At 41.4% G+C, this 116,461-nt stretch overlaps 10 protein-coding genes, 1 long non-coding RNA gene and 1 pseudogene across 15 annotated transcripts in view; 8 read left to right on the top strand and 4 right to left on the bottom strand.

The window, feature by feature from the left end:
* The first annotated feature begins 10,133 nt into the window (after positions 1-10,133).
* zdhhc7 (zinc finger DHHC-type palmitoyltransferase 7) lies at positions 10,134-24,399 on the top strand. Of its 3 annotated transcripts, none has more exons than XM_035160048.2 (8): positions 10,134-10,314; positions 12,018-12,116; positions 17,237-17,582; positions 18,633-18,757; positions 18,943-19,039; positions 19,764-19,845; positions 20,527-20,657; positions 20,967-24,399. In XM_035160048.2, the coding sequence occupies exons 3-8, from the start codon at positions 17,238-17,240 to the stop codon at positions 21,147-21,149; spliced, it is 963 nt and encodes a 320-aa protein (XP_035015939.1). In that variant the 5' UTR covers positions 10,134-10,314; positions 12,018-12,116; position 17,237; the 3' UTR covers positions 21,150-24,399. The 3 variants fall into 3 exon arrangements, with proteins under 3 accessions (XP_035015939.1, XP_035015929.1, XP_035015948.1); XM_035160038.2 differs by having other exon boundaries at positions 10,136-10,314; positions 17,232-17,582; XM_035160057.2 differs by lacking the exons at positions 10,134-10,314; positions 12,018-12,116 and adding an exon at positions 12,775-12,792 and having other exon boundaries at positions 17,232-17,582.
* A 675-nt stretch (positions 24,400-25,074) lies between these two features.
* Positions 25,075-33,451, top strand: terfa (telomeric repeat binding factor a). Of its 2 annotated transcripts, XM_035155087.2 has the most exons (13): positions 25,077-25,490; positions 26,094-26,189; positions 26,824-26,933; positions 27,083-27,169; positions 27,990-28,130; positions 28,698-28,822; positions 29,099-29,644; positions 30,185-30,304; positions 31,477-31,593; positions 32,123-32,263; positions 32,622-32,701; positions 32,804-32,847; positions 33,151-33,451. In XM_035155087.2, exons 1-13 carry the CDS (start codon positions 25,340-25,342, stop codon positions 33,307-33,309), a joined length of 1,917 nt encoding a protein of 638 aa, XP_035010978.1. In that variant the 5' UTR covers positions 25,077-25,339; the 3' UTR covers positions 33,310-33,451. The 2 variants fall into 2 exon arrangements, with proteins under 2 accessions (XP_035010988.1, XP_035010978.1); XM_035155097.2 differs by lacking the exon at positions 30,185-30,304 and having other exon boundaries at positions 25,075-25,490.
* An 83-nt stretch (positions 33,452-33,534) lies between these two features.
* Positions 33,535-37,514, bottom strand: nip7 (NIP7 nucleolar pre-rRNA processing protein). Its single transcript, XM_035155111.1, has 5 exons — positions 37,342-37,514; positions 37,142-37,228; positions 36,906-37,044; positions 34,185-34,325; positions 33,535-33,864 (listed from the first exon to the last, which is right to left on the bottom strand). Exons 1-5 carry the CDS (start codon positions 37,395-37,397, stop codon positions 33,745-33,747), a joined length of 543 nt encoding a protein of 180 aa, XP_035011002.1. The 5' UTR covers positions 37,398-37,514; the 3' UTR covers positions 33,535-33,744.
* cdc42se2 (CDC42 small effector 2) lies at positions 37,492-43,954 on the top strand. Its single transcript, XM_035155122.1, has 5 exons — positions 37,492-37,611; positions 39,137-39,379; positions 40,336-40,437; positions 40,529-40,607; positions 41,778-43,954. The coding sequence occupies exons 2-4, from the start codon at positions 39,326-39,328 to the stop codon at positions 40,601-40,603; spliced, it is 231 nt and encodes a 76-aa protein (XP_035011013.1). The 5' UTR covers positions 37,492-37,611; positions 39,137-39,325; the 3' UTR covers positions 40,604-40,607; positions 41,778-43,954.
* A 2,374-nt stretch (positions 43,955-46,328) lies between these two features.
* On the bottom strand, positions 46,329-50,909 carry LOC118105066 (interferon regulatory factor 2). Its single transcript, XM_035152458.2, has 7 exons — positions 50,731-50,909; positions 50,397-50,496; positions 48,084-48,263; positions 47,847-48,005; positions 47,714-47,766; positions 47,533-47,623; positions 46,329-46,620 (listed from the first exon to the last, which is right to left on the bottom strand). The coding sequence occupies exons 1-7, from the start codon at positions 50,818-50,820 to the stop codon at positions 46,502-46,504; spliced, it is 792 nt and encodes a 263-aa protein (XP_035008349.1). The 5' UTR covers positions 50,821-50,909; the 3' UTR covers positions 46,329-46,501.
* A 1,276-nt stretch (positions 50,910-52,185) lies between these two features.
* Positions 52,186-86,374, bottom strand: LOC118105022. Its single transcript, XM_047339580.1, is given in 19 exon segments — positions 52,186-53,630; positions 53,633-53,856; positions 53,964-54,037; positions 54,875-54,941; positions 55,117-55,210; positions 68,727-68,889; positions 68,992-69,134; positions 69,287-69,447; positions 69,570-69,684; positions 83,935-84,097; positions 84,200-84,342; positions 84,495-84,655; positions 84,778-84,892; positions 85,054-85,216; positions 85,319-85,461; positions 85,613-85,773; positions 85,896-86,010; positions 86,109-86,176; positions 86,266-86,374. Coding segments are annotated over 18 exon segments (2,820 nt in total). The 5' UTR covers positions 86,167-86,176; positions 86,266-86,374; the 3' UTR covers positions 52,186-53,073.
* On the bottom strand, positions 56,349-63,767 carry LOC118105058 (annotated as a pseudogene).
* On the top strand, positions 57,161-64,066 carry LOC118105073. The gene is made up of 3 exons (XR_004695088.2): positions 57,161-57,415; positions 57,567-57,617; positions 63,439-64,066. It is a non-coding gene; the product is annotated as an uncharacterized LOC118105073 (long non-coding RNA).
* Positions 85,945-94,977, top strand: LOC118105038 (myosin-13). Its single transcript, XM_035152413.1, has 13 exons — positions 85,945-86,045; positions 90,308-90,418; positions 90,542-90,663; positions 90,748-90,819; positions 91,034-91,225; positions 91,362-91,463; positions 92,037-92,162; positions 92,527-92,676; positions 92,891-93,004; positions 93,550-93,710; positions 93,786-93,918; positions 93,996-94,139; positions 94,591-94,977. Exons 1-13 carry the CDS (start codon positions 85,961-85,963, stop codon positions 94,663-94,665), a joined length of 1,587 nt encoding a protein of 528 aa, XP_035008304.1. The 5' UTR covers positions 85,945-85,960; the 3' UTR covers positions 94,666-94,977.
* A 486-nt stretch (positions 94,978-95,463) lies between these two features.
* si:zfos-1056e6.1 (uncharacterized protein LOC107988029 homolog) lies at positions 95,464-99,292 on the top strand. Its single transcript, XM_035151607.2, has 9 exons — positions 95,464-95,610; positions 96,573-96,640; positions 96,934-96,981; positions 97,131-97,195; positions 97,297-97,334; positions 97,856-97,935; positions 98,068-98,130; positions 98,232-98,282; positions 98,935-99,292. The coding sequence occupies exons 1-9, from the start codon at positions 95,538-95,540 to the stop codon at positions 98,986-98,988; spliced, it is 540 nt and encodes a 179-aa protein (XP_035007498.1). The 5' UTR covers positions 95,464-95,537; the 3' UTR covers positions 98,989-99,292.
* An 851-nt stretch (positions 99,293-100,143) lies between these two features.
* ddias (DNA damage-induced apoptosis suppressor) lies at positions 100,144-106,006 on the top strand. Of its 2 annotated transcripts, none has more exons than XM_035151590.2 (5): positions 100,144-100,498; positions 101,775-101,864; positions 102,332-102,440; positions 103,054-103,349; positions 103,623-106,006. In XM_035151590.2, the coding sequence occupies exons 1-5, from the start codon at positions 100,377-100,379 to the stop codon at positions 105,460-105,462; spliced, it is 2,457 nt and encodes an 818-aa protein (XP_035007481.2). In that variant the 5' UTR covers positions 100,144-100,376; the 3' UTR covers positions 105,463-106,006. The 2 variants fall into 2 exon arrangements, with proteins under 2 accessions (XP_035007481.2, XP_035007475.2); XM_035151584.2 differs by having other exon boundaries at positions 101,703-101,864.
* Positions 106,007-113,394: 7,388 nt separating this feature from the next.
* LOC118104574 overlaps positions 113,395-116,461 on the top strand; it is a 5,530-nt gene continuing 2,463 nt past the window's right edge. Inside the window, exons 1-3 of the mRNA XM_035151571.2 lie at positions 113,395-114,682; positions 115,273-115,412; positions 115,550-116,461. The exon at positions 115,550-116,461 is cut by the window's right edge and continues 2,463 nt beyond it. Of these exons, the coding sequence (XP_035007462.2) occupies positions 114,677-114,682; positions 115,273-115,412; positions 115,550-116,461 (1,058 nt within the window). The 5' untranslated portion in view covers positions 113,395-114,676. The remainder of the gene's footprint in view (positions 114,683-115,272; positions 115,413-115,549) is intronic.

The following is a 116,461-nucleotide window of genomic DNA, read 5'->3' as shown; positions in this document are numbered from 1 at the left end:
CCATCAAGTTTTGTGGAAATCTGTTCAGTTCTTGCTTACAAACAAACAAATAAACAAACAAACAAACAAACAAACAAACAAACAGACAGGGGTGAAAATACCACATAGCATCATAGTGTCACATAGTTTTTACTGTTTACCGTTTTGACATGTTTAAATGGGTCCATCCTTGTCTCTGTCTTTGTTACACATATTTAAAGCGCAGAGCCCTCGGCTCACTGAGCAGAGCAGGCTACTAACCTTCAACCCCGCAGACACAAATTGTGGCAAAATGCTCTTTTTCATAAAGCGTAAAGTAGATTATAGCATATGACACCAAACACTGTTGTGACTCATAGGCATAGAATCTATGTGGGTTTGTCTGAGACTTGCTGTGACAAAACCAGGAGCTTTGAATAGAAGCATAGCCAGGTTCAAGAGGTTAATATGAAGAGGAAACCAGAGGAGAGGAATATAACTTGCTGTGGAGGAGGGGGCGACAACTGATGCTATAAAATGATCTACAAACTATAATCCAGATTAGCAGGTCCCTAAAGGTCCAGGGATTAGCAGTATAATGCCCACTAATGTATCTTTTAATGGAGGTTGTCGTCTTTCTCTAGGCTTTTTCATCATATGGAATCAACGGTTGTAGGCAGGAAATGGATCCTGCTTGACCTCACTACATTTTGTGTGAGATAATGGTCAAAAGGGGAAAAACATAAAGATGTTTTCAAAATGCATTAACATCCCGAGCAAACACACCAGGAAACTATTGAATAACCTCTGTCAGCTCCTCTTGGTAATCCCAGCGAAAAGCTCCTGCACTTTTTGCACTTCACTCTAGCATTCAGTTATGCTTTCTAGACAAGGCACATTTGGGGCTGTTACAAAACAGAAACATATTTGTTTCGCAACATTTAATAAAAGGCACACGTCAACCACTGGAGGAAGCACATATAACCGGACACTTTGTACAAGAGAAATTCCTGTTTGCTCTGATGTTGTACTAAGACACTCGTCTTAGCAGGGGCTTTGTAACAGGGTTGGCAAAGCAAGCAAAGACTTGGGGCTCCGAGCTGAGAGGGGGCCCCCCCAAGAATGACTGAATACTTTGATCCACAGCAACAAATTTGTGAGAACCCCCTTAAATTCTATGATCGACTACATAGAAGAGACTGCAACAATGCCAGGGTCAGAAATTCAATTCAATTCAAATCAATTCAAAATTAAAATTGTCCCAAACACAGCCCCAATAGCTTTCTCTCAAAAGCTTCATAGTTCGTAGGGCTCGGCTGAAGACTAGAATGTAGAATGTGTGTATAGCTGCTTTCAGACATGCACTGACCTCTGGTTCATGGTGGTCGGGTTTGCACTCAAAATACTTTTTACTTCTTCTCTTTACTACTCTTCTTTACTTTTTACGACTATTATTTATGAGTAGGCACATTGTGCACTTTGTTTATAATTTTGATGCTAAAATAATCTTTTTTTCGTCACACACTAAGCGGAGGACATACAAACTCCTCTTTGAAAGCATCCGTTCAGAATTAATGAGGTCTGAGTCCAGGACCTTCTTACCCTGAGCCAGTGTGTAACCACAAACCTCTGAGCAGCTGTGTGGTTACAACAGCATCCCCGAAAATCACTGCTCATATAACTCCTCCAAGTTTAACATCTGACTTCTAATCTGGTGGTGGAGCGCCCAGACCAGGATCAGCGTTCCTATGTACGGCCCTTATAATCTTACATGATCACAAAAAGCCTACTTGATGTCTTGTTACTAGTGTAGAAAAAAATCCCTTAAAAGCCAAAGATTACTTGTCTGGGCCCCAGATTTAAATTTAGAAGTGCGTTACGCTTGTATTAAGTGCTTTGGGACGGTTTAACAGAGAGGCGGGCGATTGAGGGAGGGTGTTCATCGAAGTACGAGGAAGATTCAGTCAGTTAGAAACAGAAGCAGAGAGAGAGAGAGAGAGAGAGAGAGAGAGAGAGAGAGAGAGAGAGAGAGAGAGAGAGAGAGAGAGAGAGAGGGAAGTCTGTCTTTGTTGAATTATTGATGGACCTCATCCACTAGTGGTCTCTTACACAGCGCAGCGTGCAGCAGTGGGGGTGAGTCATGCATGCCTCAACTCCATGAAGGTCCAGACTGAGGAGGATCCACACTCAACCTTGACCTACACACACACAAACACACACACGTCCTTATACACATCTTTTGGGGGATGTCTCATTAACATAGAGCATCCCCTGGCCACTTACCTTTACCGTAACCTAGATCCTAATTCTACCTCTGATGCTACCAACCCCTACCTACCCACTGTCCTTACTCTGGCTGCTGCATCACATTTTCCCACAATCAATACAAAGTTTATGTGAGGGCTTTTAAGGTAAGCTCAGCTTCCCTTTTAATAGAGAGTGGAGAGATGAGCATTGTGTGTGTGTGTGTGTGTGTGTGTGTGTGTGTGTGTGTGTGTGTGTGTGTGTGTGTGTGTGTGTGTGTGTGTGTGTGTGTGTGTGTGTGTGTGTGTGTGTGTGTGTGTGTGTGTGTGTGTGTGTGTGTGTGGAGGCTGACTGACTGAACCTGTGATAAAAAACCACCCCCTCGCCTTCCTCTTAAAGACACAGTCAAAATGAATCTAGCATATATAGATGCATATGAAGCTCGGAATTTAACTCATCCTACGGATTTAACAAAAAAGATATAAGGGGATAATTAAGCCATTTTCAGACATGAACTGCAGACATCGAGAGTTAAGCAAACACTCTACATAATCAAAAGCTTTAGCTGAAAAACCAGTGCTGTTGATGATCTCATAAATCAAATCCGTGACCTTTTACACCGTTTCCAAACATGAAGCACCACGATTTCCAGAGTTTGTCTTTCACATATGAAGAACACAGTAGGGTATTGTCCAAATCAGACACAGTCACAACAATATTTCTGGAACATTTAGACGAGGAATGGTATCTGGTTGGAGCATGTAGGAGGAACATTTTCGCTACAGCACATCATCAGCCCTTATTGCCAAAAGCGCTTTGACTTTGACATCTGTGTCGGCGTCTTCTACATGTATGGCACATCTTTTTCATCCTGAGATATTTGTATCCTTTTTGTTTGTTTCAGTTTTGAATCTGTCGTATGTTAGAAATTTGTTCATCATGCCCACTTGCTCACAGTGAATATTTCCGGAAATGTTCCTGCTGTATTCTCACATGGGAAAATGTCTGTAGCAACTAACTCTCACATTCTCACATTCAGCCCTTCTAGAGAATTTCAAGAGAAAGTCTGGACTTCAGTGAATGTCTGAATCTTTGAGTGAAGAGGAGCTGGTGTGCAGATTTGACCCAGTTAGCCATCTCCCCATTTGTCCATTTCTGCTTGCAAATCTAACTGGCTAATACCAGCAGCCTACACAGACATATCATGCTGAATAAGCAAATTTATTTTGTTGGATTTATATTTTAAACTACTTCATATTTAAATATCTTTTTTTCAGCGTTATAGACACAACTTTACTGGATCTATTTTATCACATGTATGTGGTAAATTATATTACATTTTACGTGTCTGTAATATTATTACTACATCTTTTTATCCGCGTTTATTTACTTTTTAATTCATATATTGTATCTTTTTCCTTGTTTTCATAATGATATTTCATTATTTTAGCTTTTAAACAAAGCATTAAAAGGATTTGTATTTGTTATGTCTAATTCTTGGCTCATCAGTGAATTGTGAAGCACCTTGATCTGCACTGACCTGTATGAAAAGTGCTACACAAATAAAGTTGAATTGATTGCTTTCAGTCAGTCCAACACTGAGGTAGTTCTTCTTATCAAATAACAGAACCGAGACTCCCTAAGCCTGGAGTTGCAATGACTGGACGTAAACTAAAGCATGAACGTCATTTGTTTTAAGTAGAGCAGAGTAAGCCTGTCTATTGGGCTGCAGTGTATAGTGAACGTCCCATGCTAAACTGAGATGAGCCAAAAGGATCCTTGGCATCTGCTGGGTCATAGCTTAACTCTATTCCTGTCACATCACGGTAAACTCCAGAGAACCAGAGGTAGGTTAGAGTGGTGAGGTTGTGTTTGGGGAACAATGTCAGCACAACACGTTAGTCACATGGTTCTCTCTGTGAATGTTGTAGATCTATATTAGCTTCGTACCATCTATTTAAAAGTCAGACTTCTCCGTCTCTCTCCACTTCACAGTCTGTCATCATGTGGTGTGAAGGAGGTGCTTGTTTGTCCTTCGCTAAAGACCTGATGTGCTTACACTGAACAACCTGCACAGAATGGAAGACACAGTAAAGGGAGGGAGTAAATTGATGTCCTTCACCGGGCTTTCAAGAGACAATAAACTCTGCCACAACAGCACACTTTAAGAGAGATACATTAGTGACCTTTAACGATCCTGAGATATCTGTCAGATTTTTGCTGCACTCATTGTGCGTCTTGCTGTACGTGCACTCTGCAACCAAACAGCGAGCCCATGCGCGGCCTGGAGGGGGGAGAGGTCTTGTCTCCTCATCTGTTTTACTCCCGCAGTTATAGAGAAGACAACAGATCGCCCTACTGAGAAAATCCCCTCTAAAAGGCTTCTAGGTTGGATTTGTGTGTATGTGAGGATGAAGGTGGATGCAGCGGAGATAAGCCCGTGCGAGGTCAGAGGCCATTTCATCATTGCCCAGCTCTCGTCATCAGGTCATTCTTCACGACACCACGGACAAGAGTCCACCAAAGGTCAAAACTTCGGATACGTCTGATCTTGTGTAACCCCCACCCCCCCCTTCTTTCTTATGTTTAAGTGTGTGAGGAGAGTTTGAATGCAAATGTGTACAGTCAGTTGTTTGGAGTGTGCATTAACAGAATTAGACCTTGAAAGGCATGGGGGGGGGTCATGTGATGTTTGAACTCAATGTCACTGACAATTGCATACATACATATTCATACATATATTATAAATAGCCTATACTGCTGTGCCTTTAAAAATGGACAATCATCTTCATCCTCAACTTCACATGTTTAACTGACACATTGAAAATCAAATCTTATTCAGGGATTGCTTGATATAATGTGTGATACACATTCAACTGATTTATGTGTGCTACTTTAATGCAACATTAGCTAAATCAAGTTCTATTATCCCATATAATAACTATAAGGCCACTCACAGAGCACATACCTCAACCAAGTTTCCTGGTAATCTGCCCAGTAGTTTTTGTGTAATCCTGCTAACAAACAAACAAACACAGTGGAAACTATACATCCTATGTCTGCATATACTCATCATACATGTCACTCAGCTACTCCCATTTCTTTTCTTCTTCCTCCTTCTTTTTCTCTCTTTAGCTCTGATAAATTGATGCCACGCAGCTTCATTTAATTGAATTAATTCAATCATAATTAATTTAATCTGTTTTAGAAATAATGAAGACTTTTCTGTTTTCTCCCTCTGCATTTTTTTCTTTAAACAAGATATTTCCCTCAAGTTGTAAGTCTCATCATGACTCTCTCTCAGAACAGCTCAGGCCTGCTTGTTCAGTTTTTGCACAAGAACACACAGTTTGGCTTTGGAGCATAGAATTCACAGGTTTGTTTATTTTCAAAGGAATAGTTTTACAGTTTAGCTCAAAGCTGAGGTTGGTTGCCCCTTGTCTTTCATGCTTGTTTGTTTTTTGCCCTTCCACCTTCTTTAGCCATGTCACAATACTATGTGCTGAGTGTAATTCCCTTTGCCAAAAAAGTGCCAGCTTATGGAAAGTGTGCATTAAGGGCTCGGGAAGTCTGTGAGTGAGCCCTTACGTTCCACAGCTTCACATTGGTACAGCACTGAGCCCTCACAGACTTATATACCTTTGTCACAACAAAATTACCGGGTATACACAGATTGTCTGACACAAGGGTAAACCCACTAAAAAAATGCAATTGATTCCTTTCCCCTTTGCCAGTAGGAATTTGCCTTTCAGTTTTTTTCCCCCCCGATGAGTCAGGTTCGACTGAGGCACTCTTTCAACTCTCTGTCTGGTCAAATTAGCATGTTCATTCAGGTGTCACTTTCCATCACTGATGATCGGAGCCGGAGACGATTATAACCTGTATCCTCTATAGTCATTTTCCCTGAGAATGAATGAAGATTATTTCCATTCCCATTGCAGACAAAAGCCAGATGTTTGGGCATTAGTGGGTTTTTTGACAAGTGAAAAAAGGGGGTTTCCTGGGAACCCCCCTCAAAGTCTGTCAGTCCTTGAGGGTGGACATTGGTAGTGGGGCCTAAGACACATCAGACCAGTACCATGTGACTGACTGAAGTTACACCATTGGTCCGCCGGGCCCAGTGTTATGAAGTTTCCCCATTGGCCAGTGCCCATTAAAATGAAAAGCAGAGAACAGTTTCTATTACCGAACCCCTTTAGTCACTGTTAGTCACAAAATTGTTATTGTTTTTATTTTTGTCCTCATTGACTATGTACGAGAGAATTTCTTGAAGTCCCACAAAGAGCATAAGCAGACAGTGTGTTGTGATCACTGGCTGTATGCTATCTACCTTATCAGTATAGTATCCAGTTATATAATCAATAAGTGATTGATTTATTGCTCTGTCATCATCATTGACTCTCTGTCAACCCCTGGGTCAGAACCTGCCTAGCTTAAATAAATAGCATTGCACCCTTGATGGTACACAACACCAGAGGTAGATTACAACATATCATTTTAAGATGAAGTGGTTTCCTGAGGCGTTGATACATGATAGTAATACTAATATAATTTTAAAACACCCAATAAATCTTAATCGATGAGTCTTTCAAATTGTCAATAAGGGAGACTGTTGTTCCGAGGTCAAGTGAAGAAAAGACGCAGATTTTTGTGCTACCATTGGTCTGGACTTGTGTCCTGTTATGAACAGTTCTTCTTTGTCTCTTACTCTCCAAATGTATTTTTTACTCATTCCCTTTGATGTAAGCAATGCCCTATGTTTTCCCTTTTATTCCCCCACACCCACACACACACACACACACACACACACACACACACACACACACACACACACACACACACACACACACACACACACACACACACACACACGCTGATGAGGGGACCAGCTACAGTCGCATCTCACACTCTCTCCAAACCACTCTCCCCTCCACTCCACTCTGCTTCACTTCATTTCACTCCAAAACCCAGCATGTCCACAAAGGGCGATGGAGGAGGGAGGGTTCAAAAATAATAATGCACATGGGAACCCAGGGCCCCCGGCGGGAGATTTTATTTGTTACATGAGCACTTAGCATTCATTATTTAATCGGATACAAGACTCCTGATTGCATCAAGAGTTAAAATCAAATAACCCTGCTTGTCTCTGATTGTTATTCACATGCTCTGATGCTTTCTGTGCTGCGTCCAGGTTGGAGATGTTTAAGGGGGGCTGTACTTGAGGAGGCCTGTAGGAGGATGCATGGGACAATTTACATGTTGTCACTGTGGCTGCTCCTTTGGCAGTCAGGCTGATGTTCATCTAGCCATAATGGAGAGAGAGAGAGAGAGAGAGAGAGAGAGAGAGAGAGAGAGAGAGAGAGAGAGAAGTAGTTCTGGAAATGGAAAGGGCGTCAGTCCCCTGATTCAGCCTTTAAGCTGCTTTAGAGGATTGCTGGGAGGGGGGGGTTCTCTCCCCCCCTTTAACACAGACAGCTGATATTGTCTCTGAACTGGAACAGGAGAGGGCAGAATCCTGGGCTTTCACTGCGCAGCCGCAGACAGAGGGCAGGGAAGGGCCAAGCTGCTTTGTCTTGGTCTCATAATCCTCTCTTGGGAGACACGTGACAGTGGAGAGCGCAGCCAGGAAGGTCCTGCTGCTCCCTGCTGGGGACGCACTGCTACGAGTGGGCCCCTGCACCCGGGTGAACACAAGAAACCCTGTCCAGGTCCAGCTAAATAATTTACTGAGTCAGACTGTGGGCTCTATTTTAATAAACAAGGCACAAGTGCATTTAAGGTGTGTCCCAATCAACTTATGCCAGTTTAACAGTGGAAAAAAAGTTTGCTGTGCCAGGCACATGGTTCACAGGGGGTTAGGGTTAGGGTTAGAGTTAGGGTTAGGGTGTTTTGGGGTCAAATGGAATAAAAGAATCAGAGTATCATCTTCCACTCCCTTTAAAAGTCTGTGTTCACCTTGACAGATTGCTATAGGAGCAGATTTGCCAGAATCACCTTTACTCCCTGCCTGTATAGGCCCATGTTACTATTTTCATAACGTGACCTTAACATAACACTGACTGTGCCACTGACTTCAGACCAGGGTTTTATTGAGTGACAAAGCACAATCACTTTCCGCTGCCTATGAAAGATTGTAACGCATCGACAGTTTGTCTGTCCACATCTAATTTTAACACGTCCAAGGGCGCACCGATGACATGCATTCAAGAGTCAATAATTTATTACCATATTAACTGAGGGGAATTTGTCTCGGTGAGTTCACCCAAACATGGACAGGAGGGACATACACACACTCTCAAAACATCATAGAGTATAAAACACATACGTAAAAAGCATATAAGTATAGTATAAAACATAGAAGTAGAATCCAAGTATTTATAAGGTAAGGAATAGTAAATCCTGACAACAAATGTTTAAATAAATGAAACCTCAAAGTACAACATGCATTGATAAGACAGGAAAGTCTGTGGAGCAATAATCAGCAGCGATTATCATCTGCAGCAACCCACTAGATAAAGTGCATTTTAAAAAATACTATTCTGGAATCTGGTTGTTCTCGTCTTTGCACATTTCAGTCTCTTTTGAGAAAGGAGAACATTAAAAAGGGCAGTTAGCTGTTAACGAGGGGTCCCTTATAATCTAGACACCCAAAAAAAAAATTACACCAATATCATCAAGCGTGTATTATATTGAAGTTCAAGGTCACGGTTATTGTAGCGATGCCAAGAGGATTCTCTGAGTTTGGGGCTTTTGAGAGACAGACTGGGTTCAGATCAGGCAAACCGCAGCGCTGTAAAATATTCATTCAGTCACTTGCTCCTCTCAAGTTTGGAGCAGCAGAACAGTGCAAACGCAGCTGATTTGAGAACTGCCCATACAAACATTATAAACCTGTGACAGGAACTAATGAAGACACAACATTCACTGTGAAAGTTTGCTGGGATATAAATATATATTCAGAAATTGTCAAACATTTCAACATCTTCTTCAAAAATGGTGAGTACATTCAAAAACAATGGTTCTCTCCCTTAACTTCAAGCGAACTATTCTGTAATTCAAGCACACAAACTATTTATTCAAGGCAGGTTACTAATTTAGACAACATAGCATTAATAATAAATGGTCTGTAATAATCAAGCATTTTTCGAGTCTTATTTACTGGGATCTAACTGCTGACCCTCTGGTTATAGTGGCAAACCCGCTGTATCTCCTTAGCCGCTGCCAAACATATTCACACATATAGCTTATGCATAGGTAGCATGTATATCTCTGTAAACGCATGCATAGTTACATTTATCTGTTGCCCCCTTTCTTACTGTATATTATCTTAATACTAATTACGTCTTAAGACTTGCTTATATTATCACAACCTTGTGGACAGGAACAAATAAACAAACAAAATAAATGAACAACTAGAATACATGCTTTCCTTTGTTTATTATGAAGAGAGAGCGAGAGAACGAGAGACAGAGAGATGGGGAGTGAGGGAGAGAGAGAGACAGAGAGAGAGAACGAGAGACAGAGAGATGGGGAGTGAGGGAGAGAGAGATACAGAGAGAGAGAACGAGAGACAGAGAGTGGGGGTGAGGGACAGAGAGAGACACAGACAGAGAGAGGGACAGAGAGAACGAGAGAGACAGAGAGGAGGGGGCGATGGAGAGAGAGAGAAAGACGAAAGACAGAGAGAGAGAGTGGCTGAGGGAGAGAGAGACAGAGACAGACAGAGAGAATGAGAGACAGAGAGAGGGATGTGAGGGAGAGAGAGAGAGAGAGAGAGAGAGAGAGAGAGAGAGAGAGAGAGAGAGAGAGAGAGAGAGAGAGAGAGTGTGTGTGTGTGTACAACAGCGCCCTGTAGTGGAGAACTGGGGTTTTCGCAGTTTATGTGGTTGTAATTCTGTGATTATCCACGGGGTGGCACCGTTCAACAATAATATTATTTGCCTGGACATTCGTGAATGACACCGGAGAAAGCCGAAGCGGACCCCGGAAGCTCCCTCGTTACTGGTCGGTCTGTCAGAGATGTGCCGCCGCCGCCGCTTTGTAGCTGGAGCTTCTCTGACATTACTCTGTGTTATGAAGACGCCCTCAGCGAAATAAATCCGGAACATTGAGGTATGTAGTGTACCTGCTGTTCGGGAGGCTCGGCTGGAGCACTCGTCGCTAGCTGAAGGTGTTAGCAGGCTAACCCTGTTAGCTTCCGCTCGTGGCTAGTCAGCAAGCGAGATTTACCAGCCTTCGTGTTTGTGTCTCTGTCTGTGTGTGTGTGTGTGTGTGTGTGTTTATGTATGTATGTGTGCATGTGGGTGGGTGTATATGCGCGTGTCTGTGTCTGTGCGCGCGCGCGTGTTGTGCTTGTGTGTGTGTAACTCTCAGTCACGACCTTTCAGTTATCATTGCAGCAGAGGGGTTGAACCCGGGTCTTGTTGGTCAGTGACAGCTTCACTGTCAGGAGGATTTGAGCAGATGGAGGAGGGTAGCTGATTCTAGCTGATGGCAGCTGCTGGTAGCTGCTGGCAGCTGAGAGGCTGCTGGTGTGTGGAAGGTCTCTAATCTCAGTCACACCTCACTAACTAATCTGCTGTGGTGCTACAGTTTGTGGTTGTCCGGGTTCAAGGTTAGACAGCCACCCTGTACACACTGTTATCTTCTGCCACTTCTCGTGACCATAGTGGGTACATGTCCGTGTGGTGACCTCAGGCAGACTAGCATGCATGTTCCTGCTGGTGTTGACTCACACCAGTGATGTTAGTCAGGCTCCATAAAGGAGGAGGACAATCACTGTTAGATTTAAGACCAATCCAGAGGTCAGTAAATGTCAGTGCATTGCCTCTGTAGTGTGGAGCTTTGCAAAGAGAAACCAGCTACACCGAGATGGCCCAAACTTACATCTCAATAATTATTTTCATATCATTGGATATCGATAATCATCATAAAATGTCACAGTAATATTTCTTGTCAAATTTTTGCTCCTGAGTAAAGGTTGTGGTTTTAAACTTTTCTTTATGAGAAACACTTGATAAACAACAAAACACTTTAACATTTTGTTTCCTTGCCCAAGTCAAAACACTCAGAACTGGACTTATTCATCACCTCATGTAGGTCGGTATTTAAAAGATTCTGTGATTACACTCCAGACCGTCGGCGAATGATTCTCGCATTGTCACCACACTGCTATGAATAACTGGCGTGATGGGTGTGTTTCCTGGAAGTAAAAAGGGAACACTTGCAAAATCATGGACCCACGTCTTTCAGATTAATTTCGCCTGAGAGGAAGCAGGCATTGTGCAATGTGTGGTAACATTCATTTTCCATTATGAGAAAACATGACCTAACCAAAGATTCATGTAAGGTTTTAAGTTTCAGCTCATTTGATCTTCATCTTTTGTTTTTTTTGCACAGTGAGGAGGTATCACAAAGAATTGATCAACCTCTGATTTAATTTTAAAATATGTTGCTGTTTATCAAGTGTTTGCTCGTTAAGAAGAGTTTAACATGTGGCATTTATTGTGATAATTATCAACATCGACTGATATGAAAACGTTTATCTTTATATCCTTTTTGGGCATCCAGCCCTTGTCGTTGTTTCTACCCCACATTACAATGCTGTAAGCTATGACACAGTATATCGGAAGGTGTTTCTGCCCACATTTATTGGTATTCACTGTTTCATCAATCAGTAAACATTACAGCTGTCGTAAAATAGATGAGACTGCATTAGTTTGAGTAAGTTGTTGCTAGTGAACTGGCATTTGAGTCTGTGTGTTGATCTGAAGTTGTAAAGACTTGACACATTCTTCTGTATTTGTCTTTTTCAGGTGACGACCTACATGCCAGTCTGCATGTGTGATTCGTTTTCAATGCTGGTCCAGGGGGTAAACCACACAGCATGCTATTGTGAAGAGGAAACCTATTAGGTAGGTTGTCACTTCACTCACACATCTTCTGGTTTCACAGTAAACAGGGAAACAGCTTGTGAGCGGAAGCTGGAAGAGTGGCATTCCTCCTGTCTTCCAGGAAGACTCCGAGTAGTGAGCAGACGTCTCAGTTCACTAGCAGAGAGCATTTACCTGATTCGTCATGTGCAGCACAGTAAAATGTTTCCTAGTTTCATAACTGTCTTTTTTTTTTTAAAAACCTGTAGCCTTGAGAGCTAATGGCTTACATGTAAAATCACAAAATGTTTTTTTTTTAAAGTCTCACATTACCGTTACTCTCCAGAAATGAAACACAAGCCAAAGGGATAGAAGAGTGGGAGGGGTGCTGAATAAATGCCCTCTTCAGTTATGGGACAAATATTGAGTTTAGAGCTGGGTGAGTGACTTAACCTTGTGGTATTTGATAAATGTTTGTATCTAGAGCTATCAAACATACACTGAACTCCGGATAATCTCCTGAAATGATCTGGATGGGTTGTATGTGAGAACGCAAGTGGGGGTGTTGATGATGTTTCACGATGTTACCTTTCCCTCAAGTTCTGGGACTGTTATACTGAAGCCAAGCAATTCTCTATGCAGGAAAACCCCTGCTTGGTATGTGGTGACTCTGCAGTGGAGTCAGTCAGCACAGTCATCAGAGTAGGATGACACTGAAGTGAGTGAGTAGCTGTGTTTGTCAGGGAGAGGAGGGCGAGAGGAGGGGGACCGGTGGCTCTTGTGTTGTGCCCTCTGGCGGGGAAGGGCAGACAGCTGGAAAAGCAGCTGCTGTAGCTTTAATGGACCTGCCTTCCATTGACCACAGAGAAATCAATATGTCTTAAATTAGCCAGCGTTTTTCTGCCCTCGTAAGAACAACGTTCATTTTCATGTTGAACAAAAAAACAGCTTAGTTCAGCATTGGTGATGTGGCACAAACACTATTTTGAATTGAATAAACTTGTCATGTAAACAAGGACACCCTTCGTCAGACACACACAGGGCCTCTACACAGCATTACACTTTGCAGGTCACAATCTTCTTCACATTACTATAATTATTCCTCATACTTATTTTTTTTTGTCACATTTCTTCATGATGGATTTGACAGAGATTAGTGTTTCGAGGGGATTTCTCCTGAGCATCTGTGGTTTCACTGGGATTCAGCTTTGTGAATATCGGTTTAACTTCATCCCAGCACATGTAAGACTACTAGCAATTTCATAGCCAATCAGCTCTTGTCTGTCAATGAATTAGCCTCTAGGGCAAAGGCCAGTATTTTGTGCCTTCCGGTGTAGACAGCATATCCAGGCCAAGACTCTGTCCTCCTTTCACTGTGCACTGTTTACAGACCGAGTTTCTTTTTTCACACAAGTCCAACGTTTCTCCACACAAAACACGAGCTGCAATCTGCATATGAATGCAGATGAATCTAAAAGCCGATAGCAGATGCATTTCGATCAATGAGTAGCACTTCTTGTGCTCTCCACATGGACTGTTTACTTGCCTGCAACCAAATCCTGCTAAAACCCGATTGGTCAAACTAGATAGGAAATCCAGAAAGCTTCCAGCCCCATAATCCTGCCATATTTACACGCACAATCTGTTTAGAGATTACACTGCTAGTATTCTTGTGCATGTGCCATGAATTATTCCCCACACGACTCCAGTTGATTGTTACTGATTGAGCCCCTTGTCTCTTATGTCTCTTGTCCCCACTGACCAACATTTAGAATGGTCTCTGTTTTTTTTATTGTCATTGTAACACACTGCTGTGATTAATTCGACTGAAGCAAAGTGTGAATCAAGTCAATGAGTCATTATCAACATCTGAGCAGACGCTTTCAAACCCTGAGACATTTCGTCCTTTCCGGTTCATTTATTTTCCAGATGATGCAGTTAACTGAGGTCTGGGTCAATGACGTTCTTCTCCCTCATGTCATCAATTTAGACTGTGGCAGCTGTTTTGTTGTTTTTGTTTTTTACTCATACGCTCACTGAACTGTGCAATATGATAAAAATTTCACATCCTAAAAATGAAATATATTTTTACTCGTTACTTGTATCTTTTCTTGACCATGCAAATTTGCAGGTGCAAGTTGTATCATCGGCCGTTAACTTCTTCTGCTCTATTGCCTCTCCCCCAGATTGTCTGTCGTGTGCAAAAGCCTTTTGTAGTATCTGATTTTGGGGTTTGTTTTAAGCACCCAACTTGTGACTCTCGTCCAAGTTCCTATTCGGTACAAGCTCCTCTTTCTTATGTCTGGTCATAAAACTATATGTTTGTTTTTGTTGTCGTCATGCAAAGTTCCTGCCTGCATCTGTGCTGTGTGGAAATAGGCAAAGCATCACCCACATTTTTTCTTAAGGACTTAGGATGGTTATTTGTGGTACACACATATATATATATATATATATATATTGGAGATCTATATGGCTTTATAGATCCATTATCTCATCATTGTGCCCAATGCAAAACAATCCTGCTGCTGTTCTTAATGAGGATATTATTGCATATGATGTGTGTTAAATAAATGTGGCAATAAATTCAAAATTCCATTTTGAAAAGTACCCAACAAACACACGTAAACACACAGTGACCAAAAATACACACAATCTACTTAAAAGCTTATAGTGTTTTTCATTGTCTTTACCTCAGTCTTCACTGAAATACAGGGTTCCCCTCCAAAATGTGAACTTAAGAATATTCAACTTTCAAAGTTCACATCACATGTATTACATTATTACATTATGGCTTTGTCATTTTTGAGTAAAAAGAACAACTCCAATCTTTATCCACAACATGTCTCCAGGGGGTGGGTGTCAGTGGATGTGTTTCCACTCTGAACCTGACGTGCTCTCATTGAGACGGGGTCTGGCACCAGGGTCCAGTTTGTCTGAAACACTAACCCAGCCATGACCTCGAGAAAATTCGACAGCAACAACATTTCTTCATCCAATATTTTATCCTAATACAAATACACACTCAATGTAAACTCAGAATTAACAGTAAAGAAACACAGTCGCCTTTGTATTAATTTGTCAGTGTCATCTGGCTGCTTATATTTTTGAAGACTTTTGCAACTTTGTTCAAGTGTAAAAACTGTGTTTCTCTGTCAATTATTAGATGTTTGAATACAAAGCCACACTCTTGTCCTGTAGTTTTCTTGCAACATAGCCTGTGGAAGCAATTTTTAAGTTAGTAGTATAGATGTAAAAATCACAGTTAACTCTGCTGAAACCCACCATGACAAGTACATACAGGTTTTCTACAGGCGTTGCCAAAATAAAGTTAAGACCTTTTAAATACCACATGGAATGACATTTAAAACCTGATTTACCATCGCACCAATAGTATGAAATATGTAGGAAACCTGAAGCAAGGATATGAACTAAAAGCATTGCTTTTTATATCCCAGTTTTAGTGATTCTCGGCAGTACAACAAATTATTGATCAAAATAAGGATTGTATAACGGGAGGGCTATGTTTAGCACACACCTGTCCACACCTTCATTTTTATTCATAGTTTTAATAGAATGCCTCTATTACCATTAAATCCCTGTGTGGCCTGGACATTGAGAGATGTTCTCTGCTTTGGGCTTTCAGCTCCACAGGCCTCTTCCCATTTTGCATTTCAGTTTTATAAGCAATTCTGACCACACCCACTGAGATGGAAAGTTTTTGGATGCCAGCAGAAGAAGTGTGGTGTTTAGGAAGCAGTCTGGTTGGTTGGTCAGCAAAAGACTGACAGCTTGGCCCTGCTAACTGGAAATGTCTCATTCAACCTAAATGCTGAGCAAAAGGAAGGAGTCATTTGCTTCAAAGCAAGAACTCGACGTCAACAAATGAAATGAGCAGCTTTACCCAACAAGTCATATCAGTTCTGTGGCTTTGTGAAGATTAATTAATGACTACTTTTACACGGATAGCCATATAATGACTATTGACCTTTTCTTAATCAGATATTATTTTGAATATGATGTTTACATGAGTTGCTAATAGAATATTCCATTCATGTTCCTGTTTACGTGTTACAGAGCATATCTGATTATAACTCGCGTCAACATTACATATGTGTTACACTCAAACCCAGGGCATGTGTCATCAAGCAGTTGGTAACTTCTGTACTCGTGGATGTTGCTAAACGCTGTCTTTAGCAAACTGATTTAAACAAGTCCATGTTTCAGATACAAGTGAAATTCTTCAGGTTGGTGTGTCTTTGGCTTGCCTTGCCTTCTCTGTTGTAACACAGGTTTTAGTAATGATGCAGATTCAGGTCTCTTTTTACACCAAAGACCTAAAACCACAGATTTGTCTGTATATTTACCTAGCTCCTTGTTTTATAATTTTCTGTTGTCTCAGTGAGTCACAGCGCAGCCTGTCAGCAGCAGGTAACTGGGTCTACAGATTATTATTATTAGCCCGTATCGCTCATGCACATGTACTTCAGCTGCAGGATCAGTTTCCTAAAGGAACCCAGGCGGCCATTGATTTATCTTGAATCCGTGGACATGGTTCTCTAATGACCTTGACATGAAAACAGAAGACAAAACCTCCAGTGACTCACGTCTCATGTAATAACAGCTGCTCAGCTCAAAGGGCACTAAGCTTGAAGAGTTGAGTCAATGTTGAGCGACCTTACTTATACATTTACTTTTTCCCACACGTTGTACGGCAATGTTTTTTTTACCGTACAAAAAGTGTGTTAAAAGTGTTTAACCTTGTTTTAATGATATATAATTATGTAATTATAATCTTCTCTACCTCAGTCCCCTCATTACTCAATTCCCTTCGTCAAACAGCTTTGCCACTCATATATGTATTTTTCCTAACACACATTATCGAGGACCAAAGCTGCCAAAATAAAAGATATAGATAAATAAATGAATAAATAAATGATTCAATAACACATACACAAATTTATGTGTATATATATATATTTCTGCATTTACTTTTTTATTTCTATATTATCAAGCTGTTCATTTATTGATTCATGTTTTGGGGCAGTTTCGGTCCTCTGTAGCTATTGAACTAAATGCTGGATACATGTTGTCAATTTTATTGCGAGTCAGAAGCCCTAAATTCAATCTTCCTTTGACTGTGTCCCCTCTCTCTAGAGCAGGATGCAGTCTTCAAACCACCGACTGCGAGACATGGAGCAGCACCACCCACTGCTGTCGGCAGGTGCAGATGTGGAGACGGGGAGCCTGGCAGCCGGAGTGATGGTTGGGAGTCCTCACACGGGCCACACCGCGGGGAACCGTACCCTGTGGTTCATTCAGGACAGCTGCGGCATGGTGTGTGCAACCATAACCTGGTTCCTGGTGCTATACGCCGAATTTGTGGTGAACTTTGTCATGCTGCTTCCCGCCAAGAACTTCTGGTACTCACTCCTGAACGGGGCCACCTTCAACTCACTGGCTGTGCTTGCATTGGCGTCACATCTGCGCACCATGATGACTGACCCGGTAAGGATGTTAAAGAGAGGAAGAGTGGGTGAGATTGAGGGCACATTTGCAGAAAGGAGAGTACGAGAAAAAAACAGGGTTTGAAAGTAAATAAAAGGTAAAATAACCATGGAAAACTAAGGATACCGTAAATTTGGAGAGCTACAACAATGGTTCAGCATTGATACTGTATTTACTGTTGAAACAAAATGTTGGTTTGTTGTGTTAAGGCTAGTCTTACATAGATAACAATCTATTTATGGAATCTGGAGAGAGAGTTGCAGAACAAGCAGGAAGCACAAACACTCACTGATGTAATCTGGGTACACTGAGCTGAGGGTACTGTGTAGAGCAGCCTTCTAGTGTGTCGACTGCTACAACAATTTAATTTCATCTGTGTTTGAAGTTTTTCAACCAAATATCCTCATTAGATCAAAGACCCCGGAACAAAGTCTGTAACTTGTTTAAGTTTCCACCACATCTGAACGACTGAATGCTCTTGGACCTTTCACTTAAGGATCTCACAACATATATTGATCCCAACAGAAATGTTTTTCAAATTTGAATCAAACAATTCCATCAGTCCAATTTCTACTTTTCTCCTCAAAGTTCAGATAAATAATTACAGTTTCTGCCAACCACAGAAGCTTCTTTTTTCTCTTGTGTGATTCGACACCTTGTCGTGATTTCCAAGCAATCGATTATTTGGATTCCTTACCTACTGGGGTGTGAAATGACACAGTCAAAAGCTTCAGCCTGAGAGCCAGAGAGATTATCCTGCTGTTATTAACATTGTGACTAGTCTCTTTGTGCGCTAATCTATAAAACTAGGGTTTTGACTCTGCTCTAAGTTCAAGTTTATCCTGAATTGTGTCAAGCCACAGAAATTAGAAATAGTCAGTGTATCTAAAATCTTCAGTTGCAATGTTAACATCCAGTTCAACTTGACTCTTGAAAGATTTGTAGTTATTGGTGTTTTAAATCTTGAATTAAGACGCTCTTTCACTTGTGTTCAAATGTGCCACCTAACATTTCTTTATAACTATCAGCCTTTGTCTTTCACTGACTTAGGGGGCAGTTCCTAAGGGCAACGCCACCAAGGAGTACATGGAGAGCTTGCAGTTGAAGCCTGGTGAGGTTATCTACAAGTGCCCGAAGTGTTGCAGCATCAAGCCTGAGAGGGCGCATCACTGCAGGTCTGTGAAGCTGCTGTTGTTGTTTAATTGTGAAATGCTCCCTCTAAGCTCGTAGCATCCAAAATGTGTTTTTCAAACATTTGTATGCACATATTTGTGTGTAAATGGCAGAGCAGTGTAATTGATGACATTAGCATTGGCTGTCAGTGTGTGATGCATTAACATCTGCTCTCTCCTACCTGCAGTATTTGTAAAAGATGCATCCGGAAGATGGATCACCACTGTCCCTGGGTCAATAACTGTGTGGGAGAAAAGAATCAGAGATATTTTGTTCTTTTCACTGTAAGTACACAGAAGTACTCATGGAGTTCTCTGTTTAATTCTAACAACAGGGTGTTATAGGGATTAGAAGAAAAACTATTTTCTTTTAGATCACTTAATGTTCTTTATTTATTGTTTAATATTTACATGTGAAAATACCATTTATCTTGATTTTCACATTCTATTTTTCACATTTATTTATTTATCCACATTTATAACTTTTTTTTACATTATTTTATATTGGATTAGAGGGGGAAATAATTCCATCCCAAAATGATCTTGCTTGTATTTCATGTTGAAATAACCAGCTGCAGTTCATAGCTCTGCAGTGATGAAGTGCACAGAAGACACATGTCTACATGAAATAGCCATTTGTTACTGTCCTGACAACATCAGCACTTTTTTATGGCATCATATGCTGACAGGAACTTTTTTATGACAAACATAAAGCCGTCACATATAGCTGAGCTGTGCAAGGTCACCAGCACGGTTCCATTTTTTTATTTTGCTCTCCTTTCAGACTTCCATTCAAAAAGAAGTTAACAGTAAAAAATGCGTAGATCACCTAAAATGTTGTATTTTTTGATAAAACTGAAAGTCTGAAGTCTTTATAGTTTGACGGGTAACATGAAATTAAAAAAGCTGCATTACCACAGTATACACAAACCCACCTGGTGAGAGTGGAGTGGCTCCTCCTTTTTGCCTGATCTCACTGTCTCCCCCTCTTCTGTTTTTCCCTCCACAGATGTACATATCCTTGATTTCTGCCCATGCCCTGGGCCTCAGTGGAATGCACTTCTTCAGCTGTATTAAAGTCCAGTGGAACGGTGAGGCCTACAACTACAACACGAGTTTGAGTCAAACCCAGAAACACAGAAATTGATGGAAGTGCAGCTTAACACAATTAAACAAGTGATTTAAACAGTTCAGAGAGATGAAACGACAGCCGGAGCCGAGTGTGGAGGAAAAAGAAGAGATTCTACTCCGGCTGCTGCACAGTTCACTGGAGTTGTCATTGATCTTTTCTTCCTCCCTGTAGGAGTGAACCAGAAAATGAAGGTGGTATCTCATTCTTAGAAATCTAATTTATGCTGCCCTCCACAGAATGATACTCTGACTCCGCAAATAAATATTTTCCAACAATTAGTTTTCCAAACAATCTGGCGTTCCAGGTCAATGCGGGAGATGCAAAATGACAGTAAATGGGTTTGGACATGATGGAATAGTTACTGTGTGCACATCCAGTCCAGTATGCGTAGGTCAGGCTGCGACATCAGCTAGACAGGAATGAGGGAACACACACACTGGTTCCCACAACTTAATTGGACCTAAAGAGGCAACATTTCAGTGTGGTAGTTTGTGACCCAGAGGATTTCACCCTTTTGTCATTGGCTTTTGGGATATTTCATCTTCAAGATGAATTATTAATTTATTGTGTGTTTTATTTGACATTTTTGTTGTTCTGTGCAAAATTTAAAAAACCTGTCTTCTTCTCTTTCTCTGATCAGAGTGCAGTGAGTTCTCTCCAGGGGTGTCGGTGCTGCTCCTCATCTTCCTCTGTCTCGAAGCCATCCTCTTCCTCACTTTCACAACCGTAATGTTTGGTACACAGATCCACTCCATCTGCAATGACGAGACGGTCAGTATCTACTGTACCCCCCATTAACTTTCTCTCTTTGTTCAATTCCTGTCGTGAAGCAAATCTGTAGCGCAGTCCCTATTTTCATTAGTGTCTGTTAGGCCGTGTTCTTAGTCTTGATAAATGCCTTTGGTTCTTCAAGTGTGTGTGTGTTGGTGTGTGCGTGCGGGCCCAAGCTCTTCTCAGGTTTGTCCCAGTGCTCTTTCCCATGTTAATGAAGTTGTGTATATTACCAGGTAAATGAGCCAAAGCAAATAGCTAATTTGATGAGGAATCTTTCGTTCACAGACCTGTTTAAATGTCTTGCAGGAGATTGAACGTCTTAAAAACGAGAAGCCCACGTGGGAGCGTCACGTGAGATGGGAAGGAATGAAATCTGTGTTCGGGGGTCCACCGTCTTTGCTATGGTGCAATCCTTTCACGGGTCTGCGTCTGCGGCGAGTGTTGCTGTTGACCCACGGCCGCCGCGGCGGGTCGGAGTTTTCAGTCTGATCCAGCTCATCAACACTTGATCCTCCCTACAGCTAGATTTTTTGTATGCCCTCTCCTGGTCTGGGGCTTAGATGGACCTCTGCTCCCTGAACCTGTCTCTCATGTGTGGGTGTCAGGCAGACTGGCTGCACCAGTGGGACCCCAGTGAATCAATCAACCACCACTGAGATTTGGTATCCTCTCTCTTACATGCTGACGAGTCTGCTGAGCAACTGGAATATTGTTTTTAACATAAGCAGCTCTTTGGTTTGTTTGTGTCTTTAGGATAAGCATGCAGTAAGTAACAAGTGAGTCTTTAATTCCTTGTGAGACCATCCGAGGTGTTGTTTGAACTCAACTTATGTACCTTCAATCCACAACTCCAGCAGTTTGTCTTCGCTGCTACGCACACGAGATTCGAGATTAGGGTTTGGATTTTTTTTGGAGAGGAGATCAGCAATATATCCTTCATCATCACTGGACCCAGACAAGTGAATCAATACGGGAAAATACTTGAAAGGGTTGTGTCGGACCCAGACAACGGGATCGCAGTGAAGGACATGCACCACTCGCATGGCTCTTGAGAAAGCAGCCTGGACACGGAGCACCATGGACATCATGAATTATACTGTGCTGCCTTGATTTGCATGTATGACAGTTCAATCAGTCAGTATCTCTGCCAGAAAAAGAGACTCTTCTCTGTCTTCAAATGAATGAACAGGCTACTGTGAACACAAGCCTCATTCTTATTCAAGAGGACTGAGTGGCTTTTCCTGTCTCTTCATCTCCTCCATCAGTTTTCCTGCCTCTGCCTGACATTTTTTAAATGTAAATCAAGCCAGTATAAATGAATTCTCCTTTTATTTAATTTTTTTAAACCTGCTGAAGCTTCTGTAAGCTTCATCACAGTGACCACTCCTCGACAGTTGACCTTAATGACTCACTAGGGAGGACTACAGTTATTCTGAATATTCATTTGGGGGGAAAATATCACAGTTTTGTATAAGTCATATACATGTGGTCAATTTTCCATTCCACTGCTCTTACATGCTGCTTCACGTCTCACTGTCTACAAGTGATGGGTGACCCACAGACCAATGATACGCCTCCCTAAGTTTTTTTTATATATATATATATAACCAAGTGATTCAGGTTAAACAAGGTTGGCTGCTGAAAAGATCGAATGTTCTGAAGCTATATTGGTTTTATTTCTACACAGTTTTGCTGTATGTGGAAAACTGGAGGCTCTGTCTGTGTATAGTAGGAATCCACAGGAGAGAACAGTTCGGTAAGACTTCATAGCATTTAAACCGTGGAAAGCAACCCGACAACCCCCACCTCAATTCAGAGCCAAGTCTCGGACGTGGTTGCTTAGCATGCTCCTTGGCCACCGAGTGGTTCAACATTTTGAAAAAGAGAATTTAAAATACTTGTACGACCTCCTCTGGCTCGTCGTGAGCTCATTCTTATCCCCAGAGCCAAGCTCCATTGTGTAGCCTGTAGAATTACAAAGGAGCTGCTTTGCAGAAAGAGGCTGAGGTACAGGGCTCATTATACAGACTGGACAAAGTCTCTGTGAGCTCAGCAGATGCTTGTGAGGCCTTTCTTACCTGACTCCAGAAATGTCGGGCTTGTGACATCATGTGGCAGGACAGAAGCAGATACTCTCCCAGTGTCGCTAGGACACTTAATCCATGCCTTCAAAATCATTCTGTCAAGTGAATTTATTAGCTTGAAAGATTTTTGTTATTATTGCCATATTCATAGTGTTTTCTCACTTTGTGACGACTATGTCTCCTGTTTTTTTACTCTGCATAAGTCATGGGCCTGTTTGCACTGGATGAATGTGGCTTTTTTTAAGTCAGGAGTTCCAAGATTTAAAGTCAAGTTCTGACTGACGGGCCGGTATAGTGTTGTCGAATCAAGATTCTCAAAAGTCTCGTTTTTTTTATGGCGTGTTGGACAATATATTGCTGTTCGTTCCCATCTGTGGTCGTCAGGAGAAGAAACTCCTCTGTTTACACTAAATGATGATATCTGACGCTCTATGGCCATGATGCTTTTAAACAAATGCTGTCATTCGAATGTAAGAGTTAAATATTTCGGGACTAAGGGACATGTCACTGAAAGCTAACTGATATCAGGGGATTTTATTAATGCTGGCCTCTTATTTCTTTTTTTATTCTGCATCACCTCAGTTGACTGGATATACATGTTGGAGAATCACTTTCCTACTCAAGCAGCATCATACTGTGTCAGTATTCAGCAAGTCCCTTGTGCTAACATACTCGGTGTACTTTTTAACACACATAAAAATCATAGGCATTAGACAGATTGTATTGTATTTTAAGGCTTCTCAGAAAACAACAAAATCATGCTGTTAAGTTTTGCAGATGCACCAATATCTTGCTGATAAATCGACCGCTGTTAAATTAATAATATTTGCGAGTATTAACGGTAAAACTACATCCAGAGCCACTCAGAGGCCGATAAACTGATAAACACAAAATGCCTTTACACTACAAGAAAATATCTGAGCCCTGACTTAATGTAACAGTGGCAGGAGTAACACACAGCTTAACTTTAACTTATATTTGTAGGAGGTTTCAGAGCTAACGGATTCATATCATGTGACGAATGGTGTAAAATGTTCGACCTGGCTTGGTTGATATTAACAACTACTTCACTAGAGGGTAGTTCTGCTTCATGACCAAACTCACATGTTAAAATCATCATGTCTTGAGGTGGGATTCTGTTACAGGGTATGTAGTTTTACATTCAGCAATAGAATAAATTAATGATGATTTTAAAGGGTCATAGTGGTAAATGTATTTTGAGCGATTCTCCACTTTTCTGTTTGACTCAGTAAAACAACAATCAACATGGAGAGAGAGCTGTAGGACACGTGAAACTGTGTAAACCAATACAACACTACTCCGTCAAAAGGGTTTTCTCACACTAGTTTGGGATTTTTGTGCTGAAATTCTCAGATAAAGAGCATTTTGTGATGTATAGTAGTGATTTTTAACAGGCTGGAGGTTTCACCACAGATTTACCATCATTACCAACATTGCCATGAGAAGGTGCAAAAGGTTTTATTTCCTCCAGAACAAAAGTCCTTCAGCTTTATAAACAAACTATAAAAGTTACTATTAACAATATATAAATGGAATGTTTTATTCAAGCTTTTTTAAATTAATGTGTCACAATCTTATAATGTCTTCTATCTTTAATGTCATTCTTTTGCATAATAAACTTGATTAAACTCATAGATTGTGATCGATTGTCCATAATTACGTATTACTTATGTTCTATTCCTGAGTTTTGTTTCTGGATATTGTATAAAGTGTGGGTTTCACTCTGACACAACATACTGCAGATCTATAAAATAAAAGTCGCCATCAGATGATTTTGTTCATCAAGATCCATGAATTATTTCCTGGGAAAGGTGAATGTTGTAAAACACCCTATCTCAAAATGATCCAGAAAATGAAAAAAAAAAATCCCTGGATCCATTTACTGATCCGGAGCTTCACTAAAATGAAATGGGTTCTCTCCTCACCCATACTGCATCCTTCCACCAAGTAACTAGTCTAGTAGTTGTTGTGTAATCTTGCACACAAACAAACGGACAGTGGAGAAAACATAACCATTGTGGAGATAGTAATGTTATATATAGAGAGGAAAAAAAACAGTCAATAAATCAAACAGTGTTGATGGAGATATTACTACAATGTGATAATGCACCGACTTTGCAATGATGATTGAACAAAACTTACGTGATACTTAAGACATAACATTATAAATCAAATTAAACATCATCATAAATAAGAAAATCTAAATCAAAACATTTGAGAAGAAACAAACTTGTCTCCAGTAGGTGGCGGTGTGGTGTTTTCTTCTGGTGAGTTCTGCCAATTACCTCCAGAGGCGGAAGTTGTGTACCCTGAGTGAGGACTCTCAGGCCGCAGGCTTTCCAGAGCCTTGATATAACTGTGTGTCGTTCATGTTGAACACGACAAATACGGATTCTTGATTTCACGATACAAAATCATCATTCTTGTATTTTCTCCACCTTTAAATAGCTACTGTCGTGACCCTGAAAAACCAAACCAAGGGAACAGAGCACCTCCTTCTTCGCCCCCCCCCCGCCCTCCGCATCACCAGCTGCGCGGTGAACGCGACTCAGCTTCCGCCGACATGATGTGAATATGGCGGCAAAGGCAACTGCGGACGGTGTCAGGACCGAGGAGGAGAGCATCGTCAACCGCTGGATAGTCGACTACTACCTGTCCCTGGCTCTGCAGGCGTTCGACCAGGAGCAGTTGACCGACTTCTGCAGCATTAAACATGTCCTGGACAGTAAGTGGGCGCCCGGCTGCCATGTTTGTTTCCAGTTGGGCGCCGAGCTGCACTTTGTTTAGTTCAGGTGTCTCCACAACTTCACACTGTTTAATTCGCCGCGTCACTTTTTGCGACATGGCTCCAGCTGCCTTTTTAACTCAGTTTTATTTTCCAGACTTCAACTGATTGAACACATTCGTTTTTATTTGATATCATGTGAGCATGCAAGTCCTGTCCAGTGCTCCGGTTTTCAGACTGACAGTGAGGTTTAGTGTCACAGTATAAAATGAGATAATCCTTTTGTTAGTCTGACAACAGCGAAGAGGACAGCCCAAAAAAATACACATCAGGAAAGTAATCATAAATGCAGGGGAAATATACATAGAGTTGAAATAGTTAACAGGAGGAATGTGAGAATAGATTCAGTGTAACGGTTGTACATGAATTGCACACATAAATGAATAATGTGGTCTACTGGCTGGTTTCTCAGTCTTTTCCTGTACATCCTCATGATCTTCCATAAAGACGTGGATTGGAATGAAGACCACAGAGTGTGTATTATTTACTGTGCATGTGTGTTCAGTAGAAGTGACCTGTGTTTTTCATTGTCACTTGTCACAGGTGTCTTGGTTCGGTCTCTGGAGTCCACGGATTCAATGCCAACAAAGATCCGTGTGTTGCACTTTCTCTCCCGGATAAATGAGGGTGAACGACTCGGTGAGACTTGATGCGATCCCTGAGGGACCGGATCACAAGTGCTATCTGAGAAAATTCAGTAAATATCTGAATGCAGCCTATCGTGTCCTCAACGCTTCCTGAGATCTGATCACTCAGACCATATGGGGCGGTGGTCTGTGATACATGTGGCTTCATTCCTTTTGCTGTGTGAATGCATTTGCGGGCCACATACGAAGGAACCAATATTTAGCTAACGTCCTCTGACCTGCTACAGTTTAAACACATGTGTATGCGTCTCAGTGTTCATATGTTGATTTGCTTGAATCACCTCATACTGATTGGCACCTTTCTTAAATTGGTAAAATCTTTCTTCAATAGCTGCTTGCATTCGTTCAGCCCCTTCTCAGTCCGCTCGCTCGCTCTCTCTCTCTCTCTCTCTCTCTCTCTCTCTCTCTCTCGCTCGCACCAACACACATATTCATTCTCAAAGATAGTCATTGGACACATCTGTAAACTTAGACAGGGTAAAAACACAATTTGATCTTTTGCGCACACAAACAACGTCTCGACTCTTCTTGATGTGAGACAATTCAAGTAGTTTAGCATCCATCCAGTTCTACTAGTTCATTGTAACTTGACACTCCAGTGAACATTGCTTTGTTCTTACCTGCAGATGTGTCGTCTCCTCTGGAATCAGCGTTAATGTTGCTCCAAGGCATGAGCAAGGACTGTAGCATCCCACAGCAGGAGATTGAGAACGTGTGCACTTCAGTTAAAGAGATGGTAAAAAATTCATACTCTGCACTGGTTCAACGCTTACATTCATTTTCACTAATAGCTCTTCCTTCTCAAATCAAAAGCCAAACAGTTTACCGTTTAAATCATAATGCCAGTGCTGCAAAATTAACTGACTAATTATTTTCGCCTTTTAGATCGTGGTGATTCTCATCAAGACCAACAAATTTGACAAAGCAAAAGAGATGCTGACGAAGCACTTCCCCAAACCAATGGTTGGCAAGGTGAGTCCACCAATGTCCTGTTCACTCAGTGGCTCAATCATTTCAGTGAGTTGAATTGGGATTTAAGTTCTTGGCTCCTGCATGTGATGGAAATTTGACCTGCTGAGACATCTGAAATAATGAGATTCGAGAATAATAGTCTTTTAAGAGTATTGTGTGTGTGTGTGTCCGTGTGTGTCCGTGTCCTATGGTTATCTTGGTAGTTACACATGGTATGCAAAAGCAGAGATAATATATAGTGTGGTTAATATATATATAAAGAAAATGGTATAGTGATATCATTTTCCATTACAATATGTACATTGATCATACTGTGTATAGAGTTTTAGTGATTGGAAGTGTTGGAATAATGACTGCGTTCACATGCAAGCTAGTATCCCGATTATTATCAGGTTTTTGAAGAATCCAGATTTTGTGTTAAAGCAGGTAGCAAGGTCATATCCCCAAGAAGCACTTCTATTTTGCTTATCATGTATACGGGGATATGAAACACCAGATTTCTCAAACACCATATATATATATATATATATAATCAAAACCAGGATCAGCCTCATAACAGAGATGCCTGTGTGTATGTAAACACAGTCAATGAGGCAGTAGGTGTGATGTTGAATCAGTAAGTGGAGGAGATTCTGTGCTGAACTTAATTGTGTTTGTAGTGACACCACAGAATTTTTATTTGGACACATACAGCTGCTACAAACCACGTGAAATACTGTATGTGTTGTCTCTTCTACAATGTTCACAAAGCTGTTGTAATACATTTGTTCAAATGGATTTAGTGCGTGCTCTGTTTCACATAACTGAACTTGTGTCCTAGAAAGCTATATTCATGGGTCTCATCAATCAGAGGAGTAGAACACATGAAGTCATCCAGCGAATCGACTTCCGGCAGTTCAAGAAAAAGATGTTCACCTTCTGCCAGAGGCTCTGTCAGTTCACCGTTCCTTTTCTGCACAAGGTGTGTTGGGATGTTTCAACGGAAATGTTTTCATCACTAGAAGCTGATTTGTCAACAACACTTAAGTTTATTTGCATGCATTGTGAAAATATTTTGTTTTGGGCTCGATAAGAAACCTTTTGCCTGTGTTAACCTTAAAGGGATAGTTCACCCCAAAATGAAAATCACCTCATTATCTACCCACCACTATGCCGATGGAGGGGTGGGTGAAGTGTTTGAGTCCACAAAACACTTCTGGAGTTTCAGGGGTAAACAGTGCAGCAGCCAAATCCAATACAATTGAAGTAACAGGGGACTCCTTCTTCAAACAGAAAAAGTACAGAAAAGGCCTCGATACTGCTCGTGTGGTGTGTGTAAGCCCCAACATTCAAATTTGACTCAAAATAATGTTTTAAGCCTAAAAGTCTGCAACCGGAGTAAGGATGCTAACAATAATGAGTGAATTAAACTTTTTCGGTGAACTATAAAAAATGTTCAGCCAACGCACAGATATGACACTGTTGTTTTTTTGGGCTACGTACATGTCTTGATCATTTTTTGTATTTTGTATTTGTTTGTGTTTACTAGGCAGCAAAACAGCTGATCGATACAAGACTCTCAGAGCAGGATGACAGTGCAGCCGGACCTGATGAGCAAGAGCAACCTGGCCCGTCGTCTACCCCACAAATAAACGCTGTCCTGGTCGTATCATGGTAGATGCTCTCTTTCCCTCCCAGCTAACTTCAGTTCTTTTCATAGAAGCTCATCATTAATGTGAAAATACCAACATTTAACTTGTCATTTAACATGCTGTCTCTAGCCCTGTCATCACTGTACACCAGTATTACATTCTTATATATTCTGAAACAATTCAGAAATGTCCTCTTCTAATATCACGTAAAAATAAAGGTTATAATTTTAAAAGGGTTAGAGCCAGACAATTTTTTCGCCCAAGCATTCACTTCAAACTCCTGTCTCTTTCTTTTCAGTAAACATAATATTATCCAGAGGACCAGACTGGAGGCAGCCTACAAGATGCTGGCTTCACTATCAGATAATAGGACATTTGCTCAGCTGGAGGAAGAGGTTGAGAGGGAGGAGCAGGAAAGAACAGATGACCTTCTTCTGCGCCTGTCACCTAGTTTGAAGGAGGATGCCAGTCTGGACTCGGAGCAGGACGGTGTGTTTCAGAGAGGCCCGGGCAGCCCGATGGAGGCTTCAGTAGCAGACCACCCGCCACAAACGGATGCTGCTCCTCACACACAGGCAGGTTCACTCTCAAACTCACCCTCACCACCACTGAGGGACAGGCGGCTTTACACTGTGGCACGACTGGTAGTCGAGCCGGACAGCCAGTCGAGCTCACAGTGCACAGTGGCCTCACTGGAGCTAGACACCCAAGTCCTTGAAGAGGAGTCACCACAGTTGCCGACTATAGCCGATGAGAACTCCTTGCAGAGCCCACTGACAGACGACGAGGAGGTTACCAAACCCACCAGGAAGCTGCGCACACGATCTTGCTGTCTTCGCAGCAGGTAATTAACAATAAATAAATATATGCAGCTCAAACTAGGTGACCACTCCCCAAAGCTTCAAATAAGTTGGGATGATGGTTTTGACTCGAGTAGGTTTGAGTCACTGTCTGCTGAGGTCTGGAGTCCTGTCTGAACATGAGATAAGTTTATGATGTATCAAAGAAGCATGTTATGATACATGCACTCATTTGAATGGTACATTCATGAAAACACATTCAAAGTTTACAAGCTCTGAAATAAACAAGTTGTACAATAGAGGAACTCATTTTTAATTTGTAGTAGTTGGCCCAGTTTCTAAAAACTAAAGCAGTGAATTTTACAAGAATCGTTGACATTACATATATTTCTGAATATTTTCTTAAGAAAATAGCCCAATATAAATGAAAAAAGATTTTTATGCGACCCTCTCATGATGTAGATTGTGTTTTTTGCACCCGGACCTTGTACACCACACCACACCACTTCATCATGAGTAGTTTGCATGCGCTTGTGTATACCTCAGTGAGTGTTGGTCACTAAAATACTGTTCTGTCACGTCAGAGCCTCGACGAGTTTGACATTGTTGTCGACCGACAGCGAGAAGGAGCTCTCTGTCTCTCAGGCCAACGAGGAAAGTTGTGTGGTGGAAACCCATAACCAGTCCAACAGTTCACTCAGGAGGTAAATCTGAATGTGCATCACCTCACATTTTAGCCCTTAACTACTTCTAAATTAAAGTGAGAAAATTAACCAATATTTGCATTTTGTTTAAAAAAAAATGCTGAATGAAGAGTAAACTGCTTTTTTCCCCAAATTTTATGATTAAAGATAGTAAATTCAATCTCTCTATTTGAAGCTTTGATCGAGGGATATCAAGAAAACATTAATTATCAGACCTGATGGCCGTTAACCTGCGATACTGACATATTGTACCAAAATACTCTGACTGGTTGTATCACGACTTTTAGCTGATTCTGAAACTCATTTGTCACCAATGAAGGAATGCCAGTACCACCTAGGAATGAAATGGTTACTGGTTTGATGGTATACCATGGTAGCATTTCTGATGTAACGTTTTAATCTTTAATCAGCGTGATTACTGTGGTGATTTGGTAATGTAACAGCATGTGCTGCTAGTGCTAACCATAGCTAACAACTACTAGTATCCATTGTCCCCAAATTGCGTGCATTTAACAAACTGATATTTTGTCCTGACTTTGGGTTCGACAACTGTTGTCAACCTTCTCTCCTCCACTTCCGTTCTACTTGTTTTGTTTTATGTCAACACCTGACATCTGATTTGTTTACATAGTTGTATTGTTATAGGTACATATTTTATCCATAATGGTTGTGTTGTTTTTATATGCACATTTGATTTACTTATTTAAGGTTTTATTCAAACCTCCATAATGGGAAGTTTTCATTGTTTGTTTTGCACATTTTATATGGTGTTGGTGCGATGTTATTTTTATTGATAATGAATATATTACTTGCATATAAACCTAATAATACTGCGATAATACTGAGAACCGTGATAATTTTAGTTTCTATAATTGTGATACAACAATTTTAATTTCAGAGTTTAATCTCTAATACCAACACCAACATGTCATAGTTTAAACTCAATCTAAGCTTGGTAGTTTAAATGATCAGTGTTGTTAAGTTATTGGTGGTTCATGTTTTATTCCACTTAATGTTGCCTGGAAATATTATCTTTATCTTAAGTGCACTGTGTATGTTTAAAAAAACATGGCGACTATATTTGATTTACTTTGAGGGAAAGTAATCATTTCTGGCCAAACAGATCTATTTCCCTTTCCTGTATAATGTTTGACTCCACTCTCGTCATGCAGCAACTCCCCCAAGTCACAAAGTGGAGTCGAATCATTAGACGGCGATGAAAACCAACATGAGTCGTCTGCCTGCTTCAGAACCCCGAAGAGTCAGCAGTCCAGAGTTTCTGTCACCATGTAAGTCCAGATCCATTTTCACACCTTATGTTGTCACTATAGCTGTTTTCATAAAAGGAATCCAGAAAATTGAGGCTGGACATTTTCCAGAGTTTGCCAGAACATTCATGCGAGGCGTGGTGCCTGAATAGAAATGAAGGGAGGCAGGACATGACTATGCGCAAAGCAGTTTTTGTTTACAGCGCTTTGAAACCGCCGCCTGTCCTTATTACCAAAAGCTCTTGAATCTCGTTGTCTTCCAGTTTACATCTTTGTCTGCGTCTCCTGCATGGATGGCTCCTCTTTTTTTCTTATCCTGAGATATTTGTATTATCCCAGTTTACAGTACATTTTCCTGCTGCATTCTCACATGGGCTCACTCTGACATTTTACTAAGGGAGTGGAAAATGTCCAGAGCAGCTGACTCTGCCATTTGCGTTCTCACACACAGCACATCTGGAAAATGTCTGGACTTCAGTGCATGTTTGAAAGCAGCTTGTTAGTCTTTGATTTGAGGATTCAAAATGTCTGACAAACTTTATTTACACAGCCATCAACAAAATGACAGTGACAACATAGATTCTTCGTTGGAAAGCTCGCCCAGTGTGTTCCCTCGTCACCCCCTCCCTCACACCAGCTCCACTCCACACAAGGACTCCGCTCACGATAAAGGCCCTTCCCATTCAAAATGGTAGTTAAGTTTACACCAGTTCACTCCTACTGCTAGTTAACTTAACAAAACAGAATAGTTTTTTAAAAATGTTAAAGATAATTCACTAGATTTTTTTTTTAGCTGCCATTTTGATTAATACACTTTTCCCAATTCACATGGTCAAGATATACATGTGTGTCCCTCATAGTATTCATGAGGTTGTTTCAAAACTGCTTATTTACCAATACAACACACTACCCAAACATACACAGAATTAACCAATATTTGCTCCAGAATGGTTAAATAATGGCATTGAAATTAGCCCATTTAGTTTTTTGAATGACCATTATGAATCAGGGTGTCAAACACTGAAACCAAACCTTTGTCCTGTTCATAGGAAACAACTGTACAGTAATGCAAAGGAGAGCAAGGAAACGTGGAGCGATGAAGAAACGCATTTCCCCTCCAGAAAGAACAGTGGGAATATTTCATCACCTTATCTGCCTCAGATGATTTCTGCGTAAATGTCGTTGGGACAATCATGTTCATGTAGTAATATATTTTGTTTTTCCTCTGAAGGGTTGCAAGAGAGTTCCATTTCAAATTCAGGCCACAGGAAGAGGGTAAGCATACGAAGTCTTGTATTTGTTCTTCTCAAAAGTCAAATTTATTTCATTATGTTACAGATGGTTAAAAAAAATGGGAGTCGCGAAAGCTAACTAGCCAATAAGCAAACACTGATGTATAAAAAGGATAACATTGATTTGGTTGATTCTCTGCGCAGTGATGCAGACTTTGAAAGTTGTGAAGTGTGAACTCGCCCTATTTTGCTTTACAATGCCACGTCAACAGCTAAAAGCATTGATGCTTGTTTTCGACCTGTGACGGCAGCAGAAAAGTGACCACATGTTCCTGTTGTGTTGCAGAAGTGGACCGAAAATGAGACTGCGATGTTGAAAGAAGGGGTCAAAAAATTTGGAGAGGGGAACTGGAGTAAGATAAAGTCAAAGTACTCCTTCGATGGTCGAACAAACGTCAACCTCAAAGACCGATGGAGAACACTGAAGAAGATAAATCAGGCCTAAAGTTCAAGAGGACTTGATGCCACTAAATGGATTGTTATTGTTCAACAAAGTCAAGTCTTTGTTACTTTTTTCCCTGCATCATGCCTGATGTTTGTACAGTTACAGTTAACCTAGTTGAATAAACTTTGATTTCAATTTGTAATATTGGTTGCTTTCTCATAAACGATGCATGCATTGTCACTGCAGACCTTTATTCAGTAGCAAGATCATCAAGACTAGAATATATACAAAGACATAATGGATTTATTGGAGAGATGACATTTACAAAAGCATTCTGCTTAATTTTCACAATTTTCAGAAAAGAGGCTCTCAAAAGGGATCATGTAGATTAGCTGGTATCACAAGCTGAGTCGATACAGGTGTTTGTTTCTATCCCTAGAATGTCTGAAATGTGAGGGTTACTGGAAAAGGAAGGTTTGACTGTACTGTGCATGTTTAGGTTAATGTATCTTCATTCCGGATGAACTCTCCCACATCAGTCTGGTGGAACACGACAATGGACATGGGGTCCACTCGCCGGCACTCCTGTGTCGATTTAGCTGCGACTCCGAAACCCTGAGAAATGACAACGGGTTCAGAAATCTCATTGGTGGAGGAGAACAAGTTGAACCTATTTGGCAGAATATGATCCTAAGCCAACCTGAGTTTACTATAGCAGATATGGCATTGTCTACTGTGAATAAGCAGATGCATTCAATTCAGGAGTAAAATTATTGGAAGAAATGGCACTGAAGGCCACACATGGCACTTAATGAAGCAGACTGAGCTCTTATTTTAAGTATGTTGGTCATCCCATCAAAAGTTACACGACGTGCAGCCTCAGCGAGAATATAAGCAACTGCTGTGATCAATAGTATCATTGTAACAAGACTTACCAGAGGCACGTCGGCCATGGAGTAGACCACAACGCCCTGATACTGCACAGTGTTCTCAGTGATTCTCCCAAGTCCGGATTTTAGCACATGGTTCCCATAGAGGAAAGACTGCTCAGATCCAGGCTTCACCCACACCTTGAACTGAAGACACGAGCAGAAGTTTCACGTTATTCATACGTGCAGGAGTTCATCTGATGTCATTCAGTCAGTGATGAAATGTTTGAAATGGTTCAAATAAAAAAAAATTACTGGAAAGTTGTGTTGAGATGCACAGATATTAGTTCTCAACACAAATCTTTGTATTGTCATCAGGCACCCAGCAGGTTCATACACTACCTCTATTGATATAGGGCTGACAACTATTATATGTTGACTAATTGATTACAAATAACTAATACTGCAACTCCAGAATACCAGTGGTGAACATGCAGGTGTAAACTAAAGGAATCAGTGTCGTGATGCAGGATGTCTGTGCGTAGTCGCTCTGTAAAACCGGGGACCAGCTCTTCGTACTTCAGTCAAGTGTGCATTACTTCAAAGGGCTTTCTGGGTTTCAGTTGTCAAAGTTAGACCTAATTAAATCTACCTCATGCTGGCCCTCTGCCCACGTTTCTGTCTTAACAGAGTTACAGGAAATAAACTTATAGGAGACGTTGAACATGTGACATTGAGCCAATTGTAGCAAAAATATAAAAACTCCCCATAAGTATCAATGATGCTTAAATCAAAACATGGCAGCCTCCCTTTATTGGTGATATTACGATCGCAGGTCATCTACTGACATGCAGACGCTACTAGGAAATGATGGGCTCCACTGACAGATTCACCCATGGCGCACAACTCTTAAACTTTTAGTGATCTTGTGCTCTCTTGTAACAGCGTCACACTTATGCTGGTTGTTTTGGTTTTTTCAAGAACAGGTATATATATATAATGTCTCTGTTGTGGTTTAACACTTAACACTGTCACTGTAAGATTCCACTGACAGACAGGCTTATGTCCAAATAATCATTGGTGCATCAGTGGCATCTTTACATAGCACACAATAGAGGCTTGTGCTAGTAAAATTCAGTTGGAGAGAGAAATTGTTTGTCATTATTTTTTAATCCTTATCTTCATCTGCTTGTCTGAAATCGGATCACGGTGACAGTAAGTGTTCCCGACATTGCCGGAACCGGGAAACATAACAACATGCCCGAACAACCTGAACTGTATAGTACAGTCTCATCACAAATTGTCCCCACCCCCCTAAGACTAGACTACGCCTACTTCGTAGAATTGACAGTACTCTGGGAGGATGCTGTTCATGAAGCGGATGAGAGGAAGGGACTGCTGTATGCAGAAATGGCATCTGAGGCAAAACAATGTAGCTGGAAGCAATAGTTTGTCCTGTGGAGGTTGGCTGCTGTGGTTTTATTGCAACATCTACAATCATGTTGCTTAAAGATTTGGCAATCCAAAGACAACCCCTGCGCCAGACCATAAAAGAAACATCAAGGACTTCCGAACGCTCCAGCCAATGTCTCTAGCTCTGAAGGAAAGACCCCAACTGGGCCCCAAGATGCTAGGGACACACACCCAGGTCTGAACAGCCTGAGCTGGGCCTGCCTTAGAAGAGGGTGTCTTGTCATTAAAAGGCCAAAACACCCGATGACGTTAAAGGGATAGTTCATCCAAAAATTAAAATGGCATCTACTCACCACTATGCCGATGGATGGGTGGGTGAAGTGTTTGAGTTCATTAAACACTTCTGGAGTCTCAGGGGTAAACTTTGTTAGAGCAGAATCCAATAAAATTGTCCAAAAGTCAATGGTGAGTCCTTCTTCAGATGTAATAAAACTGAAAAACCATACAATGCCTCCATACTGCTCGTGTGGTGTCATCCAAGTGTCCGCAAGACACGACATTCATATCTGAGTCGAAACAAGGTAATTTCCACCGTGTTTTAAACCTAAATGTCCGGATATCTTCCGACGTGGAGCAGGGACTGTCGTAAATGCTTTGTCCGCTAGCTTAGCATCTTCTGGTGGACTTTTAGGCTTAAAACACAGTGACCTCGTTTCGAGAAATGTGAATGCCAGGGCTTGCGGACACTTGGATGACCCCACACAAATAGTACGGAGGCATGTTATTTTTATACTGTTGTTTTATTGCGTCTGAAGATAGGTCACTAATGTCTTTAATTGTATCGGATTCAGCTGCTACACTGTTTACCCCTGAAACGCCAAAAGTGTCCTGTGGACTCAAACACTTCACCCACCCCTCCATCTGCATAGGGGTGAGAAGATAACGTGTGAATTTAAATTTCTGGGTGAACTATCCCTTTAAAAAAGGCACACAACTGATAATACGTCCCTAACATCTGCCAATCGTTGGCAACTTATCATCAAACTAGTGCGGAAGACCTTGAAACATACTTACTATTCACCATCTAATCCTATGTTCTTAGTGTTCTGAAGTGTTTTTGACCTTTTATCAACCAAAAAACGATCAATCACCAGCACATTCATTGCTAGTGAAAATAACTGTAGATTACAGCTGTGGTAAGAGATGATCCAGAGGTGCAGCTGTGTTTTAACATCAATCCAAAGTGCAGCTCGGCTAAACAGAACAGTGTCCCCTCACCATGTGTTTTTTACGGTCACATCCTCTGATTGCATGTCTTAATCAAACCTCCAATGACAGTGGCTGAGGAAAGAGAAGCTGTGAGGGTGCAGTCACCTTTGCATAGGGTGCCAGATAATCCAGAGCAGTTATGTGCAGCCGGAACTTGCTGGTCTTTGTGAACTTTCCAAAACAAGTTCCCACTGACACGAGCTTGTCCCGGGAGATGTTAGTGGCCAACTTCAGAATCTTCTCACTACGGTAAAAAGAAAAACAGGAAAAACGGTCACGTGAACGATGTTTGAATATATGATCAGAAAAGACACCATTCGTGTGAATCTATCCCACATCACCTCATGTAGTAGACACGATCGTTGTGCAGTCTGAAACAGTAGGAGCCGTCCGGTCGGTCCACGAGCAGCTTGATGTTCTCACCGATGCTGCCGATGAGAAAAGACACGGATCTCACACACAGACCAGCATGGCTCGTGTTTCTGGTACAACCGGGAGTCTCATTACATCAAAAACAAACATGTCCTCCACGTCCACTTACTATTTCGACAGCTTCTCAAACATTGCTTTCGTCTCTTCGTCTGTTAGCGGCCTCATCTTGACTATTTCAAACCCCACGTTTCTCGGTGAATATCTGGATCTCCTGGAGGCAGCGTGAAACGTGGGTCAACACGGAAGCAGTCACACTGTGGAGCGGACTTCCTGTGACGTAATCAGGGGGCGCAGTTCCGGCTTGTTTTTTTTAGCATTCTTTAGCTTCCAGTCGTTCGTACGCTCCTGTTTTCTGCTCCCGCTAACCGGCCGCGATCTGGTGAGTTCATCCGCTACAAATGAATACAGCTGTAGTAAATATGTTCATTATACGGCGGGTAAACAATCTGCCAGAATGTGGGTTTGTTTTATGTTTCGTTTTTGTTTGAACAGCCACGCCAAGTCTCTCGGAAATGGGCTCGGTTAGCCTGGTTAGCTAGCTGTCAGTAGGGGAAAAAACCCGGAGCGTTAGCGTTCTCATGCGAGCTAACTCCGCTGTTAGCCGACGATGCTAGCGCCGCCTCGCTGCAGGCACGACGCTGCTCCACTTTCCCAGCCATTGAGTTTGAATGAACTCCGAGGCGCTGGGAGTCGCCTCGTTAGCTCCCTCGCGTTCACCCGCTGGCTTTGTCTCGCCAGCTCCGACTCTTGCGTGCGAGCGGAGGACTTGTTTGCCGCAGCGGTGCGAAGTTACATAACCTCCAATTGTTTGTAAATACCCATTACGTCCGTTTAATCCCGAGATCAAAGGGTGATCCTGTCAGCATCTCCTCGGTCATTAAGATCAACGCGGGGCTGTGATCTGCTGCTGCTGCTGCCGCCTGGTAACGCGACTCACCTGCAGCCAGAGCCCGGTGACAGCTCCAATGTCAGCTGCAGAGCCACAGCGAGGGAAAGCTGCCTCGTCAGCCAGCTGTTTGCATCTGTCACAGTATCGGGTCCTCCTGTCAGCCCCCAGGATGAGTGACAGGACCGATCCTCGTCTTTGTCTGCTGAGATCCGACATCACATTCACCCAGACGACACGTTTTGGAAATGTCCTGCCGCACTGATGTTTGATTTAAACTCAGGGTGGTTTGAAATGAGTCATCTGTGTTTAACTGCATCTCCTACCGCCTGACCACGTTGTTCCAGCTGTGAAACACAATCCGTGTGTGTCTTCCCTGTGGCATTCCCAGTCCCAACACATACATTTGTACAATAGCCATCTCTGTCCTGCTAAATGTAGCACTCCAGTCGTGTTGTAACATTTCAGGCATTTGCAGTCGTTTTCTGTTCCGCTCTGTCAGTTTAAAAAAAATGAATGCTCTTGACTATTAGCTTTGGGGCGATATACATTGGAATTGATATCTCATCAAGGCTGTAGTGTGAACAACAGCATACTGAATATAGATAAACATGTCATTGGATATAGATAATTTTGTCAATAAATCTCACATTATGATCAGTATAAAGCTCCTGAGTGACGGTTGTGTTTTAAACCCTTCTTTATGAGCAGAGAATGACATACGCTTGATAAACTGCAAAACATTTTATTATAACGGAAGTTATAGTATTTTTATACTATAATTTCAGTTATAATAAGGCTGACCTGCACATACATCATTGTACCTGCTTTCAGTTGCTTGCATTTAACCTCAGTAGCGAAATGATCAGTGGTGCCCACAAGTTTCAAATCCAGATCTGTCTGCATGACAGGAAAAAGAAAACAAGGCAGTGCCAACCCAGTTACTGTCATAATTGCTGATATGACCAAAATTTGTTTTGTTGTTTTTTTTCCACTTATAACTTCAACATGTTGACAGGAGTGTGTTCCGCGTGTTGGGAGTACAGTTTTCTCGTGCCAGCTGTTTACCCCAGAGAAACCAGTGGCGTGCGTCTGTCATCTGTTTCCTGCAAGTGTTTGGGGCTCTGGTAACACTGAACAGGAAGAGAGTCTGTGAGACGTCTGGACTGAGAGAGGAAACTGCTGCGGCTTCTTCGTCGGCCTCAGAATGACTGAGTTCTGGGTTTGTTTCAGCTGCTGCATTGCAGAGCAGCCACAGCCTGTGAGTATGAAATTACTCTGATTAACTTTGGAAGACAAACTGGTTTTCTCCGGGTTTTTTTTATGTAGCTGTTGAACATACACCTAGAGCACACTAACTTCTATTCTACACTTGCATCAACATTGGCGTTCAGATCAGGTTGTTTTACCTGGCAGGAAAACCACCTTGAATAGGTTGGTTGCAATAAAGTTTGACATCACTTAATTCATTCAGATTCACATCTCGGCATCATGGACTGACAGTTCAAGTTAGCATACAAAATGATATATATATATATATATATATATATATATATATATATATATATAGGGGTTAAATATACTATGAACTTTTTACTCAATGAGTGATGTCAGTCTGTAGCACAACCTGCTTGTTTAACATGGTCCCTCACTGTGTCCTTTAAAATAACCTGACGTGTGCACTGAAATGTTAAGGATTTTTTTCTATTTCACTTCAACTGTATAAGACTGTGTGGTGGAGTTCTTTGCTAAGTTTCAGTCGGCCTTTGGTCTGTTGATCCTCTGGTCTTCCTTTTCACTGGGGATTTGACTATAGAGAATATTCCTTATTCTTAAACAGTTTCTTATAGAAATATTGTGGTTGTGAGTATTTAATTGCTCCTTCCATGATAGATTCGACACAAAAATGGCAGGGCCTCCAGCTGAAAACACCCAACTGTTTGGTACAACACTTAAGTACATCTAGATTCAGTAAGGTTGGTCAGTGTGTGAGTGAACAACCAGCTGTTGTAACACATTGTAGTCAGCCTGTCTTATAATGAGCAGATAAGATAAGTGAAAAAGAACAATGACGTTGCGTTACAACACAGGCCTTACTGCTTTAAGTCAACAGCTTTTGACTCATATTTAGGATCTCCACCCTCAGTTATTACTAATATTTCCTTGAATTCATTTTTTCAATTTTTTAAAGTTCATGTTAATCATACTAATTTTCAGAAACGACGGCGACGGATCGATCGGTCCATGATCGGAGAGCCAACAAACTTTGTTCACACCACACACGTAGGATCGGGGGACATGGGCCTAGGATTGGGATCGGTAGGGTTTTTTTATCCCCCCCTTCAGAATATTCAACGAACAGTGCGACGCAGTCCCAAGTTTCCACCTAACTAACATTTGATGTGTTTAGGTGGATCTCGTTCAGACCCAGATGAAATCTAAAGGGGGCTACGTGCACGGAGGGTCTGAAGGTTCACAGTTGTAACGAGGTGAGATACACTGTTTTTATCCCTTTTGTCCAACTGATATTCAGCCACAGAGTTTTCAGTTCCTCATGCGGCGGGTGTTCATGCTGAGAGCTGTTTGTGGTTAGTAAAAGGCTGACTTTGTTATTAAAGGGACACAGTTACCTCCCGTTTTTAAATGTTATGTATAAGCAGTTTAAATACATTTGAATATTCTTTTATCTGCAACCTTTAACAGAGCAGTGCAGCATTCTGGGTAAACACCAACAATAACAACCAGATCATTTTCAAAGAGAACACATCTGTTTCTCATTCATTAATGTAGGTCACTCATCTGTTTTAATAAGAAATCATAACCACTGATATAATTTAGGCTTTGGGAAATTCTTGCCTCTGGCTCCGACACTCTTTCTGAGTCAGAAGCTAAATATTGACATTTCTAGACCTTCCAGTCAACCAGCCTGACTCCACCCATGCAGTGTCCTAACTGATCATGGTAAATCATAGCAGCAGCTATTTTTGCTTTAACTATACATAGTCATGTTTCATTTGGGGGAATTCCTGCCTGCATGAAGGAATGTACACTATGTCCTCCTCTTGATTAGCTTGGTGGTGATATAACCACTTCCATTTTCATGTATGTTTTTCTTTTGATATATTTCGCTCAACTGTTTTTCTTTTTGTTTTGTTTTTTTAAATTGGCCTGCTGTGAGCAGTGGCTGGGGCTTTTTACTGGCCCCAGGCACCTGGGTAATGGTTGATGTTGCACCGTGCCTTGGTTCTTAAACTCCCGTTGCCATGGTTACTTTCACCTTTCAATTTAGGATCCTGCAAACCTTAGATTGTATATAAGATGGACGCCTCATCTCCAACTCCTTCCACTATACAGAATTCAAGCCAAAATATCACAGATAAAAACGCTGCCATCTTGTAAAGTTGGAGCGAATGCTTGCGTCGTAGTGATTAGCAGATGGAGCCCCGGTAGTGACGTCATACAGATGCACACGTTCAACCAATCGAGACTCAGTCTCAGCTGTCAATCATGACGTTTCACCATGTTTCTATAGTACTATATATATATATATTCATATTCATACTTTTGTGGTAAACTGGTGTGATTTGCACGTAACGCACACGCCACCTATCTGCCACGTCTGACATCTTAACGCTTGTCCCCCTTCTTTCCCCACACAGCCCTTCCGTCTTGTGGAAACTACTGTTGTTGATATGAGGAAGCGTTTTCAAAAAAGCAGTTCTGTCTGTGATGGACGCAGGACCAAAAGATGAAACTACTGCTGTTCCATAATGTTGTATATATTTTTATTTTCCATTCCTTTTTGTTTTTTGTTTTAATGAAAGCACTGCTATCCATTTGCTGCCATACTGTTGCACTGTAAAGAGTAATTGTTAAAGAGTAGATACGAGGGTTTAGAAAGCTCATAAATCTCAGTCAGATGTATGCTTGTGTGTATGCATGAGGAAAATTATTTTCAAAAATACTTGCTGTTGTAGCCCATTTGGATGCCTGTATTTATTATCTGATTTGTAAACGGACCTCATGGTGGCTGGGCCACGCTGGAGATGTGGAACATTCAGTTTCTGTCTTTCTTCTCAGAGGTTTATCAAAGGACAGGTCGCAGGTAGCAGAGCAAAGAGTTATATGTTCATTGTTTTATTCTGAAAAATACTCAACGATTCTCTGAGTTGCTTTCAGGGTTGAAAATTGCTGTTTTGTAATAAACTTGAAATGAGTAGAGTACACTGGACCATACATTGTACACTCACACTTGCTTAGGAATTTTTGCATTTATTTCAACTGTTCTTTTTTTATATTCATCTAGATTTGAACCATATAGAATTTTAATAAACTATGAACTTCCTAATCTGCCTTCTGAAGTCATGTTCATTATTTTTTTTACTAGTTTGATTTCTAGCTTAGTCCTTTCAAAAAGATTCATATTTTTATAAGCATTTTTTGTTTTTCAAGATGTAAACTTTAAAGTAATTAAATCACCACCGGGGTCAGGTTTCATACAGTTAGTTTACCCACTATATGTAAAATCACCATCATCCTTTTTTGCTTGATTATAACATTTGTCAGATCAGTTTGTTAGATTTAATGACTTATTGGACAGGTTCTCTTCACTTAAAATCATTTATTAGTTTGGCAGAGATGTTTTATACCTCCTGAGATTTTAGTGGTTCTGGTTCTTTAAAAACCTGAATGTTGGTTCTCCTGAATCTGACCCATCTTGTGTTTGTAATCACATCGCGTTAGTGTTAAAATGTTCTCATGCAAGTATTTTGTCAACATTTAAATCATGTATGTGTATATAAAAAAATTCCTTTCTAATGGACCATCAGTTAAATTTGTCCCAGTTTTTCTTTCTGTCTCAAGCAGCATAAACTCTTTTAAACCTTCTAGTAGGAATAAATACCTGCAGCTCTTCATGCCTGATTATGTTGATCGTCAGTTAATGCTCAGCTAAGAGTTAATGTTCTCTTTTAATCCACTGGCTGCTACGTCTGTCGTCCTGCATAGTGTTGTCGTACGTTGTCCAAAGTTCTGATCCAGGCTCCATTTTTCAAACATCATTAATCAGTGTAGTCAGAGGTATGGAGCTCACCAGCAGGCCTGGATCTATTATTACATGTGATTGTTTGTCCTCCATGTGCATCCTGTGATTCAACAACAGAATGTAATTGTATTATTAAGTCGAACAAAAAGTCTGTGTGGATTGTAAAATGAGTGCTATTGTAAACTATTCATGATACAAGAATGAAATCTTTGTTGGTGCCATGCAATGGAAAATACTAGATATTGGAAACACCTCGCGTATATTTGTAATATCTTATAATTTACAGCCTTAAAACTGCTGGTAACCACTTTCCCCAACATTCACAGACACGTTCAATGATGTGTTCATTGCCACAGAGATCTATGTTTTTGTTTCAATGTTTCTGTAGTAATTCCTGTGTAGAACCAGATCTAAATATGTGTAGTCTAGTAGGTGTTTTTGTTTCCAGCTCTTGGTTATATGCTGTGGTATTCTGCTGTGTGTGTGCAGACCATATAAATATGTGACCAGCAGGCTGTGTTGGTGGACTGCTTGAATGTGATTTTCCTTCTGGGATTCCTGTCACAGGACTTACTTTGACCTTCATGACGATGATAATGCTATTGTAAATACGCAACATGAACGTAATGGATCCATGGTTTATTTGTATTTGGGGTCGAACATATTTTAGGTTATTATTCTTTTCTTTTCCTGAGGATCTGCCTGATATGTAGCTCCCACCTTAAGGGAAATTCATCTGACTGCATTTTTTCAGAATAAACGATGACAAATAAATATTATCTGTTGATGTTTGACCGACTGTGTGTTCCATGTTTTCACTTTAGGTCAAAATCCCCCCAGATCTATGGGAGAGCGGAAGACTGAGCTCATTCTGCTGAAGAAAAAAAAAAAATGCAAAGGGAGGGACTCCTGTAGATAACCAGTGGTGGAGGAAATGAACAAATATTTTAGTTAACTAAAACTAATGAAAAATAATCCACTGTAAAAGTTCTGCATACAAAATTTCACTGGGGTCAAAATAGTTTTCAAAGTATCAAAAGTAAAAGTCGTCTCTTCAGAAAAATGGCCACAGTGACTGTTATGTTATTGCTGATACTTCTGGACAGTTAATGCAGTTTTATGTGTATCATTGTGTAAGGGGCATTTTACCTCTGCCAATGAGTTTTCATTGCTGTTTGTCTGTTTGCAGGAAAACGAAGAAATGATTCACACAATTATCTTAAAACTTGCTGAAAGGGTGGGGTTCACTTCAGAGCAACACTGTCATGAAAGTGTAATTAGTCCAAATATCTGCCATTGTAAACAGTATGGACAGCACAGGTATAAGTACAGGGTGTACAAATATGTATTGTATTTTGGGTTTGTGGTTTCAGGGAGTTAAAAACTAGGAAACCGAACGTACAGTATATACGTATATGTATAGAGTCTATATGAAGGACCATTTCCTCATATATAATAACCTCCATTAACCTGTCAGCAGCGTTTTACAAGCAGTGTTTTTGCAATCACTTTAAAGATATTACATTTCATGAGATGACATCATTGTTAAGTGAAGCTGCCTTTACAGGTTGAGTCAGATCTCTTTTTAAGAACTCCTGACAGATGATAGTTCATATAATTACTCCTCTGCTGCTGCTTATGTGTCACACACATGCACACACAAACAGAGCAACGTAGGCATAACAAAACAGCCACAACACATGTTAGCTTCTTCGTGTTCATCGCATGTATTAGTTTATACTAACACACACAGCCTTCTGTTCATCCATGACCTCGGGCTGATTTAGGCTTTTCATATGAACTGGGAGTTGACGCATCTCTAACAACCCATGTTCCTGAGCTGTGCTGTCACAACCATAATGTCTTTATAGGATAGAAATAAATACCAAAAATTCAGATTATAAAAACATGTCGTAGATCAAGTTGATAATAACTTTATATTGCTTGGAAACATCAAAAAAAACATACAAAAAATATGATGAGTATCTAAAGGAGAAATCATATGTACTATACAGACAAAAAATACATTTACGTCAGCTTTAAACTCCACTCAGCACACAATCCTAGTAGCATGTACTTTATTCTACTGCCTGCTATCTTAACAAACTCAGGCAGAGAAGAGCAAAGACAGGTCCTGCTCTGAAATGAAATGATATCTGTTTACTCTGGGAGCTGTGGTGTGAGCTTGGTGTCACTTCAGTGAGTGAGAGCCACTGAACCATTGTGAACCCCAGTGAAGATGATGACACTCAGTAAAAGCTTGGCTTGGAACTGGATCCTCATCTCAGCGTGCTCAGCAGAGACGATGACCGACTGACTGATGAAGCAAAATATCTGTCCGCTCGTCGCCTCTCCTGTTTCTGTTTCTGTCAGTGGTCAGCTCAGCAGTGTTGGTACCTAGTATTTGTGAACTATAGTTCGGACTACATGTTTAGCCAAAGCCTGACCCCAAGTTTCTTTGTTCTGGAGACAAAGGAGAGCCTCCCGAACTCAGTCTCCCAGGGTGCTTCAACTTCACACCTAGGTGTTAAAACTGCCCCTGGACACAGCTTTCAACCACTATTGGTCACTCTGGGCCCAATGACCCATGAGGTAACCAGGCCAATATAAGCCCAGTAACCTCTCTCTTCTCGCTCTTTCGACTCAACTCTTTCCACTCAACCCTCCTGGAGGAGAGGTGTAGCTCTCCAGCTCACCCAGCAAGGGAAACTTCCTCCCTATCAGACTGCTGAAACCTTCCAAAAGGTAGCGACGCGAGAGCCTGCCTAAGAACTTCAGCACAAGAGCTGCATCGCACAGCAGAACCACAACAACAGGAGCCACAAACCAGCAAGACGACTTCACTGGACTTCAAACAGCACATCAACCTTTTTCATGGACGGGTAACACAACTGGGCTTAATAATTATACTAGGCTAAGCAAAGACTGTTCAATTCTATTCATGTCATGTTTATAAGTTTGATTTGTGTTGTTGTGATATTTGGTAATAAGTTATTTGAAAGTTAAGGTTAGTTATGTTATGCTCTTCACAGTCTTCCTTTGAATGCAATTAACTACATTCTCTAACCTGGCACCAACACACACACACACACACACATCTCCCCAAACTTAACACATACATGTGACCTGAACCACATGGTGTAAACATTCCAGGGGGTCCTTTGTCTTCATAGTTTTCTGAGAACCAAATTTATTGAATGCCCAAAGGCACACCATTTAATGGTGTCATGCTTAAGGTATCATATGCACAACAGCAGATAGACAGGAGGAGGAAACAGCTGAAGGTTAGAAACAACACACGTATGTTATACATTCAACAGGAGAACCACTGGTCCACAGCTACAGCATCAGGTTTTGCTGATTTGTGGACCAATCAGAGAGCTCCTTCAGGTAATTTGGACCAAACAGATCAGTGTGGTTCTCCTGGTGCAGAGAGTACGAGTTATCATCACCAGCACCTGCAGAGCAGAAAACAGCAAATTCACACCAATGCAGCAAAGATTTACTACTTTGCTTCATGTGATCACACACACACACGCTTAAACATGTACCTTGCACTTCTGTTATTTATAAAATTTATTTTTCATGGTATATCCCACACTAATACTCCCACAATTCCACATTTTTTTCTTAAGCATTTGCTACATTTATTAAATTTACATCACTCAGAATATCTGAAGAGATAAATGCAGAGGAATATATTTTGTATAAACAAAATACCTAACTTGCATAATAGTACAAAAAGAATGCAAATGTGGAATGGACGTTATGTGTTGCGTGGTGAGAAATGTGCAGGCTTAAAGGGGGAAGGACTTGTGTCTTTCAGCAGGATATTGACACAAAGCTCACACACTGCAGCACCAAATAATGTCTGAAGAGGGTTAGGGTTAGGGTTTGAAACTGACCTACAACGAGTCCTGACTTAATCCTATTGAAAACCGTTGGAAAGAGCTCAAATCTGCCAATAATGGGACTCCTGCTGACTGAGAGCTTGAAGGCCATGCAACGTAGCACAAAGTACCAGCAGACAGATTAAGGAAGCTTCTAAATGGCTACAGGAACCATGCAGAGGTGCTGATAGTTGTGTCTGAGTACATTTTGTGTTTGTATATTGTCACTGTTATGCAAGGTTCTTTTTTTTTGTTCAGTAACCTCGCTCCATCATTATATTAAAATGTTCTGGTTATATACGATATTGGTTCATTTGCATCTATTGCTTTAGTTATTCTAAATTTCGTACTTGAAATTCAGCAGTGCCAATAATCCAGTACTCAATCTGTATATGTATATATGTATACATCCATGAATATATGTAAATAGTATATGCACAGTATACGTTGATATGTGTGTATATGTATATAGTCCCCTACAGTGCCAGTGGTCCCACAGTGTGTGTGTTCTCCATTTTCTCTGTTCCCCACTTTGGTTCCAGAGGTCAGCGTTGCTCAAATGGTCCATCAGCTATAGCAGACACAACAGGATGAACTGCACAATGTTAGTTCAGAAGAATAAAACTTGCTGCTGTCAGTCAGTAGGTTAAATGTCTGATACCTTAAACACAGCCTCAGTCTGTTCCTGCTCCTCTGGTTCGGCCTCCCACGTCCCTGCACATCAACATAATAATAACCATCATCTTTATGAGGCAACATCTCGTAGAATCAACATCCTCAACAACAAACCTCACCTTGAGCTTGAGAGCTGCTGGATATGTCCTCTGCAGGGGTCTCAACCCTCTGTGTTAGGTCTGAGTTGAGTCTTATTGTTGTGGGTTGCCAACTGTGCACGGTGTTTGTACCATCACCTGAACTGGCCTGCCTCTCTCTGTGCCTGCTGGACCGCAGCCCTGCAGGTGAACAGGTCAGCCCGTGAGGTTTCTGAGACAAACTTGAAGTGATGCAGATGTTTTACGTGCATGTCCTACCTCTCCTGCGTCGGTGTGCCTGTGTGCTGGGCAGCATCCTGTAGACTCTGTAGGCATTGCTGCCTCTCTTCCTGCTGTGCTCCCGCAGCTCACAGATGTCAGGCAGAGAGTTCAACGCACAGCGAAAATTTGCCTTCCATGTCTTGGGATCTGGTTTGTCTTCGCCTGGATGGTAGCGTCCTAAAGCGAACAAGCATGGGGACAAAGACTGGTCCAATACTGTGCGTGTGTGTGTAGTCCAGGTACTACTAATGTTGTGGGGACCTAAATCTATTTACACATTCTTTTTATGGGGATTAATCAGGTCCCTATACATGATTCATTACATTTTAAGGTGAAGACATTTTTAAGGTTAGGTGTGTGTGTTCCAACAAGTATTGGTTAGTTGCATGAGTCTCGCAGAGCTTCATTTTTGTTTGTTTGTTTCTCTGTTATTTAGCAGGATACTGGATGGATTACCAACTGTGCAAAGGGTGAAGGAAGAACCCCTTACATTTTAAACTAAACATGGAGAAGCAGCATTCAGTTGTTATGCTCCACACATTTTTGGAACAAGCTCCCAGAGAACTGCAGGTCAGCTGCAACTCTTGGTTCTTTTAAATCAATCCTGAAGACTTTCCTGTGTGCCTCTGCCTTTTGTTAAATCAAATAATTACCCATTCATTAAACTTAATCTTTTATTCAAGATTTCTCAGAGAATAATTCATGGATCATGATGAAAAATCGGACTTGTTTAGGGGACTGATGGGTTGTTTATGAGGTCATATGCAGATCTAGTGAATTTAAATGTGGCTTCATAAGGGGACTGCTGGGCCTTGGCAGAGGTTTGTGCAATTCTAGGTTTGTTATTTGTTAACAGATAAAATCAGTGTGAATCATTTATAACTATATATTGTTATAATATATATATATATATATATTGTCTGTGACATAGTTGTAATTAGTGACAATTAATCTGTCGACTGATTAAACAGCTAAATAAAATAAGCATCAGGTACATGAGCTGATATCTTAATAAAAACAGGCCCGACAGACCACCTATCATCGACTGAACAGTCAAGTGACTTCATCTACTGCTGAGTTATTTCTCGCATTTAGCACCTCTGTGTGATTTGGACCTTCAGACAGTCACTGGAGCTTTAAAGGATCCACTGGATCATTTACAGAACACAAACAAGGAGCAGAGGTAATATCAACTATTTTAAACTTTACACAGCAGCTATTTTCCACTCTGAAAAACTATATTGTTGATCCTTATATGTTCTGTGTATTATTATTATTATTTGTATTACTTTATTATTTATGTTGCTGATTATATCATTATTATTGAGCAGTTGAACTTTGCCTGCAACATGATCCTCCTGCACATTCACAGCAAGTAAAGTGGAGCTTTCCCATGTGATGTGATGCTGCTAGAGTCACAAACCATGACTTTCCCAAGACAGGCGTCTGTGTGTGTGTGTGTGTGTGTGTGTGTGTGTGTGTGTGTGTGTGTGTGTGTGTGTGTGTGTGTGTGTGTGTGTGTGTGTGTGTGTGTGTGTGTGTGTGTGTGTGTGTGTGTGTGTGTGTGTGTGTGTGTATGGCATCTATGCTCAGAACCCATTAAGCAAAAACATCTAGTGATGAGATGATCAAACAAAAGCACTTCACATTAGATTTATTATATGAAATGAATTGTTAAATTATTAAAGTGGATTCTGTACACAAAGTAATCCACAAATGAGCAAAATCCAAAGAAAGTTGTCAGTGTTTTTTCTCTGGTTTCTGTAAACAGGTAATCTGACACAGATTACTTTTTAAAGTGTCCTGAACATCATGACAAGATGCCAGTTGAATGAACTGAAAGGATTAGCACGGATTATTTGTAATTAAATATGAGTTTTACATATTTCGATCAGTGTGTTGCTCACACTAAAACAAGGGGAAATTAAACAGGGTTTCATCAGCCCTGTCAGTTGAATTGATCTGAGGCTAATTCTGTGTTGAATTGACACACAAACACTGATGTTATCATTGATTGCTTTGGATTCTCATCATTTGGCTGCAAAGTAGGATGATGCCAGGAATGTGGTAGATCTAGAAAGACGTGGACTAAACAAAACAACCATGTTTGCTCTGTACTGGAAAAATATCTGATAGGGAGTAACAAGGTCTGAAATTTCCTATCAAAAATTATTTAAATTCAAGAAATGAAATCATTCAGTAAAACTCCAGCGTATGAGCTAAAATACTTTGGATTGAAGGAGAGGAGTCAAGACAAAAAATACATTTAAGAAAAACAGTGTGATGAAAGTGAAGTTGTTGGGCTCCTACCAGTGTGCATGGCCCAACTCCTGAAGAGAGTAGCATCTCGGTCAATACTCCAGCCATGGCGAGCAGCATGTGTCCATGGGACTTGGAAGATTTGTGCTGACTGTAGAATAAAGAGTAAAAAAATGATCAGGTTTTATTGTTGCCAGATGTGTTTTCTGACCAATGTCCCACAACATTTTTTTGCTTTCAGGTGTACAGTATGTGGATCTGCAGCTGTGTGTGTGTGTGTGTGTGTGTGTGTGGGTGTGTGTGTGTGTGTGTGTGTGTGTGGGTGTGTGTGGGTGTGTGTGTGTGTGGGTGTGTGGGGCTTTGAAGGTGAGATGCAGCACTCTACCTGGTCCAGCCAGCTGACCCCTGGATACCTCCCAGAATGAATCTGCTCCTCCAGCCACGGCCTCAGCCTCAGCCGGCCTGGTTGCTGCATGCTGCGGTCCGAGCGTCAGGTGTGCAAGAGGAGCTGTTCAGTGCAGACGCGTCACCAGCTTCACAAGACTTTCAGCAGTGACAGAAAATTTCAATGGAGCTCAGATTAAATCAGAGGTTACTCTGGGACACCATTGCTCCTCCCCTGGATTCTTCCAATCAAAAACCTTCTTCACTGCTTAAGTGGCCTCTCCAATTACAGGAAATACAGTAAATACTGTATCTTGTTCTCATGTGAGTGTAAAAGTGCATAAAACTATGAGCACTTTTTCACAGTTCTTCAAAATAAAACATGCGGTAAATCAAATGTACAATATATCTGTATTTGGTTTAAATACAGGTCCAGTTTAATTAAAGGTCCAGTGTGTAAGATTTAGGTGAAAGAGATCTATTGGCAGAAGTTGAATATAAAATAATATGTGTGTTTCATCTAAATTGTACCAATTGTTGTTTTCTTTACCCTAAAATGGGCCTTTTATATTTAAATACTTAATATTTACATCTGGATATTTACATCTGGAGCGAGTTCTTATGACAACTGAAGGCTACCACAGCTTCTCCTTAATGTTTGAAAAGGGAGGGTGAGGTGAGGGGTATTCAGCTGCGACATGCAACCTCACCACTAGATGTCACTAAATTCTACACACTTCACCTTTAATGTCAGTGATCATGTTGTTTTTCAGCAATGGTGTGTATTTATAAATATGGCCACCAGGAGGATGCTGAGTTACTTTTTACTTTTGTTTTCATATCCCAATGTACTAATGAATCAGTAAGTGGATTTTAAATATGACTGGGCATTTTTGTTCTTACTGTGAGACACAATAACAGGTCTCAAAATCCTTTACTTACTGGGTCCAGCAATGTTTGTGCCAGTAACTTTAATGTTAATTTCAGATGTGTCTAAGATGAACTGATGTCAATTGAAAAAGCTTGTTTTGTTTTACAAAATAAAAAAATCAGAAGCAATAACCAAAAGCCATGATCCACAGGCCACAGTGTTAACAACTTTTATTTGAACAAAAAATATACCATAATAGTAACATTTACCACTGATTCACACGTTGTATTATTATGAAAGAGGTTTCTTCCTCACTGTGGTTATAAGCATAGAATGCTGTGTGACGCTTGTGTGTGTTTCTATGGAAGCGTCTCAGCAGTTCCACAGAAGAGCAATGAGGAAGTTGCCATCGAAGCATGACAACTGTTTGTCAAGGCTTGTTTCAGACACAGGCGTTAGTCACTTCTGGTCTCTTGAATCAACTTCTTTTTTTTTTATCCAGATTCATGGCCAAGGCACAAAACTTGAACTTAAAAAGAGCCTTAGTTAACTATCACATGCGAGTTACAGATACATTAATTCCTGTGGCCCTTTTTGTTCAAACATTTAAAAAAAGCTTTCCTCTCAAAAGTACTGCATGTTCTCGGACAGATAATGTTTTCATGTACAAACTTTACAGATGTTTTACATCAAAACAAACCATGTCATCTAACAAAATGTCCAAAGTAGCAAAGCATTCACAAACTACTTGTTCTTTAAAGCACAAACGTTATCTCATCATTACGGAAGAGTAGGGTCAGGCATAAGAAGAAACATGACAGGATGCATTTCGAGAATAAAGTGGAAATGTCAAGAACTAGAACTAAATCAATTTAGGATGTGAAGTAATAAAGTGGTAATGTCCCAAATAAAGTCAAGTCGTTTTTTTCATCAAATCCAGTTACAGGAGTGACTGACAGTAATGTAAGCTGCCCGTTTACCAATCTTTTCAAGCTTGTGTAGTTTCTCCCGATGAACAGTTTTTTGCACAGAACTAACAAGGATCAACACACTGCGTTTATGTTCTAAAAGAGAATTCTCTTGTTACTAAAAAACAATTTTGTGCAATTTAACCAATTCATTTACGCAAGCATTTATGCAATCATGTGGGCTAACGTGTATTCACTACATTTTGACTCTATTCTCGGAATACAAAATGAGGAAACAAATCTTGGCATTGTATTGACAGTAACCAAATTCCTCAACAGTAAAGAAGCAGACATTACATATATTAATCATATAAATTAATGGAAAAACAGGAAAGCATCAAAATTCAGTGCAACACACTCTGATAAAACTGTGAAAACTGCCATAGGCAGGTCAGCAGAGAGCAAAGAGAGAAAAGGTCTCTGAAGCTCAGAGAGAAGAGTCAAGGAAACCTGGAATCGCTAGTGAGATGTTGGTGAATGATTCCACTGGAAATTTGTCTCGATGTTACTCTCTCACAGGCTGCCCCACTAGAGTTTGAAATGGCTGGTAGGCATCATCCACTTGAGGACAGCTTTGTGAGCCAGCAGGCACGTAGCTGGTATTGTCATCACTTATAGTGGCCACCTTCCTTTCTTGATTTGGCTCAGTCGTCCTACTAGCCCCCTCGTCAACGCTCTCATACCCAGCCTCAACTCTGGGCGCAGGATCACAGGAGGCGGTTGTGTCGGTGTCACTAGAGATTGAGAACAAACTGGAGTCCTCTTCATATGATAATCGCCCTGAATCTGCATTGCACTGCTGATACGACATTTCTGTAGCCATTAGAGGTGAACCTGACAAAGATAAATTAAGAAGCGGACAAGCTGGTGCCCCTTGATCAGGGCAGGTCACCATGTTACCCTCAACAGGATGGTACGCAGAGTCACAAACCATCTCAGCCTGTGTCTGGACTTCAGAGCCGTCCTGATGCGGCAGGTTGGGAATGAGAATTGAATAGCTTTTATTGTCGAAGTCTGATGATCCAGAATTCACCTCCACAGCTTTCACTCCACAGGGAGTGCAGGAGCGGAGAATAAACCACCGGCTTGGTTGGATTTATTGAGCAGATTGGAGGTAAGAGGTGATACTGGGCTGATACCGGGTAACGCTTTACTGAGGGCATCGAGACGACTGGCCATAATGTCATGCTCTTCTGTGTTAGCATAACTGAGACAAGAGGAGCCGCTGCCGATTCCACTGCTTTGCTGTAAGTTCCCGCTGCAAGAGTCTGTCAGTGATCCCTTTGACCTGATAACCGAGAAACAGGTTTAAAATAAAATGCCAAAATACTCCCATAGACATCCCATAGAGGGAAATGTGTTATACGGTTGATGCACCAATGCAACCATACTCACCAGGATTTGCTGTCATCTGGAATAAGAGGCTCAACACTGACAGAGGAGGTGATGGGTGCCTGGGGCTTCAAGAGCTGCAAACAAAAATGATGAACAAGATTAAGGCTACAAATGTGACAATTTTCCGTTAAAGGCTCAGTTTGGAAATATTATTATCCAATAGACGTGAACCATTGATCAGTGCAGAACTTTTTTTTTTTCAATTGATTTCTTCCAGTTGCTGCTGGACAGAATTAAAGTCGCTCAGTACAAAATTATTTTGAGACACCTGTGGTTGCCATGGTAACTTGAGTTTTAATCTAAAAAAAATACAGAATATTTCACCAATGGAATTACATGCAGCACATGGCAGTACAGTTGTCCCTAAATGCCACTTATCTGCCCCTTAAGAATGGAAATGCCAGTAAGTATTTTTTAAATCTTGATAGAGTGAATGTCTATTGCTGGGAAAAAATGCAGACGATAAGTAGTATAAGCTTATGAAAATTGTAATGACTATAACTTTGATGTTTAAGTGTACTTTATTAAAAACTAGAATAGCACTCAGTAGAGGGCATTCCTCTGCCAAGGCCCAACAGTCCCCTTAAAATTCAATCAAGCTGCACCAAATTATACACACTCATCATATTAGTTCCTTTAAATGTGCTCGATTTTGTTCCCATTGATTATTATCTGGGAAAACTGTGAAAATGTTAAAGAAAGTGAAAAAGAATTCCTGGATGTGGCCCCTGATCAACAGCAAAATTGAATGGCTGTTTCCTGGTAATCCGCTCAGTTGGTTTTGTGTAATCTTGCTTAAATTCATACAAACAGACAGTGAAAAAACATTACCTCCTTGGTGGAGATAATAAATATATGCAACAATTGGATCTGCAAGTTGGTGATTTGTGGGTGATTACTGGGTGTCTCACCTCTTCAGCATATGGACGTAAAATAGGAAGTTTGGGATTTGGACAATTGTCCCATGTCCTCCTCACCCTAAAATCAAACATGACAAAAACAAGGTGACACACATGAAAAAGGGAGTTACAGAATTTAAAAGAAAAACATTTTTACCTAACTCATGAACAGAGGCAAGGCAATTTCATGTTAAAAGAGATTCAAGGTGCTGACAGAGAAACAAAGAAGTAAATCTTTTATCTACACAACTTACTTTACAAAACAGTAAAATGCAGCAGTGGCGATGAGGACTGCAGCAATACTGAGGCCGAGGATGAGACCCAAGAGCAGGGCATAATGGGAGGCAGCTGGGAAGTAACAAGTATGAAGGAGGTTTACAGTTTGTACAGATGAAATCTAATACAGAGATTTAAATAGAGAGAGGGACATGCCTTTAAACCTGGTACCAGGCTTGTGTTATGTGTCACACAATAACAGCTTGAGCTGAATTACACCTGTAATTCATGTAAGTAGACTGCGTCAGCAGATGCTGGCATCATCTGTTCTTTAAAGAGCCTAATGATTTAACATTTATTTCAGTTTGAGCGACCACATCGTGCAGCAATGGCAGGCACCAGTAATGTTCATCATGTCCCAGTTTACTGACTAATTCAATGTTTACTCACATCTACTGGTAGTTGGGAACTTAATTTGTGCGGAAGACCTTCAAACGTACAAGGGATATTCACCATCTTGTCCTATGTTCTAAAATCGATGTGTATATCCTTTGCTCTCCAGGAGCATGACTATGAAGATTTCAGGAGGTGAATAAGATAAAAACCTTGGTAGTGCCTGACATCTTAAAGGTAGGATGGTAAATTGTTTGTGAAACACTTTTTATCTTATTTGTTGAAATCCTCTTCACGCTGCAATAACGTGTGATAAAATGTCAACAGAAGATGACACTTACGGGTTGAGAATTCCACCTCGTTGCTGCTGTCACTAAACTTGCCGCTGCGATTAGTGTAGCTCCTCACAGTGACAACATATGTCGTGCTTGGCTTTAAATCTTCACCGGATATTTCATAGATATTCAGGTTGTCCATGGTTTGTGGTTTGAACGACTTAGTGACCTGCAATACAGAAACAAGAAATCAAATGCCTTTGCCTAGTCTGTGTCTTTATCTGTCCAGGACGATTGATCTCAGAGTAATACAGTGTGACATCTCTCCTACATTTTCTGTATCTCCTTTTACGGTACATCACTTCAGCAGTCAAGCTGCTTTCAAAATCCCTGCATGTTGTTTTTCCACTTGACTTGAAAATTCCGTTGACTTTGTCTACTGAGATGATTGTTGGGACTTTGGGCTTACCTGTAGAGGAACAGGGAAAAGACAAGTGAGACGAAAGCACCTTGAAGAACCTCCAACCTGTGTTGCACCCATCCAATGTTATTCCTTCCTTCCGTATGTTTTTCCGGTCGCTGCAGATTTGTAGACTTTTCATCCAACAGCAGCCAACTTACTGCTTTGTGTGACATCGAAGATTTTTGACTGCACTCTTTGGTTTCCTCTCCGAACCTCTACTGTGTGAGTCTGTCCGTAAACAAGTATCGTTTCGAAGGAGCAACAACACTGGGAACCACACTGCTTGGGAATGCAACTTCCGTGGGACTGCAATTGTGTCCTGTAAATAAAGTTTATTATTATTTTAATTTAATTTGTTTTGTTTGCAACAAAACTAAGCTTAAAATGCACAGTTGAACACTGAAATACACTGGCTCACTACTGACTAAGTCAACAACTCACCCCTCGTTGGTGGAGAGAGACACATTATATTCAGAGCAGTTCTGCGCTTTAAACTCACAAAACATATGTTCGTGATAGTCGTTGGTGCAGTCCAGATGTGTTTCCGTATCAACACCTGTATGACACAGACATCACACGAGCAGACAGCAGGTAGGGAGGTCAGGTTATTGCTTATTTAAAAAACGATCTACATGTGCAGTATATTATACGTACCTGGGAGAGATATGACAGTGGTTACGTTCGCTATGATCAGCAGGAAAATAAAAAACATCCTTTCTCGCCTGAAAGCAAACCCAAACACGGATAAGTTTCTTCCTTAAAAACAACAAATAACTCTGAGACATGTTCGGGTGACGTAGAAGTTGCCTACCTGTGTAGATCCGCGCTGAAACGTAATTTATTCCATGTGTTTCCCTTGAAAATCAACAATCCAAACATGAGTCGTTTACACCCTGCTGCTGTTGTAGGAGGAAGTGAGCACAGGGCGGTACACACACTCTCACACACACACACACGCACACACACGGTCTTCCTGGTTTTGAAAGAAAGCTTTTAGTCAGACCTTCAGTTAGATCTATTTCGACCTCACTCAGACCGTCACCACGGTCTTTACCTTGAATGATGTCCTCATCTCCCTATCCTCGAGACCATATATCAACAATGTCACGTGAGTGACCATAGGGGGCTGGGCTCGCCGCCCATAAAGCTCCCCGGTGAGCGCGGCCGCCTCCTCTTTGCTTCACTCGCCTCATCCGAGACCGGCGGGTAAGTGATATATTTTGGGACTCCACTTGTATCAATCCGCCACTTTTGTGCAGGCGCCTTGAGTCCCTGAGGATTGTATGTGGTTTTCCCCTTTTCTAATAGCGAGGCAGAGGGTTACACTGCATGTGTTAAACTCTGCTCTTTGTTTCAGGCAGCTTAATTTGCTGCACCTGGTACTAACTACTCTTGCTTGCACCTTCTGGTAAGTGTTGTTCATCTCACGCTGTTTGTTTCCATACAGAGTTTTTTCTCTTACAGGAGTGAGTAGAAAAGTTTGGAAGCGTGATCACTAAATCATCTCTTCCTAAAGGCAAGTTGATTTAGATCGGGGGTTTATCTATTTATTTATTTATTCATTCTTAATTCACAAAAGTGACACAGAAATGTCCTCACATTTGTGCCGTTATTGCCGGGGTATCATGGATCCCCGTAATGGCCACCGTGAATGCCCTACTTGTTTGGGCATGGCACATTTGATGGATGATATTGAGAACCCCTGTGTAGCAGCAGTGGAACTGCCTGTGGAGGAGCGTGTTAAAAGAGCCAGATGGGTGGAGCAGTCTGTTCGTGCTGGGGCCGTGCAGCCTCTACCAGCCCAACTAAATGAAAGGGGACACACCAAGGAAAGCCAGTGGTGATGACAGATGCTTCCATCACAGGTTGGGGAGCAGTCTGGGAAGGCAGTCTGGGAAGGCAGGATGGTGCGTGGTTCGTGGATACCCCCTTGGGGTGGCGAACACATCATTGTTCTGGAGTTGAGAGCGGTTCACCTTGCTCTGAAGGCTCCTTTCCTCCATCCAGGGCAGGCATGTCTTGATAAGAACAGACAGTTCTTCAACTGTGTATCATATAAATCACCAGGGAGGCACAAAGTCCCTGCGTTGCCTCCAGGTGGCACAGAAACTCCTGTTTTGGGCCTTTCAGCATCTGGCTTCATTCAAAGCTATCTTTATCCCAGGGATTGTAAATCGAGCAGCAGACCTCCTGTCCAGGATTGGTCCTCTCCCAGGAGAGTGGAGGCTTCATCCAGAAGTTGTATCCCTCTTATGGAGTCGGTTTGGCACGGCTCGGGCCGATCTATTCGCATCAGCAGAGACAACCCACTGCAGGATGTGGTTCTCTCTGAAAGGCCAGTGAGGTCCTCTAGGCCTAGATGCACTATCTCAAAAATGGCCGGAAGGGTTGTTGTACGCTTTTCCTCCATTCCCTCTGATTCCCCAGTTACTCAACCGGATTGCCTCGGGCCACTACGAGGTGCTGTTAATAGCCCCCAGGTGGCCAGGGAGGCATTGGTTCCCAACGCTCCTTTGCCTGGTTCACGGTCAACCATGGGCCCTGCCAGTCAGAGCAGACCTCCTCTCCCAGGCAGAAGGTCAGATATGGCACCCCAGATCAGACATCCTGCAGCTTTGGGCTTGGCCCCTTCTCAGTACCTCTCTCAGGGGTTAGATGAGGCTGTCCTGAGGACCATAGACAATGCCCGGGCTAACTATGGCCAAAAATGAAGTGTGTTTTCTACATGGTGTCGCAACAGACAGGAAAATCCAGCCACTTGTCCTATTGAGCTGGTTCTCCGCTTCCTTCAGTCACTTTTGGACTCGAACAGAGTCATGCGTCAGGCGATGTCATGCGCCCCGTATTTAAGGAGGAGGCCGTGTTTGGCTCACCCTCCATCCGTTTCCGCTCCTCTCCAGTGGGTCTTTGGGTTAAGCGTGGAAGAGGTACTTTTGTTGCCGCGGCGGAGTTTGGCGTTTTGGTACAACAGCCAGCGCCTCCCTCAAATATCCCCCTCATACGCAGTGCGACTGACCGCTGGCGTGGGATCGCTCCGCCGGGGACCTTTGGGGTGCAGTTGCGGGTCTGCTTGGTAAGTAACGTTGTCTGCCTATCTCTCGCTTATCTCACCCCAGCTGACTGTTTATGTTATGCTACAGCTGGATTCAGCTGGATTTGTGGACCAATCAGAGAGCTCCTTCAGGTAATTTGGACCAAACAGATCAGTGTGGTTCTCCTGGTGCAGAGAGTACGAGTTATCATCACCAGCACCTGCAGAGCAGAAAACAGCAAATTCACACCAATGCAGCAAAGATTTACTACTTTGCTTCATGTGATTATACACACACACACAAACACACACACACACACACACACACGTACCTTGCAATTTGGTTATTTATTCAATTTATTTTTCATGGTATATCCCACACTAATACTCCCACAATTCCACATTTTTGTCTTAAGCATTTGCTACATTTATTACATTTACAACACTCAGAATATCTGAAGAGATATATGCAGATTAACATATTTTGTATAACCAAAATGCCTAACTTGCATAATAGTTAAAAAAAATGCAAATGTGGAATGGACGTTATGTGCTGCTTGGTGAGAAATGTGCAGGCTTAAAGGGGGAAGGACTTGTGTCTTTCAGCAGGATATTGACACAAAGCTCACACACTGCAGCACCAAATAATGTCTGAAGAGGGTTAGGGTTTGAAACTGACCTACAATGAGTCCTGACTTAATCCTATTGAAAACCGTTGGAAAGAGCTCAAATCTGCCAATAATGGGACTCCTGCTGACTGAGAGCTTGAAGGCCATGCAACGTAGCACAAAGTACCAGCAGACAGATTAAGGAAGCTTCTAAATGGCTACAGGAACCATGCAGAGGTGCTGATAGCTGTCTGAGTACATTTTGTGTTTGTATATTGTCACTGTTATGCAAGGTTCTTTTTTTTTGTTCAGTAACCTCGCTCCATCATTATATTAAAATGTTCTGGTTATATACGATATTGGTTCATTTGCATCTATTACTTTAGTTATTCTAAATTTCGTACTTGAAATTCAGCAGTGCCAATAATCCAGTACTCAATCTGTATATGTATATATGTATACATCCATGAATATATGTAAATAGTATATGCACAGTATACGTTGATATGTGTGTATATGTATATAGTCCCCTACAGTGCCAGTGGTCCCACAGTGTGTGTGTTCTCCATTTTCTCTGTTCCCCACTTTGGTTCCAGAGGTCAGCGTTGCTCAAATGGTCCATCAGCTATAGCAGACACAACAGGATGAACTGCACAATGTTAGTTCAGAAGAATAAAACTTGCTGCTGTCAGTCAGTAGGTTAAATGTCTGTTACCTTAAACACAGCCTCAGTCTGTTCCTGCTCCTCTGGTTCGGCCTCCCACGTCCCTGCACATCAACATAATAATAACCATCATCTTTATGAGGCAACATCTCGTAGAATCAACATCCTCAACAACAAACCTCACCTTGAGCTTGAGAGCTGCTGGATATGTCCTCTGCAGGGGTCTCAACCCTCTGTGTTAGGTCTGAGTTGAGTCTTATTGTTGTGGGTTGCCAACTGTGCACGGTGTTTGTACCATCACCTGAACTGGCCTGCCTCTCTCTGTGCCTGCTGGACCGCAGCCCTGCAGGTGAACAGGTCAGCCCGTGAGGTTTCTGAGACAAACTTGAAGTGATGCAGATGTTTACGTGCATGTCCTACCTCTCCTGCGTCGGTGTGCCTGTGTGCTGGGCAGCATCCTGTAGACTCTGTAGGCATTGCTGCCTCTCTTCCTGCTGTGCCTCGCAGCTCACAGATGTCAGGCAGAGAGTTCAACGCACAGCGAAAATTTGCCTTCCATGTCTTGGGATCTGGTTTGTCTTCGCCTGGATGGTAGCGTCCTAAAGCGAACAAGCATGGGGACAAAGACTGGTCCAATACTGTGCGTTGTGTGTAGTCCAGGTACTACTAATGTTGTGGGGACCTAAATCTATTTACACATTCTTTTTATGGGGATTAATCAGGTCCCTATACATGATTCATTACATTTTAAGGTGAAGACATGTTTTAAGGTTAGGTGTGTGTGTTCCAACAAGTATTGGTTAGTTGCATGAGTCTCACAGAGCTTCATTTTGTTTGTTTGTTTCTCTGTTATTTAGCAGGATACTGGATGGATTACCAACTGTGCAAAGGGTGAAGGAAGAACCCCTTACATTTTAAACTAAACATGGAGAAGCAGCATTCAGTTGTTATGCTCCACACATTTTTGGAACAAGCTCCCAGAGAACTGCAGGTCAGCTGCAACTCTTGGTTCTTTTAAATTCAATCCTGAAGACTTTCCTGTGTGCCTCTGCTTTTGTTAAATCAAATAATTACCCATTCATTAAACTTAATCTTTTATTCAAGATTTCTCAGAGAATAATTCATGGATCATGATGAAAAATCGGACTTGTTTAGGGGACTGATGGGTTGTTTATGAGGTCATATGCAGATCTAGTGAATTTAAATGTGGCTTCATAAGGGGACTGCTGGGCCTTGGCAGAGGTTTGTGCAATTCTAGGTTTGTTATTTGTTAACAGATAAAATCAGTGTGAATCATTTATAACTATATATTGTTATAATATATATATATATATATATTGTCTGTGACATAGTTGTAATTAGTGACAATTAATCTGTCGACTGATTAAACAGCTAAATAAAATAAGCATCAGGTACATGAGCTGATATCTTAATAAAAACAGGCCCGACAGACCACCTATCATCGACTGAACAGTCAAGTGACTTCATCTACTGCTGAGTTATTTCTCGCATTTAGCACCTCTGTGTGATTTGGACCTTCAGACAGTCACTGGAGCTTTAAAGGATCCACTGGATCATTTACAGAACACAAACAAGGAGCAGAGGTAATATCAACTATTTTAAACTTTACACAGCAGCTATTTTCCACTCTGAAAAACTATATTGTTGATCCTTATATGTTCTGTGTATTATTATTATTATTTGTATTACTTTATTATTTATGTTGCTGATTATATCATTATTATTGAGCAGTTGAACTTTGCCTGCAACATGATCCTCCTGCACATTCACAGCAAGTAAAGTGGAGCTTTCCCATGTGATGTGATGCTGCTAGAGTCACAAACCATGACTTTCCCAAGACAGGCGTCTGTGTGTGTGTGTGTGTGTGTGTGTGTGTGTGTGTGTGTGTGTGTGTGTGTGTGTGTGTGTGTGTGTGTGTGTGTGTGTGTGTGTGTGTGTGTGTGTGTGTGTGTGTGTGTGTGTGTGTGTGTGTGTGTGTGTATGGCATCTATGCTCAGAACCCATTAAGCAAAAACATCTAGTGATGAGATGATCAAACAAAAGCACTTCACATTAGATTTATTATATGAAATGAATTGTTAAATTATTAAAGTGGATTCTGTACACAAAGTAATCCACAAATGAGCAAAATCCAAAGAAAGTTGTCAGTGTTTTTTCTCTGGTTTCTGTAAACAGGTAATCTGACACAGATTACTTTTTAAAGTGTCCTGAACATCATGACAAGATGCCAGTTGAATGAACTGAAAGGATTAGCACGGATTATTTGTAATTAAATATGAGTTTTACATATTTCGATCAGTGTGTTGCTCACACTAAAACAAGGGGAAATTAAATAGGGTTTCATCAGCCCTGTCAGTTGAATTGATCTGAGGCTAATTCTGTGTTGAATTGACACACAAACACTGATGTTATCATTGATTGCTTTGGATTCTCATCATTTGGCTGCAAAGTAGGATGATGCCAGGAATGTGGTAGATCTAGAAAGACGTGGACTAAACAAAACAACCATGTTTGCTCTGTACTGGAAAAATATCTGATAGGGAGTAACAAGGTCTGAAATTTCCTATCAAAAATTATTTAAATTCAAGAAATGAAATCATTCAGTAAAACTCCAGCGTATGAGCTAAAATACTTTGGATTGAAGGAGAGGAGTCAAGACAAAAAATACATTTAAGAAAAACAGTGTGATGAAAGTGAAGTTGTTGGGCTCCTACCAGTGTGCATGGCCCAACTCTCATGAAGAGAGTAGCATCTCGGTCAATACTCCAGCCATGGCGAGCAGCATGTGTCCATGGGACTTGGAAGATTTGTGCTGACTGTAGAATAAAGAGTAAAAAATGATCAGGTTTTATTGTTGCCAGATAAGTTTTCTGACCAATGTCCCACAACATTTTTTTGCTTTCAGGTGTACAGTATGTGGATCTGCAGCTGTGTGTGTGTGTGTGTGTGTGTGTGTGTGTGTGTGTGTGTGTGTGTGTGTGTGTGTGTGTGTGTGTGTGTGTGTGTGTGTGGGTGTGTGGGTGTGTGGGGCTTTGAAGGTGAGATGCAGCACTCTACCTGGTCCAGCCAGCTGACCCCTGGATACCTCCCAGAATGAATCTGCTCCTCCAGCCACGGCCTCAGCCTCAGCCGGCCTGGTTGCTGCATGCTGCGGTCCGAGCGTCAGGTGTGCAAGAGGAGCTGTTCAGTGCAGGCGCGTCACCAGCTTCACGAGACTTTCAGCAGTGACAGAAAATTTCAATGGAGCTCAGATTAAATCAGAGGTTACTCTGGGACACCATTGCTCCTCCCCTGGATTCTTCCAATCAAAAACCTTCTTCACTGCTTAAGTGGCCTCTCCAATTACAGGAAATACAGTAAATACTGTATCTTGTTCTCATGTGAGTGTAAAAGTGCATAAAACTATGAGCACTTTTTCACAGTTCTTCAAAATAAAACATGCGGTAAATCAAATGTACAATATATCTGTATTTGGTTTAAATACAGGTCCAGTTTAATTAAAGGTCCAGTGTGTAAGATTTAGGTGAAAGAGATCTATTGGCAGAAGTTGAATATCAAATAATATGTGTGTTTCATCTAAATTGGACCAATTGTTGTTTTCTTTACCCTAGAATGGGCCTTTTATATTTAAATACTTAATATTTACACTACCGTTCAAAAGTTTGGGGTCACCCAGACAATTTCGTGTTTTCCATGAAAACTCACACTTTTATTTATCAAATGAGTTGCAAAATGAATAGAAAATATAGTCAAGACATTGACAAGGTTAGAAATAATGATTTTTATTTGAAATATTAATTTTGTTCTTCAAACTTTGCTTTCGTCAAAGAATGCTCCATTTGCAGCAATTACAGCATTGCAGACCTTTGGCATTCTAGCTGTTAATTTGTTGAGGTAATCTGTAGAAATTTCACCCCACGCTTCCTGAAGCACCTCCCACAAGTTGGATTGGCTTGATGGGCACTTCTTGCGTACCATACGGTCAAGCTGCTCCCACAACAGCTCAAGTGGGGTTGAGATCTGGTGACTGCGCTGGCCACTCCATTTCAGACAGCATACCAGCTGCCTGCTTCTTCCCTAAATAGTTCTTGCATAATTTGGAGGTGTGTTTTGGGTCATTGTCCTGTTGTAGGAGGAAATTGGCTCCAATCAAGCGCTGTCCACAGGGTATGGCATGGCGTTGCAAAATGGAGTGATAGCCTTCCTTATTTAAAATCCCTTTTACCTTGTACAAATCTCCCACTTTACCAGCACCAAAGCAGCCCCAGACCATCACATTACCTCCACCATGCTTGACAGATGGCGTCAGGCACTCTTCCAGCATGTTTTCACCTGTTCTGCGTCTCACAAATGTTCTTCTGTGTGATCCAAACACCTCAAACTTTGATTCGTCTGTCCATAACACTTTTTCCAATCTTCCTCTGTCCAATGTCTGTGTTCTTTTGCCCATATCAATCTTTTCTTTTTATTGGCCAGTCTCAGATATGGCTTTTTCTTTGCCACTCTGCCTAGAAGGCCAGCATCCCGGAGTCGCCTCTTCACTGTAGCCGTTGACACTGGCGTTTTCCGGGTACCATTTAAAGAAGCTGCCAGTTGAGGACCTGTGAGGTGTCTATTTCTCAAACTAGAGACTCTAATATACTTGTCTTCTTGCTGAGTTGTGCACCGGGGCCTCCCTCTTCTCTTTCTACTCTGGTTAGAGACCGTATGTGCTGTTCTCTGAAGGGAGTAGTACACACCGTTGTAGGAAATTTTCAGTTTCTTCGCAATTTCTCGCATTGGAATAGCCTTCATTTCTAAGAACAAGAATAGACTGGCGAGTTTCACATGAAAGTTCTCTTTTTCTGGCCATTTTGAGAGTATAATCGAACCCACAAATGTGATGCTCCAGATACTCAACTAGCTCAAAGGAATGCCAGTTTTATAGCTTCTCTCACCAGCAAAACAGTTTTCAGCTGTGCTAACATAATTGCTCAAGGGTTTTCAAGGGTTTTCTAATCATCCATTAGTCTTCTAAGGCGATTAGCAAACACAATGTACCATTAGAACACGGGAGTGATAGTTGCTGGAAATGGGCCTCTATACACCTATGTAGATATTTCATTAAAAACCAGACGTTTCCACCTAGAATAGTCATTCACCACATTAACAATGTATAGAGTGTATTTCTGATTAATTTAATGTTATCTTCATTGAAAAAAACAGTGCTTTTCTTTGAAAAATAAGGACATTTCTAAGTGACCCCAAACTTTTGAACGGTAGTGTACATCTGGATATTTACATCTGGAGCGAGTTCTTATGACAACTGAAGGCTACCACAGCTTCTCCTTAATGTTTGAAAAGGGAGGGTGAGGTGAGGGGTATTCAGCTGCGACATGCAACCTCACCACTAGATGTCACTACATTCTACACACTTCACCTTTAATGTCAGTGATCATGTTGTTTTTCAGCAATGGTGTGTATTTATAAATATGGCCACCAGGAGGATGCTGAGTTACTTTTTACTTTTGTTTTCATATCCCAATGTACTAATGAATCAGTAAGTGGATTTTAAATATGACTGGGCATTTTTGTTCTTACTGTGAGACACAATAACAGGTCTCAAAATCCTTTACTTACTGGGTCCAGCAATGTTTGTGCCAGTAACTTTAATGTTAATTTCAGATGTGTCTAAGATGAACTGATGTCAATTGAAAAAGCTTCTTTTGTTTTACAAAATAAAAAAATCAGAAGCAATAACCAAAAAGCCATGATCCACAGGCCACAGTGTTAACAACTTTTATTTGAACAAAAAATATACCATAATAGTAACATTTACCACTGATTCACACGTATTATTATGAAAGAGGTTTCTTCCTCACTGTGGTTATAAGCATAGAATGCTGTGTGACGCTTGTGTGTGTTTCTATGGAAGCGTCTCAGCAGTTCCACAGAAGAGCAATGAGGAAGTTGCCAGCGAAGCATGACAACTGTTTGTCAAGGCTTGTTTCAGACACAGGCGTTAGTCACTTCTGGTCTCTTGAATCAACTTCTTTTTTTTTTATCCAGATTCATGGCCAAGGCACAAAACTTGAACTTAAAAAAGAGCCTTAGTTAACTATCACATGCGAGTTACAGATACATTAATTCCCTGTGGCCCTTTTTGTTCAAACATTTAAAAAAAGCTTTCCTCTCAAAAGTACTGCATGTTCTCAGACAGATAATGTTTTCATGTACAAACTTTACAGATGTTTTACATCAAAACAAACCATGTCATCTAACAAAATGTCCAAAGTAGCAAAGCATTCACAAACTACTTGTTCTTTAAAGTACAAACGTTATCTCATCATTACGGAAGAGTAGGGTCAGGCATAAGAAGAAACATGACAGGATGCATTTCGAGAATAAAGTGGAAATGTCAAGAACTAGAACTAAATCAATTTAGGATGTGAAGTAATAAAGTGGTAATGTCCCAAATAAAGTCAAGTCGTTTTTTTCATCAAATCCAGTTACAGGAGTGACTGACAGTAATGTAAGCTGCCCGTTTACCAATCTTTTCAAGCTTGTGTAGTTTCTCCCTATGAACAGTTTTTTGCACAGAACTAACAAGGATCACCACACTGCGTTTATGTTCTAAAAGAGAATTCTCTTGTTACTAAAAAACAATTTTGTGCAATTTAACCAATTCATTTACGCAAGCATTTATGCAATCATGTGGGCTAACGTGTATTCACTACATTTTGACTCTATTCTCGGAATACAAAATGAGGAAACAAATCTTGGCATTGTATTGACAGTAACCAAATTCCTCAACAGTAAAGACGCAGACATTACATATATTAATCATATAAATTAATGGAAAAACAGGAAAGCATCAAAATTCAGTGCAACACACTCTGATAAAACTGTGAAAACTGCCATAGGCAGGTCAGCAGAGAGCAAAGAGAGAAAAGGTCTCTGAAGCTCAGAGAGAAGAGTCAAGGAAACCTGGAATCGCTAGTGAGATGTTGGTGAATGATTCCACTGGAAATTTGTCTCGATGTTACTCACTAGCAGGCTGCCCCACTAGAGTTTGAAATGGCTGGTAGAAGATGACACTTACGGGTTGAGAATTCCACCTCTTTGCTGCTGTCACTAAACTTGCTGCTGCGATTAGTGTAGCTCCTCACAGTGACAACATATGTCGTGCTTGGCTTTAAATCTTCACCGGATATTTCATAGATATTCAGGTTGTCCATGGTTTGTGGTTTGAACGACTTAGTGACCTGCAATACAGAAACAAGAAATCAAATGCCTTTGCCTAGTCTGTGTCTTTATCTGTCCAGGACGATTGATCTCAGAGTAATACAGTGTGACATCTCTCCTACATTTTCTGTATCTCCTTTACGGTACATCACTTCAGCAGTCAAGCTGCTTAAAAATCCCTGCATGTTGTTTTCCACTTGACTTGAAAATTCCCGTTGACTTCGTCTACTGAGATGATTGTTGGGACTTTGGGCTTAACTGTAGAGGAACAGGGAAAAGACAAGTGAGACGAAAGCGCCTTGAAGAACCTCCAACCTGTGTTGCACCCATCCAATGTTATTCCTTCCTTCCGTATGTTTTTCCGGTCGCTGCAGATTTGTAGACTTTTCATCCAACAGCAGCCAACTTACTGCTTTGTGTGACATCGAAGATTTTTGACTGCACTCTTTGGTTTCCTCTCCGAACCTCTACTGTGTGAGTCTCTCCGGGAACAAGTATCGTTTCGAAGGAGCAACAACACTGGGAACCACACTGCTTGGGAATGCAATTTCCGTGGGACTGCAATTGTGTCCTGTAAATAAAGTTTATTATTATTTTAATTTAATTTGTTTTGTTTGCAACAAAACTAAGCTTAAAATGCACAGTTGAACACTGAAATACACTGGCTCACTACTGACTAAGTCAACAACTCACCCCTCGTTGGTGGAGAGAGACACATTATATTCAGAGCAGTTCTGCGCTTTAAACTCACAAAACATATGTTCGTGATAGTCGTTGGTGCAGTCCAGATGTGTTTCCGTATCAACACCTGTATGACACAGAGGTGAATAAGATAAAAACCTTGGTAGTGCCTGACATCTTAAAGGTAGGATGGTAAATTGTTTGTGAAACACTTTTTATCTTATTTGTTGAAATCCTCTTCACGCTGCAATAACGTGTGATAAAATGTCAACAGAAGATGACACTTACGGGTTGAGAATTCCACCTCTTTGCTGCTGTCACTAAACTTGCCGCTGCGATTAGTGTAGCTCCTCACAGTGACAACATATGTCGTGCTTGGCTTTAAATCTTCACCGGATATTTCATAGATATTCAGGTTGTCCATGGTTTGTGGTTTGAACGACTTAGTGACCTGCAATACAGAAACAAGAAATCAAATGCCTTTGCCTAGTCTGTGTCTTTATCTGTCCAGGACGATTGATCTCAGAGTAATACAGTGTGACATCTCTCCTACATTTTCTGTATCTCCCTTTTTACGGTACATCACTTCAGCAGTCAAGCTGCTTTCGAAAAATCCCTGCATGTTGTTTTTCCACTTGACTTGAAAATTCCCGTTGACTTCGTCTACTGAGATGATTGTTGGGACTTTGGGCTTAACTGTAGAGGAACAGGGAAAAGACAAGTGAGACGAAAGCGTCTTGAAGAACCTACAACCTGTGTTGCACCCATCCAATGTTATTCCTTCCTTCCGTATGTTTTTCCGGTCGCTGCAGATTTGTAGACTTTTCATCCAACAGCAGCCAACTTACTGCTTTGTGTGACATCGAAGATTTTTGACTGCACTCTTTGGTTTCCTCTCCGAACCTCTACTGTGTGAGTCTCTCCGGAAACAAGTATCGTTTCGAAGGAGCAACAACACTGGGAACCACACTGCTTGGGAATGCAATTTCCGTGGGACTGCAATTGTGTCCTGTAAATAAAGTTTATTATTATTTTAATTTAATTTGTTTTGTTTGCAACAAAACTAAGCTTAAAATGCACAGTTGAACACTGAAATACACTGGCTCACTACTGACTAAGTCAACAACTCACCCCTCGTTGGTGGAGAGAGACACATTATATTCAGAGCAGTTCTGCGCTTTAAACTCACAAAACATATGTTCGTCATAGTCGTTGGTGCAGTCCAGATGTGTTTCCGTATCAACACCTGTATGACACAGACATCACACGAGCAGACAGCAGGTAGGGAGGTCAGGTTATTGCTTATTTTAAAAACGATCTACATGTGCAGTATATTATACGTACCTGGGAGAGATATGACAGTGGTTACGTTCGCTATGATCAGCAGGAAAATAAAAAACATCCTTTCTCGCCTGAAAGCAAACCCAAACACGGATAAGTTTCTTCCTTAAAAACAACAAATAACTCTGAGACATGTTCGGGTGACGTAGAAGTTGCCTACCTGTGTAGATCCGCGCTGAAACGTAATTTATTCCATGTGTTTCCCTCGAAAATCTACAATCCAAATATGAGTCGTTTACACCCTGCTGCTGTTGTAGGAGGAAGTGAGCAGAGGGCGGTACACACACACACACACACACTCACACACACACACGCACACGCACACGCACACACACGGTCTTCCTGGTTTTGAAAGAAAGCTTTTAGTCAGACCTTCAGTTAGATCTATTTCGACCTCACTCAGACCGTCATCACGGTCTTTACCTTGAATGATGTCCTCATCTCCCTATCCTCGAGACCATATATCAACAATGTCACGTGAGTGACCATAGGGGGCTGGGCTCGCCGCCCATAAAGCTCCCCGGTGAGCGCGGCCGCCTCCTCTTCGCTTCACTCGCCTCATCCGAGACCGGCGGGTAAGTGATATATTTTGGGACTCCACTTGTATCAATCCGCTGCTTTTGTGCAGGCGCCTTGTGTCCCTGAGGATTGTATGTGGTTTTCCCCTTTTCTAATAGCGAGGCAGAGGGTTACACTGCATGTGTTAAACTCTGCTCTTTGTTTCAGGCAGCTTAATTTGCTGCACCTGGTACTAACTACTCTTGCTTGCACCTTCTGGTAAGTGTTGTTCATCTCACGCTGTTTGTTTCCATACAGAGTTTTTTCTCTTACAGGAGTGAGTAGAAAAGTTTGGAAGCATGATCACTAAATCATCTCTTCCTAAAGGCAAGTTGATTTAGATTGGGGGTTTATCTATTTATTTATTTATTCATTCTTAATTCACAAAAGTGACACAGAAATGTCCTCACATTTGTGCCGTTATTGCCGGGGTATCATGGATCCCCGTAATGGCCACCGTGAATGCCCTACTTGTTTGGGCATGGCACATTTGATGGGTGATATTGAGAACCCCTGTATGGCAGCAGTGGAACTGCCTGTGGAGGAGCGTGTTAAAAGAGTCAGATGGGTGGAGCAGTCTGTTCGTGCTGGGGCCGTGCAGCCTCTACCAGCCCAACTAAATGAAAGGGGACACGCCAAGGAAAGCCCCCCGAAAACGTAGGCATGAGCACACCCCTGTTCGCAGGTGGGACAGGCTCCCAAATCTTCACAGAACCCTGCTGGTTTAGCAGGATGACACTCAGCTGCAAATCCTAGCTGCCAATACGTGGTCTGTCAGAGAGGTTGGGTAGAGTTGAGGCCCAGTACCCGGCCACAACAGCTATGGCATCGGGGCATGGGCACTCAAAGGAATCCTCCCCAGACAGATTACCCTCCTATCAGGAGGAGAATGTGGTCCAACCTCAGCAACATGGGTGACAGTGAGCCTTCACCCACGGACGTCATCTCAAAGGTTTCAAGTGCGGCAAAAATTGTGGGGCTCAATGTTCCAACTGAGGCTCCTGCTCCAGTGGATGGGATTTGGGCCGGCATCACTCAGTCCCAGCAATCAGTTATTGTACCTGTGGCTGGTGACTATTTGCACATGCTCAGGAAAGCATGGAACATCCCTAGTGGTGCACCTCAGTTCAATGCAGGTTGCCGGAGACTGTCTAAGATACAGTATGCTCCTGAAACAAGAATGGGGGATATGCCTCCAGTTGAGCGGGAGATGGCAGCCTTAACATAAGGTGGGTAACCGCCAATCCACGCTGTCCACTGAAAGAGTGTGATAAGTTGGACCGACAGGTGTGTCGGACTTATAATGCAGCCACACGAGCAGCACGTTCGGGCAATGCACTTGCCATTTTATTGGCAGCTCTTAGGAGAACAGCCAACCCAGAGGACCAGGACACCATGAGCCTGATAGACTCTGCCCTTGTCACTCATTCCCAACTTACAAGGGACATTGGTGCAGCTATGTCATCTGCCATGATGTCACGGAGGCATATCTGGTTGGCACAGACAACTCTTCCCGAGAATATCAGGAAAGAACTGACCAATGTGCCAGCACACGTTTTTCATCCTGACTCCCAGGGTGTGTTAGATAAGGCTCAACAGTCTCGGCGTACCAGAGAGTCTGTACAGCGCACGTTCAGAGGGGCTGTGACTACCAGGTATAAACTTAGGGGCTCCCAGCCTCCCCACCAATCATCATCCTGGGCTTGTAAGGAGCCATGGGTGTATGGCAGGCTACAGGATTCACAGCCTCTGGTGACTCCAAACAGCCTTCACAACGTCGACGTGGGTCCTATCCCCGTTTTTCGGCTAGGGATGCACCCCAGTGGAAGCGCCCCCCCAGAGGTTCAGGACCTCAGGGTGGTACTGCCTAGGGATGGAGGGGACACGGTAAATGCAAAAAGCAACCTCGAGCCAAGGCAGCAGGTGACTTTTCTGGGACTTTGTTTGAATTCCCTTACGATGTCTGCATCCCTCACCTCTCAGAGGGTGAGGAGGATTCTAGCCTTCCTGGAACGATTCCGTCTCGGCAGGCAGCTAGAATTTATCAACTTTCAGAGGATGCTGGGGATGATTTCAGCCGCAGCAGCTGTTGTTCCTCTGGGCCTCCTCAGGGCCCGGCCAATGCAGAGGTGGCTGAATGCCTTCAAGCTCGACCCGAAGCTGGACAGACACGTGAAACTTCGTGTGACACGTGCATGTCTCCAAGCCTTACGGCGGACCGGGTGCTCCTGCTCCAAGGAGTCCCCCTCTGGAACATTCCATCGAGGAGGACAGTGGCGATGACAGATGCTTCCATCACAGGTTGGGGAGCAGTCTGGGAAGGCAGGATGGTGCGCGGTTCGTGGATACCCCCTTGGGGTGGCGAACACATCATTGATCTGGAGTTGAGAGCGGTTCACCTTGCTCTGAAGGCTCCTTTCCTCCATCCAGGACAGGCATGTCTTCATAAGAACAGACAGTTCTTCAACTGTGTATCATATAAATCACCAGGGAGGCACAAAGTCCCTGCATTGCCTCCAGGTGGCACAGAAACTCCTGTTTTGGGCCTTTCAGCATCTGGCTTCACTCAAAGCAATCTTTATCCCAGGGATTGTAAATCGAGCCGCAGACCTCCTGTCCAGGACTGGTCCTCTCCCAGGAGAGTGGAGGCTTCATCCAGAAGTTGTATCCCTCTTATGGAGTCGGTTTGGCACGGCTCGGGCCGATCTATTCGCATCAGCAGAGACAACCCACAGCAGGATGTGGTTCTCTCTGAAAGGCCAGTGAGGTCCTCTAGGCCTAGATGCACTATCTCAAGAATGGCCGGAAGGGTTGTTGTACGCTTTTCCTCCATTCCCTCTGATTCCCCAGGTACTCAACCGGATTGCCTCGGGCCACTACGAGGTGCTGTTATAAGCCCCCAGGTGGCCAGGGAGGCATTGGTTCCCAACGCTCCTTCGCCTGGTTCACGGTCAACCATGGGCCCTGCCAGTCAGAGCAGACCTCCTCTCCCAGGCAGAAGGTCAGATATGGCACCCCAGATCAGACATCCTGCAGCTTTGGGCTTGGCCCCTTCTCAGTACCTCTCTCAGGGGTTAGATGAGGCTGTCCTGAGGACCATAGACAATGCCCGGGCTAACTATGGCCAAAAATGGAGTGTGTTTTCTACATGGTGTCGCAACAGACAGGAAAATCCAGCCACTTGTCCTATTGAGCTGGTTCTCCGCTTCCTTCAGTCACTTTTGGACTCGAACAGGGCGCCCAGCACCATTAAGGTATACACTGCCGCAATTTCTTTCTTCCATGGGACAGTGGGAGTTACAGTTGGGAGACATCCTCTAGTGTCTCAGTTCATTAAAGGAGAATACCGCCTGCGACCAAGCAGGGCTCCCAGGGCTCCATCGTGGGAACTCCCCTTGGTATTACGGTCCCTGATGCAGTCTCCCTTTGAACCCATAGGGCAATCCAGCCTTAAGTCTCTATCTCACAAAACAGCTTTCCTCCTGGCTATATGCTCTGCCAAAAGGTTGAGTGAATTGCATGCTCTGTCTATAAGTGACGATTGTTTAAGATGGAGGGCAGGTGACTCGGGTGTGTCTCTCTGGCCAAACCCCTCGTTTTTGCCTAAAGTCATAAACCCTCAGACGGTAAATCAGGTGGTTGAGATCAGCACTTTTCAACCTGATCCAGCTCTACTGCAAGAGGAAGCCGGCCTGCCTACTTTGTGCCCAGTAAGGGCACTGAAGGCTTATATTGCACGCACAAAGTCTCTGAGGGGCTCACACTCAGTTATTTGTCTGTTTTGGTGGTAAAAAAGTCGGCCACCCTGTGTCTAAACAGTGTTTGTCCCATTGGATCGTTAACACTATCGCTGAGGCCTATTCTGGACAGAACCTACCAGTCCCAGATTCCTTGGTAGCTCATTCCACCAGGTGTGTGGCCACTTACTGGGCTGCTTTGAAGGGGGTCCCTCTTTCAGAAATCTGTGCAGCAGCAACATGGAGTGCTCCCTGCACGTTCTCTAGGTTCTACAGGATCAACGTGGCTTCCCCCACACCACTGGCTTCCGCGGTGCTGCTCTCAGCTGCTGGGCGAGGATGTGAGGCAGTGGAGTCCTCTGTTCTTCGCAACCCTGATGATACTAGTCATCCAAGGTAAAGACCGTGGTGACGGTCTGAGTGAGGTCGAAATAGATCATAAGTTATGACTATAACTATGGATCTGAAACCGAACGATGACCATCACCCTCTCTTGTCACTCAGAACAGGCTGAGGCGTTCAGACAAGGAGGAGGCGGCCGCGCTCACCGGGGAGCTTTATGGGCGGCGAGCCCAGCCCCCTAAGGTCACTCGCGTGACATTGTTGATATATAGTCTCAAGGATAGGGAGATGAGGACATCATTCAAGGTAAAGACCGTGGTGACGGTCATCGTTCGGTCTAATAGATCCATAGTTATAGTCATAACTTATGTTGTCAATATCTATGATACTAAAAGGTATCAAACCCCCAAATTTATTGAATGCCCAAAGGCACACCATTTAATGGTGTCATGTGTAGCCAGATGCGCGCTCCCCCCCCTGCCGCTGGGGGGCGCTTTACCTGTTGTAATGGCGCACTGGTGGTTAGGCGACGTCATGCGCCCCGTATTTAAGGAGGCGGCCGTGTTTGGCTCACCCTCCTTCCGTTTCCGCTCCTCTCCGGTGGGTCTTTGGGTTAAGCGTGGAAGAGGTACTTTTGTTGCCGCGGCGGAGTTTGGCGTTTTGGTATAACAGCCAGCGCCTCCCTCAAATATCCCCCTCATACGCAGTGCGACTGACTGCTGGCGTGGGATCGCTCTGCCAGGGACCTTCGGGGTGCAGTTGCGGGTCTGCTTAATGAGTAACGTTGTCTGCCTATCTCTCGCTTATTTCACCCCAGCTGACTGTTTGTTATGCTACAGCTGGATTCAGCTACATCTGGAGAGACTCCCACCCTCCGGGTTGCTGTGGCTGTACCTTGGCATGACAGGGTGGTGCGTATGGTCCCATTAAGCATCAAATTCTGTTATTTTGTCCTTTGAATTACTAAATTTGTTTATTCCCCTTCCTAGAGGCCCTGCTCCTTCGTCGGCTGTCATTGGCCACCACGCTGTAGACGGACCTGCTGTTTTGGCTTTCTGAAACTGTGTTTTGGCTTTACTGGAAATTGCACTGGCTTAAACGACACTTTTATGAACTGTTGCGGCTGATAAAGGCACGGTTCGAACAGTTAAAGACTGCCTGGCTCGGACCAAGGAAGTGTGTCGTTTTTAAAAGTATTGTCTCGTTCACTGTGGCTCTCCACGCTACACCTCCACGGCGCATGGAGTGACCACCTCGGAGGGACGCCCAGCTTTTAGTAACCTTTAATCTTATTTACCTTGTTTATATTGGTTTGTATTTTGTTGTTTTGTATGTGTGGTTTGTTTATTCGTATGGAGTTAACACTGACATGTTTTAATTATCTTTTTATTGTTGGTCAGGTACTGTGGGCCTGAGGCGACGACCCAATCCCTGGTGGTGGCGTTTCTTCACAACCCGTTTTGTTGGTTTGCAGTGTCGCGGGTGGTTAGTTTATTAATCCTTCCCCTTTTTCTTTGGTTCTCGTCGCCGTGGTAGGTCCCAGCCCTGTCCCTGTGTGATCTTGTCATAAGTGTTTTATTTCATATGTTAATTGGTATTCTGTTTGTTTGTTTGTTTCATTGTGCTTTTGTTTGCATTTATTTGAGTTATATTAAAGTTCTTTTGTACTAGTTAAACACGTCTCTTGCCCCGTGATTCAAACGAACCTGTGCTGTTGCACTTACAATACTTTAGTATTTCCTGTTGGTGAAATTCCCCAGGTGGCGTTGTGGCAACCTTTCACTATCCCCGATTTCCCTCACGCTACACATGCTTAAGGTATCATATGCACAACAGCAGATAGACAGGAGGAGGAAAACAGCTGAAGGTTAGAAACAACACACGTATGTTATACGTTCAACAGGAGAACCACTGGTCCACAGCATCAGGTTTTGCTGATTTGTGGACCAATCAAAGAGCTCCTTCAGGTAATTTGGACCAAACAGATCAGTGTGGTTCTCCTGGTGCAGAGAGTACGAGTTATCATCACCTGCAGAGCAGAAAACAGCAAATTCACACCAATGCAGCAAAGATTTACTACTTTGCTTCATGTGATCACACACACACACGCTTAAACATGTACCTTGCACTTCTGTTATTTATAAAATTTATTTTTCATGGTATATCCCACACTAATACTCCCACAATTCCACATTTTTGTCTTAAGCATTTGCTACATTTATTAAATTTACATCACTCAGAATATCTGAAGAGATAAATGCAGATGAACATATTTTGTATAACCAAAATGCCTAACTTGCATAATAGTAAAAAAAAATGCAAATGTGGAATGGACGTTGTGTTGCTTGGTGAGAAATGTGCAGGCTTAAAGGGGGAAGGACTTGTGTCTTTCAGCAGGATATTGACACAAAGCTCACACACTGCAGCACCAAATAATGTCTGAAGAGGGTTAGGGTTTGAAACTGACCTACAACGAGTCCTGACTTAATCCTATTGAAAACCGTTGGAAAGAGCTCAAATCTGCCAATAATGGGACTCCTGCTGACTGAGCGCTTGAAGGCCATGCAACGTAGCACAAAGTACCAGCAGACAGATTAAGGAAGCTTCTAAATGGCAACAGGAACCATGCAGAGGTGCTGATAGTTGTGTCTGAGTACATTTTGTGTTTGTATATTGTCACTGTTATGCAAGGTTCTTTTTTTTTGTTCAGTAACCTCGCTCCATTATATTAAAATGTTCTGGTTATATACGATATTGGTTCATTTGCATCTATTACTTTAGTTATTCTAAATTGTGTACTTGAAATTCAGCAGTGCCAATAATCCAGTACTCAATCTGTATATGTATATATGTATACATCCATGAATATATGTAAGTAGTATATGCACAGTATACGTTGATATGCGTGTGTGTGTATATGTATATAGTCCCCTACAGTGCCAGTGGTCCCACAGTGTGTGTGTTCTCCATTTTCTCTGTTCCCCACTTTGGTTCCAGAGGTCAGCGTTGCTCAAATGGTCCATCAGCTATAGCAGACACAACAGGATGAACTGCACAATGTTAGTTAAGAAGAATAAAACTTGCTGCTGTCAGTCAGTAGGTTAAATGTCTGATACCTTAAACACAGCCTCAGTCTGTTCCTGCTCCTCTGGTTCGGCCTCCCATGTCCCTGCACATCAACATAATAATAACCATCATCTTTATGAGGCAACATCTTCTAGAATCAACATCCTCAACAACAAACCTCACCTTGAGTTTGAGAGCTGCTGGATATGTCCTCTGCAGGGGTCTCAACCCTCTGTGTTAGGTCTGAGTTGAGTCTTATTGTTGTGGGTTGCCAACTGTGCACGGTGTTTGTACCATCACCTGAACTGGCCTGCCTCTCTCTGTGCCTGCTGGACCGCAGCCCTGCAGGTGAACAGGTCAGCCCGTGAGGTTTCTGAGACAAACTTGAAGTGATGCAGATGTTTTACGTGCATGTCCTACCTCTCCTGCGTCGGTGTGCCTGTGTGCTGGGCAGCATCCTGTAGACTCTGTAGGCATTGCTGCCTCTCTTCCTGCTGTGCTCCCGCAGCTCACAGATGTCAGGCAGAGAGTTCAACGCACAGCGAAAATTTGCCTTCCATGTCTTGGGATCTGGTTTGTCTTCGCCTGGATGGTAGCGTCCTAAAGCGAACAAGCATGGGGACAAAGACTGGTCCAATACTGTGCGTGTGTGTGTAGTCCAGGTACTACTAATGTTGTGGGGACCTAAATCTATTTACACATTCTTTTTATGGGGATTAATCAGGTCCCTATACATGATTCATTACATTTTAAGGTGTTTTAAGGTTAGGTGTGTGTTCCAACAAGTATTGGTTAAAGTTTTCATGAGTCTCGCAGAGCTTCATTTTTGTTTGTTTGTTTCTCTGTTATTTAGCAGGATACTGGATGGATTACCAACTGTGCAAAGGGTGAAGGAAGAACCCCTTACATTTGCAGTTTTCGTTTACATTTACACTGCAGGTCAGCTGCAACTCTTGGTTCTTTTAAATCAATCCTGAAGACTTTCCTGTGTGCCTCGGCCTTTTGTTAAATCAAATAATTACCCATTTATTAAACTTAATTTTCTTATTAAGCTAACTTAAAAACGTTATTTTCACTATTTTATTTCTTATTTTATTCATTCATCTTTTATTCAAGATTTCTCAGAATAATTCATGGATCATGATGAAAAATCAGACTTGTTTAGGGGACTGATGGTTTGTTTATGAGGTCATATGCAGATCTAGTGAATTTAAATGTGGCTTCATAAGGGGACTGCTGGGCCTTGGCAGAGGTTTGTGCAATTCTAGGTGTGTTATTTGTTAACAGATAAAATCAGTGTGAATCATTTATAACTATATATTGTTATTGTTAACACTGTCTGTGACATAGTTGTAATTAGTGACAATCTGTCGACTGACCTTCAGACAGTCACTGGAGCTTTAAAGGATCCACTGGATCATTTACAGAACACAAACAAGGAGCAGAGGTAATATCAGCTATTTTAAACTTTACACAGCATCTATTTTCCACTCTGAAAAACTATAATGTTGATCCTTATATGTTCTGTGTATTATTATTATTATTTGTATTACTTTATTATTTATGTTGCTGATTATATCATTATTATTGAGCAGTTGAACTTTGCCTGCAACATGATCCTCCTGCACATTCACAGCAAGTAAAGTGGAGCTTTCCCATGTGATGTGATGCTGCTAGAGTCACAAACCATGACTTTCCCAAGACAGGCGTCTGTGTGTGTGTGTGTGTGTGTGTGTGTATGGCATCTATGCTCAGAACCCATTAAGCAAAAACATCTGGTGATGAGATGATCAAACAAAAGCACTTCATATTAGATTTATTATATGAAATTAATTAAAATTATTAAAGTGGATTCTGTACACAAAGTAATCCACAAATGAGCAAAATCCAAAGAAAGTTGTCAGTGTTTTTTCTCTGGTTTCTGTAAGCAGGTAATCTGACACCGATTACTTTTTAAAGTGTCCTGAACATCATGAGAAGATGCCAGTTGAATGAACTGAAAGGATTAGCACGGATTATTTGTAATTAAATATGAGTTTTACATGTCAGCCAGCTGACCCCTGGATACCTCCCAGAATGAATCTGCTCCTCCAGCCACGGCCTCAGCCTCAGCCGGCCTGGTTGCTGCATGCTGCGGTCCGAGCGTCAGGTGTGCAAGAGGAGCTGTTCAGTGCAGACGCGTCACCAGCTTCACGAGACTTTCAGCAGTGACAGAAAATTCCAATGGAGCTCAGATTAAATCAGAGGTTACTCTGGGACACCATTGCTCCTCCCCTGGATTCTTCCAATCAAAAACCTTCTTCACTGCTTAAGTGGCCTCTCCAATTACAGGAAATACAGTAAATACTGTATCTTGTTCTCATGTGAGTGTAAAAGTGCATAAAACTATGAGCACTTTTTCACAGTTCTTCAAAATAAAACATGCGGTAAATCAAATGTACAATATATCTGTATTTGGTTTAAATACAGGTCCAGTTTAATTTAAGGTCCAGTGTGTAAGATTTAGGTGAAAGGGATCTATTGGCAGAAGTTGATTATAAAATAATCCTAGTTATGTTTTCACTAGTGTGTTTCCTCTAAATTGTACCAATTGTTGTTTTCTTTACCCTAGAATGGGCCTTTTATATTTAAATACTTAATATTTACATCTGAACCTCCACCACTAGATGTCACTAAATTCTACACACTTCACCTTTAATGTCAGTGATCATGTTGTTTTTCAGTAATGGTGTGTATTTATAAATATGGCCACCAGGAGGATGCTGAGTTACTTTTTACTTTTGTTTTCATATCCCAATGTACTAATGAATCAGTAAGTGGATTTTAAATATGACTGGGCATTTTTGTTCTTACTGTGAGACACAATAACAGGTCTTAAAATCCTTTACTTACTGGGTCCAGCAATGTTTGTGCCAGTAACTTTAATGTTAATTTCAGATGTGTCTAAGATGAACTGATGTCAATTGAAAAAGCTTCTTTTGTTTTACAAAATAAAAAAATCAGAAGCAAAAACCAAAAAGCCATGATCCACAGGCCACAGTGTTAACAACTTTTATTTGAACAAAAAATATACCATAATAGTAACATTTACCACTGATTCACACGTTGTATTATTATGAAAGAGGTTTCTTCCTCACTGTGGTTATAAGCATAGAATGCTGTGTGACGCTTGTGTGTGTTTCTATGGAAGCGTCTCAGCAGTTCCACAGAAGAGCAATGAGGAAGTTGCCAGCAAAGCATGACAACTGTTTGTTACTAAAAAACAATTTTGTGCAATTTAACCAATTCATTTACGCAAGCATTTATGCAATCATGTGGGCTAACATTAGTAGTTTGATAAATTCTTTGACTTCATTCTTGAAATATAAAATGTATTCACTACATTTTGACTCTATTCTCGGAATGCAAAATGAGGAAACAAATCTTCCTCCTGAAATTCTTTTCTTGGCATTGTATTGACAGTAACCAAATTCCTCCACAGTAAAGACGCAGACATTACATATATTAATCATATAAATTAATGGAAAAACAGGAAAGCATCAAAATTCAGTGCAACACACTCTGATAAAACTGTGAAAACTGCCATAGGCAGGTCAGCAGAGAGCAAAGAGAGAAAAGGTCTCTGAAGCTCAGAGAGAAGAGTCAAGGAAACCTGGAATCGCTAGTGAGATGTTGGTGAATGATTCCACTGGAAATTTGTCTCGATGTTACTCACTCGCAGGCTGCCCCACTAGAGTTTGAAATGGCTGGTAGGCATCATCCACTTGAGGACAGCTTTGTGAGCCAGCAGGCACGTAGCTGGTATTGTCATCACTTATAGTGGCCACCTTCCTTTCTTGATTTGGCTCAGTTGTCCTACTAGCCCCCTCGTCAACGCTCTCATACCCAGCCTCAACTCTGGGCGCAGGATCACAGGAGGCGGTTGTGTCGGTGTCACTAGAGATTGAGAACAAACTGGAGTCCTCTTCATATGATAATCGCCCTGAATCTGCATTGCACTGCTGATACGACATTTCTGTAGCCATTAGAGGTGAACCTGACAAAGATAAATTAAGAAGCGGACAAGCTGGTGCCCCTTGATCAGGGCAGGTCACCATGTTACCCTCAACAGGATGGTACGCAGAGTCACAAACCATCTCAGCCTGTGTCTGGACTTCAGAGCCGTCCTGATGCGGCAGGTTGGGAATGAGAATTGAATAGCTTTTATTGTCGAAGTCTGATGATCCAGAATTCACCTCCACAGCTTTCACTCCACAGGGAGTGCAGGGAGCGGAGAATAAACCACCGGCTTGGTTGGATTTATTGAGCAGATTGGAGGTAAGAGGTGATACTGGGCTGATACCGGGTAACGCTTTACTGAGGGCATCGAGACGACTGGCCATAATGTCATGCTCTTCTGTGTTAGCATAACTGAGACAAGAGGAGCCGCTGCCGATTCCACTGCTTTGCTGTAAGTTCCCGCTGCAGGAGTCTGTCAGTGATCCCTTTGACCTGATAACCGAGAAACAGGTTTAAAATAAAATGCCAAAATACTCCCATAGACATCCCATAGAGGGAAATGTGTTATACAGTTGATGCACCAATGCAACCATACTCACCAGGATTTGCTGTCATCTGGAATAAGAGGCTCAACACTGACAGAGGAGGTGATGGGTGCCTGGGGCTTCAAGAGCTGCAAACAAAAATGATGAACAAGATTAAGGCTACAAATGTGACAATTTTCTGTTAAAGGCTCAGTTTGGAAATATTATTATCCAATAGACGTGAACCATTGATCAGTGCAGAACCTTTTTTTTTCAATTGATTTCTTCCAGTTGCTGCTGGACAGAATTAAAGTCGCTCAGTACAAAATTATTTTGAGACACCTGTGGTTGCCATGGTAACTTGAGTTTTAATCTAAAAAAAATACAGAATATTACACCAATGGAATTACATGCAGCACATGGCAGTACAGTTGTCCCTAAATGCCACTTATCTGCCCCTTAAGAATGGAAATGCCAGTAAGTATTTTTTAAATCTTGATAGAGTGAATGTCTATTGCTGGGAAAAAATGCAGACGATAAGTAGTATAAGCTTATGAAAATTGTAATGACTATAACTTTGATGTTTAAGTGTGCTTTAGTAAAAACTAGAATAGCACTCAGTAGAGGGCATTCCTCTGCCAAGGCCCAACAGTCCCCTTAAAATTCAATCAAGCTGCACCAAATTATACACACTCATCATATTAGTTCCCTTAAATGTGCTCGATTTTTTTCCCATTGATTATTATCTGGGAAAACTGTGAAAATGTTAAAGAAAGTGAAAAAGAATTCCTGGATGTGGCCCCTGATCCTGATCAACAGCAAAATTGAATGGCTGTTTCCTGGTAATCCGCTCAGTTGGTTTTGTGTAATCTTGCTTAAATTCATACAAACAGACAGTGAAAAAACATTACCTCCTTGGTGGAGATAATAAATATATGCAACAATTGGATCTGCAAGTTGGTGATTTGTGGGTGATTACTGGGTGTCTCACCTCTTCAGCATATGGACGTAAAATAGGAAGTTTGGGATTTGGACAATTGTCCCATGTCCTCCTCACCCTAAAATCAAACATGACAAAAACAAGGTGACACACATGAAAAAGGGAGTTACAGAATTTAAAAGAAAAACATTTTTACCTAACTCATGAACAGAGGCAAGGCAATTTCATGTTAAAAGAGATTCAAGGTGCTGACAGAGAAACAAAGAAGTAAATCTTTTATCTACACAACTTACTTTACAAAACAGTAAAATGCAGCAGTGGCGATGAGGACTGCAGCAATACTGAGGCCGAGGATGAGACCCAAGAGCAGGGCATAATGGGAGGCAGCTGGGAAGTAACAAGTATGAAGGAGGTTTACAGTTTGTACAGATGAAATCTAATACAGAGATTTAAATAGAGAGAGGGACATGCCTTTAAACCTGGTACCAGGCTTGTGTTATGTGTCACACAATAACAGCTTGAGCTGAATTACACCTGTAATTCATGTAAGTAGACTGCGTCAGCAGATGCTGGCATCATCAGTTCTTTAAAGAGCCTAATGATTTCACATTTATTTCAGTTTGAGCGACCACATCGTGCAGCAATGGCAGGCACCAGTAATGTTCATCATGTCCCAGTTTACTGACTAATTCAATGTTTACTCACATCTACTGGTAGTTGGGAACTTAATTTGTGCGGAAGACCTTCAAACGTACAAGGGATATTCACCATCTTGTCCTATGTTCTAAAATCGATGTGTATATCCTTTGCTCTCCAGGAGCATGACTATGAAGATTTCAGGAGGTGAATAAGATAAAAACCTTGGTAGTGCCTGACATCTTAAAGGTAGGATGGTAAATTGTTTGTGAAACACTTTTTATCTTATTTGTTGAAATCCTCTTCACGCTGCAATAACGTGTGATAAAATGTCAACAGAAGATGACACTTACGGGTTGAGAATTCCACCTCTTTGCTGCTGTCACTAAACTTGCCGCTGCGATTAGTGTAGCTCCTCACAGTGACAACATATGTCGTGCTTGGCTTTAAATCTTCACCGGATATTTCATACATATTCAGGTTGTCCATGGTTTGTGGTTGGAATGACTTAGTGACCTGCAATACAGAAACAAGAAATCAAATGCCTTTGCCTAGTCTGTGTCTTTATCTGTCCAGGACGATTGATCTCAGAGTAATACAGTGTGACATCTCTCCTACATTTTCTGTATCTCCTTTTTTACGGTACATCACTTCAGCAGTCAAGCTGCTTTCGAAAAATCCCTGCATGTTGTTTTTCCACTTGACTTGAAAATTCCCGTTGACTTCGTCTACTGAGATGATTGTTGGGACTTTGGGCTTAACTGTAGAGGAACAGGGAAAAGACAAGTGAGACGAAAGCACCTTGAAGAACCTCCAACCTGTGTTGCACCCATCCAATGTTATTCCTTCCTTCCGTATGTTTTTCCGGTCGCTGCAGATTTGTAGACTTTTCATCCAACAGCAGCCAACTTACTGCTTTGTGTGACATCGAAGATTTTTGACTGCACTCTTTGGTTTCCTCTCCGAACCTCTACTGTGTGAGTCTCTCCGGGAACAAGTATCGTTTTGAAGGAGCAACAACACTGGGAACCACACTGCTTGGGAATGCAATTTCCGTGGGACTGCAATTGTGTCCTGTCAATAAAGTTTATTATTATTTTAATTTAATTTGTTTTGTTTGCAACAAAACTAAGCTTAAAATGCACAGTTGAACACTGAAATACACTGGCTCACTACTGACTAAGTCAACAACTCACCCCTCGTTGGTGGAGAGAGACACATTATATTCAGAGCAGTTCTGCGCTTTAAACTCACAAAACATATGTTCGTGATAGTCGTTGGTGCAGTCCAGATGTGTTTCCGTATCAACACCTGTATGACACAGAGGTGAATAAGATAAAAACCTTGGTAGTGCCTGACATCTTAAAGGTAGGATGGTAAATTGTTTGTGAAACACTTTTTATCTTATTTGTTGAAATCCTCTTCACGCTGCAATAACGTGTGATAAAATGTCAACAGAAGATGACACTTACGGGTTGAGAATTCCACCTCTTTGCTGCTGTCACTAAACTTGCCGCTGCGATTAGTGTAGCTCCTCACAGTGACAACATATGTCGTGCTTGGCTTTAAATCTTCACCGGATATTTCATAGATATTCAGGTTGTCCATGGTTTGTGGTTTGAACGACTTAGTGACCTGCAATACAGAAACAAGAAATCAAATGCCTTTGCCTAGTCTGTGTCTTTATCTGTCCAGGACGATTGATCTCAGAGTAATACAGTGTGACATCTCTCCTACATTTTCTGTATCTCCTTTTTTACGGTACATCACTTCAGCAGTCAAGCTGCTTTCGAAAAATCCCTGCATGTTGTTTTTCCACTTGACTTGAAAATTCCCGTTGACTTCGTCTACTGAGATGATTGTTGGGACTTTGGGCTTAACTGTAGAGGAACAGGGAAAAGACAAGTGAGACAAAGCGTCTTGAAGAACCTACAACCTGTGTTGCACCCATCCAATGTTATTCCTTCCTTCCGTATGTTTTTCCGGTCGCTGCAGATTTGTAGACTTTTCATCCAACAGCAGCCAACTTACTGCTTTGTGTGACATCGAAGATTTTTGACTGCACTCTTTGGTTTCCTCTCCGAACCTCTACTGTGTGAGTCTCTCCGGGAACAAGTATCGTTTCGAAGGAGCAACAACACTGGGAACCACACTGCTTGGGAATGCAACTTCTGTGGGACTGCCATTGTATACTGTAAATAAAGTTTATTATTATTTTAATTTAATTTGTTTTGTTTGCAACAAAACTAAGCTTAAAATGCACAGTTGAACACTGAAATACACTGGCTCACTACTGACTAAGTCAACAACTCACCCCTCGTTGGTGGAGAGAGACACATTATATTCAGAGCAGTTCTGCGCTTTAAACTCACAAAACATATGTTCGTCATAGTCGTTGGTGCAGTCCAGATGTGTTTCCGTATCAACACCTGTATGACACAGACATCACACGAGCAGACAGCAGGTAGGGAGGTCAGGTTATTGCTTATTTAAAAAACGATCTACATGTGCAGTATATTATACGTACCTGGGAGAGATATGACAGTGGTTACGTTCGCTATGATCAGCAGGAAAATAAAAAACATCCTTTCTCGCCTGAAAGCAAACCCAAACACGGATAAGTTTCTTAGTAAAAAACAACAAATAACTCTGAGACATGTTCGGGTGACGTAGATGTTGCCTACCTGTGTAGATCCGCGCTGAAACGTAATTTATTCCATGTGTTTCCCTCGAAAATCAACAATCCAAACGTTTACACCCTGCTGCTGTTGTAGGAGGAAGTGAGCACAGGGCGGTACACACACTCACACAGTCTTCATGATTTGGAAAGAAAGCTTTTACTGTAAATGTCGCGCCATCATTTCCTGTGAAGTTCGTCCCACTCACTCAGTCAAAGAGTACAGAGAAGGCAAGATGCTTCAAGCACTTTTCACTTTTCACTTCAACCCACAGTGTGGGATAAAATACTGCAAATGGAGGAACCCAAATAATCGAGTAGAATTAAATAAGGGTTGTACCAGGGATATTTATATTAACGCGTAATATCTTAAACCATACAGATTAAAGTGTTGGGAGAATCCACAAATCCACGTATTAAAAGTGCCTGTGTAAAGCCTGTCCAACAAGTTAATAATGGAGTTGTTGCCAGACCTTCAGTTAGTTTTCAATATCTATGATACTAAAATGCATCAAACCCCCAAAAGATGATGGAGGTGGAAATATGACATGTTTATGAGTATCTCGTTTATTGGATTGACACTGGATTGCTCCTAAATTACACACTAAAAGCACTTTTATGTATGAAATTGTTTTCATCCCATATCAAAGTTCGACGACTTGGCTGAATTTTGTTCTCTAGTAGGTACTTTGGCCGTGGATAACTCCAAAACTGCACAAAGAAAATAGTACGTCATAGTATGTTAGATGTTTCCTGTTGCCAAAATAATAGGTTCATAAAGTACTTAAGGAAATAGTGTTTTTTTTATCAACAGAGGAACAGGCTGAATTTAGTTCTCTCGTATAGGTACTTTGGCTGTGGATTATTTCAAAACTACACTGTAAAAGTACTTGATAGTACTAGTGCATGCAGTGTGAGATGTTCCTGTTACAAAAATGTTAGGTTCATAACCACTTACGAAAGAAATGTTTTTTTTATCCCATATCAAAGTTAGATGAATTGGCCACATTTTGTTACATGCACTTTGGCAGTGGATTACTACAATCCTATACTGTAAAAGTACTTCATACTATTTTAACAAGTATTTTCTGTATATAAGACTCATAAACTACTTATGGAAGAAATGTTTTTTTTATCCCACATCCAAGTTAGACGAACAGGCTGATGTTTGGTCTGTAGATGGGACTTTTGCAGTAGATTACTCAAAAACTACACACTAAAACTACTTCACATTACTTGTACAAGTATTTTAAGATTAACTGGAAAGGTGTAAGGCTCATAAACTACTTATGGAAGAAATATTTTTTATTCTATATCAAAGTTAGATGAAAAGGATGAATTTTGTTCAGTAGAGGGACTTGGTAACTCAGACTCATAAGGATGAATTTTGTTCAGTAGAAGGGACTTTGGCAGTGGATTACGCCAGAACCTCAAAAAAAGTTTTTCCTGTTGCGAAATATTAGGTTCATAAATTACTTGCGGAAGAAATGTTTTTGTTCTGTAGTATATGTCCTTTTGCAGTGGATTACTCCAAAACTATACAATAAAAGTACTTTATATTATTTTAACAAGTATTTTAAAATGTACCTATTTTAAAAATATAAGACTCATAAAATACTCATGGAAGAAATGTTTTTCATATCAAAAATCCAAGTTAGATGAACACGCTGAATTTTTTTCGGTAGAAGGAACTTAGACAGATATCACACCAAAACCTCACTGTAAAAGTACTTGTACAATAGTATTTGTACAAGTAGGCTCAAAATTATAAGGCTCATAAAGTACTTATGGAAGAAAGGGTTTATTAGTGTAGATTATATCAGACTTTTAATATTTTCAAGTTACAGGTGTGGGACATCTAAATTTCTCTAAATTGATAAACTGCTCAAATTTAGTGAGCATTATATTTGTACAAGATATTATATGAGGATAATGTCCAGTGGTGTAGTGCAGGGTATACATGGGTATACGGTGTATTACCCACTTATTTTTCAATCAGCATAGCGACAGTATAACCATTTCCAAATCGTCTGCAGTCTGCATTATTAATTCATGTCCTGCAAGCCAATTTTTTCCGAGGACAGCGAAAGCATCACCATCCCTTTTCTGCCTCTGATTGGTTAGATAGGATAATAATATCAGAGGAAGCCAATCAGACGCCGATAGGGATGGGTCATACCTGTGTTCGTCTTCCTGGTAAAACATATCACGCCCTTCATCTGACCTCAGCCTTTTAAAGACAACCCACAGGAAGTGGAATAGACCATCAGAGACTAAAGAAGAGGGGGGACTTCGATTTAAGATTTCTCTAATCCTTTCTTTTTATAGATTCTTAATCATTTGCTTAAACTCTAGAATTTATTTGTAGAACATTTTCTTTTGATATATTGTATTTATATCATGGATGGTTTCATCAAACAGTGGTGCTATGATGACAGTACGTTCTGTGATAGGCGAATATTGAATATTTAAGATTATTTTTAGGTAGGTGTTGACGTTGCTCTGGTCTGAACTGTACTGCACAGATCCATTTATAATCATGGAAACATTTGTTTGTATTTTTATAAGTTTTAAAAATAAACGTTTTTAAAAATCTAAAAATCAAATCTCTCAAACTGAAGCAGTCTCTCTCTCTCTCTCTCTCTCTCTCTCTCTCTGTGTGTCTCTCTCTCTCTCAAACTGAAGCAGTCTCTCTCTCTCTCTCTCTCTCTCTCTCTCTCTCTCTCAAACTGATCTCTCTCTCTCTCTCTCTCTCTCTCTCTCTCTCTCTCTCTCTCTCTCTCTGTGTGTCTCTCTCTCTCAAACTGAAACAGTCTCTCTCAAACCGGCAGCAAGCATTAGGCACACATTCAAAATTTCTCGGGAGGATAATTTTTTGTTAAATTCAACATCACTTTACCGTATGAGCTGCAATAACAAACTCCAGCTCAACCAATGCAGCACCTGCACTAACGTTATTTATGGAGCAATAATCTAAAATGATTTTAATACTGAAGTTACTCACATTAACGTTCACTGTCAGTGAAGCATCAATGTTAACATTATTAGGATGGAGAGCTAAACAACCTTACATGGTGGAGCTTATTCTCCAAAAACACGCAGTCACCTTCAGTTTAAAAGTACTTTCACCATAAGTTCGAACGCGGTTAATGTTGATTTATAACTATAATGAACAATCAAACTGTTTGCATTATCATTACAGATGGCATCTTGCCTGGAGGCTAACCTAAGACGAATATATAAATTTGCTAACATTATTTTGTATCTACAGTGATGAGCAGGTATCGGTGTCTCTCAGCGATACCTGCTCATCACTGTAGATAAAAAATGAATTACTGCATTTTACTTCCTACAAAATCTTTGACTTCAGGTCAATCAGCCGTACAACAAACCATATTATTCATCTGATATGTGACTCAAAACGTGATGTCACCTGTCAATCAAGTCATAATTTTGCAGAATTTATGCAATATCTCTATATTAGACGATATAGAGATATTGTCTAAACGAGGAACAAGAACAAAAAGTACATCAAAGGGAAAAGACATGAAGGCCAAGATCAAAGCATTCCTTTTGAGTTTGTCTTTATCAAGTGATGTGTTTGATGGATCTTAAAGATCCATCAAACACATCACTATCTAATGGTTAATTAACGGTTAATAGGGCCCTCAATCTTTCAGGGAAAACGGAAAAAAGAAGAAGAGAATTTAGCAACACAATTTTACAATTTCGACATAAAATGGAAACTGTTGGCCCAAGTGAGAAGCCCTCAAGTGAGTGGAAAAGGGGTTCATGAAACTCATACCTAACATTTTACTACAAAAAGTTAAAATTAGCCTTCACCCCATGGTTCATAAGGGCCCGAGAACGACAGTGCATGGACCCTATTGAATCTGCTCTGCTTATGTTCTTTTTTTATTATGTGAATGCTGAATCCCCCTTCTCACGAATAATAAAGAAAAGGAAGAGTTAGTTGACAGCTGTAAATGAATTAATAATAACAATTATTTCTGTGTATTGTTGATCTAACGGTTAATTATGTCCACCAGAGAGCACTGGAAAAGCTTCGAAACAGAGCTCTCGGGCCACCACTAAGAAGAACGATGAGAACATCCACGACACAAGAAAGTCAACTGTTTGCCCAAGTGATAAGCACTCAGGTGAGTTGGAAAAGGGGTTCATGAAACCTGTGCTTAACATTATAATACAAAATGTTAATATTTGAGACAGGAAACACTATGGTTAATGTTCTATTGGATCTAACGGTTAATTATGTCCACCAGAGAAAATCAGGGCGGCAAAGATGCATAACTATCATGTCACCATCAAGACGAACAATGACAACATACACCAGCTGAGGGAGCAGAACCTGAATCTAGCCAAGAAAGTGTCAGAGCGGAATATTGTAAGTTTAGTGTAATCCACACAAAAATGAAGTTTATCTCTCCGCTTTGTTTTTTGATAGTTTTTTTTTGCTTTTGCTTCCTAGGCTGAGGAACAGAACACCAACCCTTTTCCTCAGAGGGGCTTGGGTGGCTCTGTCTTTCGCATGCCAGGAAAGGTAAAATAAGGAATCAATATTACAGGGTCTTTTGTGGTTCATTCTTACTGTACTATACAATACACCTTTGGCTTAATTATATATAATAATACCTTTGTCACACCAAAAGTATAACTCCAATATATCCTCAAACAAGATTTTTCACCCTTTCACTGTCTGTATGTCTATCTCTATTTTCTCACCAACACTTTTCCTTTTAATGCCTTTTCCTCAGAAAGCCGAGTCAACACCAAGTAATGATATTGCTATTAAGATGAAGCATCTCAATAAGCTGAAAAACACCACCCGGATCTACCAGCAGCGCCTTGTCCAGCTGAGGAAGGAGAGCCAGCGACTGAAACCTGAGAGTGACCATTGTCCACCACCTCCTAATACTCATGCCCGTGAGGATGAGGAAATAGCTATGGTACTTATGCCTCAATATCATGTAGAGATGTGCAAAACATGAAAAATGCTTATTTCTTCCTGATGACAGATGAGTCCAGTCAGAGATTTTAAAAATACCTATGTGTGTTTGTGTGTGTGTGCGCGTGTGTTCTCAGTTCCTACGGACACTGGAGATCCAAATGGAGAAGACCAGGTTTAAGTGCAGTCAGGCTGTGTTCAACATGAGGGATCACCAGAAACTCATAACTCTTATCCAGGTTAATACAACATGCACATTTTAACCTTAAAATAATGTTTTGTGTCACATAAATTTACACTTACTCACTGGAAATTTTGCTAAATGAGTATTGTCAGCACCAGTGTTTCCCACAGGGATATAAAAAAACAACACTCACAGTTGCCGATTGTAAAAATCATGTTGTTATTTGTGTGGCTGTTTTCACCGTAGGCATGATAAGTTAATTCTACAAAGATAATAACTGTGCAGTCTGTCAGAGGATAACAGTGAAAACACACATATATCATCTGTGTTTTGTTCACAGTCTGCTAATTGGTTCATTTTCTTATCATGCACAGAAGCAGTAGTTGTTGGGTTCTGTGCTGCCATGCTCTGCAGGGTAATAATGGCTTGTGTGACACTGATGTGCCTTGAATAGGGGACATTAAGTGGGATGTGAGACTTTGACAGTGGAATAGTGGAATAGTGGAATAGTACTTCCTGACCTGGTCCAGGAGAGTCGTTGACCTTTGTCACAGATTTGCCTCCTCTCTTAACCTTTTTCACATTCTCTTTCTTTCTGCCCCTCACTTTTCCACTCTCACCAATTCAGAGGGGCAGTATGGCCTGCAAGTGCCAGTCAGATCATCTGGATACAGAGATCCAGAAGTACAAGACCTCTCTTCACCAGCTGCAAGCCAAGAACAACAAGACCCAGCTGGCCAACAAAGCTCTTCAGGTAACTTGTGACCTTTTCACACGGTGGGATTCACTTCCCACCGCTCTCATCACCACTGACACAAGTTCTATGAGTCACAACTTAGGTGGTTACAGGGGCTTTTCAATATTTATTCACCTGCCCCTTTTTCATTTTAATGGACACAGCTTAAAGGTTTGCATACATTACCATTCCCAATTACTACACAGTGTGCAAAAAATAAGTGCACAGCTAACATCTTAGTGGGTTAAAGTGCATTGTTAGCTCACAAAGCTTCCTGCGTTAAGTAATTTTTGTTTTGAAGTGTAGTCATTACTAGTTGGTTTCCTTCTGACCTTCCTTTGTTTGCCATCTCTCCTTCCCTTTCTTCTTCTTTCTGCTATAGGCAAAGTCACAGCAGCTGAAGGAACTGTACGATGAGGAGGATAATAAGAGGGAGCTCAACCTCATCGCCCAGAGGAAAAAAGCTCAGGAGGCTGAGTGCAAATTCGTGCCTCCTGAGTCTGAAGACGACGATCAAGACACACACATATTGGTACATATTGTGCAAGTTGTACTACTTCGGAATATCATTATAGTGAATGCTTTTATTTTGATGTTGTTCCCTAGTTCCCTCTTTTGATCACATACTTTGTCACTGGCTAATAATTTTTTGCAATAATAATAATTTGCTTCCAAACAAGAAACATTGTGTAAGATGACAATGAGTAATTGATATTAACACTCGTTCTAAACTTTGCTCCCTGCAGTGTAAGAATTTCGAGTGCGTCACCAACAACATCGCACAAGTGACGAAACTTATCCGCACTTTTGAGGCGAGCTTGAAGAACATCAAATTGGTCGTTGGAGAATCAGAAAACCAGGTATGGATGTGGACAGAGATCAAATCAATATTATTACTGAGTTAATTATCTTTGGCCCTGACGATCTAGCAGGCAAACTGCTTGGTGGCTATGCCTGGTCCCGTCGGTCTGGCCCCCAGTTACATTTGAGAGCTCCTAACTCTGTATGCTCCTAAGTACTCTAAGATCTTATAATCAACACTCGTGAGTAGTTCCTGAATCAAAGCTGGTAACTGAGGGTGATTGGGCTTTTGTCACCAGGGTCCAGAGGCTCTGGAATTCCTTGCCTGAGGAGATTAGACATGCCAGTATTTGATCCGTTTTTAAATAATTGATGAAAACATATTTTTATTGTACAGTTGGTTTTAACTTGTACTAATGGATGTTGAGTGTTTTCATATTTTCTTTAATGTTATCCTGCTGTTGTTCTGTGTTGTTTTATGTCTTTTGTAAAGCACTTTATAAAATTTAGATGAGTGCTATAGAAACAAAGTTATATTACTATTATTATTATTATTTCAGCTGTGTAATAATGAAATATCTTATTGCATGTCTTCTGGGTGTAGAAGTTAGTGGGAACCTGGATCACAAAAAGGGAACGACACTCACAGCTGGAGAAGCAAAAGAAAGAGAATGACAAAGTCCTGCAGGAGCTGAGGAAGCAGAGGAATCTCCTGTTCTCGAAATTCAAGGAGATTGATTTCTCCTACAGCCTCAAACGCTACAAGTGAGACAGCGACACAATTGCAAATGAAAAATGGATTACTGTATGCAGTTGTGTCTCACTGTTCTGCTTATACAGTGACCAACAGGAGCTGGCGGAACAGTCAAGGTGCTCTGCTGTTGCTGTGGAACTGCGTTCGCATCTTGATATGTTCACCACCATTAAAGAGAGGGTAGAGTACCTGGCAGACAAACTTCAGCACGTCACACTGGTAAATATGATCCTATCATTTATAACTACATTCATTTCCCCCAATGTTGATAGCTCATAACTCCCATTTCTCTCCAGAGTGAGGACAGAGTGACGAGTGCGTCTGCAGACTCATATGAGCTTGTGTTGGAGCAGCTGTCCAAGTGCGTGCAGAAGCTGCAGTTACTCAAGGATGAACTTAAGGGGGGAAATCTGGCCGCTTTGAGGAGGGAGATGAAGGAGGTGAGACAAGGCTCAACAAATTGTCAGGCAATATCCCAGTGGTTTAGGTTCTGGGACAGTTTTTTCAGTTTGCACATGCAGTTCTTGAAAGCATGCCCAGATGGTTTTACATAGATTTAATATCAGGCTTGTGGGAAATGCATGGGCAAGTCCACAGATGTTGGGTGTGCCTAACATACAGTTCTCATTAACAGAGAAAATATTTTCTGTTGCCATAGGCAGTAATGTTGATGATGAAATATTGATGTATGTGATGGTAGGCCATCACTAGACATCACAGTGGGTAGCAGTATATTTGAATAAGGTTAGTCTACCAAAGAAATAGATGCTGATCCTTATGGAAATAAAAAATGTTGTACATAAATACCAATTCCAAAATTCGGCATTGACAAACGTAGAATACTTGATCATTGACTATTTGCACTTTGCGTCTGTGTGTCTCTCTAAACAGATCAATGACAGCATTGAGAAGAGACTGCCATCTTACAACAACCGTATCAATCTCCCAGAACCTGGACTAGAGTGACATGAAGGAGGAGGACTGCTGAGAACCGCTGATACCGAAACAGAAAATGAATTGAATGAGGAGTGCAGAACAGATTCAACTTGTCTTTTCTAATAACATATAATTCAACTTATATTTAAAAAGTAATCTCTGGTTAATATATGAGGGCTATTATTTACTCACATGGAAACTTTTCGAGTTGAGAACGTTTTTTATCCCTGCAGATATTATTTTGTTTTATTTTATTTTTATCATTGGTATTTTGATGTATTGCATGTGGCTGTTTTCTTGTTTTACCTTTAACTTTGTGAAGCACTTCGGTCAAGATGTTTTAGATTGTGTGTAATAAAAAGAGTTCTGCCCATAGCTGGAAGTTCATCCGAAAATGAAAAATCACTCATTATCTACTCACCACTATGCTGATGGAGGGGTGGGTGAAGTTTTTGACTTTTGGAGTCTCAGGGGTAAACAGTGTTGCAGCCAAATCCAATACAATTGAAGTAACTGGGGACTACTTCTTCAAAGGTAAAAAAATACACAGATAGAAAATATCAAATGCCTCCATACGGCTCCTGTGGTGTCATCCAAGCCCCGACATTCAAATTCGACTGCTTGGAATGTATTAATTAAATTTCTATGAATAATCTACATTTTCTTATCTAAAAATTGGTAATATTGACCTTGTGTTTTAATGTTGTTGGAGTAGGTGATGAAGAAACCAGAAATGAGCCTTGTTCTGTTTGTATTTTATATACAGTCTATGGTATTATTATGAAACTCCCTGGCCGGATGTTGCTGGTGTCTCGTGTGTGACCAGTGTGTGACCAGTGTGTCTGACCCTCCTTTATATACAGTCTGTGGTGTGACTGCAGCAGCTCTGTGTGCGGGTTGAAATGTCTCACGCAGGGTTTGATAGATCACGCACTTTAAAGGCCTGGTTCGCTCTGAGGCGTCTTGACAAAAACGGTTCGTAGATTTCTGCCCGGTTCTGTTTTTTTAACGATCAGTGATCAATTCTCCTCTTTAAGGTGTGCGTCCGTGTCCATGGCAACCAGCCCCGTTAACGCTTTGAAGACTACATGGAGCCCGAGCGCTCATTTGTTGTGTGATTTCTCACAGCAATCGAACGTATCCGCGTTATTCGTTACTGTGATGGACGTTTTTTTCTCTTTTTAAGACAACGGGGGTCGCTGGTAAATATCCATTCACGCTCAAGAGGACAACAACAGCTGCATCTGACTGTTGGGAGTTATTGGTTTATAATTAGAGCTCTAAAGAGTTTGTGACGCGATTAAAAGAGGGGATGAAAAGCCTTAATTTATTGCGAGACACAAGTATTCCGGTGTTTGTGCTTTCTAGATACCTCAGAGAAAAGTTATTTACTATTGAGGAACACAGATTTTACTCTTTTTTTTAATCCGGAGAGTTATCATTAATCAAAATCGGCATCAGTTAGGCATCTATAAATAATAATAAAGTCATTAAAGACATTGGAATCAAGGTGAAAAACGTGCACGTCTGGTTACAGTTCATGTTCAACACGTATCTGTGCAGTTATCAAATAGCAGATAGTACAGGTACCAGTTCAAACAACGTCTTTTTGTGTCTCTGCTAACTTACAGTAAGCGAAACTTAGCAACAGTTGCTATGTTACGGTCGTGGTTCTTCTTCGTTCGGTTTATTGGAGGGTGGCAACCAGCGTCAGGGGGCATCACCACCGCCTAACGTGTTGGTGCACCGTTCTTGGAGGTACTGCAATCAGAGAGTTTAATGCATTAGCCGGGAATCGAACCCACATGGCAGGCGAGAATTCTTCCACTGATAATATGCAGATATTGTGCTAAACATGAAACATGAATAAATCTATTAGTTACAAAACATGATCACATTAAAGGGTGGCATATTAAAAAGTGTTGTATGTGCTGTAGATGACAGAGTGGTGGCTCTCCGAGAGGTGTCCATCCCTCCAGCAGCTGATGTCACCATGATCATACAGGTATGGTCCGTCCGTCCGTCCGTCCGTCCGTCCGTCCGTCCATCCATCCATCCATCCATCCATCCATCAATCCATGCAGACATTCCGTTTAACCAATTTCTTGGCAGCTGGTACTGTGAATGTGTCAGTCAAATCTCACACAGTACTTGGAAATGTGGACCTGTTCTCTTCTTTTTCACATATTGAAAATCAAGAATATAAACAATGAATATTTATGTAAAAATCACAAACATAAGAAACTGTCATGTGTTAATATTCTACATCTTTTGCACTGTCTCCATTTTTTCTTTAAGATCATCACCACTACCTTTGGACTGAACTGTAGCGATGTAATATTCAAGGTACAATGACGTATTTGCCGTCATGCATATATAGAAAATTGGTATGAAGAAAGTGAAATCTGAAACTAAAATAGCTGAAACTATTGATATGGAATTAAAGTGGTTAAAAACACAATGAGCTGGATACAATTTGTTTCCTCTGTGTGCAGATAAGGAACCATCGTGGCTGTCTGATCCCTCTGAACAGCTCCATGCCCGCTAACAGCAAGCACATGTGAGGAGTCTGTAGTCATTAAGTCCCATATTTCTACTCATCTATTCATACCGTAATGCTGTTATTAAGCACTAACTGCTGCCATGTATTGTTCACAACAGGCCATATGTGCTAGAGGTAGCCAAGATCTTTCAGCATGGTAAGAGCCGATTCAGTGTTTTCTTGTGGAGAAGGGCTTGTTCTGTGGGCTTCTACATTTCACAGCACTGTTCATAGCGAGATATTTTGAGAAATACATTTACACTTGGTAAATACCATTCTCAAGGCTGAGCTCAACTTTATAGTAGCTTATCATAAGGGCTAGAAACAGAGGAAAAATGCTCCCTCAACGCCGTCCAAAGGCAACAAATCCCTCCAGGGGAATCTAGAGCTTATTTATCTACACAGTATTTATTATTTGTTATAAAATATCAAATTATATAACAAAAATACTAACTGATAAGCTTTATAGGGCGCTGTGTTCAAAACCAAAATGGACTGACATTTATTTAAGGTTACAAATTAGGACACAAACCAACACTGTATTCACACATATAGCCAGGTTGCAGAACTGTAATAGTCCTTCTGTACATGTGCCTAACTCATATGCCCATTTTTGCACATTACACCACTGATGAAATAAATTCAACCTGAGGAAAAGGCTTATTTTTCTGTACCCAGTGCGTCCCAAGCCCAGAACCATTCCCATGACTGTGATCAACAAGAGCATGAAGACCAGGCTACAGACTATTGACAGGAGGGTATGAAATGGGATTAATTTGGAGTGTGTACATGTACCAAGCAGAACATCCAAATTCTGTTCGAAATAAGCACAACTTCATTGTTTTAGACTGTTCTTCCATGAAAATATCAATTCAGTTCTTTTGTTGTAGATTCAAAGACTGGAGGACCTTCTGCCTCAGATCAAACTCAGGTGCAATGAAAAGCTTGGCCAGGTACTTTAACTTGTTTAACAATGTTAAAATGTGAAAGTGATATTTTACATCCATAGACATTTTTACATCCACGTGACTGTGGCCTCTCTGTCGTGTCTCAGGAGATTGAATGTCTCAACCAGAAGCTGAGGTTTCTTCAAAGGAGAATGCAGGTGAGGTAATCGGATTAAACATAACAAGCATATAATAATGTAGTAATGATTTTAAGTCACTTCAGATTTCAGGGCTTGTTGTGTGCCCCGTGTAACTTTCATGGTAGTTGTGGTTCAACACATCTCCTATGTCCACGACCAAGAAGTAAATGTTTATACTTCCAATTTTACCTCTAATCAGGGCTTCTAATTGCACTGATCTAAGACACTCTTCCAGGGATTTTTTATATTTATATTTTGTATTTTACATTATATCCTCCAAGTTTCTGCAGCATTTCTCGGGAAATGGAAAGTTATAGATTCAATGTATTCCGCTATCCAATGACCCAGATTGACCAAATGCTGAATTGATCTGGCCAAGCAGAAAATGTGATAAAACCCTACATTTTACTTTTCTGTGTAAAGTACTAAATAACCCTGCAAACAGCAAGATGATGGCGCCTTATACAGACAAAACAAGTTGGCCCGAAGCTCAGCATTAGCTCAGAATTAGATAATATGTGACTCAAAACAAGCAGGTAACATTGAATGTGTTGTGAGTCCAACTGCTTGTACTATATTAAACTTTGCAAAAATACCAGAGTAGACTCTGCTCTCAATTCAACATTGCCACCACACTTGTTTTTTCTCAGTTTCATGTTTCATGTCACAGGTTGCGGACTCTCACAGCTGGAAGGGGGTGCTGACCAGGGCCCCTCTGTGGTGAACCAACACTCACATTTCCCACTTTGTAGAAAACACAGGCCATCTATAGGACTGTGGTCACACTCATCATTCACTGCAGATTTTTATCATGTCACTATGTCTGTATGGATTATAATGTGAATGGCCTCAGATCAAACGTTGCCCACAGTGTAATAGAGCATGTTCATCATTGTGCTTCAAATTCAAATATGTGCCGTCATCAGTTTAGATTAAATATTGGCCTGTATTTAATAAACTTCCAATTCTGACACGACTGAGGTTTCTTCTAAGTGTAACGTAATAAAACACATTTATTTGAGAACTTACTCTTTTTCACAGCCAAGTGTAACTTTTATTCCTCAAGTTATCATGATTGATCACAAGCGCAAAAAAAAGAGCCATTCAGTTATATATTGACCCTGCAGATGCCAAATTGTACATTTTCTTAAAATCCTGATGGTTTAAAAGGTGCATTAGGTTATTCTGCAAGAGTATAGATATTTTATGTTTAAAAAAATATTAGCATTGTCTGAAATTGTTATACTTCTCTGAGAATAATTATTGTGGGAAATTACCAACGATAAAATATATTAATAATTTAGAAATAGGGATGAAATAAGAAGAACATGGCTGCAGACATTTTGCTGTTCTGCTGTAGATGATTAAGATGTCAAGATTATAATGAATTTGCTAAATTTGGACAGAACTAATATTTTAACAATTCACTTAGGTTCTTTGTTTTCATGTTGATATATAGAAGAAATGTTAAATTTAGGCTCAAATAAATAAATAATAATTTATTATCGATTGGATATTTTATATTGTATTCTCGAATTTTTGATAAAATATAATACATTTTCAGTTAACCTGCTGTGCACTTACCAAAACACTGTTTTATGATTCATTGGAATAAAGACAATTTCTCTATTCCACTGTGATTAGTGCCAAATTTTATAGTCATTTCCTGGAAACTCTACTGCAAAATGTGAAGAATATATAAGGGACATTTTTATTTATTTTTGTTTTATTTGATTCTTTTCGATTTTAATTTTTTACTGTCTATTATACCTATCGATCCACATCATAGACTATAATATTGACGTCCAGTAGGTGGCGGTATTGCACCTACAAGCTGACGCGTCAACTGCCAACAATTCAAAAGTAAAGAAGAAGTACATAGTAAACACTGGTTGAATGATTGAGCCTCAGGCAGTCACGGGGACTTTTGACTCATATTTTTCAACATTACACATTTGGTTTTGTCTTTATTTCTATCGCCATAAGTACTCTCCGGTGCTGAAGCTGCTGCTGTGACAGATAACACACAACAGCCGCTCGTTTCGCAAGACGCCTCCGTTAGCTCGAGGTTAGCATGCTAGCTGCAGCCAGGGTAGACTCTCCTCAGAGTGGATGTCGGTGAGACGGGCTCTGGTGGGCTGTGTTGTGTTGTCCGTACAAGACGCCCGTGTGTTTTACCCCTGCTGCAAAGGCTGCTTCTCCAGGATCGATGCCGATCAGCGGGAACCGACGAGGTAAAAACACAACCGGCCTAAAGACTAGACTTTCTTCACCGCTCAGGAGGAAACAGTGGGTGTTCACAAACCCCGTTCACATAACTGAGTAAATCCCATGTACACTTGTCCGAGTCAACCTATAATGAATACCAGATCATTTATTGTGTCTCCATCCCTTAGTTAAAAACTGAAATGACTGAATCCGTCCATGGTGTAGGTTTGCTGGGACATACACACCTTTTACCTGCAAAGCTCACGTAATATTCAATCGGGTACGAAAGACCTCAGAACACTGAAGCTGCTCTCACATGTAATATGTTTCAGACCCAATGTGATCTCAGACTTCAAGTGGTCTCAAACTGCGGCCATGTTGTCCGTCGTTTGTGAAAACCACAGTCTATGGTGAAAACAATTCGAAAATTGATGCGTGTCTATTCCTGGTCTTACGATACAGGTCCTTGGAGTGGAAAAATAGCTGAAGACAAACGTTGGAAGTTTAATGAAACTTATTATGGACGATTGATTCGAGTTCCACACAGGACATTAACAAGCATACTGAAATGGAATAATATATATGTGTGTTTTTAACGAAAATGAACAGCAAATTTGGCTACTTTTTCATTATGGAACTCACAGCTTGCTGATATTATATATTATTATTTTTAAATCCTTGAGAGGTGAAATATCTATGTCACCTCCCTCTTCTTCATGGTGACCCCCACTGTCAGTATGTCAAGTTTCAAGTGATTTTACTGTAGATTTGTAGAGAAAATTGAAGGCAAATTTGGCTACTTTTTCATGTCAGCACTTATCTGTGTCATCTTTCAAGGATTTTTAAAAAGTAATATCTAATATCAGCAAGTTATGAGAGCCATTATGACAAAGTAGCCAACTTATCCTTCAATTTTCATATAAAAACATATATATAATATTCCATTTGATTATACTTGTTAATGTCTTGTGTGGAAATCAAGGTGTCATTAAACTTTCAACGTTTGTCTTCAGCTTTTTTCTGCTCTGGACCAGTATCATAAGGACGCATATCAATTTGTAAAGTGCGGCTGGCGTGAAGGGGTTTTCACAAACGACCGACCACATGACCACAGTTCTCAAACTTAACGTGATTTAAGGAGACCTCAGACCTAAGTTGGTCTTAGACTTTTGAACCCTACTAACTCCCTCTCGCTCACCCCCGTGTGTCGGATCTTTCTGCCCGCCGCAGATGCAGATGTTCCAGATGTGGTTACAGCTGTCTCAGGGAACAGGTTGATTACAGATATCGTCTTTCTCTGAGGGTGACCCGGGACAGCTGCATATTTGGAGTAACAGTATTTGGAACCTGCTTGAACCCATTCTTTGGTATCCATGCGAGTGGATTACAGAGGTGAGCAGAGATTTTTTTTTTGTAGTTGATTAACTTGTTTATTGATTTTAATAAGCTCTGTTTAACCAGGTCCTGGTTAAACAGAGCTAATAAGCCACTCAGGTCTTGACACAACTTGTCTTGTGATCAGTTAACTTAGTAAATAGTGGGCTAAACAGCAGTGACGCTTATTAAATGCCCAGTATTTACATTTTACATTGTTAAATAGTTCCTCTGTTCTTTGATACTTGAAGGTATATTTTATTTCAGAAAACTGAACTATTAAGTTGATGTGGTTTCAGCTGCTACGGACTGTCTCTGCTGAAAAACACTTGATCTAAGGAAATACATTCATACAGTTAACTTTTTCTTTTTTACCATTGTTTAATGAGGCATGTTTGTAAAGCTCAATTTGTGATTAAAGTGTCCTTTTTTTGCCAATTGGGTAAAAAGCAGTGTGCATGTTTGTTGTGTTTGTAATTTTGTAGGTTGGTGGAGAATGTAGATGGACAAGTTGAAGCATCAACCAGAGCCTCACTGCTGGCGAAAGCTGTCTTGGACTGTTTCCTTGGCAGACATTTCATCTTTGATATTAAGGTAAAATTGTTATTGCGTATTGGGTACCTTAATGGTGTTTGCAGAGTATGTATCAATGCTGGTTAGGACTGTCACTTTCAAAACTTGTGTCAATGTCACTTAGCAATCTTAACATATTGGTTAAGAGGGCCTGCAATAGGTTAAACTTATGAGTGCCCCCTGCTGGATCTGGAGGCAAACTACTTCAGACCATCTGATGTACTTGCATGTATATTTTGAATTTGAACAGGTCATTACAGTTTGAATATGAACTTTTCCTCCCAGGTTTCCCATGTTTGAATTTGGAATAAAACCGAATTATCATAATATTAGTTTATAATGCTAATGTCATGACTGGTTTTCTTGGTTTCCAAATATTATTTGTATATAACATGTTTTCAAATGTTAAGAAATCTTGAAAACCATTTTTTGTATCCAACATATGATCGCTGGTCTCAATCATAGGTCTCATTACAGGGTTGAAATGTAAAAGTCCAATCGACAAATAGTTGAGCTCTTTTTCGTCAGTGTGTCCAAACACACTCAGTCCTGAATAAAGGAGACCAACCTCTTAAAATGTTACATTTGATTTTGTTTTTATGCTGCTTGACTTCTACCATCCCTATTCCTCAAGGTCACCGGAACAGAGAGTGGGCTTCGGTTTGGGGGGCCCACACTCAGTAAGGATGGAGACAGAGTCCAGTTTATCGCCAGTCAGATGATTCTCCCCAAAGCTGCAGGAGGTGGTGGCTGCACAGTGGTCAGCTACTATCGAGCCCTTCTTCAGAGAGCTGCAGAATATGAGCTGGGGTCCAAAACCTCCAGACCCCTTGAAACAACCATGCTGCTGATTCGTCATCTTTCTCCATCCAGCAGTTTTAATAACTCCTCGCCTTCTGCGTCAGGTCTTCTTTCCCTCTCCCTGCAAAGGTAATAAAACTAAGGAGCTACTAATAACTACTGCTCTTTATCCGATAAATTATTTCAAAACGAGGACAGTCCGACAAGCCTGCACTGAAATCATGTTTATGTGCCGTACCACTCTTCTGACACACACTTAAAGTTTTCTCTTAGTTCCTCCTATAAACGGTTAGTGGTTACTGGTTAGTTTTACATGCTTTTGATCGTCATATTTCACATGTACCTTTTCAAAATGTTCTTACTTTTTGGACACTTCATGATAGTTGTGTGTTTTCATCCTAGGTCACAGCACCAAGACAGCACCCTTTCTCCGACTCCTCCATGGCAACAATCACTGGGACTAGTTACTTCATCAGCAGAGCAGGAGGAAGGCTGCGGTACCCAGGACTATAGAGGAAATGAAAACAGCTGCCAGAAAACCACCCATCATGTACAGAGAGGCTGTCTGGATAAGCGCAAAGTCACAGAGGAGAGAGCTCCCTCACCTCTTTTTTCTTTAGAGCACAGATCTGATAATACTCAATCATTTGCCAATTGCCCAAACAAGTCTTTTGAGAATGCTGTTGAAACCACCCCCCTTATGAACTCTTGGTTCAGTTCCTCCCAGCCGGGCCAAACAAGGGATTTACCACTCAGCTGTAAAACGAAGGGGTTTTCTACTGGACAACTCACCAAAACCTTTTCGTCAAGCTCTGTGGTGTGGGAGGATTTGCCTTTTTCTGAGAGTCTCACAGAGTTTTTGTGCGAGGAACACAAAGATTTTGACATTGTTAGTGAAATTGAGCCACATCTAAATGTGCAAAATCCGAGCGAAACGGTAAGAAACAACCAGAAAATAAGATCTCAAGACAAGAACTTGTCAATTGACTCAACTTCTGTTTGTCAAAGTGACACACATATAACAGAGAGCTACTCATGGATGTTACAGGATATCACTAATACGACAAACAACGTTGGTGACAAAGATGATTTGTCTGACCTCGTGTGCAAGGACAATACTGGTTATGTAAACAAGAGTCAAGCCAAGAGCATTGGTTTCCATCAGTGTAATCAGGAAGGTGAGAACACTGGCGCGCTGTCTTTTGAAAACCAAGAAGAGCAGCTCGAAGGAGAAACCTACGATTGTTCACTAGACCTATTCGGTTGCTCTCCAATGAGGAACATAAAGTCGCCCGACACACGTGCAGAAAGTGTCAGGATGACCACAGAACCTTGGCCTCTGCTTATCAAGCAGCACCTGAGGAGTGAAATTAATGTCACACATTCAACACCGGACAAACAGAAACTGAGAAGTATTAAATGCACAAACAGAGAAAGTTTCATTCCACCAGGCACAAAAGATCTCCACTTCAACCCTTCCGCTCAGTCCACCCCAATTGTAAAAGTAGATGTTGTGTCATCTTCACCTCCCTCCTCATCCTTCTCCTCGACATTAGGTGAATTCAGTTCACGACCATACATTCAAGATATGGGTGTGTTTTATAGTGAGCTGCCCGAGTGTGACATTAAAAAAACAGAGAAAATCACCTCTTCTCTTTGTAAACAAAACACTGTCAGTGCTAATCAGCTGTCTCAGTGCGGCAGAGAGTCCACAAAAGAAAAGCTGTCGTGGAGCACGACTACCATCAGACACGACCACGAATTTACACCAAAAAGGAGGTTCTGGAAACCAAACAAGCCTAAAAAACTGCTGCAGGCTCAGCAGCACCTTAGGGTCCAGAGAGGGAGTCCCAGCCTGGAGACACCAGAAAGGATTAACCACAAACGTGACTCTAGTGTTTGTGATGTGACTGAGGACAGTGAAGTGTTTGTTCCTCCTACTCCTGCTGCTAAAGGACGACAGAGTGTGAAGCTCAGAAGAAGAGAACGACACGCTGATAACATCAGCAATAATTTGGGTTCTACTTGGAAAGCACAGCAGGTAGATGGAGTCGATTATAAACGAAATCTGTTGGAACATCGTCTGTCATCGCTCACATCTCAGAGAGAACTTGCACCAACGGAAAGCTGTGGTGGTGAGGCGGGTGATGAACGGAGTCGGGACAGCTCTAATGGTTTCCTCCAAGATGATGACAACCAGGCATGTGATTGGTCTAGAGATCTGTTCTCTGACTCAACCTGAGATTTCCATGCATATGCACTTGATTCAATGATCCAAAGGGTTTTTTATGCGTTTCATGGCAGCAACCAAAGTTATTATTGATCTACTGTTGTATTGAAAAGAGTAGTTTGACTTTTACCTCTCCTACTGCTGCTGATCCTCCAGAGGGATCTGAGAATAGAGAACATATATTTAACACTGACGACTGGAGAAAGGCTGTTAAAAGTCACTAGAGGGGAAGCCTTACTCGACCCACTTTTTGCCATTTCCTCTGTATCTCGGACCAAATTCAGACACTCAGGATGGGAACTGAAACCTGGTAATTAGGTTATCGGTTCTCCTCTCCGTACAAGAGAAATCCTGACAGTATATTTATAATTGCTATGTAAGCAGTATCATTGTATCTCACTAACTGCTGATCAAGATATGTGTCTGATACATTTTTAAACATGCTCATATACCACAATACCAGCAAACCAATTTGAGAAGCATTAACATCACAACTGTCTTGTCAGACAAAAGAGAAGTGTAAATAAAACAAGAAATAAAGAAGTGATGTAACACATTGTTTTAGATTTTTTTTATGGTCATTGGTTTGGTCTTGGGTGCATCTTTCTTTATCATTTCCATTGCAATGGCAGGAGACAGCTGGTCAACCTCTGTGGATAAACCATCCCACCTGGTTTCTTGCTGGGAATTCTTGTTAATATTATGACAAAATTACTCATAGTGGCTTATGGGAACATCGTTCATTTTCTAAATAGCCAATATTTATAAATTGCTAAATAACAATAATAGTTTATACATGGCTGATAGTAATTTGGTCTTTGATCTTCACTTTTATCGTTTCACAAAACATTTGTTTGTACAGCTGTCCTTGTTAGAACTCAGCACTTCTTAACATGTTCAATTCATGCCTAACCTTGACCTCACATTCTATCACTAATCTTAACCAGGAGCTCTGAAATGGCATTTTCCCACCTTAGGACAGGGCTTTGTTTCCCATGCGATTACTGTCCTTTTTAAAAGGCTATAAAAAAAGTTACAAAAACATGTTTACAAACAAAACTTGCTTCTGATGTTGGACAAAACATCGCTCAAAAAACAGTCCCAATTGTGTTTCCACTTCCACACATTCAATGTTGTAAAACTAAATATGAAGACCCATCCCTCAGCACGTCTTCTGATTTTGTGGGTTGAGCTGCCTTGAAGTGGACACGTGAGATGGACAGAATTCACCAAAGACTGTTATGTGGTTTACACTGTTGTTTGGTTTGCACTGTAACTCTGTAGCCGGTAAAGGTTATGTGAATAAACACACACGAGAGGTGCAGAAATCTCCAGACTGTTAAATCCCATGGACTCCTCCAGCCTCACGCACATTCATGACTAAAATCATGTCATGACTAATGATTTGTCATGATTTCATGACTAAAATCGTGCATAAAATCAAACAAGAGGCTTTGCATTTACAATTGATTATGGGTTACAATAAATATTTCAGTGCCCAAACTAAGTCTCGTGGAAACCTTTTTCAAAACAGGGAATGATCTCACTGGAGAAAATGTGGGGAAAGCCCATGTTTTTTAAATGAGATATTCACCAATGAATATGGTTTTAATGTTTGAATCCCCACAGGTTATTTTTGAAAGGAAAGACAATCTCCTACTTTTAAACAATCAGGGCTTTTACCAGAAATGTCTTGGGAAGTAAAAGCTTCATCAGATGAAGTTGAAGACCTTGTGTGGGTGGGGTGGTGGGAGCATTACGTGTATGTGCCCATGACACGTTGGTAGTTCCGCTCGGAGCAGCTGTCTGCTGCTGTACCCTCGGAGCTGGCATCGCTGACTCACAACCTCATGTGATCTCAGATTGTGCATCTTTCTGAATGAACAGTAAAGAGACAATCGAAATAATACATGTGTATGATAAGATAGTTATCTGATGAATATACTAAAACTAAAGTGCCACTACAGACTTTATTAAAGGCATTTTTTAATATCAAAACCCTTTTTATATTAGATAAGAGAAATGCAGTATGACTTGGGACGAAAGCCCCCAGTTGGAAATGAACCAGGGATATTAGGTCCACAAGACCCTCTGTCACCTCTGAGTTCTCTCGTGTCCAATTTGACTAACTCTGCTCCTTGGTACTCCTGATGGCGGCAGAGTCTTTACGCTGACGCACCGTTCTGCTGCTGTGTGTGGTTTTTCACTGGTGTTAATGTAGAGATCAGTGTGTGTGGAGCTCAGCCATAGAGCCAAGAATAGTATCCACTATATCATGACTACAATTTTCTGGATATGTGGGTAAAAGAAAGACGAGATGAAGATGATGTTACATGAGCATAAATGTGACTTACTTACTTACTGACTTAGACGTAAACTGCAGGAGACTTTCTACTGTGTGAGTGTGAGCCGAGTATATGATGTGATGTGTGTGTCTGTGGTCCTGTGTGGAGGTTGCGGTATCTTTTTGCCATGTGTTTTTAATTTTGACCTCTACTAAAGGAAGCTCTGTTTTTGTGCGTTTGTCAATCAGGGTTACACAAACACTGCTTGACAGATTAAACTTGGTGGAAGGATGTGGTAATAGAAAGGGAAGAACACAGTAAATTTTGGTGTGGATCTGGATCAGGTGGCGGATCAGGGAATTTATTTTTTTTCCGATTTCTTTAACATTGTGAGATAGGGAACATTTTCCTTGATATCTCAGGTTGAGATTGAGAATATAGGACAAAATGTTAATTACCCCTTTGTGAGTCTCAGGTCAGGTCTTAGGGTGGTGGTGACAATATGTGTTGGGACTGTAAGTCACTGGCCCAGTCCACCAACATCTCTCAGTCTCGGGCTTTCTCCAACTGACCACTCCTGGTCAGTGGAGGAGGCCCTTTCTGTCCCTGTTCCCCTCACGGCAAAATGTTGTCCTCTGAATTGCGTTTGATGTTTTTGATGGCAAGGTATTGTTAGCAGTCTTCTTTGTTTCTATTGTTGCTGCAAGGCATTTGAGTACCTGGTTGTGTCTCCACTTATACCTACCTTTGGAGAGACTTATTTTACAACCAGTGAGGTTGTGCCTGAGGGTAGCTGGTAGCCTGAGTGGTAAGGATGGATTTTCATGCAGCCACTGCTGTAGGTTTTTGGGTTAGGGAAGCACGTCATATGTTGCTCTAAGCAGGAAGCTAATCCTGCTTGCTTACATTCGCCACAGGTCCTTCCAGCTGATCTTTCTTTTCTCTATGCTCTCCCATTTCATCCACTGCCCCTGTCTGTCTTGAGAGACAGCCTTTGCTCACCTTGCTGCCTCTTCCTGACGCCAGATTTCCAGGACTACCAGTTTTTGACTTGTTCCACAGGGGTCCACTCTGACCTAGGCCCAAACCTCCTTTTCCCTGTTGAACGTGGCCCACAATGTCAGCATGTTGGAGTTCTGCTTTTGCTTGTCTAGTTGCATCTTTTGGTGTCCATTTCCGTCCTGTTGTCAATGATGGTCCAACAGCCAGTATAGATTGGTCTCGGGACTCAGAGAGGGTCATCTCCAGCCTTGTTTTGGTGCATTTAACCTCCTCTACAAGACTTGAGATAGGCAGCTCAAGGATGCCGTGTCCTTACAGGCTGATGCTGCTCAGACATCTTGGGACTCCTAACCACTTTCTCACATAGGAGTTGATCATTCTCTCCATATTCTCAACTCTTGTGATAGGAACGTCAACAACTGTAAGTGGCCACATCAGTCGTTGTAACAGGCTAAACTGTAAGCACCAGAGCTTTAGCTTGCCAGGTAGCATGGAGTGGTCGATGTTCTTAAGGCCACTGTTGATGTCCAGCTACAGTTGCTGGACCTGCTTGCAGTCTTTAAGACTTGCATCATAGAATCGTCCAAGGCTTTTTATAGGTTTCTCAGACACTGTTAAAATTGGTTCTCCATTAATGTAAACCAATGGTATGATCTCTTATCTTTGCTTGTTGAGATGCTTTTTGATTTTGATGGATTGATCCTCATTCTGGCCCATGTGATGTTGTCTTCAAGTTTCCCTAGCAACCGTCTGGTGCATGGTGCTGTTGTGGTCAGGGTTGTCATGTTGTCCATGTAGGCCCTGATTGGTGTTAATCGGACCCCTGACTTTTGTCGCTCGCCACCTATTACCTTTTTTCATAGTCAATGCTAGTGGGGAGATAGTGCAGCCAGCCATGATGCCCACTTCGAGACGCTGCCATATGTTGGTAAAATCTGGTGTTGTGAAGCAGAATTGCCCAGAGGACACTATGTGGTATTGACCCAAATGCATTAGCGAGATCAAGGAAGATGACATGTAGATCTTTCTTCTCACTTTTGGCTGATTGGATTTGAGGTCCTCAGGGTTCCTCTCTTCTTTATGGTGAGGAGAGATTTCAAGAACTTGAAGGGGTCTTTGAATAAACAGGTTCTTGCTCGTTTCTTTCTTTTCCGAGCTGTTCTTAGGTGCTCTGCTCGCCTTAAGGTTGTCAGTCGGCTCTTGATGTTCTCCTGCAGTATGTTAATTCCCTCCTTCTGTTCCTCTGATGCTTTCTTCCACTGCTTTTTAAAGCTGCCTCCTCTCTTGTACTAGGTATTCGATTTCCAGCTGCCTTCTGGACTTGGTTTCCATTGTTGGTGTTATCCGGTTTTTCTGTGTCACTCCAAAATGTTCCGCTCCTTAGTCATAGATGATGCTACCCATCCTTTCAAGTTTTGTCTCAACTGTACCCTTTATCTTTTCCAGGATAGTGCTTAGGTCTGCAATGATGGCCTCCCATTTAGCTTTTTCTGAAGCTCCAGGCCAGTTTACCTTTGGTTTGTTTTGTAAAGGTTTCTTCTCCATTGTTGGTTTTCCTTGCTGAGTGGGCTTTAGAGGCTCTTCTGCTACGGCCTCTGTGCTTGAGAGAACTTCCTCAGATACAGGGGGGCTGATGTCCTGCAAACTTTGGTTCAAGTCCGGTAGCTGGACTTCACTCTGCTGACGTGATTGACTACTGATCAATGCGAGATCATTGCTCTCTTTCGATCAAGCACTTCTTCTTTCCTTGGTGTATTTTCAGGCCCTTTGCCGATGTTATTTTCCTCCAGCCAAATCCTATAATAATGAGTGGATCTTAATAGAAGAAATCTGGCATATTTATTAAACCAATCAATCCATTTTATTTGTATAGCCCATATTCACAAATTGAATATGGGCTTTACAAGGGACTGTTATTTACAAGTGTGACCAATTTGGTTCAGATCTAAATAAAAATCTATTTTCATATCTTGTAAGGTGGCTGTTGGCCCTTGGCGGAGTATTGCACCCTCTTAATGCCATTCTAGTTATTATTGGAACTCAGACCATAAAAATTGGAGTACTGCTGTGGTACACATGAAAAATGCTTTGTCCTTATACGTGTCATTTACTGAGGGCTTGGAGTTGGTCAGTTGGTTCAACCCCTGAAATACTCCATAATTGTACAATAGATTTCCATGATATTTTCGACACATACATAATCCACATCCATAATGATTGGTGAACCCCTGACCCTTCCTCCAGCTCCAATAGCAGGTTGACGTTTGTATTTCAGAGTGAACAAAATTTTATTTGTATGGAAGGGATTTTTACAATCAACATCAGAGCCTCACAGAGCTGCCGGCATGGCTGCAAACGTATTTTAGCTTTTAAAAACCCAGAAAATGTCAGTACATCAGTGCGCCTGCTCTGTTGCAGCTGTAAAGATAAGAACTAGATGCATTTATTCAGAAAAGTAGTTCCCTGCCTTCGTGGTGTGTTGTTGCAGTCCTTCTGCTTGTGTAGAGATTATGATGAATCCACCTTGCATGTGAAAAAAGATCTGTGCTGGAAGGTAGCACAGAACGTTAGCTATGGCAGAACCCAACTGTTTTAATGTTATGTCAAACTGGCATGCAGCTGCCTAGTCCGCTTCAGTCCGTTTGATGTTTGCTGTGTGTGTGTGTTTATGTAAGTGTGTGTGTCGCCAGGACATTTTGGCATCAGTTGCTGCAATAATAAAAATTGCAAATGTAACCTTGAGTATCAGTTTCAGGCACTTACAAGTGCAATCTTATAAAGTCCCAATGCACATTGAGGCATTTAAAGATTTGAGTGAGAAGGCCTGACCTGAGTTTGGCTCTTAGGGAAAATGCCCACTCATCTCTTTGTTTGACCTCATTACGAGGATGATTGCATCAGCATTGGCCACTTTTTCTGCCTGTTTTGGTCCTGATAACTTTATTGTTATTTCAACTACCTCAGCAACAATGTCTGGTTTAAAATGCTGTGTTCTCATGCTTATTAAAAAATGTTGTTTCACACGACCAGCATTTTTATAAATGTATATTGTATTTGCATTAATACAATCCCTTAATTTGATTTCGTAAAGTGTGTGGGTGTGCATGTGTGCATGTGTGTGTGCTTGTGCGCATGCCAAGGGAGACCCTCTTTGCTTTGCAAATATAACCTGTTCAGATATAACCTGTTTTCTTTCAATATAAATATTATTTTGTGAATTTGTGAATCACAAGTCATATATTTTATTTGTCTTTTGTTTTTATGGCTCCATAGTGGTGACAGCAATAGCTGTGGGTATGATGCTGACCGTGAACGCGATATCTCAGGGAAGCCTGTAGGGAATTTCTTCAAATTTGGCACAAACGTTGACTTGGACTCGAGCATTAATTGGAATTTGGTTGTCAAAAGTCAAGATCAATGTGACCTCACCTCCTTCCCATTCTTGTCAACACAATCAGGAATGCCTGGGGGAATTTTACCTCGCACTAAACAACCTTTTTGACCATAACTCAAGCATTCATACCCTAAAATACACTTCATACCTTTGATGAAATTCTTTAGTCACAATTATAGGCATCAGGCAACTTGACTGGTTGACGGAGGTATATCTACATTTATATATATTTATATAAATCTCCCTCCTATTCCACATGGGGGTGTCATGTTTTCCTCAAGCTCGGGTACTCTACCAGAGGCCTGGGAGTTTGAGGGTTCTGTGCATTATCTTAGCTGTTCCTGCACTCTTCTGGGCAAAGGCTTTAGATGTTGTACCTGGGATCTGCTAGAGCCACTCACCCAGTTTGGGGGTCACAGCTGCTCCTATTCTGTTTGGCTTGGTTATGCTCTTTCCTTTTCAGGAAGTGGCAGCAGAGGGGAGGGTTCCCTCTAATTCTCCCACTACCACAGGGATCACAATGCATTTCACCTTCCACATCTGTTACAGCTGTTCTTCCAGCCCTTCTACTTCTCCATCTTCTCATGCTCCTTTTTCCTGATGTCACTGTCTGCTGGGATGGCCACATCTATCCCTACTGCCATCTTCTGTTCTTTGTCCACCACCACTATTTTCCGGTTGGTTAGCCAGCAAGCGGCCCAGGTGACGTCTGGGCCGGTATGACTCTACTATTTACTACTATTACTACTACTCTACTACTATCCGGTATGACAACTTAAGGAGGCAAGAGTGAACCCTCTCCTCAAGAAAAAAACACCCTCAACCCGTCTGAAATAAACTGCCCTCCTTGCTGTCAGCAACTTCTCACTGCTAGATTTGCCTCTCTCTCCTCTGTGGTCACCCTTCTCGACCTTTCTGCTGGGTTTGACACGGTGTATCACCAGATCCTTATTTCCTCCCTTCACGATCTGGGTTGGTCTTTCTGCTAGTGCCATCCGACCTTTGCAGCTCGACTGGTCTTCAACCTACCTAAGTTCTCTCACACTCATAGACTGTATATAAAGAGCTCAAACTACACCGCTCCTCTGCTCCCTTCACTGCTTACCAGTGGCTGCCCGCATCCGCTTCAAGACACTAGTTCTTGCGTACTGTGTTGTGAACGGATCGGGCTGTATATATATATATATATATATACACAGTTGGATGGCCTAGAGCAACCGACTTCAAAATCAAAACGTGTTTTGGGTCATAACACAAGAAACTAAATGCATACATTTTCAGACAAATATTTTAATATAATAAAATAAAGTTTTAACTATTAGTTTTAAGTGCAATGATTTGTCTGTATGTAATGCCTGTGTCTTTTCTCCTTTTCTTCTGGAGTGCTGAAAATAAGCTTGCACTCTGCACAATGACACCACAGAGAATCAATCAGTAAAAAGGGGATATGGCTGCAAGGTGATAATTCTAGTTTTTCAATTTATTTGACATTTGTTTAATTCCGACACCTTGTGCACACAACACACTACTTGGCACCAAAAGTTGGAAAGTTCACATTGTGATCTGATTAGTCCCACAGGACTAATTTTAAATGGGTGACTGTGGAATGGTGTGTGGCAGTAGTATTTCCATTGCACAGTTGCCAGGGAAAATAATGTAGGCCTACTACTGCCCTGTGGACAGCCAGAGGGGTGGCAGAAACTTTAGAGTGCAGTGGAGATAAAAAAGCGTGACAAGCACATGGTGTGCAGGGTGGAGAGATGGCTTAGTATGGAGTTGTCAACAAAGCGTCAGCTGAGGGTTGGGCGGCTCAGCTACGTCCCTGTGTAGAATTAAAAAAGATAGAAGAGTACAGATTTTCTTCTTTAGTGTCTGGACAGTGGCTTTTTTCTGTAACTGTAAGAATGCAGTGGAAAACTGGGTTGACATGTAGTATGTGCTGCACTGTCAACCATGGTTATACAGTAGTTTAACCTTTAACTCTACAATTCTGAATTACTGCACTTGTTTTCTTCCTCAAATGTCTTAACGCATAAGCGCCATCTTTGTCTTTCTATTTTCTAATTGTACATGACCTTGACCTCTGACCTTCCTGCAAGAGAAATACAAAGTAAAACACGCTCGCTGAGAGAATTCAGTTGTCATTCTAAGTTTAAATAATGCTGTGGTTGCAAATAAAAAATCTGACTTCTACTCTTCCATCTTCTCATGATGTGAACAGCTATAGTGGATCTGTTTGCCATAGTTCTGTGGCCTCTCACTGGTGCTTTGTGGGCCGGTCTCAGCGCCCCTCCATAACAGGTCATGGAATCTCTGACGTTAGATGCCAGCCCTCCTAATATGCACCTGTCCCTTTGCGTCACGCCATGCTCCCAATATGAAAAGCGTGTGATTGTTTTCCGAATGAGACAGTGTGCGTAGATAGTGGACTGGGACTATATATCCTCCATGGAGGTTCTGTTCCCATTTCAGCTGCAAACAGACTCACAACTTCAGATTGCACACCACGGGATACTGCTTTTTTTTGCTTCTCTTCCAATATAACATGGAGGTAAGAGGATATTTCTTCACGATTTACATGTTTAGGCTATGAAGATAGTGCCGATTATTATGACTCGGCTTTCGGTGATATGTAAAATAGGCAAGTGCTCGTACTTTTTTGTCCTTATTTTTGTAGTAGCTGACTTAATGTAATGTATATTGAAAGTATACATTTGATCTAATCGAAGTGCTTAATATACATAAAAAAGGAATGCTTTAAACTGGAGCATAAGAGATTACGTTATGTGCATTTGGTTTTTGCTCAAATCTAATGTTATTTGTCCCATATTCACAAATCACAAAGAGCTTAACAATTTGTATAAGATGCATCGTCTGTCCTTAACCCTCGACAAGGGTAAAAACTATCAAAAAACCTTTTAACAGGGGAATAATATGCAGAAACCTCAGGGAGTGAGGGATCCCTCTCCCAGTGCAATAGATGATGCGTTTAACAGAGCAACAAGATAACAATATTTAAAGCATTCACGAGACAAATAGAAAAGTATATCAATGTTTAAGCTTTTATGCAAAAAGTGCTCTGTGCCATTCTTCAATCTTCTTACCTGAGCAGAACTTCTGACTGAGCTGTGTTCTCTCTAGGCATCACCTTGTGCCCAGATAGTTACTAGCCACACAGCATCTCTGTTGATGAGCCTGAACCTCCAAAGACAGCGAGCTCAGTTCTGTGACTGTGTGGTCAGACAGAGGCAGAGCCCAGGTCAACTGTATCCTGCACACAGGTGAGCAACATCTTAACAACCAAACATATCCACATGTACAGTAAATATTAGGAAATATTGTTTAGATTGGGAGTTGTATGTCTAACTTAATAATGTTTTTGCGGCATCACAATTCTAGTTGCTCTTTGCTCCTGCAGGTGTGTCCTGGCAGCTTCTAGTCCAGTGCTTTCATCTATCTTGTCCTCCTCTGGTGCCCTGGTGGAACTGCAGGCACCTTGTCTGACTGGTTCTGTGCTGGCTCTTCTTTTGGACTACATTTATACTGGGAATTTGCCATTCTCACGAATCCAGCAGTACTACTACAGCTTGCTCACTAGCGCTTGCTACCTGCAGATGGATGAACTGCAAGAGGCTTTAAGGGCATGGCAGAAGACTAAGGCGAGTGATGCAGATAAAACAAATGTTTCCACCGGAAATGAGAGTGAGCTGTGTAGAAACGTTATCTGTACAGCTACAACAAACTCCTGTAGTAAGCATCTACCTTCAACATGCAGCGTGGATGCATTACCAAGACAGGAGGAAACAGGAGGGCCGCTGGAGAGAGTGGATCATCCGTATTCATGTGATGAAGTGCAAATGCATTCAACGAGTTTGGATTCCTGTATTAAAAGCACAAAAACAGATATAAGTGGTATAAATGGTACAAACGGCTGTAGTAGCAGCTGTATTTTAAGTAACTGCAGTAGTATATCAGAGGACTACTCTGATGGTGTCAACGCTGGAAAGTGCACACCACTAAATTATCTGACACCTCAAGATTTCATTCAAAATATCCCTGACTCCGCTGAAGAGCATATAGTGTCCGAAGTGGACAAAGAGGTGCAGAAGGATCAGTTTCATTCAGCTGGCACAGAGACCTGGCAGACGAGCACAGAAGAGGAGCTGGAGAGGAAAGTGGAGGACAAGAGGAAGTCATCATCCCCCCCTTCTTCATCGCCACATCCGTACTGTGAGGCAGTGCCTGTCATACGCCACAGCAGTACAGCAGATATGCACCAGCTGGCAGAGGTGCCTCCGTACCATTCAATATCCAAGGCCTCAGTCGATTC

Source organism: Hippoglossus stenolepis, chromosome 1 (genome assembly GCF_022539355.2).
Source record: "Hippoglossus stenolepis isolate QCI-W04-F060 chromosome 1, HSTE1.2, whole genome shotgun sequence".
NCBI lineage: Eukaryota > Metazoa > Chordata > Actinopteri > Pleuronectiformes > Pleuronectidae > Hippoglossus > Hippoglossus stenolepis.
The sequence above is the reverse complement of the archived record's forward strand: the minus strand, read 5'-3'. Positions and strand labels throughout refer to the sequence as shown.

Bases quoted from the DNA above. Each gene is read 5' to 3' on its own strand.
- zdhhc7 (XM_035160048.2), top strand. From the start codon at position 17,238: ATGCAGTCTTCAAACCACCGACTGCGAGACATGGAGCAGCACCACCCA. The intron at 18,758-18,942 runs GTCTGTGAAGCT...TCCTACCTGCAG, and splicing joins GAGAGGGCGCATCACTGCAG to TATTTGTAAAAGATGCATCC. The intron at 20,658-20,966 runs GTCAGTATCTAC...AATGTCTTGCAG, and splicing joins CCATCTGCAATGACGAGACG to GAGATTGAACGTCTTAAAAA.
- terfa (XM_035155087.2), top strand. From the start codon at position 25,340: ATGGCGGCAAAGGCAACTGCGGACGGTGTCAGGACCGAGGAGGAGAGC. The intron at 26,190-26,823 runs GTGAGACTTGAT...TCTTACCTGCAG, and splicing joins AAATGAGGGTGAACGACTCG to ATGTGTCGTCTCCTCTGGAA. The intron at 28,131-28,697 runs GTGTGTTGGGAT...TGTGTTTACTAG, and splicing joins CCGTTCCTTTTCTGCACAAG to GCAGCAAAACAGCTGATCGA.
- nip7 (XM_035155111.1), bottom strand. From the start codon at position 37,397: ATGAGGCCGCTAACAGACGAAGAGACGAAAGCAATGTTTGAGAAGCTG. The intron at 37,045-37,141 runs GTGATGTGGGAT...TTTTTACCGTAG, and splicing joins GATCGTGTCTACTACATGAG to TGAGAAGATTCTGAAGTTGG. The intron at 33,865-34,184 runs GTAAGTCTTGTT...GTCATTTCTCAG, and splicing joins CCATGGCCGACGTGCCTCTG to GGTTTCGGAGTCGCAGCTAA.
- cdc42se2 (XM_035155122.1), top strand. From the start codon at position 39,326: ATGACTGAGTTCTGGGTTTGTTTCAGCTGCTGCATTGCAGAGCAGCCA. The intron at 39,380-40,335 runs GTGAGTATGAAA...ACTAATTTTCAG, and splicing joins TTGCAGAGCAGCCACAGCCT to AAACGACGGCGACGGATCGA. The intron at 40,438-40,528 runs GTAGGGTTTTTT...TGATGTGTTTAG, and splicing joins TGGGCCTAGGATTGGGATCG to GTGGATCTCGTTCAGACCCA.
- LOC118105066 (XM_035152458.2), bottom strand. From the start codon at position 50,820: ATGCAGCAACCAGGCCGGCTGAGGCTGAGGCCGTGGCTGGAGGAGCAG. The intron at 50,497-50,730 runs GTAGAGTGCTGC...TTTATTCTACAG, and splicing joins GGGTCAGCTGGCTGGACCAG to TCAGCACAAATCTTCCAAGT. The intron at 46,621-47,532 runs GTAGGGGACTAT...TCTGCTCTGCAG, and splicing joins ACTGTGGGACCACTGGCACT to GTGCTGGTGATGATAACTCG.
- LOC118105038 (XM_035152413.1), top strand. From the start codon at position 85,961: ATGTTCGTCATAGTCGTTGGTGCAGTCCAGATGTGTTTCCGTATCAAC. The intron at 93,711-93,785 runs GTGAGACAGCGA...CTGCTTATACAG, and splicing joins TACAGCCTCAAACGCTACAA to TGACCAACAGGAGCTGGCGG. The intron at 93,919-93,995 runs GTAAATATGATC...ATTTCTCTCCAG, and splicing joins AACTTCAGCACGTCACACTG to AGTGAGGACAGAGTGACGAG.
- si:zfos-1056e6.1 (XM_035151607.2), top strand. From the start codon at position 95,538: ATGTCTCACGCAGGGTTTGATAGATCACGCACTTTAAAGGCCTGGTTC. The intron at 96,641-96,933 runs GTATGGTCCGTC...TTTTTCTTTAAG, and splicing joins ATGTCACCATGATCATACAG to ATCATCACCACTACCTTTGG. The intron at 96,982-97,130 runs GTACAATGACGT...CTCTGTGTGCAG, and splicing joins GTAGCGATGTAATATTCAAG to ATAAGGAACCATCGTGGCTG.
- ddias (XM_035151584.2), top strand. From the start codon at position 100,377: ATGTCGGTGAGACGGGCTCTGGTGGGCTGTGTTGTGTTGTCCGTACAA. The intron at 100,499-101,702 runs GTAAAAACACAA...TGCCCGCCGCAG, and splicing joins GATCAGCGGGAACCGACGAG to ATGCAGATGTTCCAGATGTG. The intron at 101,865-102,331 runs GTGAGCAGAGAT...GTAATTTTGTAG, and splicing joins CATGCGAGTGGATTACAGAG to GTTGGTGGAGAATGTAGATG.